This window comes from Neomonachus schauinslandi, chromosome 3, assembly GCF_002201575.2.
Source record: "Neomonachus schauinslandi chromosome 3, ASM220157v2, whole genome shotgun sequence".
Classification (NCBI taxonomy): domain Eukaryota; kingdom Metazoa; phylum Chordata; class Mammalia; order Carnivora; family Phocidae; genus Neomonachus; species Neomonachus schauinslandi.
The window spans coordinates 166279112-166423290 of record NC_058405.1 but is presented as its reverse complement, the minus strand read 5'-3'; the positions used below and the strand labels follow the sequence as shown (position 1 = coordinate 166423290).

The 144179-nt window shown below is 37.0% G+C and overlaps 1 protein-coding gene across 23 annotated transcripts in view; it reads right to left on the bottom strand.

Annotated features, from left to right (window-relative positions):
• The window catches only part of MAP2 (microtubule associated protein 2), a 75439-nt gene extending 73256 nt beyond the window's left edge, over positions 1-2183 (bottom strand). For all 23 annotated transcript variants that reach the window (XM_044913711.1, XM_044913712.1, XM_044913713.1 and 20 more), the window contains exon 1: positions 1823-2183. In XM_044913711.1, the coding sequence (XP_044769646.1) occupies positions 1823-2138 (316 nt within the window). In that variant the 5' untranslated portion in view covers positions 2139-2183. The remainder of the gene's footprint in view (positions 1-1822) is intronic.
• Positions 2184-144179: the final 141996 nt, after the last annotated feature.

Genomic DNA, 144179 nt, shown 5'->3' with positions numbered 1-144179 from the left:
TAATGGGACGTATGGGCCTGCTGAGCACTGCATAGCTTCTCAGATGCTTGAATTAGATTGCACACTCAGTCTCTTCTCCTGCTCCATGTAAGTCTTAAAAAGGAATGTGATGTGATCGAATGTTGAAACTGAACTATCTTGAGGTCAGGCGGTGTTTAACAGATGCTGAGTATCATTGTGTTTCCCTTCGAGCAATTAAAGTACTCTGCCACCCCCGTGTGAGTCTGCTGTGACTTCTCAAGATGCTTCTGTGCACAATTCGGGAAATTTGGTCCTATGTAGGAACGATCCCTCTTCAACGTTGCCTTTCTATACTGCTCATCTGGCTCAGAACACATTGTGTTTCACATTTGAATTGTGTGCACAGGTCTCGTGTCTGCTCCTGGATCATCTGCTCTGTGAAGCTCAGACCAGCCCTGGCACAGAAGTTGACACACCTTGCATATAGAAAACGTTCAACAAGGGCGCCTGGGTGGCTCAGTCGTTACGCGTCTGCCTTCAGCTCAGGTCATGATCCCAGGGTCCTGGGATTGAGCCCCGCGTCGGGCTCCCTGCTCAGCAGGAAGCCTGCTTCTCCCTCTCCCACTCCCCCTGCTTGTGTTCCCTCTCTCACTGTCTCTCTCTCTCTCTGTCAAATAAATAAATAAAATCTAAAAAAAAAGAAAAGAAAAGAAAACGTTCAACAGTAGTCTATCGAATGAGGGGATTAAAAAAATTACCCTATGTCCTTATGTAATTTCTCCCCAGTTATTTGAGATGCTTTTAATCTTACCCCATTGAATTTAAATATATTTTTTGAACAAAGTGTACAGTTGAGAAATGTTGCTGACTAACTGATGGAGTGCAGAAAAACCAGTGTTTGACTAGGCAAGGGATGACTCTGACGGGGGCATAACCTTTCTGAATGCTTGTAGTTTACCTACTCTTTTTGGAGCAGCATGTTTGCGAGTTACTGTGTTCAAACACATTACATTCTGAGTACAGAAAAAGGAAAATAATGGTGAAGAATACAGTGCAGGTGAGTGTTTCTCGATGCTGTTAATGCTATATGATGACTATGCCATCAATGATGATATTATCAATGACAGAAGAAAGAGGACTGCTGGTAGAAATTATACTTTGATAGTAAGTATTTAAGAGTAAATCAAATTACGTTCTCCTTTAAGCATCTGTAATATTAGTTCTTACAAAGCTCTCTGAGGAAGTATGGAATGGTTCCCATATATGTGTGTGTGTTTCCTTTCCTTCTCTTTCTTTAAGATTTTATTTTTTTTAAGTAATCTCTACACCCAACATGGGGCTTGAACTCACAACCCCGAGATCAAGAGTCCATATGCTCCACCAGCTCAGCCAGCCAGGGGCCCCAATCTCTCCTTTTTTTTTTTTTTTTTTTTTTAAGGCTTGGAGATAGACTCCAAACTGCTTTCTGCCCCCAAAAGTAAATATGCTTCTATTCAGTCAATCAGATTTAGGTCCAGTATCATTCAAGACAATCAGGAAGTAACTATTTGTGAAATCTTCTTTCACTGAGTTAAAATGCTGACAGTTACTAGCAACACACACACACTGAGCCATTTGTTTATTAAAATTAAAGTGGTATAAACTAAATAGGGAGATGAGATGAAGAATACAACTAATTTGGGGGAACATTGGGCTAGTTCCCAAGATTTTTCTCTCCTTTTGGTGTCTATTTCCCCTGACAGACTGGAATTTCTGCCCCAGCACTAGTGAAAGAGGATCATCGCAGTAAATTAATTCACTTTCAGATGAAACAGACTTCAAAGCACAAAGCCAGCCCTGGGACAGAGGAGCCCTTAGTTACCTGCTGTTTCTCTGTCAGCTGAGGTCAGCTCTCCGTTGATTCCATTCTCTTTGGTATCTGAATAGGTGCTCTGTGACCCATGTTCTCCAAAGGCGCCCTCTTCATCCTCCCTGTATGGGAATCCATTGGCGCTTCTGACAAGTCCTTCCCCTGCCCCGCCTTGATCCTTAATCTCAGGTGGATGTGGGTGTGCAGATGCCTCTGTTAGTTGAGCTGAGGTCCAGTGAGGCGCCTTTCCTTCATCTTTCCGATCATCTGCCATTCTTCCACGCCCTGTGACCTCTTCTGGGATTGGAATCAGAAAAATGGTAGCCATCAATTTGGGAAAATCTGATATAAGACAGGGAAAACTTATAGCAAATGGTTAGCTATGGCCAAAAAAAATGCATAATAATCCACTGTAAATATCAAGCAAATAATTGTTGTTAATACTTTGGTTTTTAACAGATCTTTTCTGGCCTATCCCTTTAATATATGACCATCATCAATTTATATATATATATATATATATATATATATATATATATATACACATATTTATGTATATGTGTGTATATATATATATTTTTTAAACTAGTGTTTGACATTTAAGGAGATATCTAACTTTCATTGACATATGATATTGACTGTACAGTAGAGTCAAAGAATCCTTCAGGACAGGGGAAACCACAGTATGAGGAAATTGGGTAGAAGAAGGTAAGAAAAGAAATGGCTAAGGGGAAATGATGAATTAGGGAAGGTTACTCCAAGTACTCTTTTAAAAACACTACTCTCCCCAAACCCTAGAATAGATAATGTCTTACGTAGTAGTCCTTTCTATTTCAAAGGTGTTCAATTCAAACCAGAGGTGGATACGTTTTCTTGGATACTGTATATTAAAAGATAGTTTTGACTTAATTTTTCAGCAAATTTCCCCAAACCCTATCTACAGATTAAGAGTATATACAGATATACTAAGATTTTCTCTTAGTATAAATCTTACATAAAAAATAAAAAATACAGTATTAGGCCCACATCCTACCTTATAATGTTATTTCACAGCTAAGTCAAATCAGATATGGAGAAGTTAAATCACTGACATACATCAGGTAGCTGTAAATTATAGTGAAGTTTGGATAAGTCATGGAGCGGGTGTTCTGCACACGTTAAGTGAGTGATGGATATCGCATGGCCTTCACTTCCATGCCACTAGGTTTGGAGATGTAGTCAAGAAAAGGTGATTCATCACTCAGTTATTTGTTGCCAGCAAGGTAGTCTCATGGATGCCCTATTGTCCCCACACTGAGGATGAGGACACAGGCAATGATTGTCTCTGACGGAAACGAAGAACACTTTGCTGTTTTCAAAACCAGTAACTCAAGTAAAAAACTCCAAAGAAGCAAACAGAATTGCATTAAAATAAATCCACTTCCTGTTACTAAGCTCTGTTTAGAGACATCACAAATAAATTAAGCCATAAAGAAAGTTAAGTTTTCCTACCAGATTCCTAACAAGTATTTGTCTTTTTTTTTTTTTTTTTTTAATTACTGAATTTCAGTGCTTTCCTCAGGTTCTCATTCTAGTCTTCTATTCATACCAGGAAGAGCTAGATGAGTTAACTCATTTAAACTGATTTGACTACAATACCAAACCTCCCCCCAAATTGCTTTCTATTAGGCTTTCTATTAGGGTTCTATTTACTGTCCCTAAGAACATATTTAAAAAGGATATAAGAGGTTTAGCTTTTAAAACATTGAAGGACTTGTGAATAAACCAAGGAGCCTCCTTATATCACTGACAATGTGTAAAGAACTGGATCCACAGAAGGGTTTCCTCCTCCGTAAAGTTAGGACAACAATGCCTAGTTTACTGTTTGTTATAAAGTGTGAGCAGAAAAATATAAAGGGTTCATTCAGTGCAGTCCCAGTCATGCTCAATAAATAGTAGTTACTATCTCTGTTATTGTTATTAGAATGATACTACTAATCACTATATCACAAATCATTATATATAAAATATTTTAAGTAGTTTTCTGGAATTATTGCTATAGGAACAAGAGCCTGAAAACGCGGTGATTACAATAACAAGAGTTACTTGCAACTCTGTCTCCAGATATTATGTAGGACTGAAAGAATGTTCCAAGGCAGACATGGCAAATGTCTAATGGACTGAAGAAATACCTAGATTCCAATTGTGACCTTCGTATTTGAGACCCTGGCTCAGCATCCTTCTCCTTACATGCCTTGGTTTCTTTGTATTTCTTTTCTGAAAATAGCTTAATTAAAATTTCCATATTTTTACGTTGTCCAATCTATTTTGCATGCAGAGTGAATACTTGTAAATAGGAAGTTTCCCCAAAAGAAGTATATTCCTTGTTAATGCCACTTTAGAAAAAAAAATTACTGGGTTTTAATTTTAGAACACTTTTAGATTTACCGAAATATTAAGCAGATAGTAGTACAGAGTTCCCATGCACCCCTGTACACAATTTCCTGTTACTAAAATCTTACCTCAGTATGGTACATTAGTTATAATTAATTATAAAATATTAATACATTATTATTAACTCAAGTCCATAGTTTACTTAGATTACCTTAATTTTAGCAATTTCCTTTTTTTGGTTGTTCCAGAATTCCATCCTGCAAACATTAACATTTCTTTTCATGTCTCTTTAGGTTTCCCTTGGCTGTGAGAATTTCTCAGACTTTCCTTGTTTTTGATGACCTTGTAAAATACTGGTCAGGTATAGATAGAATAATTCCTCTATTGAAATGTGTCTGATTTTTTTCATGATTAGTTTTGGGTTATGTGTTTTGGGGAGGAAGACTGTCAGTGCTAAAATCCTCAAATAAGCTTGAGAAATGCTGAGTTATAGGGGCATATATAACTTGAGCTTTCTGAGAGCTTTTGATATGCTACTGGAATTTTGGAATCTCAGGGAGGGGCAGTGACGTCCAAAGCATTCCAACCAATGGGCCATAGAAAACTTTTTCTGATGCTGTGTTTATTAACATGTCCAAAAGGATTTGGGAAATGCTTAGGTTTGCATTTTAGCCTTTGTTTAAAGCTGAGTGCTGTGAATTGCGTAAGACTGTTGAATCACAGACCTGTACTTCTGAAACAAGTAATACCTTATATGTTAAGAAAAAAAAGAAGAAGAAGATAGCAGGAGGGGAAGAATGAAGGGGGGGAAATTGGAGGGCGCGGCGAACCATGAGAGACGATGGACTCTGAAAAACAAACTGAGGGTTCTAGAGGGGAGGGGGGTGGGGGGATGGGTTAACCTGGTGATGGGTATTAAAGAGGACACGTACTGCATGGAGCACTGGGTGTTATATGCAAACAATGAATCATGGAACACTACATCAAAAACTAATGATGTAATGTATGGTGATTAACATAACAAAATAAAAAAAAAAGCTGAGATTCTCAGATCTTCACAGTAAATAAAACAATATAAACACCCAAACTCCCAGTCCCCTCCCCTCACCCCCCCCCACCAGGGCTCTCTGGAAAAGATTTGTCAGTGACAAAAAATCCTCACCTTGGACCTAAAAAAAAGCAATGCCTGACTGGGGAAGAGTATCACTTGGTAATCATCCACTTAAAATGTTAAGATGCTTTGTTTTCAAGATACCAGGCATTTAAAACGTAAACTCCTTAATGGTCAATGCTTTACAGTTTTGGATTCTTTCTTCTCAATTGATCAATAAAAGCTCATTTTGGAAAAATGAAGAGCTGGCTGGCCACGCTGCTTTAATTAATATCAGAGGCACCAATACAATGCATTAATTAAATAAAATGCATCACCTGACTTTCTGATAAGACTATTCAAATAATACACTTTAAAATACTTGCAGATTAATCAGATATCCCTTTCTAGTTTGTTGGGTATTAGAAATGTACATAGGCTGACCATGTATGAAGTGAAAAACATTTGAGGAGATCTTAAGCTATAATCAGCACTGCTCAAAACTACTTTGACAGAAAATACGATTTGGAAAGATTTCATCTGCTCTACTGAATAGCTGTTGGAATCAAAGGAGACACTCTTTGGCCACACTCATTTATAATCACAACATGGTACCATTAAAATACCACCCACTCATGGTAAATTTCACTTAAATTCCTAATCAGTGTTTCGGGGTCATAGATTATCTCCATTCTTCACAATGTTATTACAATATAGTTACAAGTGATCACAGCGTCCTTTAATTTCTTCTTCCTGATGTACAATATTACCTTTATCTGAATCTCCCTGAAAACTGTGAATGTAATATTAAAGAAGATAAGAAAGCTGAGCTAAACTCCAATCCCCTTCAAATCTATAAAAGGAAACTTGTGAGGTACAAGGAATTGGAACATTCCATTCTTACTGTGTAATGTTGGGAAACTTTCCATATCATAAAAGATCATATCATATCATAAAAGATCACAGATCCTAACTGCTTCTAACAGCTGAACAGCTGGGTGGGGTGGAGGGGGGATCTACCCCGCAATCATCTGGTTTGATTATTAAACTGAAAAGCTACCTGAATTCTTCCTTCTACCTCCCCTCCAAAAGTTTAGTTTGATAATGTGGGCAAGGAAATTATTAAGTTGAAAAGAAATGTACTAAGTCCAAGACACTGATTTCCAATTTATAAAAATTTGCAATGGGAATCTTACCTAGAAGTGCTAACCACAAATGCCAGTATTAATGGGGATACAGCTACCTGTAATATGGATTTTTAAAAAAGAGATCCGAGAGGTTCAAATTTCACGTTATATCAGAATGAGCTCTCTCACTTGACTTGATCATGTCATTGCTATTATATTGCATATCGCAGGGCCCCAGTATTTCTCTCAATTAAGATACACAGTTGGAAAGAAAGCTGAGAGAATATCTTGTGCCACCAGAAATGTCAGTCATGGACTTGAGTGGTAAGCTTCAATCTTTGCTACCCTTTTATTTTTTAAGATTTTATTTATTCATTTTATTTTAGAGAGAGAGAGAGTGTGGGCAGGGGGAGGAGCAGAGGGGGAGGGAGAGAGAATCTCAAGCAGACTCTGCACCGAGTGAGGAATGCACTCAGGACTTGATCCCAGGACCCAGAGATCACCACCCTAGCTGAAACCAAGAGTTTAACTGACTGAGCCACCAAGACATCCTCTACCCTTTTTTATTTAACCATTTCCTCTTGATATTTGAAAGTTCTCTAAGAACAGACTTATTTCTTCTTTCATCAAAATTCCAGTTTTTAAAATTCCAGTTCTTAAAATCCTAGCTTTTTCCCTCAATAAACCTTAGGTCTGTTCTCTCAAGCTAATGCCCCTTAGCAAAAGCACGCATGCTTTCATCCCAGCTGTTGAACCACTGATCATGGCTACACTCCATTTCTTCGATGACTAGTTATAAAAAAAAATGTAAGATTCATTAGTATTTGGCAAGCTGTCATTAACTTTTGATTCTAAGGATATGAGCCAAATGATATGACTTGACATTGATTAGATTTCTAACCTTTTGAAGATTCAAAGTATATCACCTTATATTAAAACCAGAATGAAAACAGTCTTTCTACAGATTAAATTCCCAGTTGAAATGGTATATAGATTAATTCCTTGTCTATTTATTTATGTAAAATTATTCAATTTTGTTCTGAGGTAGATGGGATGCATAGATGTTTAATGCTGCTGAGTAAAATAACTACTTTTCCTCATATTGAGTAGAAGGTTTTAGTACCATGAATCAGGAGCCTTATAAGTAGTGAAATCTCTTGGATAATTATAGTTACGAAATCCCAAGAAAGAGAAGAGATATACAAGTAAAAGAGTGGAAGGAACAACAACAACAACAACAACAAGGAACAGAAAAAAATTAAGTAACTAACTTCACATAAAACATGTCTATATGGCAAGACAGTTCATGGTTTGGGATAGATATATTCCAATTTTTAATTACTTAAATAGAAATTTATATCTAATATGATAATTAACATAGGCTCTTGGAGATACATTTTGTAGCTTACAGATGGGTGTATCAGTCAGCACCACTATTATTTATCAGAATTCTAGAATACTGATTGCAATATCAATAATTAGATTTCTCCTATATTGAGATTCTACTGTTTTTAAATGTATCTGCTTTTCAAACTGTCCAGGCCTAAGACTGTAATGCCGTGTTTCAAAACTCTGGGAACTTACTTGAGTATCTATCCAGATACTTACATGAATTCATATATATCTATATAGCTATTTTTTTTCTGTGAGAAAAAATTTGGACTTTCTCACAGGCAAACCAAAAGTATGCCTCTAATTCTGTAAAACCACTCTTGAAAACACTACCTTTTGTGATATGATTGTCCCTTGCACAAGGATATATACAATAAATTAATTTATATTGGAATTTAGAAATAGGATATGTATTTTGCCAATTTTTGATATTTCTTAGAAAATCAAGTAATGTATCACTTCCCACATCTTCCTTTAATTACTAGGAACTTTAATGCATAGCTGCAGCATTTACCTCATTCTAAGACTTTGGTACTATGTTCTGTTTCTTATTTTATATATAATTTAATTGTAAAATTTATCAAATCTTTTCTGAAGTCAGGCAGAATATATAATAAATAATAACTGTCCCTATTGCCTTCTAACAATTTACTTTAAGGTATCACTCTTTTTTTTTTTTTTTTAAGATTTTATTTATTCATTTGAGACACAGAGATACAGAGAGAGAGAGAGCATGAGCAGTGGGAGAGGCAGAGGGAGAGGAAGAAGCAGACTCCCTGCTGAGTCAGGAGCCGGATGTGGGGCTTGATCCCAGGACCCTGGGATCATGACCTGAGCCGAAGGCAGACGCTTAACCATCTGAGCCACCCAGGTGCCCCAAGGTATCACTCTTTTAAGAAAATTATATATTATTATTTAGCACACAGTAGCTCTCATGTTATCCCTCATGTATGTAAAGTGAATAAAATACAAAATAGACTTAAATTTTCTCCACACAAAACATTTATAAGACCTTACTTAATATTCTAGATCTTTCCGATAGCTAATAGGTTAACAAACTCTCATGGCAAATATGATTTCTTGGGAAATCTAACATTACTTAGTTTTTTTTTTAAATAGTATTTCTCTCACTCTCTCTTTTTAAAAGATTTTATTTATTTGAGAGAGAGCGTGCACAAGTGGATGGAGGGGTGGAGGGGCAGAGGGAGAGGGAGAAACAGACTCCCCACCGATCAGGGAGCCTGACGCAGGGCCTGATCCCAGGACCCTGGCATCATGACCTGAGTCAAAGGCAGACGCTTAACCAACTGAGCCACCCAGGGAACCCATAAAAATAGTATTTCTCTTTTATCTATCTTCCTTAGAATACTCTTTTAATTACCATTCAAGCAAATGTTCCTAATAAGTGAATTGTAACTTTAAAATGACAAGTGACTTATTATTGAGGTGGCCCAAAACCACACTTTTGTTGGTTCTCCCTAATGGTTTAATATGTGCACATTAAGTACTGGTTTAAAAAGAAGCATTTTCATCTGGACTTCCATCTATCATTGGACTACCAGAATATTGGACTACTGAAATATTGTACATGCAAAAAAATAGTTTGATTAAACTCTGATAGTTCCTATACTTTCTGTTCTTTAGAGCAAGAAGCACATAGATATATTTATTATAAATGCACATTAAAACTTAATGCATTTAAAGGCTGGTTTAAAAAGAGAAGTATTTTCATTAGGACCTCTATCATTGGAATACTGGAATATTGTAGTACCGGAATACTGAACATGCAAAAAAATAGTCTGATTAAACTCTGATAGTTCCTATACTTTCTGTTCTTTAGAGCGAGAAGCACATAGATATATTTATTTAAGCATATCAAACAAAAGTTCCTGAGTGCATATGCCCTGAGGGCTTGCAGATAGAAGAAAATAAGGTACAACTGTACATTTCTCCACAATTTTATTTTTTATTTTTTATTTTTTTTAAGATTTTATTTATTTTTTTGACAGAGAGAGACATAGCGAGAGCAAGAACACAAGCAGGGGGAGTGGGAGAGGGAGAAGCAGGCTTCCCGCAGAGCAGGGAGCCCGATGTGGGACTCGATCCCAGGACCCTGGGATCATGACCTGAGCCGAAGGCAGACGCTTAACGACTGAGCCACCCAGGCACTCCATTTCTCCACAATTTTAAAAAGTAGGCAGAAATACCTAGAAGGAAATGTCCCTGACAGTTCTATTGTCTTCCTGAGCTACGGATGAATTTCTTTTCTCAGGGCTAAAGATGCAAAGCAGAGACACATTGTACTAAAAAAAGAAACCATTTTCTGATTTTCTACCTACTTAGTTGGAGGTTTTCATATTTCTCTTTCAAAGTCTGAAAAGGGTCATGCATAAGTAAGATGCACACAACTAACACATGATAGTAATATATAAACTGTCCAAAATGTCACTTAGTCTTCAGATGGGTTTCAAATATTTGCTGAATGTTGAATGAATTAATCATCAATCCCCTACCTCAAGATAAACACATGGAAAAACGTTCTGACAGCTATGGATGTTTGGCTAACACTAGCTCACTGGGTGAGAAGAGAATGGTTTTGAATCTAATTTTCAGGCATGGTACCTTTGGACTCAAATTCTAACTCCAGGTGTTCCTGGAGGTCTAATGGTTAGGATTTGACCTCTCAAGTTCTAACTCCATTGAAGGATGTATAAAAAATAATATCAAGTGCAACGGATAACTAGACCTGAGTAAGACCTCGTATACATAACAGAGACCATGAGACATGTAGGTTTAGAAATATCTTTAAGATAAACTATTTTATCCCATTTCAGAAAAGGTACTTAAATCACGAAACTGACGCTGTCTTTGGCGATCATCCGTTCCAATGCACCTTGAAGTGTTTTCAGCCAATTACCTCTGTTATTGATCTAATAAATCAGAATTTCTGGAAGTGGGGGTTAGAAATTGGTTTTACAAGTTCAACAGGTGATTCTGATATGCTAAAGTTTGGAGACTCATGCTTTTAGGAAAGCCTGCTGCACAGGATTTCAGAAAAGAACGGGGAGTGATAGAAATACACACACAAAACAACCTATAGAATGACTGGAGTAGAAGATTAAGACAAGAATCTTGATAGGTCACATGGTCATTCTCACAAACAGAGGCTGAAGTTTTCACTTCCTCAGTCTAGTACATTTATGAGGAGGCAACCGGGTCCAGTCACAGGACTGACTGCTTTTAGTCAGCTTCCTGGGAATACACCAGTTTTCTGTTGTGTCTAATCTTCCTAACTTGAGGGAGGCAAAAATATCTCAGAAGAATAGTTAAAATTACCCATTGTTTGTGGTAAAATCTACTTTGTATTTTGAAAGCAGTAACTTGTCCTCAGTCAGTCTATCCACATCTTCCAATTGTCTTTAGAATATTTATTTTAGATACTCCTTGGCATTCAATAATGGTTTAGGACAAAAGCACATTTGCTTAAAATATTTTGAATCCAGTTATAATTTTCTTTGTCCACCAGACCATTTTGGAAATGGATGTAGGGTAATAAACATGTTGTGAATATGTGATATTCTGAACTAGCAAAGTTCTCAAGGAAGTAATTGAATGTTTTAATATCTAGATAATTTAGATACATGCTGAAAATGGCATTTAGTAGAGTAGGACTTTTTCTCTCAGGATTCCCATATAACCACAAACCTCACTGTTTTTCTTTGGATTACGATATTAAAAAGATCACAGAGCTCAGAAATAGTCACTGATTATAGTTATTACTAGGCAACACTAAATATTCTCAAAAATTGGCAAAAGGGGAAACAATGAAAACTTGGAAAATCTAAAGGAAAAATACACTCTGTGCCAGATAGGCATGTCTCCATTTTTATAATGCTCTTGGCACAGACGGTTCTAGAATGTTTTCTATGATATGTTCTGCCCTGTCATCATGTAATGTACCAATTCAATAAAAACACTGGCATTGTAATTTTGTACTGCTACATATCCAAGAATGAACAAAAGAGTAAAACAACCAGTTATATAATACAATTAATGAATACTGTTTCCCTTTTCCGCATAGGCTCAATTACGCTTTATATTACTACTACCAGTACAGCAAAACAGAAACTTTTGTTTTGGCCCCTAACAGTATTAGAAATTTATGTAGAATCCACATCTTTGCTTACAAATGCTGAGTTCAAAGCTTAAATAGTTGTTGATGAACTGACTTTAACCTTCTATCCCTTCTCTTTGTCTTCCATGCAAAACTGAGGAAAAAGTTCTTGCTGACATGAGGAAGTTATAAGTTGAGAATCCAGATATTTGTTTCATGTCTTCTCTGTTCTTTTCAGGCTGACTATAAAATACCTCTAAGGATTATTCATTCTTCATTACACACCATGACTAATAAATAATTTGTATGAAGAGAGGTGATGGCTGCATAATTATTTCTCGTGACATTGAACACAGAGTACAAAACCCAGTGTTAAGTTATTGGTGGAATTGTATAAAAGATAGAAATAAAGCACAATCCCAGGCAAGTCGGAAGTGCTCAATAAACTCTACCTATTATTTGTTATTTATGCCTTTTATTTGAACATTTTTAGCAGTAGGATCCAGCACGTGGTTTGTTCCGTATTGAAAAACTGAGGCCAGAGAGAGTAAATTATTTGACCAAGTTAGACACTGTTAGGGAAATCTGGAATGAGAAGCCAAATCCACTAATATCCATATCATCGTTTGCTCTGAACTAGCAAAGTTCTCAAGGAAGAACCAAGTAGTGAGACTAGTGGGATGGGTTGCAACTAGAAAGACCAAACCAGAAAATACTAATTTCATAAGCCTGTTCCGTTGATAACAATCTACCATACTGAACTGGGTAAGACACTTTATGTGACCATGGTGTACAACCTCTATTTCATACTCTACATTATTTCTGATCCCTCATTCACAGTATATAAGAAGGCTAAAACACATCAGAAATAAATACTACTTAAAATGCTCTAAAGCTTTAGCCTTTACTGATGATATTTAGCTAAGGATCAGCACTTAGGTACTGAGATATGGTAAAATAAATAATAGATTTCCAACCAGAAAATTAGGGTTGGAATCCTGGCTCCCCCACTTACTAGGTTTGTCAACATAGGCATGGCACTAAACCCAAGTGTTAGTTTCACAAGCATGAAATAAACTACAAAGCATTGAACAAATACATTTTGATCCTTATATCAATATTTTTCTTTTCTATACAAGGAGAAATTCAGTCATAATAATCGCACTGAAGATTTCTTTAAATAAGCATGAATTAAAGCATCAGGGAAATTGTAATTTGGATTTTAGACAATGATTTTGTCTTAAGTTTTTTCCAGTTTGAAATCTGATTTTAGACATGTCAGACAAATCTCTTTTGGGTACCAACTCCATGTGTCTATGGAATTACAGACATTCCCAAGGAAAAATTAGATCTAAGTATTTACTTGCACTACCGTGTATGTAGTAAAAATCCTTTAGTTCCGGACACCTAAGATCCACATATTAGGAAGGCACTGGCCGGGTGTTCAAGTGGCTATGATCTAAAAACAATGACCAGTACTTGAGGCAAAGATGCTTGAGAGATTTCTTTATAGGAGTGGGAACAGAGCCATGACTTAGGAAAACTTGAAGGCTGTGTTATATATCACAAAATAAATTATTAGAATTGAAAACAAAAACCAACCAAACAAAAGCCACAATGCTGGAGAAGAAAATGGTCATCATGAAAAGAAAATAAATGGAGGATGGAGAATTGGAAGTGAAGGAGGTATAGAAAGATATAAGCAAAAAATAATGACTTTATGGTTTTCCATAAAAGGAATCTGCTTTTAGCTATTTAAGACAGAAGGAAGGATGAAAACCTGGCGAATTATAAACAAGATATCATTTATCCTGCTTCCTAATACTTTATCTGATCTACTCAGTTCCTTTATCTTTGATGAACAATTCTCCTTCCACAATGCAAGCCATGTGATGCTGCCTCTAACCTGTTTAGATTAAAATCTTATTCCAGATACTGTAAGTATACAGACTTGCCATATAATGTCATAGAATTTATCTGTATTTCTTTGAACCTAATGCACTCCTTGACAGTGATGTCTTTAAGCAAAAGCCAAAAGTCCACCCTATTATGACTATTATAGAATCAATTGTTGTTTTGACTGATGGAACAGTAGCTTTTATGACTGCTAAAATGCTTTTCAATTCTAAGATTACAAATCTTAATTCATTAAACAAGTAACTGAAAGCTGTCTCTAAAACATTAATGGAAAGGCTCTATGTAACAGGCAATAAAGAATGGATGCATTGAAGATATAAGAAAAATATACAGCCCTTTTGCTAAAGGATCTCACAGACAAACCAACAACAAAAATACAGCATGGTACATGCCAATAAGACAGGAAGCTGTATCCTGGAAAGTCAAGATGTTGTCCAGACAAGCATCTCCCTTTGTCCCTGCCCCAGCTTCCAGGTATTCAGAGAGAGCTGCACTCTTCCCATCCCCCCAGCAGGGACCACTGGGTGACAGGGTTTCTTGGACAAATTCCCTTTTTCTGGCTCCACGGTATGTGGTAGGGACTTTGGGGCAGGTTCTGGGGGGTGGAGAACCTCTTTCTTGTGGCTTTTGCCCCACTTTTATCAAACAGTGTTTCTAACTTGGAAGGGAACATAACTGTCCCATTTCATAAAAGGGAAAACTGAGGCACCAAGGAGCAGGCCTTTGGACATGGTTCTTGCAGCTTCCATCTGAGACACCTCAGGGTCCCAGAGCTCCTACCATCCTCTCATCACTCTCTGGCCTAAGACAGGGTCAGAATGTGTGAACCTCCCCCAGTAAAATGTTTCACAAAGACCAAAAAAAAAAAAAAAAATAGATAGGAAGTTATAGAGGGACATGAACAGCCCCTTCCAGGAGGCAGTAACACGTGAGCTGAATTTGAAGGACAGGTAGGTGCTGGCCAAAGAAAAGAGCGGAATCTGTATAGGAAGAATGAGCATGGAGGATCAGATCTCATTTTTTAAGACTCAGCCTAGGCATCACCTTGGCATCCTGAAACTCCAGTTTCCACTTTGTGTTGAATGCTCCTCCCTATTTTGTCTTCTTCAGGTGGCTGTGGGCTCCTGGAGAGAGGACTGTGTTTAATTCACCTCTGCACCTCCAGCACCTGGTACAGTGTGGGGCACAAAGTAGGCTCAACAACAAATGTTTACTAAACAAATGAACGAGGAACATGTATAAAGCCCATGATTGTTCACTATGGTCCAGAAGTGAAGTAGGACATGGGGAAATGAGCCCGACAAGAAGACAATGGCAGAATTGTCAAAAGAGGTGGGAAGCCATGCCTAGCTTTTGTCGGAAAGGCCACAGAACACCCATGAAAGCTGTGAGAGAAAGGAGTGACATAACCAAACATATTTTGTAGAATGATTGATCCTGCAGTGGTACTAGAAGTGAATTGGAAGGACGCATGAGTATAGATAAAACATCTCTTAGAGACAGTCCCTTTAGGAAAGGAGCCTGTAGGCCTGGACTGTGCTAATGTGACTGGGATTCAAATGAGAGCCTGGATTCTATGTTCAAAAACTTAATTAATTAAAAGAAACCATACCTTCTTCTTTTAACAAAATGCCTTATGAAGTTTCTCTATTTTATGTATCATCTACCTACTTACATCCATCTGTTTGTTGTAAGAAGGGAAACGATAAAAATATTATGTTTTATGCCATTTTGAAAGAAATTTACCTTATTTTCTTTCTTTCAAAAAGATTTTATTTATTTATTTGACAGCGAGAGAAAATGAGAGAGCACAAGCAGGGAGGATGGCAGAGGGAGAGGGAGAAGCAGGCTCCCTGCTAAGCAGGGAGCCAGATGTGGGGCTTGAACCCAGGACCCTGGGATCATGACCTGAGCCGAAGGCAGACGCTTAACTGACTGAGCCACCCAGGGTCCCCTACCTTATTTTCTTGATTTCGGTTTATAGTTCATTCAGCTAATACCTCTGAAGAGCTCTTTTTCATTGAACTATACAGTGTTAGAGAATATTTCACTTGATTTTTGATGTGCAATGTAAGATGGAATTACTATTTTTATTGCTTTTTTTTTTTTTTTGAGATGTTACCGCAGGTTACAGAGACACGAGTCTGGTCAGGTCTGCATTCATCTGATCAGACATTCAAACAAAAAAATGAAGAATGTTGAGAAAAAGTCAGAGCCCACACGACTGAAGATCTAGATTTTTCCTTGAGAGGCACTGTTTATAATAAACTAGTGAGTATGTATTGAGGCTTCATCTAATTTTCAGATCATTATCAATTATCAATTGTTTTACTCTGCTTTCTGGTATCTTATTCAATCAACATTTATTGAATACCAGCTTTATACCAGAAATCCTGTTAGGCATTTGGAATATAACGATGATTAAGTTATGGATTCTGACCACAAGCAGTTCACACTATACTGAGGAAGGCAGATATGGGTGAAAAATACAGGTTACAAGATAACACAGTAAATGCAATGAGAGAGGATGTAGCAGGTGCTATGAGTCATATGTATTTAGAAAGAAAAAAATGGAAGAATACAAAATATTTGCATTACATGCATTCTAAAGTATATTAACCGTCTATATTCATGGAGAGCCCCACATCTAGTTAATATTAATTTTCTTCTAGAGAAAAGTAAATGATGAGTCATATAAGAATAAAGTGTGAGTCATACACAGAAGATCAATTTCTCCTTTCTTTTTTTTTTTTCCTTTCTCTTGGATTTCAGGCAGCCCGTGAGCTATGTTGTGCTATGCCACTGCTCTAGCTGTGATGGTGACTAGGGGGGACTCCACGTTGAAAACAGCCTTGTTCACTCCATCAGTTGAGTTGGGTCTCATCATTTGGAATTCCCTCCTAACTCAGGTCTGATCCAACTGTCTTCACATACCGTTTGACTTCTCTCCCTGACCAGACATACCTTTGTGTACCCTGGAGTGAACTCTAGAAATCAGGTCAATTTTTATGGCTTGTTATTTGTATTCTGCCAAACTTCTGGAGTGATATGAAGTGACATAAATTTGCCAAATCCTCCAGGACTGAAATGTATGATTTGTCTATGTTTATGAAAAGGTAAAAGATGGAGCTGGAAAAAATACTCAAGTCAACAAATATCCACAATGATAAATTTTTCTAAAAAGACAATATATTCCAGTCTTATATGTGAAGGACTTAATGTAGGCACACATGCGGCAGTATTATATGGTGGGTCCGTAGGTAAAACATTTTGATATAAAAATTGACTTATCATGGGCAAGTCAGGCAAACAGCAGACTTAACATTGGCCAAGAGCAAATAAAAACATGATTTGAAATGTAAAAAATGTTAAATTCATTTTAAAATGAAACACATTTCTAGGAAAATCACAAAATTTTTGAAGTATATTAATTTTTTAAATATATTCATTGTGCTTACTTTTAATTTAAATCCAATACATTTTTAACATGATAAAGGATAGGAACTTTATGCTTTTTTAATGGCAGTAGGAGGAGAGAGATGGGGACAGATAGGGGTTGCAGAGAAATCTCTGGACAGGCTAGAGGTGTTACTGGTGATAACATCTCTGAAAAAGAAAAGGTCACTATGGACTGCTCCTCACCTTCCTGGGTTTCCAGATGAACTGAGGCAAGAAGAGCATGACAGCAGTAAATCTGCTTCATTTAGGTAGGTTCTGTCTGAGCTTTCCTTTGACACTTTGTAATTTTTAGAGTTTTGATATATAAGTCCAAGAAGTCATCTGAAAATATTTTTATAGAAGCAATGAATAGGAAAATCTGGAGAATCTTCCTGTCTCTGCCAGTGTTAATCTCTAAACTATTTTTTGAAGTTCTTTTTAATTCCATGCTGAAGAACTTGGGTACCAGAAGTAAATATATAGACTAAGAAATGGCTTCTCAACAATGGGAAAGCATATGGACTATTTCTACATGGTCTTTTTAAAGGCTGTATATTGAGCCTTTGGTTCAAAACAAAGAAAAAAACCACAAAATCTACTTAAGGTTTCTCAAAATGTTTAAACATTGATAAGTAAAATGAAAAATGTTTTTCTTATAATTTCTGAAAGCCTGTAACGAATGTGATGTACTATTATCAAAGAGATATGTTAGGATATAGCATCGGAATAGAGAGCGTGGGCATAAGACTTTTAGAGCATGGCTTATAGATCTCCATTTGGCCAAACCAAGTACTAGTAGACCACTCATCTACACTTAGGGCCAGTTCTATCGTCTATCTATCTATCTATCTATCTATCATCTATCTATCATCTACCATCTAAAATATTTATTTGAGAGAGAGAGAAAGAAAGAGAATCTCAAGCAGACTTCCCACTGAGCACAGAGCCTGACACGGGACTTGACATGGGGCTCGATCTCATGACCCTGAGATTATGACCTGAGCCAAAAGCAAGAGCTGGATGCTTAGCTGACTGAGCCGTCCAAGTACCCTGAGGGCCAATTCTCTTGATCCTAAATGAGACCTTTGAAAAATGTGTGACAGAAATAGATGGAAAAAGCAATATCTTTACCCAACAAAGTATGGGACCAAAAGATTTGCTTCTTTGACTTTTTCAATTTTTTATTTTAGCTAAAATAGGAGGTAAATCAAAGAGAGGAAATTCTCCAAATTTAAGTTAGGAATTTCAGAGTTGAGCTATGTAAAAAATGTGAACTCAAGATGGAATCAAGAAACTCAGTGATACAAAAATGTTCTAGATAACTGCTTTTCTCCAAGAAAATGGCTATAAACAATTATTCTTTACCGTGACATGAGATCCGTATTTCCAGTGGACATTTGGCTGAGAATTTCTAAGTAGCAAGATTTAATTTCATCTTTTTTTTTAACATTTTTCTCTCTTTGTTTTAACTTAAAAAATAAATTGGAATTAAATATTACAACTAAAACTATATCCCATGTCTGGCTTTTTAATCTGAGACAAAAGGAAACAAACATTTCAGTTAAACATAAATATTTACTTGGTAAACTCAGGATAATACAAATTATGAGACAAAGTCACATCTCCTTTGAGAAACCACAGACCTGAAATGTAAAGGACACCAACATTTCTTAGGAAAGAATAAAAGTCTTTCAGGAATACTTTACAAATAAGACAGAGACTACCTCCCTCATCCTTATCTACAAGAAAATAAAAAGTGAGGGCAAGTACCTTAAGCATGGGCCATAAAAGAGAGAAATATGAGATCAGAAAATTTTCTCCTCTGATGGTGAAATTTAACAATATGTATTGAACACCTATTACGTCACAGGCATGGTTCTTAGACGCTGAGGATATGCAGATACTATCAAGACTCACGGGGCGCCTGGGTGGCTCAGATGGTTAAGCGTCTGCCTTCAGCTCAGGTCATGATCCCAGGGTCCTGGGATCGAGCCCCACATCAGGCTCCTGGCTCAGCCGGGAGTTTGCTTCTCCCTCTCCCTCTGCCTCTCCCACTGCTCATGCTCTCTCTCTCTGTATCTCTGGGTCTCAAATGAATAAATAAAATCTTTAAAAAAAAAAAAAAAAGACTCACTTTTGGCCTTCAGGAGCCACTGATAGAAACTAACATGTCCACATATATTTAGGTGACAATTCGATAAATGCTTTAATAGAGGTATAACAGGAATTAATGGAAGTTACCAAGAAATCAGGAATCAGAAATTCATGGGAGGCTTCAGAATGACAAACTTGCTTTCAATGTTATATTCATGGTGGCAAGGGCACAATTCTACACACAAAAACAACAATGCAGAGATGTGGTGAGACAGCTGGAAATGTGCTGGAAAACAAGGATGTTTTGGGATGCCAGAAACAAGGGTAGTAGAAGATGCTGCCAAGAGAGGCAAGCATCTAGATGATGAGATACCCTGCTTGTCAGGCTGTGCAGTACAACTTGTATCGTTATTAATGGCATACCACTGAGAAACTTTGAACATATGCTGATAAGATGAGTCAGAGAAAGGGTGGCAGAAAGTTATGGTCAGAAACAGGAAAAGTAGGTAGATGGTCAATAATGCAATAATTAGTGAGTGAGCAATTAAGAGTTTGAATAAAGGTAGCAGTGGGATTGGAGATGGGGGAAGATACAAGATATTTATATTGACACATGGCGGGGGGGGCGTCTCTCAAAATGCCACAGGTCATACAAAATTCCTATCCTCTTGAGAGTCACATTTTAATGAAGTGATCATACAGTAACCCAAACCCTAATTAAAATATAAAATGTCATATTTCATATAAGCATATTAACTTTATTTTCATTTTAATTACTAAATTTAATATATTTAATCTAAAATTGAACATGAGAAGAAGACAGTAAGGCAAGAGGAAGGCATTATTTTTGATAGGATGGTCAGAGAGGCATCTCCAAGGAGGTGAACTCCGAGAAAATGCAAATGCTGTTCAGGGTGCTTTTTAAAACAAAGTTTCCTTTAGAATTCTTAGGTTCCAAAAACAAGACCAACTTTGATTGTAAACACATGCTGAAAAGGAATACAAGAAGTAAAAACAAGAAGGTGTACACACTGCTTCCCAGTGGCAAGAACTTTCTAGTATCACAGCAGTCTGTTCTGGAAAAAGGTCTTTTTGATTGTTTTGGTCCTTTGCTTTTTATTCAGGATTGATTACGACCGGATTTTTCCTAGAGCTCTGTTCACAATGGTTTTAAATGACTCAAGCTTTGGCACCCCCTCACTAAAGTATTTGCTTTAGTGAATTCTAAATTTCTCTTACAGAGTCTGCAACTGTCTCACACTCAAACTGCCTCTGTAGTAATTACTGAGCACATGGTACAACTGGAGTCCTTGACATTCATTAAAAAAAAGTGCAGGGGGTGGGTGAGAAGGGAAAAAGAGTAAAAAAAAAAATTTATCGCAAGAAACTAGCAGGTTTAAGTAAATCATTCTACCTCTCAGGAAAAAAGATGTGACAGAGACATGGAAGGAATCGGCCTCCGGGTTCAGCCATGTTGGATTTTTGTTCATCATTTCCCATTCTTCCCACACAGGCTGAAACCTCAGACTACCTTTCTTTCTATGCTTGTAGAAAAGGCCGGTTTTATTAGGGTTTCTTCATTTTAACTGCTCTCTGATGCCATGAGAACTTGATCAAATTGCTACCTATTCTCAAAGGGGAAAAGGAGTTTTAACCTCCCAGGAAAAACCAGTGATCATACCTTTACTGCGATGTAGTATTTTCACACACCCAACCATTCCATAGTCACAGGAAACTGAAAGTCCATGACAAAATTATTTAGCAGATAAGTTGATTTTATAGAATATTTAGCTGATAGAATGGCTTTTATGCAACACTGTGGCACAATATTCCACTCATAAAAAAATAGATGCACTGCTACCCTACATATAAATAGCAATATTTACTCCAAATAAATACATGGAACAAATACAAAATATACTATGAGGCTTACACATGATTATTTGTGAGTTCATCAAAACATAAAAATTCTTTAAAAATTTTTGCAAAAGTACAAACTGTGGGTTTTTCCCCCTCAATATTTTACCTTTACTCATTATTTTTCTTTAAAAGGGAACATCCTTCTTTGGTTCAAAATGAGTTTTGACTATCCCAATCATGTCTTTTTATAATGAATTTTAGAAATTCATTAAAGTACAAGCATTTATTTTGTTCCCCAATGAAGCTTTCTTCATCTATTAATTAATCAACTGATTCACTTAGCAAGAAGTTATTGAAAAGGACGCCTGGGTGGCTCAGTCGGTTAAAGGTCTGCCTCCAGCTCAGGTCATAATCCCAGGGTCCCAGGATCGAGTCCCACATGGGGCTCTTAGCTCAGTGGGAAGTCTGCTCCTCCCTCTGACCCTCCCTCCTCTTGTGCTCTCTCTCTCTCTCAAATAAATAAACAAAATCTTAAAAAAAAAAAAGTTATTGAAAAAAACTGAGCAGTTTTGGGCACTATGCTTTTTTTGCCATTATCCTCTTGGATACAATGCTTATTTCTATAAGGAAGGTTTTAGAAAATATCTTATTTGTGTAGTACTGTAAAAATTAACTTTGATAAACTGATATATCAAATACATTTACTATTTTAACATGGTACTGAGATTATGATTCACAGTTTTGTTTCTATGGTATGATTGGCATCTATTCTCACCAGGGTTTGAATTATTTGATCCAAATGTTCAAACATATTTATACTGGAGACAGATTTTCCTTTGGTATCACAGAGACTGCTAGCAGTTCATCAGAATTTCTTTCTTCTTTTTCCTGAGCACAGAGCAGGAGTATATTTCTTATCTATCCTTACAGTTAGGTGTGGTCATATGATTTAGCTCTAACCAATGGAAGTTTGGTTCTTCTACAACTCCCATGTGCTCCTCCTTGGTCTTTGCCCCCCTACCAGTTGGATGGAGACAATGACAAAGTAAAACCATGACTGGAAAGATCCCATTGTCTGAAAGGAATCCCACAAATCTCTAGCCCTGATTGACTATGGGAAGGACAGATAGGCTCCCAACCTAAACACCCAGGCAGGACTGTTAAGTGAGCAAGAAATAAAGTGATAATACATTTCTGCATCTATTTGTTTTAGCAATTAGATCCATCCTAACTAATATACTTGGTTTGAAGAAATGTATGATGAGATTAGGAAAAAAAAAAAAAAGGATGATACCAATAGAAGTAATATAGTTAAATGAAACTCCGTTTATGGCCTACACTGCAAATCCTGGCAGCAACGAGGACAACTTGTGGGTGTTGGAATGGCGGAAGCTGGTAGGCAAACCTGAGCAAGGAGCATTTCCTGCTCTTCCACAATCACCCACTTGATGCCCCTCCACTTTCTGGTGTGGCTGGAGCAGAGAGGGACCAGCCTTTCCCTCGGTCCTCTTGTAACATCTGTCTTGCGGCCAAGGTGGAGATAGAATTTGCAGTCACTTTCAGAGAATCTTAGGACAGTCTCATGTTTGCCAAGGACAAAGTGGAAGGTCTGTCTTTCCTGAAGATGGTAGAAGAGAGAAGCGTTGACACATCCTCTACTTTGGTCTCCCCAGGCTTTTCATCCTCCCTCACTGGCTTCACATTTCCTTAGAGGGATAGGTGGCCCCCGTTTTTGTTAATATTAATCTGTTTGTCTTTTAACGTAGCTTTTCCTGCCTCCTCCAAAGCTTTGTTTCCTAACTTGTCTCCTTGGGGACTCACGGTGTTCGCTTTCTCCTCTCTTTACTTTCTGACTATAAACCTACTGTTGTTAGCAGCAATCATACACACAAAAGAAATGACAACAAAGCAACCACTGCCACCTTAAAACCCATTTTGTAAATCTGCTACCTAGGGCTACAACCCGAATCTTTTCCCCCTCCTTGATCTCTCATATTATTGGCCACATCCTCTTCCAATCATTATTTACTCATTATTCATTATTGTTATTATCTATTAATAGCAATTGATTAAAATATTATTTTGTTTCAAATCTGATGACACGGTCCTGGAAGCACAAATATGGCAAAGACAAAACTTTTGCTTTTGAGGACTTCTCAGAGCTGGGGAGAAAGCCAGAGATGGAAATAATTACACACCAAGATGATTTTTTCGGTAGTTTTTTTTTTTTTTAAGATTTTATTTATTTATTTGAGAGACAGTGTGAGAGACAGCATGTACAGAGGGAGAGGAAGAGGGAGAAGCAGACTCCCTGCTGAGCCCGGGATCCTGAAATAATGTCCTGAGCTGAAGGCAGACTGAGCCACCTAGGTGTTTCCCTTTTCTGTAGTTTAGATACACTTAAAGTGCTATGAAAGCCCCTTCTCCCCCCAAAGCACACTTAATATCATTTTGGGGGGGGCTGGAGAGGGAATGACATATGGATTGAAAACACATAGCTTTTCTACGTCAGACAAGGGGACAATGGGATATTTAGGCAAGACTTGCAGAAATAACAAAGACAAGAGCAACATGAGAAAAACATGGCTTACCAAGAGAAATAAGTAAGTTAAAGAAGAAACAAGTTTCTGCCGTGGTTAGAATGAAGGAAGGGCAACTAAGTAGGACAGGGGAATTAGATTGTCTAGAAATGGTTGCTTGGAGCCCAGTTTTGAAGGGTCTTTACTGAGTTGGATACTTTATATTATAGGAAATTTTTAAGTAGGAAAAAGAAATGATCTGATGTATATGAAAAACAAGTCACGTGGTGCCAGCATGCAGGAGAGGCCGGTTGTAAAAGTGTCAGGAAAAGGGCAACTCATCAAAGGGCACCGAAAGGCTCAGGGAAAGGTACTGGAGGCCAGGCAGAGGGAATAAGGGTGTCCAGCCCTTGGATTATGAGGTACCTTGGTAACCACATCATTTTCCTTCCTCTGTTTAAGCAAAAAGTTAGAGTTCCATTGGCTTCAACTCCTTTCCCAAATTGACGGAGATAAGGCTACTGCAACTGATTGTCAAGAATTTTCTGAAGGCAAATATTCAACAAGATTTGACTCTTAAGACCTTCCACAGGAAGTTTCCTTTAAATGACTTACACTCATGGCCAGCAAAAGAACTAAATGCATATAACCATTCTTTTAGAGTCTAAGCATTAGAAAAAGTGCTCATCAGTACCAAATTGCTGTCTTTTCCCATCTCCATTTGGCCAAACTGTTAAAAGGCAAGACTTACTAATAGCACCCCCCTGACAAGAACTAGAGCCTTTTGCAGCAGGTGGTGCCCACCTCTGCCTACAGAATTGCAGCCCAAACAATCTGCTTGGAATTGCCGAGGAATCAGTAGAATGTGCTTATGAGTCAGCCTGTTAAGTAGGAGGACTGTTATTGTTATTTTAACTCCTGCCACAGTATGTGGGCAATTCTCCTTTTTTCTGTCTCTAGTTAACCATGAAACGTCTTTCTTTAAAACCTCACCCCTGGAATAGGTTTTTGCTCAGTAAGAGGCAGAACAATTTGGGGTCGGAGTATAACGGCCAGCTGATAGTACAGATGAGAAGAGGCTTTCATAAAGGAAACATCAGATAGCCTCATTTACCAATAGTTTATTTTTAGAATGTTTAATCTGCCTTTAAAATTACTCACACAGAGAGAGGGCCATGGGCCAGACCTGAGTGCTGATCAGATAGTAATCAGCATAAGTCAAGGTACTTATTTTCAGAGAGGATGGTGAAAATACCAGGTTTTCTTTCTCTTTTCCCTAACTGTTGAGGGTATTGTGGTCTGACTGTTTGTCTTTCTCTTGCCAAGTGTTCTCAACAATATAAACACTCATCAAGTGCTGCTCTAAGGAATATTGTAAAAATAAAAGAAAAAAAGTCAGCCTATTTTACAGAAAATTGTCTTAAGGGCTAAAATTCATCCATCAGTGAGTGATGAGAAGATATACATCTGTTCTGAGGATAAAGCAAAATCTAAGCAATATCGGGTTGTAGCAAGTCTTTTTGTTTTTTAAGGATTTATTTATTTATTTATTTATTTATTTATTTATTTATCATGAGTGGAGGGAGGGGCAGAGGGAGAGAAAGAGAATCTTCAAGCAGACCCCCTGATGAGCACAGAGGCTGAGGTGGGGCTAGATTTCAGGACCCTTAGGTCATGACCTGAGCTGAAATCAAGAGTTGGACACGTAACCGTAACCTACAGAGCCACCCAGGCGCCCCAGGCTGTAGCAAGTCTTGATATTGTTCTTTAGATAAAGGATGGCATGTAATTATAAAGTAAGTACTTTCTGCTCTTAAAATGGATTTTTCATTTCTACCCAGCTGATTTGTGCTTAATTTGTCTTTGTAGTTTTGGTACTATAAATTAAGATTCAAGATTATATATCATCAATAGAATTAAGGTTTTTTTTAAAGATTTTATTTATTCATTTGAGACAGAGAGATACAGAGAGAGAGAGTATGCGCAGGGGGAGAGGCAGAAACAGGCTCCCTGCTGAGCCAGGAGCCCGATGCAGGGCTCGATCTCAGGACCCTGGGATCATGACCTGAGCCGAAGGCAGACGTTTAACCATCTGAGCCACCCAGGCGCCCCAGTAGAATAAAGTTTTATCATAATGCTATAAAATCATGTGTCAAGATCATGCGTGAAAGCTCCTCAGCATTCCAGAAGCAATTGACTCTATTAAGACAAACTGAAAGAACCCTTTAAAGGGCATACAACCATCACTGATGTTCATTAAAGACATTGTGTGTATTCCACAGTAACCCTGCATATCTATTCAGTCCTTTAGCAAGTGAGGGCCCACCAAGATGGAGACACTGTTCTAGACACAGCTCAGAATGTCAGCAGTCTCTGTCCTCAGTGGGGGGAAAGGATGTTGAGATGATGTCAGGGAGGTAAAAGATGTCAGCTTGTAGAGCCCCTTGCTGGCAACAGTAGGAGTCTAGGACTTACTCTGAATATTATGGGCAGCCATTGGTGGATTTTGAAAAGAGGAGTCATATCAATTGATTAAGATTTATAAAAAGGTCACATTCTGTGAACAACAGACTATAGGAGAGCAAGACTGGGCGCAGGAGGCTACCGCACTGGTCAAGATGAGAGTGGACTCGAACGACACAAGGAGATAATGAGAAGTGATCACATTCTGGACAGGAACCAGCTTGGTCCTGTTATTATCTGCTATGAGGCTTAAGGGGGTAAAAAAATATACCTCTAATGGGTAGTAGAGGCTGAAAATCAACCAATTGTCAGCGTTGTGCATCTCATTGTAGTGTTTACATGGGGCTTTGGTGTCAAAGAGATGTTATTACATGAAGTAGTAAGACTCTTGAACTTCAGATACATATACCAAGCTCTACATTTAGAATTACATGTATTAGGTTTGAAATATTCACTTCTAAATTTATAGAATAATTAGTAATAACAGCAAATGACTACAAAGATTATGTCATTTACAAAGCATCTTTACTCCTATTATTCCATTCAGTTTAATCTAATTGGCATGGCTAGGTGACCAGAAAGGTAATTACTTGGTAAACAATGTTAAGATAGCATAGCAAGATAGAGATATCTAATTAAATAGTCACTTTCATGGTATTACTCAAGGAATCTTTGCCATTTCCAAACAACCTGTTTTCTCTCTCTGGATTGATATTGTGTCTTCCTTCCTTTTCTTTTTTCTTTTCTTTCTTTTTCATTCTTTTTTTTTTAAATTTACTTTGAAAGAGAGAAAGAGCAAGCGAGAGAGAGTGACTGAGAGAGAGTAAGCTTGAGCAGGGGGAGCGGCAGGCAGAGGGAGAGGGAGAAGCAGGCTTCCCGCGGAGCAGGGAGCCCAGATGCGGGACTCAATCCCAGGACCCGAGGATCATGACCTGAGCCGAAGGCAAACACTTAACTGACTGAGCCACCCAGGTGCTCCTTCTTTTTCTTTATTTATCTTTATTTTTTATTTGAGAGAAGAGAGTGAATGGGGAGAGGGAAGAAGTAGAGAGAGAGGGAATCTCAAGCAGACTCCCCGCTGAGCGCAGAGCCCAAAGCAGAGCTTGATCTCACAACCCTGAGATCATGACCTGAGCTGAAATCAAGAGTCAGATGCATAACTGATTGAGCCACCCAAGCACCCCTCTTCCTTGCTTTTCTAAGATCAGTCCCTTTAAGTCACATAAAAGGATCCCAGTAAATATTAGTGGAATAAATGAAACTGCTATTTCTATGTCAAACAGGTTAGGTAGGTTTTCTCGATTCTTTTTCTTGTAGACAGTATAGTTTTGGAATTCAAGAGAAATGAGTTTGAATCTAGCTCTGCAATCACTATATGATCTTGATTAAGTTGCCTGACATAAATGGACCTCAATTTCCCCATCTGCAAATATGCACTGCACTTTTGACCTGGGAGGCTTACACAGTCTTGCATTTACTCAGATATGCCCACCAAAGGCTAGTTTATCTCTACTTTCTTCCCCAACTGAGCCAGAGGAGTCATCTACTCCCTTAAGAAAATAAGTTATAAAAGATTCTATATCTATAAATCTTACTAATGCACATTGATATTTCTTTTACCTTAAAGAAATGCTAGAATTAACTAGAATTTTGGAGAAAATTAGAGAAAATCCTTTTTCTTTAAGTTTCCCTCATGATTTTTGAAGGAAATCTAAGCAATCGACATGGGCCAAATGAGAGTGTTTTTAAGTATCTTGTAATTTCGAAGGCAGTATTTACATTGCATTTGGGAATAGTCAGCATTTCATCCATGGGTAAATAAAACAGATTTCACTTATTGTATTACAGCAAAAGCAGTTTAAAAAACCCACAAGTCCCATTAGTTAGTAAGATCCTTATAGTTAGTAAAAGAAATACTTTTCTAATAGGAAAAAAAAACTAAAACATAAACAGAATTGGTATAGTATCACATATTAAGAACTTCGGATTTTTTTTTTTTTTAAAGATTTTATTTATTTATTTGAGAGAGAGAATGAGAGAGAGAGAGCACATGAGAGGGGGGAGGGTCAGAGGGAGAAGCAGACCCCCTGCTGAGCAAGGAGCCCGATATGGGACTCGATCCCGGGACTCCAGGATCATGACCTGAGCCGAAGGCAGTCGCTTAACCGACTGAGCCACCCAGGCGCCCAAGAACTTCGGATTTTTATACACAAATGACAAAGATGTCTTGAAAGCCATAGTTAAACCATTTTAGCATTAAATCTTCAAAATGTTAAAAGTTATTTGGAAGCAGTAATTAATAATACTAAGCACCAGATGACTGAAACATTACAATGAGTCAACTTTATGACAAAGTGAGTCAACTAGATCTTCATGTATCAATATGGCTGCATCTCTAAATATAATGTTGGGTGAAGGCAAAAGAATGTCTATAGTATGGTACCATTTATATAAACTTTTAAAATGTGAATAAATATATGGCATGTTGTTTCACACACACCATTAAAATATTAGAACACACATAGGAAGGTTATATCACCTTCAGGATTGTGACACCTTTCAGAAAGAAAGGAAAAGGAGCAAGATGAACTTTTCTTCTCTCTATGAGGATTTATTTTGTCAGAAAAGATCTGAACAAAGTTTAATATCAGCACTTGTTTAATCCATGTGGCTGATCTTCAGTATTTATTATAATATTTTCTATATTTTTCTTTGAAAATTTTGTTAACTTTCTGGCTTAAAAATAAGGTGATAAATAATAAAAACAGTAAAGCATATATTGCTGTGGCCAAGTTAAGATCGGATATTCAGTTCTTCTAATAAAAAGAATTAAATTAAAATACATTCTTCATTTCGTAGAATAAAAAGTCATTCATTTGTATTCTTTCTGTCCTATTATTCTGCTTTAACATAGGAATTTTGAGTTTAAAGGAGGATATAAAATAAAAGAAAAAGTTCTTTCTGTTTGTAAAATGTGCTAAAGTATATACATTCCTTTATTTACTCATGCAACAGTTGTACAGTAATAAGTACAAACATAAAATAAATGTTGCCTGCCATGACTCTTTTGGTACATCCATTATGTTTTGTTTTGTTTTGTTTTTTTCTTTCAGAAATTTGGACAGAACCAATTCAAAACATAGGAGAATCTGAAAGCTAGGCATTTTCTACAACAACATGAAGTCACTCTCATAATAATAGCTGGGGCTGGTGTTCTCCCAGTGCCTTCTACTCTCAGACCTATGTATAAAACCTTGGCTGAACTCCTTACATCTACTTGCTTCCTCTCTCTGCCTCAAACCCCTAATCTGTATAATGGGGATGATCCGAGTATTTCCTCCCAGAGTTCTTATAAGGATACAGGGGTTAGTTACTTAAAGTAAGTCATGCAAGTCATATCTGGCACATAGTAAGTGTTGAGAAAATACTGCTGGTGTTTTTACCCACAGCAGGAGAAACAGGTTTAGTTCAGTTCTCATTTCATAGTTTTCAGTTCTCATTAAAAGAGTGAAAAAGATCTTTTCACTCTTTTACTATTAAATCATTCAAAACATTATGAAGTGCTATTTTATAATCCTAAATCTATTAGCTATAGAATTCATATATATTTCTCCGTTATCAAAACAAATTGGTATTTATTTCATAAAGATTTTTTAAAAATGTGGTCGACAGAGTTATTTTTCACAACTGTGGATAACTCTTTTATTGTAGAGAGGACAGGGTCTTACCTATTCAAGGAAGTAGTAAAATGGCAAAATTCGTTATGTTGTATTCTCAAAGGGTTAATAATATGTTGTGGCTTCTTTCTGTAAAAAAAAAAGAATTTAGGAAATCAATCATTTAATCTGTGATCCCTATAAATCTATTACATCATGTAGATCAATACCAAATACAACTCATGGCTTTCTCTTTTTCTATTGGGTAACTATGAGGCCATGAGATGAATTTCATAATGGTTCTCTATAGTCATACACTGAGCATTTACAACCAGCAAAGTGCTCTTTCAGGTGTTTGGAGTAGAGAAATGAAAATGTTAACAGTTGCATACTTTTTCTCACTTTTTAGCTTTACTCTAGTGAAGCTTCATAAGTATTATATCCAAGGAAAAATAAAATTTTAAATTGTTTAAATTGTTTTCAGCTAATAAATAGCAGGCAACTGTATTCTCTCACAAGAGAGTATATTCATCCATTATATATCCTCAAGGAAGATATCGCTCTCCAAGTAAAGGGCCTTAAGACTGAAATTTTGATAGCTATTAATTCTTCTTCAAGATCCAATAGGAAAATATAAACATGGAAAGACAAGAAGCAGTTGGCTCATTTCTTCTCTATCACCCTTCAAAGAACAATATGTATAGGGATATGAATAGACAGGGTTTGATTCCAACATAACAAACATTGACTGGGCCAGGTCCTGTATTAAGTGCTTTTACATGTAATAGTTCACTTAATCTGTGAGCATTCATATAGAATATGTAGCAGCAAACAAGTCTGTTAATGCATATTAAAGTTAGAAAGGCTTAACATTAAAAAAAAAAGAAAAAAGAAAATGCTGCAGGCGGGAAGGAACACAATAGAATTCTCCAATCCCTCACATAATTTGACAGTTATTTTAAGAAAAAAAGTTTGCACTGCCCACATGTCTGAACACAGCTCTTCCCACCCCCTACCCCCCAGCTTTAGTTAGGCTCAGTGGTTCTCAAATTTAGAATATATATAACATTATTATACAGAGTTCTATACACAATAACTTCAGACTACTGAAAGAATTTTTAAGGGTAGCTTTGATTAAAAGGTTGATTTTAGAGCAAAAATAGAATGGTAGAGCAGCTCTGCACCTTGTTCAGATCAAAAGAGTCGATCTGAATTTATTTTCCTTAAATTACTTAATACGCATGTTTTACATTTCATCTTCATGATTTTGAAGTACATGTCCGTGTATGTGTCTAAGTATGCACGTACACATGCATGCATGCATCTTTTACCCTGGTAAAAATTTAAAAAAAAACAAAAACAAAACAAGAAAGAATTGCAGAGAACACGTGTCAGCAAACTGTGGTCCCTGGACCAGATCGGGCCTGCTGTCTGTTTTCCTCAGTTCAGTGTTGCTGGCACACAGCCACGTTCATTCAGTTCTTTGTTGTCCATGTCTGCTTCTGTGTGCTTCAATGTCAAGGAGCTGTGACAGATGCTGTACGGCCTTTCATGTATTTCTATATGACCCAAATGTTTACTATTTGGCCCTTTACAAAAAAACATTTGCTCACACCTGTTATCGAAGAACATGTTCATCATTCCAGTAATACCAAAAGCAATATTAAAAAAACTAATCTCCTGTCTTTTATAGTCTTTCCACATATTAACTCAATAGTTAAATGTCAATGAAAGTGAAATTCCAGCCCTGAACACTTAAAAGCTAATTTCGTTCCAACAGAATTGGGAAATTATTGGCCAAAGAATGAGATGATTATGAGAAAAATGGCAGTACTCAGTCATAAAAATAATGCCCCATTTACCCATCATCGTGACTTTTGTGTTTTTTTGTTTGTTATAAAATTAAAATGGCTATGCTTTTTTCTAGACTTTATTTTATGAGAGATAAATGCCATCTGGGATTTATTTTTTTTAAAAGCAACTTAGGGCTTATTCCATGAGGCACATAAAATTGGATAGTCATTTTAAATGAACACACAGCAGGTAGAAGTGATCATTTTTATTCCAGATCAAAAAGATTAAATTACTTTAACACAGCTTTTGTTAAGAATATTATTTGACACAGTCTTAGTATTTGATAACTTATATAGAGTGGCTGTGACATCCCTAAGATAATATCAGCAAACACTGATGCAGCATTTATTACGCACCAGACAGCGTTCCAAGTACTTCATATATATTCATTCACTTATTCCTCACTATCACCCTCTAAGACAGGTAACTATTATTATCACCACTAAAACATGAGAAAGCTGAGGCCCACAGACTTTAAGTGCCTAGCATCACATAGCCAGAAAGTGGACAAGCCTCTCAACCATATACCAACTCTTTTTCTTTTAAGATTTTATTTATTTATTTATTTGAGAGAGAGAGAGCGCAAGCTCTAACACAGGTACGCTAGAGCTGGTGGGGTGGGGGCGGGTAGGACAGATAATGGGCGTAGGAGAAGCACAAGCAGACTCCACCCGGAGCCTACAGCCCAACATGGTGCTCAATCCCACGACTCTGAGGTCATGCCCTGAGCCGAAATCAAGAGTAGGACACTTAACCGACTGAGCCACTCAGACACCCCTATGCTAACTCTTTATAGACCCTGAGAACTGGTGTTAGGTCTCAACTCTGGCTAAAGACAATTTCAAACATAAAGTCTTTGGGACTCCTTGAGAAGTGGTATTTCACCAATGGCAACTTTCAGTTTACTAGAAATACCTACTAAGCACATATTTTATTCAGTGTATTCAGCTTTTTGACCAAATTGAAATGTACTCAACTACTGTTCTGTCTCTGTTCTCTACTCCATTATTCCTATCAGGCTTGCTTATGCCACTTTCCAGAACCTCTCAGAGTTGGGTGTGAAATGTTGAGATCATGGCTGGCAACACCTGACAACCTTAATTTGGTTAAGAACTATATTTAAGGGCTAGCCTAATAGAGAATAGGGTGTACGTTGGCATCACAAAATAAGTTGAGTAAATCATTTAATGAGGAACTCAAGATAGACACTTGTTCGGCTATCGAAAAAATTAGCTTTTATCAGTTGATAACCCAGATAAATAGATGTGCATACAATGCACTTAGTCTGCATATAATACGTGTCCGGCTGTTGGCATATTTATGTGCAAGTTATATGACACCCCTAGCTCTGAAGTTAGATTGGTAAGTTCATGCAGACTTAAAATTTCAGGAAGAAAATATTGCCAAGGTGTGGTTTTCTCGAGTGATGTAAGAACCCATGTTTCATTAAGCAATAAAGTCAAGATAAAATCTTCCCTGGGTTGTTAGACCAGGATATACTACTCATTAACCTTTGAAACATATTCTAGTGTAAGTATCACTTGGTTATTTTTCATCTTTTGATAGACTTTGTCAGATAAGTGAAACATCGAGATGCTTGAAGTTGCTGGAATCCTGAATAGCATTTCTGAAGGCTAACCTTGACCTCACTGGCTATCATTAGCCTACTCAGCTCTCAAATAAACAATAGTAACATTGTTCTCCACCTCCTCTGCCAATCTGCTCTATGTGGTTTTGAACAGTTTATGTAATTCAGTGCACTTGTGCATGATAACAAGATTTCAACTATCGAGGACATTCAGAATTGCCAGTACTGTTGGGAAAAGATCCACTAGCCAAGCAGTCTTTAAACAGGAGAGCAGTTGCCAACATGAAATCATTTAGTCTAACAGGCTACTAAGCCATTTCTATTCCCTAACACATTTAGAAGCAGCTCATTATCACTACTTATTTGTAAGTAGCCAAAAGTTACAGCGAACCAAAGTCACTGATGCTTGGACAGATGAGAGAAAGATCTTCCTTTCTTGGGGCTTTTGCCAAATTCCCTTTTGGAGAACACTATGCTTCTTGCTAAGGAAACATACTTCAAAATATATGAATTAAGGACAGTTAACAAAAGCCCTAGTCAAAACATATGGTGTCCAGTTGACAAGAGAATCTAGGTAAGGGAGACAGTAAGAATTTTCCCCTTTGATTCCCAAACCTGATACTCCAGGCTATTGCTGAGGATTAGCAGACCAGGTTGAGCTGGCTTAGCAGAAATTAGCTAGTCTTGTCCAAAGCACCTCAACCTGATTCAAGGCCATAAAAATAGGATACAAACGGGTGAAAGGATAAAGGACTGGATTAGTCAGAAGAGTCAAACTTAAGTCTCAGAGACTTTGCACAATAAAGGTTTCTATCCTGCTCATACAAATCCTGATGTGAGTAGGATAATGCTCCAGGCCAACTCTCTCCCACGATCTGAATATTCTTCTGTGGCTCATCTCATGGCCTCCAAGATCACAGTAGCAGGGAGGAAGACATGAGAGGGCTGCACACCAGCTCTTAAATGCTCTAACACAGAAGTGACACACATTTACCTCCTCTTACCACTCACTGGACTGAACTAATCATGATGGCTCTGCCTCAATAAGGGGTTGAGAAACACGGAGGATAAACAGAGCTCTGGTGGGGCACCTGGCTGGCTCAGTCCGTAAAGCATGCAACTCTTGATCTTGGGGTTGTGAGTTTGAGCCCCACGTTGGGCGTAGACATTACTTTAAAAAATAAATAAATATGTGGAGATCTGGTGAGTGGTAAATATCTCCATCACGAGAGTGAAAGATGCATGATGAAACAGTAGCTCTGTTAGGGTTGAGTTTAGATTCCTTCTTGGTTGCAAAGGTTGAAAAGAAACGCTCAGTGATATTAGTGAAAAACGTATTCTGCTAAATTGTTGACATATGCTGACTCTGATGGAATATAAATAAACATTTTATTTTATAAATAAAATATAAGAGGCACTGCAATGTAGAGAACCTTGGGCAGCAACAGGGCACATGTGCCAGTGTTTCCACTTATTTCTATCTTCTGCTGCTGCTTTCTGCTCAGGATCAGAATATATCTGAAGAACTAACACTTCTTTGCTTGACAGAAAGCCATCTGTTCATTTGTTTCTAATTTTCATACAAACACTACCCATTTTTAAAATGGTAGAATAAGCCAGTGCAGATCTGCAGGTTCACGTGGCATGAGGAAAAAGAACGGGGGAGGGGTACCAAGGACACAACAGGTAGCCACAAAAGTGACCTGGCTAGGTGGCCTCCTAGTGATGTCACTTTCATGTTCAAACCTCTTCTGCCAACATGATAAAAACCAAATTTCCTAGGCCTGGCCTCTAGGGCTTCTACACCATGACTACGCTCAACTGGTTCAACTTTATCTCCAACTTTCTACCCTCGCAGAGCCTCCAGTTCCTTTATAGACCTGTGAATTTCCCTTTTCATTCCAGTTTCATATTTTTCTTCTCTCCTTCTACAAAGTCCTCTTCTTTCTCCTTTTCTTCTCTTGCTCTCTCCCTCATCCCCCCTCCCTCCTCTCCCTCCTCTAGGTTTGTCAACTCTTCCTTGAACTGGAGCGCTGTTCTCTAGAAGTCTCCCCAGCCACTTCCAGGTGTATGGTTCTTCTTTTTATCACCTATTTGGCATTCATATGAATTACCTTGTGTTGTTAACAAACCTTACTGGAATTGAAACAAATTCCTACCGCCATCCTTTTTCGGCTTTATTTCAATCCTAGAAGCCATTAATTTCTCTCAAATATATGAGTTCCTTTATTCATAGTATTCTGAATTCAAAATGAGTTCAAATGAAGAACAAAAAATATTAAGCCATATCAGAGAGAGTATACAATGCATTTCAAATAAGGCAACCATATTATCAAATTGTCTCAAGAGGTATTAGCAGTTTACACTCCTGTCTATTTCCCTACGCCATCAGCAACACTGTGTGTTTTTTATCTGTTTAATGTCTGCTCCACTCCACCCCACTCCAACAAATCTGTAAGCTCTAGAAGGGCAGGGGCCATTTTCTTTTATATTTACTACCACATTCCCCATCTAGTGGCAAGTACTTGCTCAATAACTACTTATCAAATGGATGAAAAATTGAGGTACGTGCTGCAAAAAAAATAGAAAAGTATGTTGATCCTTTAATTTTGTATATATGAACTCCTTTGTTCCAAGCAATGAAATTTCCTTCTCTACTTGGCTTCCTGTTTCCCTGACTTGAAAGTGGGTGGTTAGTAAAGGGTGAATGAGTGAAAAAAACAAGGATGATAACAGTTTATTTTCCTAACCATTCTGACTTAAAAAAAAATAACACAAACTTTGGATATGGATGCTGGCTCAGAACACTGGCCTATCTCCTACCGGCTGTGGAACACTGGGCAGAACTTCTAAGTTTTTGGATCCTTAGTTTCATCATCAATAAAATGCAAATTATTAATGAGATTTCCCTTACAGAGTTGCTGCAAGAATTAAATAAAATCATTTGTAGAAAGTGCTTTGACAATGGTGGAAAATTGTGAGGTCTCAATATCAGTCTTCGAATGGTATTTCTTGTGAAGAGACTATATATTCACTTGCCAATCCGTGGTTTCTTAGCTTCAACTTTTCTCTTTAGTTTTGCTTAGCAGCCAAATGCCTTTTGTAAGTTCTTAGGACAGAGAGTGTCTTTGAGAAGGACTGTTCCAGAGAAAGAAAGCATCTCATTTACTAATAGCCCCAAGGTCACCTGCTGGGAGCCATCTGTCAACCTGCAGGAGCACAGAGAGATTTCCTGGGCAAGAAGAGGGGGCATTTGGTTGAACCCGGGTGCCAGAGCACCGGGCTATTTCTGAGGCCATTGTGAACAAATTCCAGCTGTGGTCTAAAAAAATCAGAATTTAGCTGAGTGATGATGTTCTTTGCCTGAGCTTCTGCACTCTCTGAGGGCGACATCCTGACTGCTGGAGAATTTGAAAAGGCATGCATTTAGCAAAGGGGCCTCCACCAGAGAGGAAAATCCATGCTGCTGAATGTTATCTGACAGGAAAGATGAAATTCTGGCAAATCTACTTTTAGCCCAAAGTCCTAAGAGCTCCAGAAGCAGAGGGATTTCACCAACTCACTGAAGTCTTGGGGAAGCATTTACAATTAAGGGTGATCTCCAGCTGATTCAGGTCCTTCATCTTTTGCTGCATATTGCTCAAGAGGCAATGTGTGATAACTTAATTAGCATAGTGGGTACTAAGTTGGCACCCATCCCTCCCTGTTCTATAATGCTAATTTGAAATCACTCCTTTCCTCCCTAAGTTATTTTCTTAACAGTGGCGGCCAACATTTTATTACTAAGGAAATTTCCAGTAATGACCCATTTTAAAAAGTGAGGATTTCTTAATTGAGTGAGATTACTTACTGGGTGAAAAAATACATCAAAATAAAAGCTCCCCTTAACATATACCTGAATCCACTATGTTAGCACTCCCAGGTGCTCCGGAAATTCTATAACAATATTCATGCATGCATGATACAATAATTCTCCCATCAGCAATCGTAGAAATATTAAAACACATAGGGATATATCATTACGATTTCACCAAACAAAAGGGGAGGGCTTTGCATAGAGATGCTGGTAACAAAAGAGTTTGCCTCACTATAAATAGGAGCCAAAGGAGGAGGCAGATCATCTGCTGGGGAGCTCTTTAAAATGTTTTTCCCCTCCTCTATTCCCCTCCTCTATTCCTCTCCTCTATTATTCTGTCAGAGGCCATGCAATTCCTCTCCTTTGTGCTCTTTTCAGAAGGGTGTTCTATTATTATGCTTTATTTAATTGGCTTAGATTTAAGTAAACAGACGCACGGAGATGAAGGGCAGTTGGAATGGAGGAAGGAGGCATACAGAAATCAATACAGGAGGAGGGGCACAGAGAGACAGGGACTGCGGGCTGTAGAGCCGGACTCCAGAGAACCCCAAGCACAGCGTGTTCCAGAAAGGCTTTTATTGAAAGCTCCTAGTGGCCGCTTAACGTCTACAATCAAGCCACATGGGACTGATTTATATAAAAACATATGAAAATAAGATTAAAGTCTAAGCTTAAAAAAAACCCAGCAAGTGAACCAATGAGGTTGCAAATATTCCGGCTGCTCTAATTACTGTTTTTCCAAAGGAAATGTGAGGGCCGTTACCACCTTCCTAGGGTTCTCCTGGGCTCTCCTGGGACTACATCAGCCACTTTGGGCATTGGCAGGCACAAAGGTTTGCTTCAGGGATAGGGTTTCACCTTCTCACTCTGAGGATGGTTCTTAGAGCTCCTGTAGAGCCAAAGAGGAGTCAACAGTCTTTAAGCAAAGTTATTGAAAGTTTAAAAATGTGTTATCTTTTAAAATTGTGGTTCCCACCAATTACAACAGAAAAGTCTTAGAGTTGTCTAATTCCATGGGCAGGACTCTGCCCGACTTCCACTGACCGCCCCCCTCTCTGCAGGATCTTCCCCGGACTGGGAAAGCCAGCCTCCCTGCCCTGTGAGTGCCCCCTGCACCTGGCCGCCTGCCTTACCTCACCTTACACAAAGGCTTCAACTTTAATGATTTCAGAAGTAGCTTCTCTGTGAAGGAATACAGGTCCCACGGCAGAGTGGTTTTGTTTTGTTTATTTATAATTTCATTTTTTCCATCTCATAGCCATCCTATTTTTTAATGTCATGCCAAACTGAAAGTCATTTAGCCAAAAGAAAACTCATGTAGCTAAAGAAAAGGGGGGGGGGGGAACAGTTAAAAAGGAGGCTGGAAGCCATTTGTGACTTCCTCTCTGCCCCATGTTTTGGATGGCTCTATCTAGTTAGTGTGGACTGAATGTTTTCTCCATGCACAGAAAGTCAGCTTCAACCTCCTGAGCAGCTATCCCTGGTTCTTTGGAGATCTGGTGACCACAGGGAGAATTAGACCCTGATATAATAGAAAGTAATCTTATCAATTGCTTCCAGAAATTCACTGTAAGCCGTTACAGTAGAGCATAGATATGAAAGGGTGAGGACACATTAGATCCTGATATAACTTTAAAATAACACTAAAATCTGGAACTCAGATTTCCATTAAATTGTTTGGAAGAATCACATGTAATACCATAGCTTGACCAAAAGATAAGGACCTTTATGTGTCAGAAGAACATTATAAGCTTCTCTGTCATTAAATAAGATTCCCACTCCCCCTGCTTGTGTTCCCTCTCTCTCTCTGTCTCTCTCTGTCAAATAAATAAATAAAACCTTAAAAAAAAAATTAAAAATAAAAAAAAAAGATGTTCACAGGTTATTTCTTTTTCAGGAAAAGGATTTTAATTGTTGAATTATTTAAGAGAAATGGCTGTTGGTTTGTAGAATACTTAAAACCAAGTGTCTGGAAAACTGGAAGCCAGAAATTGCCCCTGGATCTGCTCTGACAGAGGCGCCCTAACCTGTGAAGATCTTTAAGAAGAAACCATTGTTACGGTAAAAGTCACATTAAATTTCTTAATCTGGGGGCGCCTGGGTGGCTCAGTTGTTAAGCCTCTGCCTTCGGCTCAGGTCATGATCTCAGGGTCCTGGGATCGAGCCCCGCATCGGGCTCCCTGCTCAGCAGGAAACCTGCTTCTCCCTCTCCCACTCCCCCTGCTTGTGTTCCCTCTCTCGCTGTGTCTCTCTCTGTCAAATAAATAAATAAAACCTTAAAAAAAAAAAAATTCTTAATCTGATGACTTCATTACTGAAATGCAAACATATTTTTAAATGATAACTAACTTGTTTTTAGTCACTCTCAAAATTGTGAGAATTTATTATATTTATGATTTTGACAAAGAGGTTTCACTCTTTTCAAGTAAACGCCTATAAAATAGACATGATCATCAGTTTTTTTTTTAAACTGAATCATTCCATTATTAGTGCCTAACAAAGGTGTTGACTGAGATGAAGCATAATTAAGCATACACACATCACAGAACCATCTCTCACAGCAAAACTCTTATAAAAGCTCCTATTTTAGAGACGCCTGGGTGGCTCAGTCGATTAAGCATCTGCCTTCGGCTCGGGTCATGATCTCAGGGTCCTGGGAGCAGGGAGTCTGCTTCTCCCTCAGCATCCCCCCAACTCATGCTCTCTCTCTCCCAAATAAGTAAATAAAATCTTTAAAAAAAAAAGCTCATATTTTATAGAAGCCCCAGTCTTCCAGCTCCTTTATCCAGTTACACGGAACTTTTTTCCCTTTCTTTTTTGGTAGTGATACATACTAGTAGATTTTAGGGTCACTTTGCATGACAGAATATTTGGCTTTCCTTTATATTTTCTGCTTATTAAATTGTAACAACTGGAAGCAATTTTCTCATATTCACACTATTCCTGCCTGTAAAGTGTTACATCTGGAAGCTTCTTTTAGAAATGTGTCAGGCAGGGCGCCTGGGTGGCTCAGTTGGTTAAGCGACTGCCTTCGGCTCAGGTCATGATCCTGGAGTCCCGGGATCGAGTCCCGCATCGGGCTCCCTGCTCGGCGGGGAGTCTGCTTCTCCCTCTGCCTTTCCCCCCTCTCGTGCTCTCTCTCTCTAATAAATAAAATAAATAAATCTTTAAAAAAAAAAAAAGAAATGTGTCAGGCAGTTCTGCTTAGCAAGAGAGGCTCATTTGTTATACTTTGTTCATTATAAATCTGTAACTTAGTTGATGACGGTGGATTTCAGTGGATGATGACGGGGCTGTTAGACTCACACATGACTCCATTCACTTTCTTTTTTCTGGATACGTCTTGCAGTGGGTCACTGGTATAAGAGGCGGCTTGACAGAATGGAGAGAAAAGCTTTAGAGCCAGCCAGACCTCTATGTAGCAAGTTATTTAATTTCATCAGGCATAATTTCTTCCTCTATAAATTGTAAATAGTAATATCTACTTTCCTGGAGAATGATTTTAAGCACTAGGGATAGGTTAGGGAAAGCTTCTTGTAGGGGGTCTGACGTATATGCACTGATACATGGTAGTGGTATTACGCTACAACTCAATGAACTGGGTAGGACTGGTTTGTCAAAACACTGAACAGAGAGTGTTGCTATTCATCATGTTTTATAGCACTTTCAACATGGTCGGACATCACAATCACCAGGGACCCTAAAGATTCAGAGTCTTGGGCTTCTGTTCCCAGAGGTCCGGAGTGGGTGCAGGAATCGACATCCCTCACAAGTATTCAGTATGATCTCTAAGAGGGTGATCTGGGGATCCCAATTTGAGAAATAACTGCTATATGATATAGAACGAATCTTATTAGCATAATTATGATTTTTTTGACTGTGACTAGATATCAATTAAAAAAAAATAAAAGGAGGATGTGGTTCTGGTGAAATTAGCTTAGTAACAGCTGTTCGTTTAAATGTTGCTAGTTTTTGTTGTTTTTAATTGTATGCGCTTAGTCTTCTATTGGTGATATAGAGTAATCCCAAATATTTTTCCTGGTAATTTATGGGTTGTTTCTCTTCTCAAAAAATCTGGTTTTTAGCTTTTTGTGTGTGACAGACTCTTTATAAAATTTAATGAAAGCTTTGGATCTACGCCCATGGAGGCATGACCTTTACTTATACAAAAGCTTCCTGTGTCCCATTCATATACTGCCTGGGAGCCAAGAAACCTCAAGTTAAAGCAGTTGGGCTAAAGAATTAGATATTAACCATTTGCAGTTTAGAGAACTATTTCTGTACTCTTGAGATCTTACAGCTCTAAAACATGGTTATTCTGCAATGGAAAAAAAAATGTGACCTTTATATATCTATTTATTCTCAAGTAGCTTTGATTGCTTATTCTGTAGGAGGTTTGGAAAGAATAGCTCTTTACAAAAATGAATTGGAGAATTCTAATAAGGAGGCTGTTTATTCTGTTAAAATAACACGAGTTTCTACTTTGGATAACAAGGAATTCAGTAAAAACAAACTTTAAATGCCACAGATTCTACCACAAGTTTTGGTAAAACAGATATGTATTACCCAGCAAGTTTTACCTTTTTAAATGCATCTCAGCCCTGAGAGAGGAATATAAGGCAACGCGCACTTCCTTTTTGCTTACATTGTTCTGGGATGAAAATACTTCAGTGGTCCAATGCTCTTAGGAAAAAGACTAAAATCATTACTTTGTCCTGGAATACTCTGCCTCACCAGGACTTATTTCTCTCTCCAGTCTCATTCTATTCTATGGCCCCCTTACCCTTGTCTTCTGTTTTACTAGCCTTCTGGTGTTCCCCCTTATACACCATGCTCCTGTAGCCACAGGGCCTTTGCATGTGCTTTTGCTCTACCTGAAATGCTCTTTTCCATCCTCTTTGCCTAGTTAAGTATTACTTATTCATAGATCATAGCTAAATTATCCCCCCTGACAAGATCAGCTCATGAATCTCTCCTTCACAGCAGCTATTATAGTTCTAATTTTGCACTTATTTATATAATTATTTGTTTTAAGGTTATTCCCCCACTAGACTCTAAGCTTCATAAGGACAAAGACCATAACTGTTTTTGCTACCCAGACCATAAGGACTTGGTGCTCTATAGCTATTTATTAACCATATGGAAGAATGAATTAAAAAAATGTTTACATCATATTGTTATTGACCTAGCATCTAAAATAATCAGAAACCCAATAGTTGTCTAGTTAAAAGTCCAATAATACCTCTTTCGGCTTCAGTTTCACATGTACAAAAGGAGGGCATTTGAGTAAATAATCACTGGGTTTGTTTTCAGTTTTAAAAATCAGTGACTCAATAAATAAAATCTTTAAAAAAAAAAAAAAGAAAGGGCGCCTGGGTGGCTCAGTTGGGTAAGTGACTGCCTTCGGCTCAGGTCATGATCCTGGAGTCCCGGGATCGAGTCCCGCATCAGGCTCCCTGCTCAGCAGGGAGTCTGCATCTCCCTCTGACCCTCCCCCTCTCATGCTCTCTATATCTCATTATCTCTCTCAAATAAATAAATAAAATCTTTAAAAAAAATTAAAAAAAAATCAGTGACTCAACAACCCAAATGTCCATCAACTGATGAATGGATTAAAAAATGTAGCATATTCATTGGTGGAATATTCTTTGGTCATAAAAAACAACGAAGTGCTGATTCTTGCTACAACATGAATGAACCCTTGAAATATTATGCTGAGTAAAAGAAGCCTCTCTCCAAAGACCACATGTTGTATTACTTCATTTATATGAAATGTCCAGAAGAAAAGGCAAATCAGAGATAGAAACCAGATTAGCAGTTGCCTAGAGTCTAAAGGAGGTGGAAATTGGGAGTGACTGCCAACAGGTATGGAGTGTGTTTTGGGGCAGATGATGAAAATGTACTATAGTTAGGTAGGGGAGATGGTTGCATATCTCTAAATATACTAAAAAATCACTGAATTGTGTAATTTGAAAGGCTGAATTTTTGTATGTGAAGTATATCTCAGTATAGCTGTTACTAAAAAATATCAGTGACCCAGTGGCTACATTAATTCATGGTTTTAATACTAAAACTGAAATAATTCAGTAAACATAAAAACTTTTTTTAGAAGTTTAAGTTTTCCAAGAGGTTTAAGTATTTCTGAGTATTTCTCCTTTTTAAAGATTATTTATTTATTTGAGAGAGAGAGAGAGAGTGCATACACACAAGGAGGGGAGGGGCAGAGGGAGAGGGAGAAGCCGGCTCCTGGCTGAGCAGGAAGCCTGATGTGGGGCTCCATCCCAGGACCCTGGGATCATGACCTGAGCCAAAGGCAGATGCTTAACCGACTGAGCCACCCAGGCACCCTCATTCTGAATATTTCTTCACTGGTTATTATACATTAAACACTAAATTATACCTTGTCTACTTAGACCTGTGAAAAAAATGCGTGAAACACCCTCCCTGATTTCAAGGAGCTTACATCATCCTATCTGGGATGGTAATTAACTGTAACACAAAGCATAGGGTAAGAGTACAGATGAAAAGTACAAATCAGGGACTGTCCTGAATCAAAGGAGAGATTATGTTGAATTTCAATTATTCAGGACAGCATGGTATTTCAGGTGAACGTTATAGTTACATATGATTTAGGCAAGCAAGGATGAGGTACGAAGAAGAAATTGAGACAAGAGTAGAAGCAAAAGAATAGAAGCAGGAGAAGATGGGGGCAATGAGAACTACAAGTGGTTGGTACACGGGGAATTTGGGGGAATTGGAAATGTAGGTTGGGGCCATATGACAGAGAGCTTGGAATCTTAGTTGGGAGAACGTATATTTATTCTGCAGTAACAGGGATTTCTTGGAGGTTTTAGGTAGTTTAGATTTTATAAATCAGTGGAGTTTTAGGAAGATTAATCTTGAATTGAAATGGATAAGCTGATCAAATGTATGTGGAACAAGTGTCTTGAGAGAGACCAATAGTCTTGAGATAGACCAATGGTAGGGTGGCAGCATGAGGAAAAGCTAGCAAAGACAATAATGAAGAAACAAGACAAGTCAGTATTGCAGACTCTGATGAAAAAGCAATTTCAAGGAGAAACGGGTGGCCGCTAGTAATATCTTTTATGCATGCACACAGTATTTAATCTTTGATACTCTTTTCATGGTTTATAACTTGTCTGAGGTCTCGCAGTCATAGGTGGGAGGCAGTCAAGACCGAAATCAGGTTTTCAGTTTTCTTTCCACTGCACCGTTGCTGGGGCAAAGAGAGGTCATTCAGCCTAAAAGCTGGGAGGCAACCATTTGATTTTTTAAATAAGATGAGCACAGGAGATCTCTCAAAAATGTTTTACGAGTAGAAGGGTGAAAGAAAAAAATCTAGCAAAATGCTATGAAGACAACAGGACAGATAAATGAGGCAATAAGTGAGGTGAACATGTTCGAGGAGTTTGGATAGCAAGGGGAATAAGGAGATGGGACGTAGAAATACAAGCAGGTTTAAGCAATAAGCTTTTAGCTTGGGAATTTCACAGTGAGGATTCTGGGGTCAAAGGAACCAGGCTGGTCAGGACCTAGTGATGGAGCACACTCACAGGGGTTAGGCAGCCACACAGGATCATTACAGTGAAGACCACTAAAAGGGATGGCGGAATAATGTATTATATTTCAAAATGTGTTTGGTATGGACTGACCCCGGGATCAAATTTTATATACTCTCTTCACTAATTCATCTTCATCAATGGAAGAGTTGTTTCTCCCTGTATTTAAGTATATATCTCTTTTAAGAGAAAAAATTAAATACTCAGAACATCCCTCAACTTTTGAAAATGTTTTAAATGATAATTTGTATCCCATGTTTATGTAGTTCCCGGCTCTTTTTGAAAGTAAAATACCTCCTACCTTGGAAATGCACCTTGAGTGTGTCCAGTGTAATATAAGAAGTATTGGTGACTGAATGAGTTTGCCATTATTTTATTACATTAACAGGCAGATGCTATTAGTTTTTCTGATCATTAAAAATAAAACAACTTAAAAAATACATTTAAGTTAATAAATGTTTCTGCTGGAGTTTAACAGGAACACAATAGCAAATGATTTATTTAGTATCATTAATACTATAAGTTTACTGTGGAGTCCTCTTAAAATACAAATATGAGATCTTCTTTATCATGTGTCACTAGAGTAAGCATTTGACATTCTGCTGTTTTTTTTTCTTTAAATGACAATTTAATTATGCAGTTACTCAGCACCAAAAAGGAAAGACAGCCTCACTGATAGATGCAAAAGCAAATGACTCATAGACATGATCTCAACTATCAAATGTCATAATTATTTATTGCATTCAAAATGATATCATCAAAACAAAGGAAGGAATTTGTACCGATTTTTCCAAAGCTTCTCTATATGCCCAATTTAACAGAGATAAATGCTAATTAACTGGCTTCGGATTAAACTGGGTCCACAAAGTGAATCTGCTAGAACTTTAACACCAATTTCCTTATTCAAGGTTCCTCAAGAGGAACAACCTGTCCCTTTACTGAGCCTGAAAACAAAACATGTGGAGTCATACCCAGCCACTCTGGGTGGGTATTTTTACCCATGGACATATATTTAGAAACAGTCTTCAAGTGATTTTCTGAAAGAGCCAGAAATCAAAAAGACTGAAAAACTTATTGCTAATAGTCCTCTGTGGTGGTGTCAAGTAAATGGGTGATTTCTTGAAGAAAAGCCTTGATATATGATTCTAAGCAAGGGAAACCATTTTACAAATTTGGAAAATTTCTTTTCTACTGGGTCTCCTCTCATCATAATGTGAATATAGTTCAGTAATGAGCTGACTGCTTATAAAATGATCATCCACTTAAACATCCATCTATCCCTTGGGTAACACTAGCTTTTCTTAGAGTCAGTCTATAGGTGGAATTATAATGTAAAAATTTCTATGCAGAGTTATAATAAACTTATTTCATAATGTCTAATTGTATTTTTTCCAAACTAATGATTCCATCACACTTTTTTCCCCACTATGTTTTTAATGAAATTTGATCTGGGTTTGCAAAAGATTCATGTCAAATGTCCTTTTCCTATACCAATTATTGCCAGAGAATGAAGCTATCTTGTATATGTCAAATGCAAAAGAGCTCATTTTGAATAAATCTATTTCCATAACTGCTATCTGTGCTGTCACACAGAACTTCCTAGGATACTGACTTGAGTCTCACCAAAATAGTTTAGTGGAGACTACTAATAAACAGAGCTAGAAGCATCTTGAATTTTTTAAATTGTTTCTTACAAGACTTAGTGACTTATATCTAAATATCTTCCTTTCAGAGCTTATTTATTCATTTGTGCATTCTCTCTCTCAATCTCTTTCTCTCTCTGTCAGTATATTTCCACTACACTAACTAAAATAAAGTGGGAAATTCTGGACTGTGTTTAAAATCTCCATCTCTCTGATTATGCTTAATATATCATAACTATATGGTCTTGTTCAGACCCTGAAGTTTTTAGGATTTCTGTGGGGAGGCTGTTAGATGTGGGAGTTTATTTCAGTCTGCAGAGTATTGTTTTGGGATTTGCCGACACTAACACTTTGTCTTTCCTGTCCCCATATACAACATGCCTGGCAAATTATAATTATCAGTATTTTCTTTTACAGAAGGATAATTATTTGTTATTTTTACTTAAGCAATAAAAGAACCTAACAGTGTTCTCCCCACAAACAAGGCTCATATGCACAGGGTTATTGGCCTGCCTGTCTGCATAATATGGAAAAATCCCAACTGCTCTCCATAAAACACACTGCCATTGTAAGTTACTCCAGCAAAATACCATGACAATTTTATGGAAATCCTTTACAAAGAGCTTCCAAGGGAAAGCGAGATAGTCACATTAAGAAGATCTCCCTTTTTTTTAGTTATAATTCTATTTTAACTGCTGATGTTCATACCGGAGAACAAATGAATCACTAAAATGAATATTGGTAAGATTCTTGAGACCCAGAGCAAAATCCTTTTTGCTACAATTTATCATTACGTGGAGAGGGCACTGAACTCCCTGTGTGACAGTCATTGTAGTTAATGCAAGGGCCAAACTACCAAATTAGCTCATCTGGATTAGGGCGGATTAAGACAGGGATTTGTACAGCATTCTTGTTTCAAGGGCACTGGTCACAGATTTAATGAATACCTTGGTATCTACTGGGAATACTAACTTGAAGCTATGATTAAACAAATGCAATCATTCTAAAATCTGTTCATCTTTCTTGGTCCCCACCCTAATCTACAGCCTTCTTTTTAGTACCTCTCCTTAATGCTGGAGAGATCCGGTGACTCTCAGAGGTAAATTAATGCAAACTAGTGAATGCACACAGTATGCAAAACAAAATCCTCTAGCAGACCATGGGACCCGCCACAGCTCAGCAAGGCAGAACCCTTAGCTCACTGGAATGTGTAACATGTCCCCCCAGGCAATTGCTCATTCCTCTGTCCAGCAAAAGCAGGACATCTGTGGATTTACCTTGGCATTATATAAACTTTCCCAAATCTGTCTTTTTGCCACCTGAGCACACACATCCTTTAGATTGTTAGATGAACTTCAGAATCAGTAACAGCACTTGTGGGTTGTTCTGAAAAGATCAGAAAAATTACTAAAAAGAAGGGTCCTCTTATATAGCATTACATTTATTCCAAAAATTGAGATTCTGCCAAAAATGTGCAAAACTGTGGCCATTGGGGTATTTGGCCACAAATAGGGAATACAAAGAGATGAGCAAAGGCTAAACAGGGATGAAAGAGGGAGAGTGACCCCTCTCCCCACTTAGCTATTAACACTGAGCAAAAGGAACTGCCCACCATCAAGCAGAGAAGCTTTGAAAGCATACCCTTAAATGTTTGCTCTGTGCCTGTTTTTCTCTTCTAGATACCAAAGGTCAATGGAACATCATTAGGGAGGATACTGTTCATGTACATGCCATTGACTGTGCTAAGCTTCACTTTCAAGTTTGTACATCAAATGAGACAATAACTATGAAGGTACACTGGAGGTGATAAAGTTCTCTCTACTGATTATTGATTAGGGTCATGGTCTTCTTAGGCATCAGTCATGGGGAGCATACTACGTAGAAGAAAAAAGAATAGCCATGCCATATTGTAGTTTCGACATTGTACTTTCACCTTAAATAAATTAAAGGGTTTATTTTTCCCAGACACTTCCTGACCTCAGGTCCTGTTTGGAAAAGCGATCCTGTTCAACTAACATTGTGTCCATGCTGGAAGCCAGTTTGACTCCTGGCTCGAGTTAGATGAAAAATGGCTGTGCACAGCCCATGATCTACTTACTTAAGGATATTTCATCTTATCTTAAAAATCTTAAGGATATTTAAGATTAAACAGTTTCTGTTGTACATGGACTCCGTTCAAGCCATTGATTTTTGAACATGAGATGTCTGCCTGAGTCATTAGCCTCCCTCTTATGGCTGCCAGAGAAGTATGGTCACCAGAGTCTCTTGCCAGGCTTCTTCCTATTTCCAGAAAACAGGGCAAGTTATGAAGCCATTTCAAAATTTGGTAGAGAATTTCCAATGTGCAATATTGATTTTAGAGAAGTCACACCAAGCCCCATAGGAAGTACTTCATATTTACAAAAGTCCTATTGGAGAATTGGTCTAGTTTTGGTGTGCTCAAAATCCACTAAGGTTTTTATAAGAACCTGAGTCTTCTTGGTCTCTTTCAGTTGTCAGGGGCGCTGCTTCCTGTGCAATGAGCTGATGACAAGAGATTCCCAGTGCAAATGTGTATTTTTATTGGCAGTAGGTACTAATTGTCAGTACTAGTAATAGAAGTTTAGAGTCTATTTCTGTATTGATCCTCCTATTTACACTAGCTTTTCAAAGTGCTGGGATTCTGATCCAGTGAGCTGACAGAAAGCTCAAGCCTTCCGACAGCAAAGGGATGCCATGGTGACTCTGGGTCTGGCTGAAGCAGAACGTGGACAGAATGGTCAGCCACCCTTAGTTCATCACTGAACAGGTAGCCCACTGCCCGTGGCATCCTTTGCTAATTCTATCTAAATGTATTTGAAGAAAAAAAAACCCTAATAGCTTTTATATTTGCTTTAAAAGTCAATTATATTTTTAACCCTGACGGTAAGTGAAATCTGCCCACTTTTTTTCTTTTTAACCGAGAGTGGATTTGTTTTCATGTTGAGGGAATATAAAAAGCAAATAAATAGTTGAACCTCGCTTGAGCTGAACTGAAGGTAAAGCATATTAGTCAATTTCCCTTTTAAACTAGATAAAATTCAAAAGCCAAACAATTAGTTTAGAAAAACAACAACACATTATATGCTTGAGTCAGATGTTGTATAAATTAGTTGGACAGATTTTTCACACCACATGTCTGTGACAAAAGGAATTTATGAAGATGAACCTTAAAGTTTAGGAGAGTTAATGCATGTCACAAAAGTAAACCACCTCCTTCCTCAAATGTTGTCAAGTAGTCTGTTTTACAATTTAATTTTAGTTTGTAGATACAAAGTGTAAATCTTTAAGATTTATTTTAAAGAATATTAGTACTCCTTCAAAGGAGACTAAGATGCTGAATACCCTTTATCCTTTCTTATCTGCAGGTCTTCTTTAGCAGAAAAATACATTGCCAGCCAAATGTAATTTGATCTTCCTAGAACTGTTTTGTAGTAGACTCAAGAATCATTCCTGATGAAACCAGAATCAATCAGCAGTCTTCTCATTTACACACTTGGTAAGTCATTAGCGACACATGGGGAACAAACATTAAAGAAATAAAAGCTCCCAGGAGCATACCTTTATAGCATATTGACTTCCAAGCCTACTGTATTTCGGACGTAATTCATAAGACTTCATTCTCTTTCTAAATAAGGAGCAGCTATTTACCTTTTTTTTTTTTTTTAAAAAAAAAGAATGTTTTAAATAGCAAAGATTATTAAGTATCTTATGAAGATAAGTAATTTTTCCCTCTGGATACAAAAAGTTCATTTTCCAGAAATATGAAACATGGTTAAAGTTAAGCCTAAAAGGAAAATTATTTTTTTCATGTGAGATGTAGAAATGAATGAGACAATTCTTCATGAAATGTTCTGAAAATAAATCCCTCCATTATTATGACTAAAGAGAAAAACAAGGAAAAACTGGAAAAGTGATAAACTAGTGTTTATCACTAAATATAAATAAAAATAATTGGAATACCAGCCACTATTATTCACCACCTCCAGGTACCCAACTGTAGTAGAAATGTCATTAAGTACAGTCTGTTTTACAATCTAATTTTTATTTGTAGATACAAAACGTAAGGCTTTAAAAATGAAGATGTATTAAGTACTTGACAATCTTGCTAAACACTTCATAACCCATGTGACATTTGTTTCTCACAATTTTGAAGTGAGGATTATTGACATTTACTGGTGAGAAACCTCTCCCTACGGAGTTACTGGCCGGAGCACACAGCTATCAGTGAGAGAAACCTCAACCTGAACTGATCTCAGCTATCGGCCTCTCAACAATATGCTTGCTCAGTCATAAAAACCTGAGCGCAGAACTGTGCACATAAGGAAAGCATCGCCTTAACCTGCCGGAAAGGTGGTATAGTCACAATCCTGGCTCAACTCATACGTTGAGTCCTGCTGAGAAGGAAGAGCAGAGCCTATGAAATCAGATAGCTGAGCAGCACTAACACCTGGGCGGGTGGGGTGGGGGTGAGCCTGCAAATTCCGGGCGGCTGCCTCCAAGTCACCCCCAGTGTCCTGGCTCACCAGCCCCACAAGGAGTATGCTACTCTTTATTCTGCAACAGGGACTGACAGCTTCTGCAAAACATAACAAGTGTGAAGCAAGAGGCAGAGTGCGGAAAATAATTCCTCAATAATTTACCTTTCTTGGAGTCAGGCAATAGTGGACCCTTGTAACTTTGGGGATTGGTAGGGATTTTGATGTAAAGTTGGGAGGGAAAAGGTTTATCCAGAACATGTTCTGGTGGCGGACAACCCCGGAAGCAGGCTGTAGAGAAGACAAATCCTATTAAGCTAGCCGGGCAGGCTGAGAGCAGCTCATCGGTCTAGAGGCTGAAATAGCTAGGAAAGCCTCAGAAAAATCTGCATTGCAGATAAACCTCAGGGGAGACAGCTGAACTCTTAACATCTCCGCAAGCCAGCTTCTCTCCTGAGAGCAGAGTGGTCTCAGGTGGTGTAATTTAGAATGTATATAATTTCCAGGCCTTTCTGCAGACCTTGGATGATTTAACATACTTTCATCTTTCGCCTTGCTGCTTTTCACCTGTTTGTTTATTTACTTATCTATGGTAGTAGAGTGGGCAGAAAGGAGAAAAGGGGCATGATAAACTAAACTGTACAGTACCTTCAACACTTCTACAGGTCTTATCTTTTATTTAATGTTAGGCCTTGCCTTTATCAAACTGATATTCCTCAGCTTCCAAACAACATAAAGAGCCAAGCATCCTCCTTGTCTCTTGCGAAGAGGGTGGAGAAATGAAAACTTAGAAAGTCATAATAATCGCTACCAATTACAGGGCTTCCGCTAAGTAAATTACCTTCCTTAACTCCTGCAAGGCCTAATCAGGTTGTTATTGTCATTCCTGTTTTATACAACTGAGGCTTGATAAATTCCCAATTTCTCACAGCTGATGAAGGGCACGGCCTGGCTTCGAACCCATGGGTATCTAACTTGAAAGTCTGTACTTATTTCACTACATTATAATACCGTTTGTTTAATGCCTTTAGTGTATAATGGCCATAGCCTCCAGAAATGCCTGCTCTGATGGGGTGAAGGCATTATAATAAATAGCTTTTTAAATTGAGGCTGTTATTATTTAAAAAAAAAAAAACTTTTCTAAAAGACTTCATATTTTCTAGAATGTGTTCCCTCCAAAATTTAGAATTCTGTAAACAAATGACTGTAATTAAAGTCTAGCATATGATTACAAGAAAAGTAAATATTGATAGAAAGGGGGAGGATGAAGAGGTGGAGCAGAGAGGATTTTTAAGGCAGTAACAATATGATACTACAATCTTAGATACATGTCATTATACATTTGTCAAACCCACTGAATGGACAACACCAAGAGTGCATCCTAAGGTAAGCTATGGACTCTGGGTGAATTATGAGGTGTCAGTGTTCATCCTTGGTGGAAAATGTACCATTCTGGTGACTGATGCTGATCCCAGGGGAGGCTATGCATGTGTGGGGGAAGCGGGTATATGGGAAATCTCCGTACTTTCAATTTTGTTGTAAACTTAAAATTGTTCTAAAAAAAATAAAGTCATAAAAAGGGGTGGGAATAAAGTAAATATCTAATTAAAAGGAGAGAGGAGCATATACATGGTTTTGATGATCCAGAGGATGGGTGGGATTTTGCTAAGTGGAACTTTGGAGGAGATATCAGATGCTTTTTAGGGAAGGAGAAGAGAATAAAGGATCAGTCTGTTAGTCAACATCGTTGTTTGAGCACCTCCTCTGTACCAGTCCCCTCAGTAGGTTCTGGGATTCTGGTTAGGAATGAGGCACACAGTCATGGAGGTTCTGGTCTTGTGGAGGAAACATAAATACAAGTGAAAGAAATGCAGAGCGCTATGGGAGTATGTAAGGAGCAGACCTGTGAGGCCAGAGGCTGAGAGAAGACTTACCTGGGAAATCTCAGACCTAACCAATGAACAGGACTTAAATAAGTAGAGGGGCAAAGGAAGTGGGAGGGGAGGGGAGAGGCATAGAAAGAGTGTTCCAGGCAAAGAGAATAAAAATATTATGTAATAGCCCCCAAGGAATAAAGCCAGGATGGGCCTGGAGAGTCAGACAAAGAGGCTGATTCCTGACTTTATTATGAATTCTATGGTTTTAAACACAGGAATATCATGATTAGATTGTATTTTTAAAAGATGTGTCCAGTAACTATGTGTGTAACGGCTTATGTAGAGCAAGCGTTGATGCAGGCAGCTATCACCGTGGTCAAGATCAACGGTGATGGGAAACTAACACAGTCCTTGGGGATATGGATAAACTGGATGGTTTTGAAATATGTCTAGGAAGTAGTATTGATAGGACTTGGTAACTGATTGGACTAGTATATTTTAGGTAATAATTTTTTTTTTTAAAGTAAGCTCTACACCCAAAGTGGGGCTTGAACTCACAAACCCAAGATCAAGAGTGGCAGGCTCTACCCACTGAGCCAGCTAGGCGCCCCTTTAAGTAACAATTTTAATATAAGTGTTATTTTATAAAGAATAACGATACTTGATAAGATGACATTTCAGAGCCTTTGAAAGTAACTCTAAAGTTTGCAAAGTTGTTATACAAATGATGACTAGGGTAGGCTGTAAGTCATGGAAGAACTCCAAATATGTGTGGCTTCAACAAAATGGAAATTCGTTACAAGTCATATTCAACATGACTGCAGAAATTCTAGCCATCAAGTCTGAATTCCTTCCTACCAGCAGAAAGGAAGAAAAGAGTGATGAAGAGTGCACTCCTTCCTTTTAAGCAGTTAATGTCAGTTTCACACACAACTTTAGTTCATATCTTATTGTCTGAAAATTAGTCAAATAGTTTCCCCCTAGTTGCCAGGGAGGCTGGAATTCTGGATCTTATTCTGAGTGTCCATTTGCCCACGAAACCTCCAAATAGCAGGGGTCCTTTTATTACTGAGGAAGAAAGAGACAATCAATATTGGCAGCAAAAGTAATCGGGACCACATTAACTATGGGCTAAGGCCTTAGAAATGAAGCGGGAAAAAATAACACAAATTGTACCGGCCCTGTACAACAACAGAAAATTAAAATACATTGGAATGAACTCACTTTGTATTAGCATTCCACATTTTGTCTAAGCCGCCAAGTACATTTTTTTAACCTCGGTGGTAATGGAGATAGACTGGGTAAGTTAAACAGAGCTCCCCCGTCAATAAATATGGCTTTCTACTGCTACAAAGCAGCCTCAGCGAGGCCAATATCTGAGCCTAGTTGTTTATGGTTTCATTTCCTTTACTTTTAATAGTGGCCATAAAAAGCCAAACAAATGCATTTTATTCACATTCCTTTGGATGAGGCCTTGAATTTAAATTATGTCACTGGATCCATTAACATTTAACTATGGCTGGTGCCTTATCCTCTACAGACATTCAACTTCAGAATGTAATAACCACATGCAGAAAATGAGAATTAATAGCAGTCAGAGAGTGAATCATATCTGCATCACTCAGCATACACTCACATTGATTTATTTTGTTTGTCTGTTTGATGTGTTCTGTTTGTTTCTAAGAATAAAGGCTATCAATAAGATAAGATGCTGGGTTTAATAATAATTTAGGGAAAATACTCCTTTCATCAATTTTCTACAAATTGTTCCCAGTAGGTTGAATTCAAAGGCTGCTGGGACTCTTAACTTTCTTTCTACATTTAATTTTCTGTTACCATTTCTACAACTTTTACTGTTTACTGTCATTCTAATTTTCTTTATTTTCCTTTTACTGGTGCTTCATGTCTTGACTGACAGAGCAGAAACCTTCAAGTAACTGAAGCCATCTTAAAGCAATAATATTTTGGGGGCAGCTAATTAGTAACACTAAATTACACTCATTAGTATCATAAATATTCACATTCTTAATTTTTCCAAGTAAAAGGTATTGATCACACGACATTAAGTCATACGTTCTTGCCAAGCCTAAAATTCAAATTTGTTTTAATTGAGCAGTGTGGTACATCAACCACACTCTTGGTCTGCTTTTGTCTTTGGTTTTCCATTAGGTGTAAAATATATCCATGAACAACTGCCTATTTTATTATTGCTATTAACACATAATTTCTGGTTCTTTTGCATTGCAGGTAGAGTTTTATTCTTTTTTTTTTTTTGGTAGAGTTTTATTCTAGTCTCAAGTTGGCATCACTTGCATTTCCTAATGCACAGGCAAAGGGTTTTCTTGTAACCATGGCTATTCTCCACGTTTGCATTATTTGTTACTCTGGACCTATGACGTCTTATATATAAAGATAGCTTACATTTATATTCTATGGTACAGCTTTCAACATGCATTCTTATGTTCCATCTCAACTCTGAAAATCAGATATGATCTTTATTTTACAGAAAACAAAAGGCCCAGGAAAGGGAAGTAATTTTTCCAACTAACTAGTAAATAGGAAAGATAGAACACTGGAATAGTAAGTACAAAGAGTACAAACTTAGATCGATGCTATAAAAATTCATAGTAAAGAATGGTAATGGAGGAGTTATCACACACACGTCTCCTTTCTCCTAATTATTATTTAAGTAATAAAAATGTTGAAAAAGAATGTAACCCTAACAAAAAATTTTGAAGATATCCTAGAAGTCAGAATATAGATGGAGGAAGAAAGAAAACTGCTGCAAGGAGGCCCCAAGTTAACAGTAGGTCCATCGCAAGGGAACCTGGAGAAATCCCAAGCTTAGAGTTTTCAAATACAGGGTCCAAGGAGGCTGAGACTATCATAGCAATTCATTAAGAAATGTATTCAGGGAGTGCCTGGGTGGCTCAGTCAGTTAAGTGTCCTACTCTTGATTTCGGTTCAGGTCATGATCTCTTGAGATCCAGCCTGCATTGGCTCCAGGCTCACTGCAGAGTCTACTTGAGATTCTCTCTCTCCCTCTCCCTCTGTCCCTTCCCCCTGCTCGCACACTCTCTCTCTAAATAAATAAATTTTAAAAGTTTTTTTTTAAAAAGGAAACATATTCATAACAATTGGGACCCTTTCTATTCTTCTTCCTCCTTGCTACATTTTTAGTGACGGGAGAAGCTTTTGCCCCCAACGGTGAAAACAAGAACTAGCCTTTAATGAAAGAAAGTGATTAGTTTGGGAACCACATCTAGTATAGATAAATCTATGCAGAACTGAAACAATTGTAGGGATCCTAACCCTAACCTGCTCACTTGCCAGTTGCGTCTCCGTGCTCCTCCTGGGATACCTGCTTCCTGAGACTCTGCCCACTTATCCAGAACCTGTAGGCAGCTGTCATGGTGATTGGAGGTGCAGATCTGCATGACTGCAGAGGAAACTTGCAGCAGCTACCTATCATCCTCAGCTTAGGTCTTCATACATAAAAACAAAAACCCCCAAATCCTCCAAATCAAGACATTTGAGAAAAACCAGCAGCATGAACAAGAAAAATATTTTTAAAATGACTCCTGAGGAAATAGAGACGATTCAGGGAACAAGGGAATTTACAATTATCTTTCTCAGAGAGAAATATTGCATACTTTAAAATGAACTTCCTTCCAAAAATGAATTTTAGAAAAGTATCGATTAGAGGATAAGAAAATGTTCCTGGAAATTAATATATGATTTCCCAAATAGGTAGTTCGTGAATTAATTAAAAATAGAACTGGCAGGGCTAGAGGCAAATAATAATTCAGCTGATAAGAAAAAACTCATTAGGGCACCTGGGTGGCTCAGTTGGTTAAGCAACTGCCTTCGGCTCAGGTCATGATCCTGGAGTGCCTGGATCGAGTCCCGCATCGGGCTCCCTGCTCGGCGGGGAGTCTGCTTCTCCCTCTGACCCTCCCCCCTCTCATGTGCTTGCTCTCTCTCATTCTCTCTCTCTCTCAAATAAATAAATGAAATCTTAAAAAAAAGAAAAAACTCATTGAATGTAGAAAAAGTGAAAAAGAGATTTTAAAAATATGTGAAAAAGGAGCTAAAACAGAACAATCCAGTAAGTCCAACATTTATCAATAGGGATCTCCTTAATATAGAACAGAGGCAGGGATAGCAAGAAAAAGAAAGCCAGAGGAAAGTTTCTCTGAGTTAAAAAGATATAATTTCAAATGGTCATTTCCAAATGACCCCTGGCAGAAGGGGCAAATTGTCCCTGGTTAAGAATCACTGGCTCAGAGTAAAATGCTATGGCTATGGGGCCAGATAGACCTGGGTTTTTCTTTAAGCTCCACTAATAATAACCTCTTTATCTTTGGGAAATATACTTGACTTCATTAAACCTCTTCTGTGAAATGGGGATTAAAAAAACCCCCACTCTATAGAGTTCTTCTTTTTCTTCTTCCTCCACTCCTCTCCCTCTCTTCTTCTAAAAATGTATGTACTTAGCACATAATATGGACTAGGTAAATAAGGGTTATTAATATTTTAATTGTAATTGTAGGAATGGTGATAAGGAAGAGGAGGAGAAAAATGTGTGGAGTGGAGGGTGTGTGCCAAGGTAGTGAGGGATAAGGAGAGGTCACTGTAGGCAATGGATGCTTGGGTGAGGGGTGTGGTTATGCTCCAGATCAGCCCTCTCCAATGAAAGTTATGTCATAATGGAAATAGGCTGCAGTAGGTAATGCTTCTATAAAAGTAATGTGGCTATGGAGCACTTGAAATGTGGTTAGTATGATTAAGGAGGTAAAATTTTTATTCTTTTCATTTTAATTAATTTAGATTTAAATAGTTGCATGTGGCTAGCTGCTACCATATTTACTGGCCAGCACAACTCAAGAGAGCAAACAAGGGCCAAAGAAGAGTTTGTATTAACAGTTTGTCTAGGAGATTAATGGGGTGATGGTGTTTGGGGCAGGAAGACAAGATAAAAGCATTTCAGCAACCCTGGCCGCTATAATGAGAACCTGGATGAAGATGACGGAAAGGAGAATTTGAGGAAGAGATAGGTTACCTCAAAGACAATGTCCTCAGTCCTCAGTGGACCCAGTCTTATTGCTGTCTGCCTGGAGACACCTAATCTCAGCCCTAACTCTGAGGTCTCTGAGGTTATAATTTTTTTTTACATATGCTACCCTTCTCTTTCTATAGCTGAGATCAGAACTTGGATCCATAGCTTCCAGCTTATTCTTTATAAGTTCTTACAATTATCCTAAAAATAGACAAATCAAAGATGCTCCATAGATCTGATTTTCTGAAGCTTTAATCATTTTCTTTGTGATCCTAGATTCTTGCTGAGTTATTTACCACTTGCTTAAAAGGTGAAACTTAAAACAATGGATGTGAAACTTAAAACAATGGATTCTTCTTTATCTGTCAAATGCTTTTTAAATCATTAAGATTACATTTCTGTGGTATATTTAATCTGATCTCTTTTTCATACTGAAAAGTATAAAGCCTTTTCAGTAATAACTGCTATTTTTACTAATATTTACTGAGCTCCATGACATACTAATCCAGGAATCTAAAGGGCAAGAGTCTTTTGGGAGAGCAGAGCAGTAACACAGGCCTACCTTGGAATGTGTTCTTTATTTCAGCAATCAAGTCAGTGCATTATTAAAATATTCCATATTTGGGACAATACACTCATTTATCTGCTTTGGCTGCATATTAGTAGAAAGTAAAAGCCTTAAGAGTCAGAACAAGGATATGAGCCAAAGGTTTACCGTTTCCTAGTGGAAGGACTTGGGTAGGTCATTTGCATTCTTCAAACTTCAGTTTTCTCATCTGTAATAAATATAACAACAAGATCTGCCATTCCCATTCCAGAGATTGCTGTGAGTTTTGGGAGGTCATATGCTTTGTATGACTTAAAAAGTGGTACAGAAATTTTTTTTTCTTAAAGTCTAAATGCTACTTGCTCACTGGTTAGATTATTTCAATAATTATATGAACCAAAGTCGACATCTTGGGCCTTTTTTGTGAGCATAACATAAGAAACAACTAAAAATGCATGCACACATTAAACTATATATTATATTTGTTACTTCCCTATGATGTATTGAACTATCCACCACCTTTTAGAGGAAGCTTAGCAGTTTGACCAGTTAATATGACTCAGGACTATGGGTTCTTGTATCATTTTAAAATTTTTCCATTGTTAGATGTCATATTTCCTCAACTACCAATGTAATCTTAAAAGTCAATCATTTTAGGGATTTCTGTCCCCACTATTTAAGGCAATCTAGTTGTTTTCAAGAATCAACAATATCACAGATTCACCTGCAGCTATGCTCAAAATCATGCTAATTAGCTGCTCTTAGGCACTGAGAGAATCCTTAATGCCTACATGTTGTATCTTATTCTGTATATACAACCAGGAAATCTTACCATGAGAAAATCCTACAATGAACAAGAAGATACTTTTAAAGAACACAAAGTAGAAACATTGTTCACATTACAAATAAAACGTAAGATCTTCCTGAAAAGATACCTCATCTCTTAAGTTCCTATTCACTGTAAAGAAATAGATTTTTGTTGTAAGTGTTAAATAGAGTAGCTTTGTTTTAACAATTGCCAGATGTGGATCAATGAACATCCGGCTGCTTTAAATAGTCATAATCCAAAGTCATTAACACTAGGAGAGAATCTGAAGGAAGGTTAATTCGAACCATCTGAGGCAGACCCAAATGGAATCTACAAAAAAAGGGATTGATTCAAACTTTTTTTTTTTTTGAGAGAAAAGGAGAATTTGTCAAGAAGACCAGAAGTTATCCTGTGCTACTCTGAGACTCTTAACTATTGACTAAATGTCAAAAAAGCATAGGCATGATATTCGAATTCCGGGTATTTTACCAATTCCAGTTTGACTATGCAAAGACCAGTGTTGTCCACTATAGAAAGACTACAGTTACACACCCACACACGCGCACGCACGCGCACATGTGCACGCGCAACACTCATTTTCTTAGCTTCAACATGGCGCATGCACAAGGGCATTTCTAAGCAGACAACATAGTGAATGCAAAGATGCCTGTGACTTGACTTCTTTCCCCAAGTGCCTTCCTAAGTGTTCTCCTTGAAGAAATATGGTTATCAATTTAAGTTGACTTCTGTTCATATGAAAACTAGTATTTCACTGGAATTTTAAATTCAAAGTTTCTATTGACACTGCTCACATCTACCTGGCTGTTCAAGTAAGCACCAAATGACAAAATTACAGTGATAAAGATCACAGATCTGGTCATAGGTATGGCTTCTATCTAGAGATAGAAGCAGTCCTTTAAACAAAGGAGACATGCTAGTAAGTGTGAGAACATCAGAAATGTTTGATATGCAGTTAAGGTGTTTCCTTGATGGATAAGTATGCCATATTTATTTGATTGCTTATTTTCTTAGGTATTTTTTAGCTGCAAGGTGTGGTGTGGGAGGACTCAAACAGGTAAATGCTCCTAAGTTCTTGCATCTATAGAAAAGGACTAAGAGCCGCGTGGTGGAGGCAGAAAGATAACATCCCTCCAGTGGAGGCAGAAAGATAACATCCCTCCAGTCTGTCAAGGCTACTTGTGAACTCTTAGCCCCTTTGAACACTCTAATCATCTGCAAACACACACATTCTCTCCTCCGAGGAATGCAGGTTGCTGCCACCAACCAAAACATTCCACCAAAGAGAAATGATTTTGTTGGAAAAAATGTATTCCTTAAATCAGAGACTATCCCCAATACTCAGGAGTCCCCTCTGGCTTGAAGTAGAGTCCCCCAAGGCTTGTATGAGGAGTTGGGTGGCAAGAAGATGAGATGTGGACACCCAGAAGCTTTGCCACTAAGCACAGTGGGACAGGAGGGTTGTCAAGTGTTGGGGAGTGGGGACAGAGAATTTAGCAGGCTGGCACTGTGCTGAACACCCAGGCACAGAGGAGGTTAGAAGTTCAAAGAAATCACAAACCAGGGAAACAGAGCTGCAGTTAAGAAACTGGCAGAGTGTTATATGGAAACACACCCCCAAACCTGAGCCACGAGAATTCATTAGATGGCATAGTAAACATGGAGCATAGGCAGAGAGATTGAAATGCCAGTAGCTCATTAGGGCTTGTTCAATGGATCTTCATAAAACAACTGGCTGGAATTGAAAAAGGCCAGAAAGGGGCGCCTGGGTGGCTCAGTTGGTTAAGCGACTGCCTTCGGCTCAGGTCATGATCCTGGAGTCCCTAGATCGAGTCCCGCATCGAGTCCCGCATCGGGCTCCCTGCTCAGCAGGGAGCCTGCTTCTGCCTCTGACCCTCCCCCCTCTCATGTGCTCTCTCTCTCTCATTCTCTCTGTCTCAAATAAATAAATAAAATCTTAAAAAAAAAAAAAAAGAAAGAAAGAAAAAGGCCAGAAAGAAAGAGATAGTTCTCTCACCATCAAAGAGGTGCGAAAGTATGTGGTGTTGCTGCCCAGAAAGAAGGGTTCCCGTTTGACTTGTTCATAACGACTGCTCCAATCCTTTCTAATTTTTCTTGCCTGGACATCTGCCTCCTAACCTCTTGCTGATCAAGGCATGGCACACTGTCTAGCCATATCAACTTTACCTAGGAGCTTGTTCAAATGGAGGCTCTCAGGCCCCTCCTCACACCGAATGATTCTGAATCTGCATTTTAATGGGATCCCCAGTTGATTGATCTTGGCTTTAAAGTTTGAGGAGCTGATCTCCCAGTGTCTACTCTTACCATCTTATCATCCATTCTCTGCATAGCTGCCTGAGTAATGTTTTAATTTTATTTGTTCACCCACTGATTACCACCCCCCGCGCCCAGAAATAAAGTTCCATTAGGGCAGGAAAAGGATGTGAAAATGGTGTTCAATAAATATTCACGGAATGAATAAGTGGATTTTCCTCTAGTCTGTCATGAAGTCCAGGTGATAGGTAGCCACCCCGCACCCGCACCCCCGGCCCGCCATATCTTTTCTTTACCACTAGAAAAGTCTCACTCTCTTTTCTCTTGCTTTTATCTATAGGTCAGATGAATTTTGTTTGCCAAGCCTAAATCCTTATCTGTGTTCTTTGTCTCCTTTCTTTCAGGAACTTTTCTATGTTGTCCTTCTTCTGCTTATATACCTAATACCCCCTCTTCTATATGTGCCCTCCCTTCAGCTTAGGACTTCCCAGGTTACTAACAGTAAAGTCCCACTGCCCGACATTGAGTCCTAGACCTCTTATATAGGTTTTCCTATTGCTTTCATATCCTTATTTACTCATTCACTTCTCAAGAATTTGCTTCTGTCCCCACAATTTGACTGGTTTGGAGTCAGACCCAGATTCAAAACTAGCCCTGAAACTTGCGCAAATGTCTCAGTCTCTGTTTCTCCATTTAAGTGGAGAGAACAGAATGTATAGAGTCACTGCGGTCACTGTGATAATTAAAGTGCCTGTCACAGAGGCTGGCGCATGTCAGGTGCTAACGTCATCCTAGATCCCCTTGGTTGGAGGAAAGATGAGGCTAATTTCGAAACCATCAAATTATATTTGACCAGAAATATGACAATATAAAATACAGCGATTCTGTTGTTCGGAAATAGCCCTTGGAAATAATGTGAAATATCGTGTGAGAATAAAATATTCCATTCCATTACAGCATGAAGATGATAGTAAAAAACTGGGAAACAAGAGGAAACAAACATACCCAATGTCTTCATAAAAGAATATTACGCAGGTGGCAAAATGTTTGAGATGCTTAAGATACTCTGAGTGGAAAAAGAAAGGCAGAATTCAAATTGTATTGTTTTGATCCTGGTTACGAAAATTTAAATGCAATAGATGGAAGGAAGGAAGCTAAACAGGTAGAGTGTTAACCATAGTCTCTGGCTTGTATAATTATGGATAGCTATTATTTCCTTCCTTTACACTCTTCCAAATTTGACAAATTTTACAAAATGTGGATTTATTGTTTTTATAACAGAAAACACTACTGAAGTAAATAATATATTGAGCAATCTTTTACTTATTCTCATTCTTCAACTTTTCTGCAGAATTTGAATTTTAGCCTTGTTTTCTATTATTTCACCTGTCCTCTTTTTTTCCTTGCTTTAAAAAAAAAGAGTTCTTCCTTTAACTTTGTCAATTCCTTATTCTACAATCTAAATGTGGGTGCTGCTGAGAGTGTTCTCTCTGGTCCTCTTCTCTTCTCTCTTGGTAATGTCATTCACATCCTGTCTCCTAATTTCTCTTCTCAGTATTTGCCCAATGTGATCTGCCATCTACCAGACCAGTCTGCCTACAGATCCAGCCCATCATGGCCTAAACCTGTCCCTTGACTTTTTATTCCCTCCCTCATTCAGTCAGCATTTATTGGCTGTCCACTATGCCCTAGGCAGTCTGCAAGAGACTAGGATGCAAGACAAATGAAAGAGAGCCTTTTTCCTCAAGCAGCTTTTAGCTACCTTTCTCCCCTCATTTTTCTAGTTATCAAATTCAAATGTTAGAGCCAGCACTGAGTCCTTCTGTTTTTCATTCCTCCTACCAATCAAGCAGTTGCTATATTCTGCTTATGACTTTGAGCTCAGAAACATCTTTCAATTTCATGACCTCTTTTTTTATGCCCACTGTCAACACTCTCTCTGAGCCTTTATTATTTCCTGGCTTATCCTATGAGAGCTTCCAAAGTGATGTCTTCTTCAATATATTCTCACCCACAACTCCATCTCACACACAGAGATAAAGTAAGTCACCTGAAAACAGAGTTTAGGTCAGAGTGGTCTGCTATGCAAAATACACCCAATAGCTTCTCATCAAATACTGAATAATTTCCTCAAGTTGGTATTTAAGGTCCCCATTCACATGTATTGGGTTGAACTGAATGGATTCTTACTTTGTAGTTCAGAAAGGGTAGAATACTAGCCATTTTATACGGTATGACTGAATACTATTTCCATCCTTACCTTATAAGAACCCCCTTCTTCTGCCCTGCACTCTAGAATATAAATGAGATCAGTCTACACTTTCCACGCATGTTCACTTTCTTTGGTCTCTTTGCTAATGTTTGTTCTTCCTGGAGCTCGTGCATGCATTCTCTCTCCCTTGAATCCGTCTTTTCATCCCTAACCTCCACCTCAAAAGACCCATCCTCCATGAAATATTTCCTGTTGAGTCTCTTCTCAATTGTTAGTACTCCTGGCCTGCAATGAAGTCCTTTAAGAAATTATTCATGTGTCTCTTATGGTACCAATGAGCCTTGAGGCTACTTCTTTGTTTTGTTCTGCTGCAACCAACTGAGCTCCAAAAGTGTCCTGTTCTATATAAGCCTTTGCAAGTAGAGCATCTTAATACCCATCTGTGTAATTGTTAGTGCCCTCAGTTATTTTTGTGGCTTAGTTAGCCATACTTAAGGTTGAATGTGGTATCTGCCTACTATACAGTACGCACACTGCATACTGTTCCCTGCTCGTTTATTGCTTTTCGGTCATTTGAAACTTCTGCTATTATTTCAATTAAAAAAATTGCAAAATATGGCATCAAGTTATGCTATTTAGTACTCGAATTCTCTGGCTAATTTGCTTATATAGATTACGCTATTTAGTAATACGCCTTCATCATGATGACACAGGAGCGCTTTATGAATTAATTTGTTTTAAAACTTCCTAATTTATCTCTGATATTCCTCCTTAAAGAATAAAGTTCTTTAAAAAAAAGAATAAAGTTTTTCAGTTTAAATATAAAATACATATTAAAAATATAATATATAGCAGAGTTTGAATATTATGTTACATATTCTAAGATATATTTACTCCTAACTTAAGTATATAAAAACAAATATCTGCAGGCATACTGTTTTAACCTTATTTCAGTATATATCATGTGCATAAATAAAATATTAAAGCAATGGCTATGAGCCAAAAAAAATCTACTAGAAAAAAAATGTAGTATGTTGTGGTTAATATTGAAGGACTTTGGGCCAGACTTGTGTTGATTGCCCAGCTGGAGTCTCCATTCATTCATCTATAAAATGGAGACCATACCCATCTCCCAGGATTGTAGAGAGAGTAAAAACAAGATAACATAAGTTAAGGGCTTAGGATATCATCCAGCATATAGTTAATAACAAAAAATTATAGTTGTATTAATACAAATAAATGGCAACAAGAAAAAATAGCATTCTCTAAAACTATTATGACTATAGAAGTTTCCTTATACGTTATGAAATGATGTCATACTAGTCCATAATGAGCAACAAAGCATTTAAGAAGACTATGACATCATTTCTAGTATTACAGAGGGAGAGAGAGGGGGAGAGAGAGAGAGAAAGAAAGAGAGAGAAGGCCTCCTCCCCTCTGCTGCAGCAAAATCTTGGCTGAAGACATGAAGAGCAATAAACAATGTCCAGCTTGGGAGTAGTATTTAGGAAGCATCCACAAAGCAAAACTCATGCTGCAGTTTGGCTTCTTTCCCTTCCTGATAAAAGTGAAAAGGGACACTTTAAAATTCTTTCCATCTTAACCTAAAACTGGAAAAATCCTTTTCTATATAGCTGGAGAAATTTTCACACATGGTTTTCCTGATTTTCTACCTGGTATTATCTAATTAATTATTATTAAAGACATATAGTGAATATTTGGGGTAGCTGGAAAAAAAAAGTACCAAATATCTGTTTTATAGTGTGCAATCTCATGAAAAACAAGAACAAAAAAGTAATGGGGGAAAATGCTGATGAATCATTTACCCATCAAATAATTAAATAAATATTTGTTGGACTCCTACTGTGGTCCAGGCACTGTTTTATGTGTTGAAGATATGAGGGAAATAATTAACCATTGTCAAAACGAGTTTGATTAGCAAAACCGTGATACAGATCCCTGACTCACTCACAGTCCAAAAGTCAAATTCAATTCTGAATTGACACCGTAACGGTCTATTTCAATAAACTCTGGTTTATTACACAAAATCTGTCAACATACCCCTAGATAAATTTAAAATGGTCCTAGAAAATTTAGCCACCAAGAGACTTTTGGTGAGGTCATATGCCACTTCTCCAATACCCAGATAAACCTCAACAGAGCTGATTAGTTCCTATTAACAATATACTGAATACATTTTTTTAGTGGTTAGATAATAACATCATCCTTTTCCAATTCACATAAATATCCCATCGTTCAAAATTGATATAATGAGTTGCTAAACGAGCCTGGGGATTAGAAAACAGATTCTCACATAAAATATATACTGTGTGGATTTTATTAGATGGGAAAATGCCAAATAGATTTTTTTTCCACCGGATATGAAACGTATTCGCCTACTCTGAGTGGAACCTAAAAGGAGAGGATAGTCCCGAGGGTTTTACAATATCCAGGAGGAAAGTAAGTCCTCCCTGGGGATTTCATACCTGATTCCACTGAGTAATTTCTAAGGAAAAAAATGCAATATATTTCATGTATCTCTGAGACTAGTCTATTCGATTTTGCTCAATATCTGAAATAAATGCAGTTTCCTTTTTTAGAGCACACGGATTTATTTTAATGAATTCATTCTCTTGTGCAAAAATATGATGCGATACTGCCTACACTCTGGAAGGGTGGTGACATCTGCCCCTTCCCTCTCTCCCACGAAACCTACCCACAGCGGCAAGGCTCTTAGCAAGTGCTTGTGGAATGAATAAATTAAGGTTCTCATAATTACACACTGCAGAGGAAATTAAACAAGGACAATGCATTCGTCTCCTTCAACTGCTACAAATATTCACATTCACAGGTGCACACTCACAGACTTCTGGTATTTCAGGATCAGTCATCGAACTTTAACTATTTTTAAAGTACATAAAAAAACCCCTAACCTCCCTGCATAACATATTTTGGACTGATAAGCTTGAGAGGAAATGCTGTGTGAAGCTAAAGAAAGATTTAAACGATGTTATTGATCTTCTCAGCAGGGCAGAAAATGTCTTCCATTTTTTGAAGGCAAATTACAAATGTAGCTTTTGTTGACATGAAGTCAAAGATAACTTTAAAGAATTAAACAAAAGGTAATGCCCATAACTGCCATCTCTAATCAGTATACCTCCTGATGCTGAATTTGAAAATGAATATTTTTCATGTAAGGCAGAAGGCCCAGGATCAATGGATTCAACTGCTTCCATGGCAAGATGAAGGATTACTTTCTTATGCCGATAAAGCATATACAAAATCAGTTCATTTAATAACGAACAACCTCAGCCTTTAAATATGGTGCTAAAGACTAGAGCATCAGTGAAGAAGTTATAATATTTTATTCACAAAACCCAACAATACTGAGTCATTCTTAGGCTCTCGTCTCTAGCGCTCCTTCTACCTGGGAAGGGCAAGCCATTTCATTTACCCATTTAAAAACATCACTTATTAGCAAGATTCCCTCAGATAAAATCATTACTTTAGTATATTCCTGTTAAATTTAAATGACTGAATTTTCATTAAGATAGAGAATTTTTGATATATTTTTAGCTGCTACAATAATAAAAATCCGAAAATAAGCCAGACATATTGATATTTGTTAACAACATGCAACCCAGGCAAAAGACATAATTCCTTAGACATCTTATAACCAAAACAGCCTTGGATAATGGCATTCTCTGCTTGGGAAATCATACATGTATAGACAATGATCAACGTAGGCTTACAGATAAAAGACCAACCATAGAGAGATTAATTTAAATAAAAACATTCCAAATCCTCCCTGATTTCCCCTCATTTAAACATCCACACAAAACATGCGGTACCTTTTAATTTTCTGAATGAGCAGTTCCCAATCAATGTTTCTTCGGTTAGAGACAAGAAGCTGAAGAATCTACCGAAACAAAACAAAAGAAAAAAAATACATATACAGATTTGTTAACTATATATTGAAAATCATAACTCACCAGTAAGCAAATGCATTCTTTATAATCCAGATAATAAATCTATGTCTTGAGATCTGTAATACAAATAATGCAGTACTCGAATTTTTGGGAAGCTCGGTAATGAACTTTAAAGCATTTTACTTTGAGACCACATAAAGCAAATCCTTTGAAAAATGGATTGAAGATAAAATGAAATAAAATTTTAAAAAACCCCGAAGCATTACCAGTGCATATGCAGTGATACCACCCAAGTCCAGCCTTTGAGGATTGCTGCAGAATCCTTCCCCCGGAGCGTTATCTCTACGGGCTGGCTCTAGCTCTCTAGCTCCAGACAGACGCAGTCTGCAAGCCACCAGCTCCTCTCTGTGTGTGTCGGGGAAAGGGAATCTGCAAATTAGAAAAAGTCCCCGCAGTGGCGAAAAGGAAAATAAGGCGAGTGGGAGAGGGAGAGAGAGCTCACTAGCCTCAGAATTTTCGAGAATGATGACAAGCCACCCAGCTCCGCCATCATTCACTGACAATAAGATGCAGCCCTGGCTTATGATTTAGCGGTTTACCATAGGGGCTTCTGGTATCAAATGCCTGACAGGCATTTTAATTGCCTCCATCCAAGTGTGTCCCCAGGAGTCGAGTCTATAAGCCTATGAATGTCATCATCTGGTCTCCTTTGTGTTAATGCCAGACACACACGAACGAACACACACACACACGCGCACACACACACACACACACTGTGCTTAAATAGAGAGTTTCCCAGCATAATATAGGATTACAAATAAATCTGGCTACACAAACTGGACATGATAAATGGTAGTTTATGGGAATATTTATTATCTACATTAATGACATCAGAGATTGTCTGATGCTCTGTGACTGGCTGCTCATTACGATATTTTAAAAACTGAATATCCAAAATTGTTTGTTTATTTATTTTTTATTTATATTCCAAAATAAATATCTGTGCCCAATAGAAAAATGCACATATTTATTTGTATTTTCTTAGGGAAAATTCAATCCCCTTGTAACTGTGATAATTACACATTTGGCAATGTTTTCCTTACAAGGGAGAATGCAGCAAAAAACAAAGAGGATTAGGAAACCAGGATTGATGTGTGATTTCTGTGGGCAATCTATTTTATTCCGTTTACAGACAGAAGCGAAAGGAGGTGGCAATGAGCTTGGGTACTGGGACCTTACAGTCCCTGAGGGCCAAGGCAGAGAATTGAATCTCTGGCATAATCAGTACCCCCCTTTATGTTAGCAACTGAAATTAACAGCTGAATATCCCTGTTTCACAGTGCCCCTTATGTAGGGAGGTTAAATGTGGAATAATTCCCTGAATTTATTGCCCGGACAGAAGGGCTGGGAAAAACGTTAATAAATAAATTAATTTTTACAGCATTGTTAGCTTCCTGCATCAGTGAATGGAGCAAAATTCAATGTATACCAAAAGGGCCGGCTGTGAAGAAGGTTGCTGGGAGGGAGCATCACCATGGTTACCGGAAACAGAAAGTACTGAGAAAAATAAGGTAATGATAGAGAAAAGGGAAGGAGACTCCAGGGGAGGAAATTTAGAGTGATATGCTTCATTCTTTGCTTTCTGGAAAGAACTGTGTCTATCAGTTTTACACTCTATTTTGAGTGCATTAAGATGAATTTACATTCTCCATCAGCCACCTTTCTTCTCCACTTTTTGATCATGAGCTAATTCTGCTTTCATAAATATTCAAATTATGGTTCTTTTGTATGAGATGGTTCCTACTTCTCCTTGCCTCTGTCCATATCCCGGATTCAGGAACACCACTCAGCCTAGTCCACACCCTTTGTTTCATAGGTGAGAAAGCTGAGGCCCAGGGAATCTGGCCAAGGTCACAAAGCAGGCTGGTGATCCAGCAGACACACCATCCCCATTCTCTTGACTGAGGTACCCTGCTTTTCTTCTTTCACCAAGTGATTTTCTTTCTGCGCTCCCTCCCGTTCCGTGTGCAAGAAAAAACGATTGTAAAATCATCCTTTGTCTTTGATTTTGTGAGCTTTCCTTTATTTGCTAAAGCAGTGATCTTCGTCTTTAAAATATGTTCCATAATTCTGAGACTAGCCTTGCTTAATATCTGTGTTGTGCTGTATCGGAGGTCTGAAGAATCTGGGGTAATTATGTCACTGCTTTTCTTTCATTTCCAGCCCGGCAATCAGACGAATTGAGCATGATGGCCCTTTTGTGATCCTATCTTGCCGAGCCTGAACTTAATCATCATATACTAGGCACTCTATCATCCCTGGCATCGTTCTTTCTGCAAGCATGAAATTGGGCAATCAAACTGAGCTGTCCTCCCAAGGTTCCTCCTAGTTAATAGACAGTGTGAAGTTTCATGAGGTTACCCAAAATAATGAAACTGGAAAACTGGGAGCCCAGGTTAAAAAAAAAAAAAAAAAAATTAAGAGAGCATTCACTCAAAAACAACCACTGGGAGGCGCAATATTTGTTAAAATCTTTCTGAGTCAGCAAAAATTGTGATTAGGATTTTGACCTTGATGCGCTGTGTTTATTTCCTTCGTAAAATGTTCTTTCAATATTCAGCTGTTATGACTCATTGCTTTTAGGTTAACTCATCCAGAGGTAGAATCAGACTGACTTTTCTGATGTCTAAAATAAAGTTGCGGCCACCACTACTGTTCTCTGCCCCCAGTACGTCATCTATCAAATAAAGAAATCACGTTTAAAAAAGTGATTACCCTAGTAAAATTACAGGAGATTTCAGATTTCAGTTAATCTTACATACTGGTTAGGATTCTTCTCTTCCAAAAAGCATTCCTTAAACATGATCTCTCTGTTAAATGTCTATTTTTCTTCAGTGATTTGGACACTAAAGTTATTTTTCAAAACAAATGTTCTAATATGTTATATAAATTATTAATAATATGGTGTTCATTTCTGAACACAAAAAATAATCCACAAATGATGTCATTTCTTGAAACATAAATCATATTTTGTCAGAATCTCCTAAAGCACACATAATGGTCCTGGTCAGTCTAAAAAAATAGTGCAGCTTCAAAAATATTTAATACTTTTTCAGGAGTCATTATTTGAGAAGACCTGCTTCGTCACTGAGAATGAGTTGGTAAATTCTTTTTCCTTTTTCTTTTTTTCTTTTCATTTGTAAGTGGAAGGAACTGCTACTTTAACATGTCCATTGTATAGTAAGCACTATATAATTCTTCCCTTTAATTACATTCTAAGAATACAAAATGGCAGATAATTGAGAGCCTTTCATGATTTTTTGTATTTTTTATATTTATGCTTATGAGCCTAAACTGTACTGCTTTCCTTATCCTTTCTCTCTTTGACAATATTCTAGACCTTGGCTTAGTACCATTCATCAGTTCATCTAGCCAGTTTTGATGACACACATACATATATTTCAAACACTTGGTAAGTTCTAGGTATGGGGGAAAAACATTTCCTTCTATAGGACCTTTAATTACAATGGAGGGGGTCATAAAAATAAAGAAGAATCTAAGCTGACACTTTCTCTCACTTTGATGACACACTATGTCTCTGCCCTGTGTTACAATCTGCTGCATCTCAGATCCTGATCTTTAAGAATCTGATTTAACTATATCCCCAAATTCAGTTAGCTCAGCCCTGTGGCTCTTCTGGAAGACCCTTAGTTTTACTCTCTAAATATCCTGGCCTATGTATTTGTGTGTCACTCTTGAAGTTTTTTAGGAATGAATAATGGAGGTATTTCTTCCTTACCTCCTTGAAGTCTTTGGTCATAGAATCATCTTCCCAGCCCAGGCTTTCCTGACTACCATAATGAAACCTGCAACCATGTCCCTCCCACCACTCTTCATCCCTTCTCCTTCTTTCCCTTTCCACAGCACTCACCACCTTCCATCACACCATAGACTTGTACTTATTATGTTTACTATTTATTACCTGCCTCCCTCTGCTAGGTCCGTGAGGGAAATCATCTTTACGTGTTTGGGATGCTGGTGTATCCAAAGCACCCAAAACAGTGGCTGGGAACATAGTAGCATTCAAAGTATTTTTTTAAATGACTAAATGTGAAAATCACATTAGTGGATGAATTGAAGCATTTAAACACAAGACAAGTCTTTGTGTTTCATATTGATTTCCTTGCTCTATATATTCAGTCTTCCTTATGAATATTGTATTTTATTTGTATTATAAATCACATTTTCCCATGGAATCAATATTTTTTATTATTTCCATTAAAGGATATACATTTATTTAAAATAGGGACTTGTCAAAAAAAATAAAATAAAATAAAATAGGGACTTGTCTCCTGCTTTCTTTGAATTCTGCAAAGTACCTAGCATAGGACTATCAGTTCTTAAATGCTGAGAAAGAGCTTATTTGATAAACAATGCTTGTATTGGTGTTAAACATGCTAACATTTAATCTTTAGATTATTTAAATAAAATGAGAATAGTTAATAAATCAATATTACCTTGTGGTCAAAATGCTTAGAAGCAGCTTTTTATTTAATTTTTAAAAAGTTTAAGATTTTATTTTTAGGTAATCTCTACACCTACCGTGGGGCTCGAACCCACAACCCCAAGATCAAGATTCACATGCTCTACCGACTAAGCCAGCCAAGGCACCTCTGAAGTGGCTTTTTATAAACTGACTATATTTACTATACTTTGTACTTAAAAAATTAACAATAGAAATAATAATTAGATATAATAGAAATAATAATCACAGTTTTACATTATACTCTTAAATTTGTCATTTTAAATATAAGCAGTTATCTGGGTATTTTACAAATTATTATGACATTCAAATTCACTGCACACTGTTTTGCCTTATTTACCACAGATGGCATCTTTTCTTCCAACAAATTTTGTCCCCTCAAAAGCATACTCTGGTCAGACTCTATGGCCCAGCACTCTCCCCGCTATAAGACCTACTGAGTCAGAATTTCCATAGGATGGGCCTGATACCTGTGTGCTCAAGGTGACTTGCATACCTGGAAAACCTGGGGAAATACCGCTTCCAGGGGGTATACTCCTTCAAGGGAAGTCTAGAAAACTTGGGTGTTTTGTCTGCAGATTGAGCTCCTGCTAATCACAGGTAATCAAACTGCTCACAAAGCTTCCGTAGTTAAGGTTAATTGATGCTTTACTTGCTTATCCCTTCAAAAGGACTGTAAATGTGCTTAAGGGAAGAGGATATACCGATAGTAAGAGTCCCAGTTCCTAACATAAAGATTTAATAAACATTTGTTAATGCAAAAAAAAAAAAAAAGAAGTATTCTGTGGTCAAACAGAAAAAAAGAAGAAAGAAAAATGTCACAACTAGCATATCAGTCTGAATTACATGAAATGTTGGAATTCCATTACTTTTTAACGTATAAAATGGCAATTTCTTGTGGTTCAACCTAATACCTGGAAAAGTTATAAAAGGAAGCAGAATGGAGTAGAGTGAACTGTACAAAATGTCCCAGTCTCCAAGCAAGGGCAAGTGCTCAATGGCCACTAATTAAAATACAACAAGTTTCAAATCCAATCTGTGGCACCTTCCAGAATATTACAAATTATGGGAAGCATAGCCCCCAAGACTACTGATATCTTTTAAGGCCATGAGGTACTATGATTCATTGAGGATGTGAAAATCTTCTAGAAATGTTTCTTGAATTCTTTGACAAATTCAATAGTAACTCTCTAGATCTCATATTCTAAAATGCATGGGCAAATAGAGTCGATGTAGTATCATCAGTGAAAGACATATGCTTTAGGGGATTCCTGATTTTGGGGATGAATAACAACTGTAGGGAGTTAAAAGACAATCACTAAGCACCAAAAAGATAAATTTATCTAAATTACTCATATGGTTTTCTTAGGTTTTTCGTGGCAAACTACAAAAATTAATAGCATAAACAAGGCTGAATTATCTTTTATAAAAAATAAATAACCAATATCTTGAGAAACTCATATATAGGATTTTGAGAGCAGATAATGAACAAATATATTGTAGATGGACAAAAATCCCTCTCCCCCAATAAGATCTTTATATCATTTGACTCCTGCCCCAAATTCTTCTTGTTATGATTAAAGAGAATGAACTATATTCATTAGCTTGTTGTATACTTTACCTTTCATTAACTTTCACTAGGTATTTTATGCTACTGAGCTGGATTTTTTACTTATTTAAAATTTGAAAATAGACTGTTATTATGCAGGCCTCAAGTCCTCTAATTATTTGCCTTATTTTATATTTAAACTATCTCTTACACTTACAATCAGTAGAAAAAAATTTTAAACCAGGATATTCAGTATTTCCACTGAATTTAGATAAAGAATGAATCAGAAATGAGGTATGTTTGGGGTGCCTGGGTGGCTCAGTCGTTAAGCGTCTGCCTTCGGCTCAGGTCATGGTCCCGAGGTCTGGGATCGAGCCCCACATCGGGCTCTCGGCTCTGCAGGAAGCCTCCTTCTCCCTCTCCCACTCCCCCTGCTTGTGTTCCCTCTCTCGCTGTCTCTCTCTGTGTCAAATAAATAAATAAAATCTTTAAAAAAAAGAAAAGAAATGAGGTATGTTTATAAAGAAGGAAAGAGCCTACTGACATATGGGTCACCCATGGTCATCTTTGCCATCTTCACTGTGATTCTGATTAGACTTGTCCTGCAGCAGGAAGGATGAATATATTCCAAGCAAGGAGGGTGAGGAGTAAGGCAAGATAACTGGACTACTTTCCAATTGCTCTTGTATCATGCTTTAATCCTCTGAGTCATCATGATCAGAGTTTGGCTCCATGATTTCATTTTAAATCTTAGTGTGGTGATTTTTTTTTTTCTAAAATTCAGTTATATTCTTATCCAAATATAAGGACAACATACATTTCAAATTATTTTTGGGTTATGCACCATTTTTAATCTCAGAAGTATTCATATTTCACAGGAAATTTTTCACAGGTAGTTTTAAAAATAATGTACTTTTGTTTTTGTTTTTTTTTTAAGATTTTATTTATTTGAGAGAGAGAGAGAGAGCACGAGTAGGGGGAGGGGCAGAGGGAGAGGGAGAAGCAGACTCCCCACTGAGTGGGGAGCCCGAAGTGGGGCTCAATCCCAGGACCCTGAGATCATGACCTGAGCTGAAGGCAGCTGCCCAACCAACCGAGCCACCCAGGCACCCCACTTTTGTTTTTCTTTATTCCATTAATGTCCTTATTTCACTCATCGAAGTGAAGCCAAAAAGATGATGTAAATAGAGAAGGAGAGAGAGAGAGAAGTTTTTCTCATTGTCAGCACTCAAAATACAGTTTGACTGCAATTTAGTGAAATAGCTAGCTCCAAGGCCATATTTAGGTTGTGTATGCCATTACCAGGAAGGCTTAGGAAATGACAGTGCCCAAAGTTCTATTCTGCTCACATACTTTCACCAAAGTAAACTGAACTGGACTTCTTTTTTAAAAACAGTGCGATGTGAACTGCAATTCTGAAAAATAATTACAGGTTCAATTCATCAAGTCATAATCTCATTATGCTTGAAGAACTAGGTTGGGAATAAAACACTCTCCAGATGTTGAAAAAAAAGCTTTAATGGCAGAACAACTGAAACTCTCACACATGGCTGGTGGGAGTACAAATGAGTGTGAACACTTCTGAAAACTGGTGATTTCTAGTAAAGTAAAATGTATGTCTACCTTATCAGCCAGTAATTTCATTTCAAGGTATATACCCAGGAGAACTGAATACATATGTTTACCTAAACACATTTTTAAAAAACTGTGCTTAGCTTTATTTAATAATTTATTTATTTTTAATAATTTTTTGGATAAATAAAAAGGTGCTTTTTATACTGTCCCTTTCACACAAATCCCCTGCCCCCTGATGCCCACCATAATCACCAGTTTACTTCAAAATCATCTACTTCTTTGCTTCCAATCCAAAAAATAAATAATAATTTATTTTTAATAATTATTAAATAATTATTTAATAACTCAAATGCTCAGCAATAGTAGAAGATATTATGGTATATTCACAAAACGGATTAGTACACTGAAAAAATAGAATGAAAAAGAATTACTGTTGCGTGCAACTCTACAGATGAATGTCATAGGCATCATGATAAGAGAAACAGACACAAAAGAGTACATACTATATTATTCCATTCATATGAAATTCAAGAACAGACAAAACTAATGTTCAGAAATAGAAGTCAGAATAGTGTTTATGTCTATGGGGACTAAAACAAAGGGTAGAATTGACTAAGAAGAAGTACAAGGCCTTCTTGTGACAGTTGGGGGGTGTACAATTGAGATGTATGTGCTATATTAAGGTAGAGTATACCTCCGTAATAATAATAATAATAACAATAAAATACTATGATGCCATTGGTTTAGAGACTCTTTGTTTACAGCAGCACATTTTAGGATCTAGGGTGAACATTCTGCAAAAGGGCTCTGGTCTGAACATACGTATGCAGGTATGGAAACATGGCTGCATAAGTGAAGGCCCTATGAGGATTATGTGTTTGTTAAATAAATGAGCTGTGAGGGGGATATATTCCTTAGAAGGGAGAGAACTTTTTTTTAAAAAGATTATTTATTTATTTGAGAGAGAGAGAAAGAAAGAGAGAGAAAAAGCGTGAACTGGAGGAGGGGCAGAAGGAGAGAGAGAAAGAATCTCAAGGAGACTCCACGTTGAGCACAGAGCCTGACACAGGGCTCGATCTCATGACCCTGAGACCAGGACCAGAGCTGCAATCATGAGCCAGAAGCTTCACCAACTGAGCCACCCAGGTGCCCCGGGAGAGAACATTTTACATGGGCTTTTAATAAATAAATAGGAAACTGAAGTAAAAAATATATATAGTAAAATGTATATCTTAGAAATTTAGCAACATGTGAAAGTACTTGTCTATAGCAATACACACTGAACTACACTATGATGACAAAAACATGGACAGTTAAGGTGCTTTTTATACTGTCCCTTTCACACAAATCCCCTGCCCCCTGATGCCCACCATAATCACCAGTTTACTTCAAAATCATCTACTTCTTTGCTTCCAATCCAAATCTTACACATCCTTTTTGGTCCATTTAATGTTCTGCCTTCTTTTATGAAGGCTTCCAGAACAGCCCACCACACAGTGCCACGAAGCACTTACCTTTCTCAGAATCACCACCATATCAAAGAAAACAAAATCACCATGACACCATAATGACTGATACTATATATGGCCTTGGGCTGGTCTTATATTGATTATATTTATTTATTCTAATATTGACCAATTAAAAAAGCATAAGACAGAATTCTAATATTAATAAGTACCTATAATGTGCCAATTTCTTTCAACACATCGTTTCATTCAACAATTCTGAGAGTTATGAACTTCCATTTTACCGTTGAGGAAATAGTCCCAATTAGGTTTAGTTATATGCCAAGCACACAGCTGGTAAGTGGTGAAGCAGAAATTCAATCCCTGGACTTACGAGTTCATTAGTTTGTAATTCAGCCTAACAATTCTAAGGTGTCATCAGAAGAGAGGAGATAAATTAGACATAGAATTAACAACGTTCCATTTTTCCAGGGCACGTACTTTAAAGACAGACTCTATTAGTCTAAGTGTGCATAAAAGAGATAGTATTAGAAATAAACATTTTTACTTTCAGAATTACTTCAGTTTCTATCAGTTCATATAGAAACAATGTATATGTGTGAACACAAGCCTTCCTATAGTGAAGGAAGACATAATTTTATTATCTATTTGGTCTAATCTTGGAAGAGCAACATGCATGGGATATATGTTCATGTGTTTTTGAAGAACTTCATTGTTTGACAGTATGAGTTTATTTTGTATGTTTTTAAACCTCTTGTTGAAATTAACATGTCTTAGAAGTATAGATTTAACAGTAAAATACCTGTCTTACATAGTCAATTACTACCCTCATTTTATTATATCAAGGTAGGAATAATCGGATACCATGGTTAATCTTAAAGGTTACATCAGAAAACATTATATCAATATCATATGCAAATGCATGTCTTGTTTAAATTAACTTGAATTAATTTGCAGTTAAATTCTAGGTGTGGGACACTCTTCTTTCAAATAACTCATTTCCTCCATCAAGTCCTTCCTCAAATATTATCTTCTCAGTGAGGTTTAACTTGACCCTTGCAATCTGCAATTCCCATTCCCGATCTCCTTTATCTTATTTGGCAGAATACTGATAATTTTCTAATACACTATATAACTTATTTATTGTGCTTATTCTTTATTGCCTGTCTCTCCTCATTCATTTGTAAGCTCCAGAAAGGCAAAACTCTTTGCCTCCTCATTTGTTCACTAATATCCCCAGGTACTTAGAACTGGGCTTGGTACACAATCGGCACACAATGAATACTCACTGAACTCATGCATGCATGAATGGATGACTACAATTATAACACTAAAATTCATATAAAAAGCATGAATTATCTCCTAAAAAATCTGAAGTCTGAGTTGAAACAGTTGACAAAATCTGTAGAAATCACTAGTTTCAGAAATAATTTGACAAAACACATGGTGTAATTATTTTATTTTTACGTCTTGGTTAACTATTTAAATATACAAGTCTTAGGCTTTTCATCTATAACACATTTATAGCCATGTTAGGTACATCTCTCTCTTTAGATATTTACAAATAGTTATCTGTTTATTATTTATTTTGACAAAAACTCTTCTAGCATTTTTTTACATGCTTGTGAATCCTTAGTTATAACTTGCATGTTTATCTTTAGCTTTCCAATCATCTAAAAGTTGATACAAATTGCTTTCTTTCACTACATACAACCAGCTTATAGGAAATCCATATTTATAGGAGAAATGGGAAACCATGGAAGAAAATGATGAGATTTAGTGTTGAGGAATTCTCACTCAATGAAATTTTCATTTAACAGACTGTCAAGCATAATCATCTTCAGGAGTTAAGAATTTCTTGGCTGATCTTCCTGGAAGCAGGAAATGAACCTTTATTTTATTGAATGTCTCTACAAAATGGGACCATTATGATTTAATTGAAGAATAAATAATGGCACAAAGTCAAATGCCAAAAAATCAAATGCTGCATTGCATGACGTTAGTTCTAAAATCCTGATTTCTTTTTGAAAAATGTTAAAAGGAACTATGCTGGTCATTGCTTTCCAAGCTTTCAAAATTGTTATCTCAATATTCTAAACCTTTTTCATTCCTTCAATACTTGGCAACTTCGTAGAATTGGGGTGCTAGCAATTCTTGAGAGACCAATCCTTTTGAATTAGGCAGTCTTTTAACCTTAACATTAGTACCAGATTATTCTGAAAAGGTTTAAATTCTACAAGCTCTTATAGCATTTTCTTTCAGCGTTAAATATTTCCAGGTCAAATCATAAAACGTCTACTGTGATGGTTTAATAAATGCAATGTCATATGTGGAATGATTTCTGAAAATGTATATATTTTTTAAAAAATTTATTTTGTGAATAGCCCAAATCCACATTCCAAAAACTTATGAAATCCAAATTTATTCTCTCTGCTGTTTAGGGGAGAATTTACCCTACGATCACAGCCACCAGCCAATACACATACAGTTTCTTAGTTCCTACATCAGAGATGAGAGGAGAGAATTAACTAGTGATGCAAGTAGTTATTTGAACATAGTTTAAATAAAACAGTTTGGCAGGACAACAAACTTTGAACATTTAGAATAAATCCAATGCTATATCTAAATGGGCACTAAAGGGCGCCTGGGTGGCTCAGTTGGTTAAGCGATTGCCTTCGGCTCAGGTCATGATCCCAGGGTCCTGGGATCGAGCCCCACATCGGGCTCCCTGCTCGGCGGGAGGCCTGCTTCTCCCTCTCCCACTCCCCCTGCTTGTGTTCCTGCTCTCGCTGTCTCTGTCTCTGTCAAATAAATAAATAAAATCTTTAAAAAAAAAATAAAAAAAAAAAAAAAAAAAAAATAAATGGGCACTAAAGTCCTAAATCCTCCTATTGATTAGAATTAGAGAATATAGATTATGAATACCAAACCCCTTGTTAAAAGAAAGGGGAACTGGAATGGAGAGTGGGAATACTTCTATGTTTCATCCTACCATCAGATTTCTAGGCTACAAAAGACTCTAGATAAAAGATATACTGGTTTTTAAATTAAAAAGAAATATTAGACATGATCCATGTCTATGTATGGACAATCCTTCTCAACAGTACCATCAAATTGGCTAGAAAGAGTTCATGTGGGAAGAATTCTATATGGCAATGTTTGAAATTACATTACATTTATACTATCATTTTCCATAGTTCTGGGGCTTCCCCCTCCTTTGCTTCTAATAGCAAATATATAATTAAAGAAATAAGAGTTTAAATTAAAATGAAACAATATGTTGGGGAAAAACTCAATTTTTTTTCTAGATATTATCCATCTACTGTGACTTATTTTTCAAATGGCTGCAGAAGCAGCCATTCTAAGTATCTGAGCCAATGAATCTGTCTGGGAGAGAAATTTCCACATCCCTAAGAACACTAACTTTTTTCTCAAACTGCCACACTCTTGTGTGCTTTTTCTTCCTCTCCCATTCTCCATGCTTTGTCTACCCCTTTCCAACACTTCCTTCTCCTTTAACCCCAAACTCATGGGGAGCATGGTCAAGGAAACAGGAAAATATTTAAGGAATCATTTAGACAACTTTTCTCTACCCAAGTCTTTGGCTGCATTTTAGTTGAGGGCAAACTTTATGTGTTTTACAGCATTTTCTTTCTACAATATCTGGTAGATTCTTTTTACATTGGTGCAGAATAAATAATTTGTTTCTTGGGTGTTGACTCAGGAAAAAAAAATGGAATTGGAAATGGGGCGAAAAACATATAAGCTTTTGTGGTCATTGTACATAATACTCCAGCATGGTATCAATTTATTTCAAACTCAGTAGAACTAAGGAAATAAAGACAAGGGAAGAGAATGCCCAGCTTACAGAAACCTTCTGCTGAGACACCTGTGAGCCCCATTAGAAAAGAGCAGGTGGTACTTCAATGAAAGGTTTTTTCTAGATGGCAATGGCTGATTATAAGTCTCTCAGAATTTGTATTTTAATTTGGAAGTGCTCAGTAGGATGCAGGATTGATTGATTGGCTGATGAGAGAAGGGGAAGTAGAGCCTGCATTAAGTGGCATAAAGAATACAGAAAGGGAAACCTTTGAGTAATTGGCAGTCAGGACATTCCATTAAAAGCCAAGTACAACAAAAGAGAAACTTATTTTACAACAGGGAAAAACTTTGGAAAGGGGTGGGGGTGAAGGGGAGCAAAGGTAATAAAATGGCACAGAAATGCTAAGATTGACCCAGTGCTATTTGTGCATCATCTGAAGGAAAAAAGTAAATAAAAACTGGTGACGTGTTAGGAGGGCTGAGACACGCAAATCAGAAGGAAAAGTAAGAATAGGGAAGGAAGGGTAGAGAAGAGTTAGAAGATCAAGAGCTTTGGAAGCAAACAGGGTTTCATTTATAAATCAGTGAGCCTGTCTGACAGGTGAGGCGGGCTGAGGCACTTGAAAGATCTTATTCAGTGGCTGGCATTACTGAATGCCCAGCTGGGTCTGAACAAGAGTAGTTTTAAACAGGGACATTGTTCCAAAGAAGTCTTAAGTTTCATGTGCCCTCCAATGCAGCCTTATAAATCTTGAACAGCATCAATATTCACCCACCACCTGCAATCAGCATTACTCCAGAATTTGCTGGACACAGCAAGTCCCTAACAGGGAATATTTTAATTTGGATGGCTGGCCCTCTACTCAGGACTTACATGTATTGATGATATGCAAATCAGCTCAGTTCAGAAGCTGTCCCATCAATAGCATAAATTAAGTGTATCCTATCCTGAGGATTATCTTGGAAAGAGAGAATGTCACCCTCAATATGCCTATGGTCTAGAGGTGAGCAGTCAGCCATCTCTGAGTGAGGGAGAGTGAAAAACAAAGAGTATTTCATCACGATTGACTGGCTGATGGCATTCTTCTTTAGGTTAAGTGCTTGATTACTTACGTAAAATATCTTTGCTCAGAAAACTTTTATTTTTAACATCTGTGCAGCCAAAGAAGAGATTCAAGGTTAGCACTTTGATCAAGAGCCCCTGATACCGCACATAGGCAAATAATGAGTGAAAATAACATTAAATTGTGACCTTTGTGGTAACATTGCATATAATGACCTCTAGCATAGGACACCTGTTTTGTCCTAGTGAGAATGGATCTGTGACTTTCTCTTACGCATTCCAGGTAACTTAGAGTTAATAAACAAAGAGCTAAAGTCCCCAGAGAGGAAGATCGCAAGAATGTAAGAAAAAGAAAACAGCTTTGTTGTTATGATACGATTTTTTTTAAAGAAGTTATAAATCACAGCTGGAAATAGATGATTAAAGGAAATTCAGATATAACTCATTCTACAATGCAATTTAAAGACAATTTCTATTGAATTTGCAATTCCTTCCAATACATGTTATCTAGCCAGCTTGTTAGGACACCATCAATGAAGAATAATTTTTAAAGTCGGATTTAATAACAGGTAAAGGGAAATGGTGAGAATATTCTTGAGGCCTGATTACAAGTGAACTGGTCAAGTGGTGAACCTGTGTGAGGTGGCTGAACTCATTGTTCATGATGCCATAAGAGTTGAAGACAACGGAGGGGCATGGACAGTCAAAGGAGGTAGGAGGAATCCTGGAGTCTGCACAGCTGTTAGAAACTTTGGAATAAGTGAACATACAACCATATTGAATGAAAAAGGCATAAACAGAACAGTATCTCTACCAAGACAAATATTTATCAGGCATGTTGCAATGAGGGTATTTGGGAGAGGCAAATGGAAATGGAGATCAGAGCTAAAAAGAAAAATTTTAAATAATGTGAATAAAGAAAAGGAACTTTCCTGTTCTAATGATCATGTGTCCCCAAAAATGAAGATCATGAACTCAATTCTTTGTAACTGTGGTTCAAAACACCACCACCACCATCACCACAGCCAACAAAAGGTTGTGGAACCTTGAGACCCTGCAAGGTTATGAAGTGAATCCTGCCATCACTCTCCCCAGTACCATCTATGGGGCAGAGGCTGTGAAAGTGGAGAACGTGGCTATAGCTCCCACCATTTTTTCTGGACTCCACAGACCTGTGCTAAATGCTGGGTTTCACCATTGTCAATTCACAAGTCTAGAGGTGGCCCAAGAGTCCACTGTGTATTTGTGTAACACCCCAGGTGATTCTGGTGCCATTGGTTCATGGAATACATTTTGAAAAAACACTACCACAGAGGAAAGAAAGAAAGAAAAAGAAAAGAAAAGAAAAGAAAAGTTGTTTGCTCACCAAATGCAAAGGTATTTGTCTCTTGTGCCAATGAAACCAACAGGGGTTCTTAGTATTCCTTCTTCATTAGCTACAATCAGTAATAACAGGTATATCCAGAAAAAAAAATATTGCTCTAATCAAGGACATTTTAAGATTAATTATTTTGTTTCACATTGATTGTTAAGGGCCAAATGAAGACAGAAAGAGGATTCCAAGATTGTATTTACGACATATACTTTAAATAAAATCTACAAATATTTGCTCATAAAATTATAACATTGCCTTCACCATTCTTGTCATATTTCTATCAACTAATGCAAGTTTTGAACTTGATGCTTGTGAACTTGGAGCCCCAGAAAAAAGCTTATTCTTTCAACTGCAAAGCAACCATAAAGTGAGACACATTTATGTCAGTTGAAAGCACAACATGACTTTAGCTTTCACAGGGTTTTACCTTGATTAGGAAACCTCTATCGAGAATTTGGGGACAGCACAGGCAGCACCCACAGGGGAGTAGGCCTATAAGTATGTTAACGTGAACATGGTCTACAAAGCTTCAGATTGATTTCAAAACTTGTGAATTCCAGCCCACTGGAACTTAGCTTGAGAAACCCAAAGGATTCTACTATGATCTAGAAAACTACTCCAGGATGAGATAGGGAGGACAGGGAGCAGATGTCCTTAGTCCCAAACTGGGTTCAGATGGCCTCTGAAAGGTCTTGTTCCCATGGGTCTCTATAGATAATAATGAGAAACTTTTATCAGGGGTGTACTAAGAACTCGTCACTTTTTTGAGCATTTATTTATATCAACTTATTTAATCTTCACAGCAACTCTGAGGTAGTTATTGTTATGCCCATGTTATAAACCAGAAAACCAAAATTCAGGTAGATTAAACTACTGGATACGCACTCAATTCATATCTGGCTGCAGGTATGCTTTTAAAACTACATTCTAAAACAAAACAAACCCAAAACACACAGCAAATGCCCTACATTCTATTTCTCTGTATTCTCATCCACTCTGTATATTATCTAAACTGTTCCTAGCAGGGAGACGGTCAAAGACCTCGCAAAGGCTAATGTTTGGCATCCCCATCCTCCAGCTGGAAATTTTGACAATGAGTCCACATCAATAATATGCATAATATGGATAATCTGATATCCAGGGAGCAATGGAAATCCAAAAAACAATCTTGGTAACTTATTTCTTAATCTTTTAATTTTCTAAGATGTATGAATAACCATTAAAGATTCCATTTTTTAAATGACAATTTTTAAAAGCTGCCTTATATTTTAAGTTAGTTGAAAAGACAAGAAGTAAAGAGCTCTGTATTTTGGTACTGGAGCCAGTATGGAATCACCGTTGGTCTTCTGAGGCAATAGTTTTGGTTTTTCGGTGTTTCGTGTTGATGCTGTTTGCATCACCTGTCTTTTAAGCTGGAAACACCCAGTGCCTAGGTACCTTTGTGACTCATGTACTCCAGTTGAAAGTGGAAAATTTTATTCTTTTAAAGTATAAGATGCCCAGGGGAAATAAATTACTAGTATTTAGAGCCTTGGACATTATGACAAATTCCAAAATATAATCTCCAGAATCACATTTGTTGATTGCTTTAAAGTTAAAGCATACTTTCTTAAAAACACTTCTGGTCAGTAAGCAAAATTATTTCATATTTTCATTTTGGAAAGTTCATTGCAGCTTTGTTAATTTTGGGGAACATCTGCTCATCAGTCATGACTCTAAAGTACAAAGAATTCCTTAATTTTCCCGACTTGATACCTCCAATTTATCTTGTAATAGTAGTTATCAAACCAAATAACATTCCTTAATTTATACAATGGTCGGCCCCACCAGAGTTAGCCACTTGAGGATAAATATCACATTATATTTTTGTATCCCTGGCATCTAGTAGAGTGCTGGCCACAGTGGGTACTTGGTCATTATGTCCTGTACGGAGCTGGTGGACCTAGGTAATAAGAGGCATTGAAAGTCTAAAAATATTACACCTCTAAGAAAGGAAGTTAAATAAATCTATAACAAAATAAAGTCAGGAAATTGATTTGAAGATTGAGTATTTGATCCATTTAAAATAATCCAGTTTTTTTTAATTTTAAAAATTATTTTTATTTTATTTTATTATTTTAAATTTTTTATTTTAAATTTTTTAAATTATTATTTTAAAATTTTCAAATACTGATAAGTGATATTATATATAAAATATAATTATATTAGATTAGATTAGATAATCTAATATCTGTTAGAATAGATATAATATTCTATTGAAACAGAAATAATCTATTTCAATATTTTTATTGAAATAGAAATATTTCTATTTCAACATATGTAAATAATAACAATAAGAGCTAATGTTTGTTGGATGCTGAGTATTTCCCTACATTATATTAAGCAATTTGCACATAAAATAGGATCTTATAAGGAAGGTCATTTTATTACTTCCATTTTATAGGTAAGCAAGTTGAGACAGAGGTTAAATAACTTACCCAAGGACAAACTGCTAGTAAGCTGAAGAACTTTCATGAACTAGACAATCTGGTATGAGATTCTCCAAGAGCCTAAAATCTTTCTGCATATGTTTTGACTTCTTTATAGCAGTAGCCCTTTTTGTTCAGTATTGGACAATGATGGAATTCTTAAAACAGCTGAAACAGAGCACTACCAAACCCAGTCACCTTCCTTGCTTAGCCCAGCCTGCCCAAACAAACACATAGGCATTCAACATCCCTTCTCTGAGTTTTATACAAAAACCACAAATAGAAAAATAAAAGACATTCCAATGTAGAGCATATAATCACATGTCTTCTATTCCTCTCCATTGTTAGCCTGGCTTCCTATGAAAAAAGTACTTGTAAAACCATTGGGTCTCTGTAGTGTGTCTTCCTTACTCCATCCTCATCCCTCCCTTTGCCACCATAGTCCTGGCAGTTAAAAAGAAAAGAACTGCTGTTTCCTGGACATCTGGGCTATTTTGCTTTCCTTCCAGGGAATTAATGAGATGCTAAGCATCACCTGTTTACCAGTCTCTGTCCTCTGTCCAATTTATCATAATCTATGATCTCATAGGGGAATGCCATAAAAAAAAGTTTTAATCTGAGAGATACACTACAAGCAGGAAAGCCTGGAAATTAAATAAAATGATATTCCTAGTGTGAATCTTAACAGTGAAATTATATAGACAATTAGGTAGGCTTTTTATTTATAATAAAGTCACAGGAAGAAAACCCTCAACAATTTGCCCACAAGGAAACTCGAAGATGCCACCACACTAACTCCTTAAATGTGACATGGGTGATACCACCCACTGGGGAAAATAAAAGAAGTTAGATATTTGCAACTTAAAAAATTCAGAATTCTTTAAATTACACTGTTCTTTTAGAACCTACTAAATAAAGTAAGAATGGTAAAAGCAGAAATCATGCATTTCTATTTCATCATTTTTCAAATTGACTGTTTCATTTTTTAAAAAGATGACAACTGATCCACAAAATAAAATGCTTTATGCTTTTCTACCTGAAATATTAAATAACAAAGTAACTTGGGGAAAAGGTGGACTACAGTCCACAGTTTTTTCTTCTGTTTTATATACTGGGAGCCATGAGACAAGGATTCACATTGTATCTGACAAAGCTGGCTTATTTTTCTCTTCCCCCCTCGCATGTGTCCTGTATTTCCTAGTTATTCTCTAAACACAGAGAGACTCAAGGTTCTGCTATTTAGCGTTGCTCCCAGTAAGCTGAATGCTTGTCAATGACACTAAGAATAATCATGATAGTATAGAGCTTTATATTTTACTAAGCCCTCTCACATCAATTACTTCATTTTGTCCTAAAAGCAATGACATCCTAGTCTTGTTTTCTAAATACCATTTTTTACTAAAGGGCATCAGAATTTCTTGCCATGAAGTGGCTAACCCAGATCTGCTGTAGGGAAAGTACAAAGAGCCCCCGGACATCTTGTGTCAGAAAGCAGAGCACTACCAAGGATTAATGGGGCTTCTCAAAAGGACACCACTGCTGTCTCAGAGGGGCTCCCAGTGGCCAGGTTTGAGTTAATTTAGGCATCCAATATAATAATGATGGCACTAAGATTATAAAACATCAAATCAAAGAAAATCCACAAGTCTGCAGAGACCCTCTAACAAGGGAGGGGGAACAGATGGAGGAAGGGAGGAAGGGAGAAAGAGAAAGAGAGAGGCCGGAGAGGGAGAGAACCCTGGAGGAGAGGAGTGGTAAAAAAGCCTGTTTTAGAAAAGAATGCTAGTTATAAAGAGCAAAAAGAATGATTTTTTTTTCAAATCACCATCGTATCCCCAATATATAAGGAACAAAGGCAAGAATCATGAATGCATACTGAACTACTGCGTGCAGTGTTGTTAGGAAACAGGATATTCCCATGGCCTCCAAGTATCACCCACAGTTTCCTTCTTCATTACAGAAGGAGAAAGGTATTTTTATAATTAATTGCTAGGAATTCTCAATATCACCTAATCCTCCCCCACCCCTGGAAATACATACTCTAAACCCAATCATGAGGAAGCAAACAAAAAATTCATCCTGTGATATTCCACAGGTCACCTGACCTGGAATTTCCAGAAACATTAATGTCATGAAAGAAAAAAAAATAAGGGCTCTCTGCTATATTAAAGGAAACTAAAGAGACATGGCAATCTTAATTGTCTCTTCAACTAAAAAAAAAAGCAATAAAGGACATTTTGGAGACAAGTGAGAAAATCTGAATATGGATGGTATAATAGATAATGTTATTGAATAAATGTTAAATTTCTGGGCTTTGATAATGGTACTGTGGTTATGAAAATGTCTGGTCATAACATGGCACCATGTTAATTAGTAATCTACTAAAGTATACCACACACATTTATTGTACTATTCTTTCAACTTTTTTGTAGCTGTAAAATTATTCAAAATTAAAGGTTGGGGAGTAAAGATACTGCTTATGTTCCAAAGAGCTCACAATAATGCGGTGAAAAGGGGTATATAAAAATTTAGAGTTCAGTGTTCAAGAGTTTCTCCTACGGAGCCATGAGCTCCGAGCACAGAAGAGGATGAGCTGGATTCTAACTGCAGGCTCCTGAGACCATGTTCTAAGCTTCTCCCATTCTCCCACACTATTCCTGACTCTTCACCTCTATGTTACTTCAACTTGTTATCTTTACCTGCCCAATAAAAGAGACCTAATCTAAGCTGAAAACCACTTGGCTTATTCTCTGTCCCCAGGCCCCTTGATCCAGGTGTTCTCAAGATGCCAGAACAAGGAACTCATTTTACAGACTACTTCTGGTGTTTATGAACCCACTTAGAAGAAAACTAGGTGAGCCTTCCAGCAATGCTGGAGCCTGGGGTTGGATAGTAACTGTACTGGACAAAAGCTTTCACACAAAATTCACTCTTGGGCATGATTATACTCCATGACTGAGTTCAAACATGGCAGGTTAAATAGAAAGAAAATAATTATTTTCCTGCTATTTACCTTTATATTAACTGTGAAGAATTGGACAACAGTTTTCTCTTCTTACGAGACAGGTAATACAGACATTATTTTGCCATCAGAGTGACATACTGAACTGAAGTTTTAGTACTCTGAATATGGCCAGCTTAGTCATGTTATGTGAGTAAGAAAATTCTGTAAGTCTGTTGTTAGATCCCATAATTGGAATTAGAAATCATAGGATTCAAGGATTCATGTGAGCCTCAACAGTATTTTATTGAATGTATTTTGAATTGATAGTAAATGTGAGATCATAGATTTTCAAAGTCCCCTGGGGGTTATTTACTTTATTTTTTTAGAGCAGTTTTAGGTTTACAGCAAAATTGAGGGGAAGGTATTGAGATTTCCTATATATTCCCTGCCCCCACACATGCATAACCTTCCCCATTATCCATATCCCCTACTAGAATGGTATATTTGTTACAATTGATGCAACTATACTGACATATCACAGTGACCCAAAGTCCATAGTTTCTATTACGGTTCACCTCTTTATATTGTACAGTCTATAGGTTTGGACAAATGTATAATGACATGTATCCATCATCATCGTATCATACAGAGTATTTTCACTGCCCTAAAAATCCTCTGTGTTCCACCTAATCATCCCCTCCTCCCCCCAACTCTTGGCTACCACTGATCTTTTTACTCCCTCTATAGTTTTGCTTTCTCCAGAATGTCAGATAGTTGGAATCATACCGTACACACACAGCCTTTTTAGGTTGGCTCCATTTACTTAGTAATACGCATTTAAGTTGAAGTTTCTTCCATGTCTTTCCATGGCTTGACAGCTTATTTCTTTTTAGCACTGAGTAATATTCCGTTCACTGGGCGTATCACAGTTCATTTATCCTTTCACCTCCTGAAGGACATCTTGGTTGTTTCCAAGTTTAGGTAATTATAAATAAAGCTTCTATAAACATCCACATGCAGGGTTTTGTGTAGACATAAGTTTTCCACTTCTTCGGGCAAATACCAAGGAGTATGACTGCTGTATTGTTTAGTAAGAGTATGTTTAATTTTGTAAGAAACCTTCCAAAGTGGCTGTACCACTTTGTATTTCTATAAGCAGTGAATGAGGGTTCCTGTTGCTCCACGTGCTCACCAGTATTTGGTGCTGTCAGGGTTCCAGATTTCAGCCATTCTAAGAAGTGTGTAGTGGAATGTCATTGTTTTAATTTGCATTTCTCCAATAATATATGATATGGAACGTCTTTTCAAATGCTTATTTATCATCTGTATATCTTTTTTTGTGAAGTGTTAAGGTCTTTGTCCCATTTTTTAATTATTTTTTTTGAGTTTATTTATTTATTTATTTGACAGAAAGAGAGAGAGAGAGGCAGGCAGAGGGAAAGGGAGAAGCAGGCTCCCCGCTGAGCAAGGAGCCGGATGTGGGGCTCAAGCCCAGGACCACGGGATCACGACTGGAGCCGAAGGCAGATCTTAACCAACTGAGCCACCCAGGCACCCTTTTTTTTTTTTTCTTCTTATTATTGAGTTTTCAGAGTTCTTTTTGTATTTTGTATTTTTTTTTTCTTTTTGTATTTTGGGTAACAGTCTTTTATCAAATGTGTGTTTTGTAAATATTTTCTCCAAGTCTGTGGCTTGTCTTCTCATTCTCTTGATATTATCCTTTGCAGAACAGAAGTTTTTCATTTTAATGACGTCCAACTTATCCACTATTTCTTTCATGTATCATGCCTTTGGAGTTGTGTCTAAAAAGGCATCACCGCATCCAAGATCATCAAAGATTTCTCCTCTGTTATCTTCTAGAAATTCTATGGTTTTGCATTTTACATTTAGGTCTGTAGTAATTTTTGAGTTAATTTTTGTGAAATGTGTCTAGTCTGTGTCTAGATTTTTTTTTTTTTTTGCATGGCCAGTTGTTCCAGCACCATTTGTCAAAAAGACAAATGCTCCATGGTATTGCCTTTGCTTCTTTGTCAAAGATCAGTGACTATATTTGTATGAGTCTATTTCTAGGCTTTCCATTCTGTTCCATTGAGCTGTTTGTCTATTCTTTTGCCAAAACCACACTGTCTTGATTACTGAGGCTTTATAGTAAGTCTTAAAATTGGGTAGTTTTAATCTTCCAACTTTGTTTTTCTTCAATATTGTGTTGGCTATTCTGGGTCTTCTGCTTCTCCATATAAACTTCAGAATCATTTTGTCAATATCCACAGAATAACTTGCTGGCATTTTGATTGGGATTGCACTCTGAATCTATAGGATGGCAAGAACTGACATCTTGACAATATTAAATCTTCCTATCCAAGAACTCTCCATTTATCTAGTTCTCCTTTGATATCTTTGATCAGAATTTACAGTTTTCCTCATATGGATCTCGTACCTATTTTGTTAGATTTAAATCTAAGTATTTCCTTTCTTGTGTGCTAATGTAACATATTGGTAAATTGGTACACGGTATTGTGTTTTTAATTTCAAATTGTACTTCTCCATTGCTCGTATATAATATAGGAAACCACCTGACTTGTATATATTAACCTTATTATCTTGCAACCTTGCTATAATCACTTATTAGTATAGGAGATTTTTGTCAATTCTTTTGGATTTTCTACATGGACGATCATATCATCTATGAATAAAGACAGCTTTATTTCTTCCTTCTCAATCTGTACATCTTTATTTTCTTGTTTTATCTTACTGCATTATCTAGTACTTCCAGTACTATGCTGAAAGGGAGTAACAGGAGGGGGCATTCATGCCTTATACCTGATCTCAGTTGAAACGCTTCAAGTTTATCACCATTAACTATAAGGTTAAGTGCATGTTTTTTGTAGATATTCTTTATCAGGTTGAAAATGTTAAATTATTTTTACTAGTTCAAAAGAAAAAATGTCTTTTGTTCAACTAGATGATTCAAATGACATTCATTTTCTCACCTGGAGAACCTCAACTACAGTGCCCAACAGCTTCTTTCTTGATCTGAATAATCTATAGTTCTAATCTACACATAGAAAAACTATTTCCTTTACGAAAATAACCAGCATTACACTTATATTCTTATTTTGTTTTCTGTTGCATTGCTTAATAATTAAAAAAAAAAATCAACACTGGAGGCATAATCTTTTACACGTGGCTAATAACATTTGCTTTTAAGAATTTTTAGAAGGCAGGTTAGAGAAATGATGGATTTAATATGCCAACACAGGCTGCAATGCTTATATGCTGGGTTATCTCTTGCTGAAATACTCCTTTCCATTTTGATTGTTTCTTCCATTGTGTGGTTCTCTTTTTTTAATGAGCCAGATTATGTCGCTGTGTGTGTGTGTGTGTGTGTGTGTGTGAGAGAGAGAGACAGAGAGAGAGAGACGGGGGGCGGGGGTCGAGAGATGTATCAGGCTGAGATTTGGCACCATGTTATAGTCCCTATGTTTCTCTCTTAAGCAGTAGAGGGCACAATTGTGGTACTTACTATGTGCCAGACACTGTGCTCTGTCTTTAACAAAGCTCAGGAAATACAAGTTTCCCACACTATTTAAAAGTAGAGCATTTCTACGAAAACTTTTGTTAGCCAAAATGTCATAAAGTGAAGAAGCCATTACTATTAATTTATATGGAAAATGCTTTGGAGTGTTCCTAGACCCCTAAAATAACCTCTCTTAGGATTCTCTGATACCTCAGGACACATCTTACGAATGAATGCACAACTGAATGAAGACACATTCAAAGCTACGGAGGCCTGATGCTGAGATGCTCAGGGCAGTTCCCCGGGGAGAGCTTAGCAGGGTCCGCTCTCGCTTGGAGTACATGCTGCCTCTATAATTCTCACCGTAAAACAAATGCTGGAGGCTATTTTTGCTTTTCACCTTTTTTGTAAAAGCAAAACTCCTCTTCAGATTTCTTTCGGTTAGCAAAAACAGGCACTGGTGTAGGTCTTTTCATAAAAAGCGCAGTGGTGTAACATGAACTTTCAAACAGCAGAGGATATCTTGCTTACAAATTTAGGAGGCAGATGCTATAATTATCTCCATTTCACAGATATTGAAATGGAAGCACAGAAAATTAAGTAACTTGCCCCCCACCAAACAATGAACAGTAAAACCACAAATCATAAAAGAAAGAATGCTTTAAAGCAATTCCATATTTTCAATTTCTTCTTAATTATGAAGTCTAGCTTTCCCAGAATTAACACCATTAACAAGATAGTTAGAACATATCTGCTAAACTCTGTTCGCTTACAACTGACAAGTGTTACAAATGGCAGAAGTTGACAATGTGGCGAATTCTTAAATTTTTTCTTGAGCGAAGGATGGGAGTGGGATGTTGGCATTCTCCAGCTTATGAAGAATATTAGATATTACTTGGGTTTCCCGGCCAGCCCACAGAAATCCATTTTACTCACAATGTGGTTGAATCATAGGACAAACCTGAGATGAAAGTGTTTTGGGGGGGGCACAAGGCCTGGAACACGCTAACGGCACCACAGATGCCGAATGGATGACTCAAAGGAAGAAATATGAGTTGTAAATGAAGAAATAAAACTGGGTTTCTATTTCGACTTTTTGTACTGCAAACTAATAGATAAGCATCTTTGTTATTTAAAAAAGGTAGAATTTTTCCTTTGCTTGTCTATGCTCTCAAGGTCTAATTTACTTTATCTCCAGCCCAACCCTAAGTTCAAATCTCAACAAAAAAATCCCCTTCACGTCTTTCCAACCTCCCTGAATTTCCATTATACAAAATTGCCTAGCTCTCAGACTCCATTAAAACTCTCCTCCACAGCAAATTCTACCTGGAATATTCAAAATAAATCAATAACTGAACTGAATGGATGTTTACTGGCATCTTAGCTTTCTCAGAATACATGCATTTTTTAAATTTTTTTTTTTTTTAAGATTTTTATTTATTTATTTGAGAGACAGAATGAGAGAGAGCACATGAGAGGGGGGAGGGTCAGAGGGAGAAGCAGACTCCCCGCCGAGCAGGGAGCCCAATGCGGGACTCGATCCCGGGACTCCAGGATCATGACCTGAGCCGAAGGCAGTCGCTTAACCAACTGAGCCACCCAGGCGCCCCAGAATACATGCATTTTTTTAAAGTTTATTTTTTTGGTAATCTCTACACCCAGTGTGGTGCCAAACACAATCCTGAGATCAAGAGTCACATGCTTAGAACTGAGCCAGGCAGGCACCCCTATATGCATTTTTTAAGGGAAATCTTTATCAGATGCTGTCTATCAAATAAACAGCCATGGTTGAATTCAAGGCAATAACATAGATTCAAACAAAAACCAGACACAATAGGGCACCTGGCTGGCTCAGTCAGAGGAGCGTGTAACTCTTGATCTCGGGGGCGTGAGTTGAAGCCCCACGTTGGGTGTGGAGATTACTTAAATAAATAAAACCTTAAAGAAACAAACATAGTATCATAAAATTAAGAATAATCATGATTACAATGGGCGGTGAGCACCCTTTTGCTGTCTTCCTATACAGATCATGGGCTATTTTCTACTTTTTCAGTTAGGAGCCCTGTGAACCAAGGCTGTATAATTGTTTTTGCCCTTCAGTGGCTAATCTTAAATTCTTTCTAACACTTCAAGGCCTTCCTGAAAGAAGGCTGAGAATAACTAAATAAATTTTAAAAAATATGTGTATGTATATGTGTGTACAGATATACATGCACAGTTCGGTGCCTCCATGAGATTTACCAGGAGCACCCAAAGCAAACAGTCCCAATATTCCCACAGAAAATTGACCAAGCAAATATTAAATGCATTTCTGGGATTATATATGTATATATAAAATCAAATAGTTACTGCTTGTTGAAATTCTGTGGTCTCAGTTTAACTGTTATTAAAATAAATGTAAAATTTTAACCCCAGAATATGCTTTTAGGCTTTCATTCTTCTTCACTCTGCTCCCCAGTAACCCAGTGTGGCAGCATATACATTAACTTGTGATGGTACCACAGTTCTATTTGTCTGAATCATGTACGCTCAAGGGGAGGGAGAGGGGAGGAGGGCAGGGTACACATCGCTAGAAAGTAGGACACTTGCAGCCAGAGTGGTGGGCTTAATTTGGAGAGGACAGAATAAGAGCAGAGAACTCCTCCTGGAGACAACCTGGCCACCACGGGCTATAAGGCTGAGGCAAGCCAAGGTCTAGTGGGGAGAGTTTAGATATAAATACCCAAGAGACTGAATTTTAAATGCTTCATTAGAGACCAGAAACAGATATTATGGTGAGAGTCAACGAGCCAAAAGAGCACAAACTGAAGTCGAACTGTGCATTTCTGTCCATGGCTTTGCTCTCAGTATGTTCCACAGAAAAACAGGTGCCTCGAGGCCATCACCCAGAACACACCCATGTGATCCCAGGCCCGCGTGTGTGTGTGTGTGTGTGTGTGTATGTGCATGTGCTGAACCCAGCTCCTACCTGCTTGCAAGAGCCAGTGATGGGCTTCTCTTCCCAGCTCTGTGGTCAGTGACATCCTGATGGCAGCTTGGAATCAGCCACAGGCGGAGGCTTTACACACAGAAACCCGCTAATTCTACAAATTGGGGCTTGTTTTTCTGCTGCACCCGCCTTCCCCTTGAGAGCCAGCTTGCCAGCACACTATTGACTCTCAAAAGTTTGAGATTCTTCCTTCTTTGGACAAATTCTTACACTTCTTTAGGCAGTGGTAACAAGCCCAAATACCTCACTTGCGGATGAGGACAAATTAATTAAAATGGTACAGACAGTTAAAAAAATAAAGAGTAATAGAGGCATAAAAAGAGGAAAAATGACTTGAAATGATCTGAACCTCAAAGGAGGGTTCCAGTTACTGGCACCAGGACTATTAGGTGGTGGTATTAATGGCAGCAATGATAGTCAGAGCGGGCACTTACCCCTGGACATCATCGTATCGTTTATCAAGCCATTTCCTGTATGTTATCTCATACATTCTTCAGGAGAATCTTGTAAAGGTGGGGGGCCTGGGAATTGTTCTCCTCCCACACACCCATTCATAAACTCAAACTTCTGGTTCCTGGAGAAAGCAACACCAGCACCTATGTTGCAAGATTTCCAGTTCTGGATGCTTCTCCTTATGCCACACTACATCCGAGAAATAAATGTGTGTTGTTCTTGCTGTCTCATGTTTTAACTCTCTGTTTTGTGATGACTCCGCACTTTCAAATAGTGTTTGTTAGATTTTTCAAAAATCCCCCAAGCTAAATTAATTTTCATTTGAGTTCATTTTAAAAGTGCTGTAAAAGCAAGCTTTGGTCCTACACGTAAGATTTTTAAAAGAGGAGACCATATAGCAAAAGGCCTGATGTCATAACACCGTGAGGAAGGATAGAACTGCTGGCCTGCTTTCTTCACTCTGAATTCCGATGTTATTAAGAGCATAAATTCAACATTATTTAAATACATTACGTTCTTGGCACCGTGCTAAGTCTGCCTCTAGCCTTAAAAATAGAAGTAGATGGAATGGGTGCAGGAAGTTGTTATAAGCGAAGGTTCCAAATGGCAGCGGAGACATTTTTGTTCATAACAGGTTAGGGTTTGGCAACTTTACAGAAAATCGGAAACAGTAAAAAGAGCTAAGTCTGTCCATAATTAAATCTTATTTTATCCTAAATATTTTTATTTATAAGAGTTCCTATCTGTTACGTTCACGGTGGAGATAAAATTAGAATATATGCTCTTAATAAACACGTACACACCTTTTTGCCTCGGCAGAAACTTCCTGGGCTGTGACTCCATAACAGAAATAATTCATTAGATCCAAAAGTGCACTTAGTCACTTAGAGCCATTTAATTTTACCGGCGGCATGGGACACTGAGCAGGGCATGGCTTTGGGATGAGTCTCGAGTTTAAAATTGAGTTCTGCCATTTGCTCGCGGTAAAGCCGGGGGGAGATTAAGCAGCCTAGACTCAAAAAATCGCTACTTCATAAGACATCATGCGAAATACATAATTTGAGGTGCCCAAAGTAATAGTACCTCCTACCCTCCCAAAAAAGTTAGTCCTCTTTCTTTCTTAAGAGGCCACACCGTCCTCTGGTTTCACTAGAAAGGAAATCATTTACGGCTTCCACAGAGAGAGCCTCTCAGGGCATGTACAGTTGCTCAAGCCACAGATACTTTTTCTGCCAGACTACCAATCTTTAAAATTGAAATCCTTATCTAAACCAGGCAAAAAAAAAAAAAAAAATCTTGGAAATAAATAACATTAGGCATTTCACTCACATTAACTTTGCACATAGCAAAATTCTCAAAATGTGTTCTAAGACAGGACAGGTACACTGGAGCTCTTTGGGCTCCAGGCAAGACCATGATGAGCACATTCCAAATGAAAACACGTTTGAATAATTACGAAGTTTACCTTACCGAGGGAACACAATGGGATTTCCAGAGTGAATAATGTAATAGAAGAGAAGGCTTCTAAAAGACAACATTTTATTAGGTCACTTTTCAAAGGAATAAAATAAAAATTGACAGATGAAATGGGGAACACTAACTGATCAAAAATCAACACTGAGGAAGAGGCACACTATGAGGACAGCACCTTTTCTTACCCAGATGACGCTTTCTAACAGATACGTACAGACAATTTATTTCTATCTAATGCTGGGGAAGTTCCTTTGTTGCAGCTCTCCATTTTTCCACTAATACAAAAAGGATGGATTGTATTTTTTTTCCACCTAGCCCTTTAAGTTTGCAACCAATCAAATCTTTCCTTCCTAGGCCAACAATTAGTGGTATGGTAACTTGGAATCCTTTATAGGATGTCCTTGATGGTGTTTGAGATTAAACAGCATCATCATCATACATCTTCTTCTGATTGTGTTTTGCTTCGAACAAAACTGAAATAAAATATGCTATCAGAAGGGACAGGGGAAGGATCAGGGCGACCTCCTCAATGTGACCAGGAGACCCTACCTACATTAAAATCCCTCATGCAACATATACACAACTTAGCACTCATTTGGGGGGACCTGAGATGACTAAACTCTGAGGAGTTTTATTACTGAATTATATTCGACCAAACAAGAGTACCTTATGAGAACTGTGACTAGTAGGAAGTGTTTCCAGAAATATTTTATCCATGACAAAACCAGCTCTATTCTTGGGTCTTCTGAATATTGCAACTGTTACAGCCTTTAGTTAATTGCAATAACTAATCTTGATTACTTATTAATCATCTAAAAATTGTCTCTTGCAACATTTCCTAAAGGTTCTAGCTATATCTGGTTAACTCTGGCTTAGAAATTAAGAAATACTATCCAAGAGTCTGTTTTATAGTCATCATCAACATTTCAAAAGTATTGTTTCATGTTCAGAGCAAATATCAAATGTAGGAATTAAAATCAGAGAAGTCAAATATTTTTGTGAAAAAAATACAACAAACTTCCAATTTCTTTGAATCTTTTAGTGAACTTTTCTAAGTGGACCTAATAATACATTTTTAACTTAACACTCATGACAGTCTCTTGTTGAAATTTAGGGTAAACATTACTTTATAAAGCATGATCTATTTTATTGCCATAATCACAAGCATATGGAATCCCTGCCCATTCACTTTTCTATCAAATAGATGTTCTGAACAGCTTCACTGTTTTGAGTATGGTTTGATAGTCTCAGAGGAGAGGGAGATTAGGGATGCTGTTTTTAAACATGGCACTTTGTTAAGTATCTTATTCCAACAGCAACCACACTTTAAACATTTCTAATGTAAAATACAGAGTTGACTAATGCACCACTATAGCTTCCATGAGAATTAACAATAATGGAATGAACCAAATGTTTGCTTTCTTTCTCTAAAACCACTCAAAATCCCTTAAAAAAATTTTTTTGGGAAGATCTACAAATAGATTATGTTGGAACTTTGTGTTATAGTGAGTCAGCAACTTTTCCATCATTTGAAGCACAATAAAATCAAAAGTTATTAAAAAGTATCCAGGTAACCTTCTCCATATAATGTCAATGGGCAAAATATGCAATTAAGATCAGCTTGGCTTTGTTCACCATCAGTTGTAAAGATGCAGAAAACCTATGGTTCCCAGAGGGTCAGAAAGAGAAGCTAAGTAAACTGGAGTTGCTTTTAAAGTGTTTAACAAGGCAGAAACTAACGGATGTGCCACAAACCAATATCCATTACTGCAAAGCAATTGCTAAAATTTCTTGTAAAATAGCTATCAGCTGGCCTATTCAGCATCATCCCATTATAGCTAAAAAGAGCATCCAACTTGTGATTGTTACCATGAAAATAGCAGGCAGTAGAATATACAGTAGCTACAAAGAAGAAAACAATATGCTTCAAGAAGTTTTCTGACAGATTTAAATCTACATCGGTTTCTCTAAAGATCTAAGAAATGTCTCTCTAAAAAGTGTTTTTTTCCAGACATCTAGTATGGTGACTTATTTATCAATAAACAATGTGTTTCTAGTTATCCCTTAAAGATAATTAAAATTGACTTTCAGGAATAATAACACAGTTCTAGAGAGGATTTCAATGAGCACTTGATTGATTTAGGGAGGGTTATGGTGTGAAAGGGTGAAGCCACCAGAGTCAACTAACTTTTCTGCTGGTCCGCTCTGGAGAAAAGACTGATTTTCTCATTGGTCAAAGACAGGTGTGCAGATACCATGCATTATCTATTCAATAGCAATTTTCCTTAGCCAGTGATTGGTTTGGAGTGGGGAAGTAACAAATAAAAAGGAAAATATCCTGAAGAGTGCCTTTTGTCCTAAATCAAAATACAAATCTTCAGGAGGAAAAAGCCTTTACTATTCTTTTTTCTTGCCTGGAATGCCGACATAACACCTGAAGGTGCAGCAGCCATTTTGTGAGCATGAGGCAAAAAGTATGATTGAAAAGAAGTCAACATTATCAAGATGCAGAAAGATGTAAAAAGATATAAGGATACTAGGTATCTCATGATATCAATGAACAACTGATCGCATTTTTGGCAGACAGATTTCTGTACTTGTATCATTTCTATGACATCTGAAAAGCTTCTTTTCCCATATTTGTCAAAATGATACATAAAATTATGTGTGGATTCAGCCAAGAGCATAAACTCTGCTAACTCTAATATATATATATATATATATATATATATTATAGCTAAAGGGAAAGGAGATAGAAGGTCTGGTGAGTAGCAGAAAGAGGTGAGTAGCAGAAAGAGGTGAGTAGCAGAAAGAGGACAAATAAAAAAGTACAAAGCCTTCTTAGACAGACTGTCATCTTAATTGTCCCTCTAAGCACTGATTAATTGTACCTAGATACAAATACAAGATTTGTGGAATTCTTCAGTTTCCCTACCAAAGCTGAATGATTTGTCTCCTTGTAGGGCGCCTTACAGGTTTTTATTACAATAATGTACATTTAAGCTACTCACTCAGGAAATATTTTCCTACTGATGCCTGGATCCTGAAGTCTGATTTAGTGTGGGATGTTCAATGATTTACATGCGTAGATGAACTGAAGCAATCAGGACATTTTGTGTCTAGATAATAAACAGCAATTTATTTCTGGTGTTTTATTGAGAAAAAGTACTATATAAAGTTTCACTGTTTGAGTAAAAAAAAAAGGGAAAAGGAGAAGCCTTGTGTTCTTATTTCTTTCCTTTCTTCCATTTAAAAACTGTCGCACAATGAATATCATTTTTGGTAAAAAGACTGACTATATTCTAGTATCAAAAATGTGAAAGAATTCTAGCCTTCAAGCACATTTACAAGTTTGTTTCCATGCAATATGAAATCACATTTATTAATAATAATAATGGAAATTACAGCAACAACTAATCCTTATTTTAACTTCACTGTGCTAAGTGTTTTACATGGATTTCTCATTTAATCCTTACAAATTCTTAGAACCACTATGAGGTCAATGGTTTTATTTTCCTCATTTGACAGAGGGAACTCAAGCACAGGGAAATTAAGTAATATGGCCAAAGACACACAGCAAATAAGTTGTAACAGCAAGAATTTAAACTCAGGTGATGGGACTCCAGAACCCTCATATTCATATGAAATATGGCTATTTTTATTACCAACAATATTTTTTTCCTCTTCTTTAGAACTTTCAAGCTTTAAAATCTGCTGGCATTTTAAGCATTGCTATAAATTAAATGTCATTATTTGAAGCTCATTTACCTTGAAAGTGGTGATGACTAAAAAAATTACAATGTGTAAAGAATTTAAAAACTGAGTAGGAGGAAGACTGGGGACTTTTACATTGGTGGAGCAAGCATACTGTTTCATTCAAATGAATGTTTTCCTGGTTTTCTTTTTTGCGGGAAGTGGCTTTGCATGCAGATTGGGTGGGGATAAGTAGAGTACCAGAACCTCCAAAGCTATTGCTCCAAATCCAACTTTGCTCAAGGGTCCTGCTTCCGAGAGTGTCTCTTCACACAACCCCAGCACCAGCCAACACGAGTACTTATGGGAGATGCAGTTATATCAGTTTATAGTATCTAAAACAAAACCACAACTTAGGATATGTATAATCGGGTGATTTTTCCCAGTTGGACAGATAAAGTGAGCATTTTAAATACTTTCTTTCCAAATACATATCAGACTTTCCTTTGATTTCTTGTATTTATTGACTCACTAGAAAGTCATAATGTGTGCTCCATCTCTGAAGCATTTCTTTAGCAATTGAACTATGTAAATTCATAATTTCATATTTTAGTCAATCTTCCCGTTGTACTCAAAGACAAAACTAGTGAAAAATAAAGGGGAAAGAATTTTAGTTACTTAATTCTTCTAAAAATCTGGATTATATGGAGAATTGTTACATAACAATGTTACAAAAATGCCTTCTAATTTGGGCCAACTACATGGTTTTGGAAGCCAAGCATATCATATTCTTTATCTCATTTTTAACAACGTATGTCCTTTTGAGACTCAGACAAATTCTTTCTTCACTCCTAGGGGCAGGTCAACTGCCTCTTCTATGTGCCTAACACATTTCATACTGCCTTATTTACTTCTCACAGCTTGTCTTTTTGACATACATTAATTTACAGGTGAGGCAGCTGGGGCTCAAAAAGATGAAAAAATAATATAAGCAGTGAGGGGCAGACAATTGAAATTCAGCTTTATCTGATTCCATAGACCAAGCTTTGTCTCTATGACAACACTGATAATAAAGAACCACATGATCATTTGACTTTTTAGATATAGTATTAAAGATACTCTCCCACACAAATAGATACATAGATATCCATATGTATATGTAAAGATACATACATACATATTTAGTTGTGTAATTGAATATATATGTATACCAATGTGTATATACCCATATACACAGTGTGTACCTATATGCATGCTTACAAAGGTACACACACATATATACACACACACACAAGTATATATGTACTATACAAACACCCATACACATGTGAAATGAACAGGACTATAAATTACAAAAAAATTGCATATCCTAAATTAAGCTTGTTAAATATCTACTGTTACATGTAGCTTTAACTCAGTACTATTCACTTCCTCACAATCAGCTGAAAACATAACTATTCAGTTTTATTTCCACAAAAAGCTTCTGAATTACACCCACCTTCTTTTCCTTTTAATTAAGGGTTTAAATTATAACAAAACCAAAATACAAGTGCAGCAGTTTGTGTGCTATAAACAAGCAATAAGGTAAGTTTTCATTTGATTATTTAAAGTCATCCTTTACTCTTACAAAAGAAAAGCCATGATCAATTTAAACAGAAAACAAACTCTGTGGTTAATAGGATATTTACTAATCATGTGACTTGACTAATCCTGTTACAGTACTGTCAGGTGCATTGTTTCCATAATATTGTTACCAGGTCAATTGATTTTTATTCCAAGCTCTACACTGTGAAAAATTTTTAAAAATCACCATTAAAAAAAATATTAATTCCCTGTCTGTTGAATTTTACTACGACTTGTTTCTCTGATTTAGATACCCAACAGTGCAGGTTAGGTAACTTTACAAAAGTGGATGCCTTTCCAAAGGTGGATTTCATCTACAAGAGGATACTATAGGGAAGAATCTATTAAATCCTTAAGACATAGACAGATGGTAAAGTGTAAATTAAGGTTCAGCACATTGCAGGAAACTCACTACTTTCAGTAATTGGTAGAGTATAAATAACCTAATTTAAATGTGTAAAAAATCCAATCACTGCCAGATCACCCCACCCACCCAAAAAAGAAAACTCTTATCATTATCCCATAGTTGAAATCTTAAAAAATTAACAGCAGTGTTCTTCCTTAAAAAGTGGCAAAAATAGTTTGGATTCTATTTTATCTGCTACCATTTCCACTGCTCATGCTCTGATAGATATTTTAATGAGCAGTGAAATGGCCAGAAGAAGAATATTCTGCTTTAACAAAGGCTGATGCAATTTAGACCCTACCTACTGGAGCCCTGAAAAATCAAGTATTGGCACAATTGCATTTTATTTTATTTTTTTAAAGATTTTATTTATTGGGCGCCTGGGTGGCTCAGTTGGTTGAGCGACTGCCTTCGGCTCGGGTCATGATCCCGGGGTCCTGGGATCGAGTCCCGCATCGGGCTCCCGGCTCAGTGGGGGGCCTGTTTCTCCCTCTCCCACTCCCCCTGCTTGTGTTCCCTCTCTCGCTGTCTCTCTCTGTCAAATAAATAAATAAAATCTTTAAAAAAAAAAAAAAAAAAAAAAAAAAGATTTTATTTATTTACTTGAGAGAAAGAGAGCACGAGCAGAAGGCAGTGGCAGAGGGAGAGGAAGAAGCAGACTCCTCACTGAGTGGGGAGCCCAACGTGGGGCTCCATCCCAGGACCCTGAAATCATGACCTGAGTCAAAGGCAGATGCCCAACTGACTGAGCCACCCAGCTGCCCCGCCGTAATTGTATTTTAATGCACACATAAAAATACTGATGGTTTGCAATGCTGACTACATACAGAATTTAATCACATTTATTGGGTTAGTATGTATTTTTTTAAATGGATCAGGAATCTCAAAGTGAGCAGTTCATGAGTGTGATTTCACTCTTATGTCTCTACCCAGCAATGCAAGGGTTTCTCAGAAAATAATAGCTAATATATATTAGTATTTACTGAGTACCAGTACCTTACATAGATTATCTCTTTTAATTCTAAAAAAGGAAAAAAAAAAAAAAGCCTGCAATGAAGTATTCCCATTTTATACAAGAGGAACTGTGGCTTCAGAGGTGAGTGACTTGCTCAAGGTTCTATCCTGCTGCGCTGGCCTGAGCAGTGATTTGTGAATATATGGCACATCAATAGAAGCCAGAACCAAGCAGTTCCAAATGATAGACATAAAATAAAAGCAGGAGGGGAAGAATGAAGGGGGGAAATCGGAGAGGGAGACGAACCATGAGAGACGATGGACTCTGAAAAACAAACTGAGGGTTCTAGAGGGGAAGGGGGTGGGAGGATGGGTTAGCCTGGTGATGGGTATTGAGGAGGGTACATTCTGCATGGAGCACTGGGTGTTATGCACAAACAATGAATCATGGAACACTCCATCTAAAACTAATGATGTAATGTATGGTGATTAATAAAAAAATTTTTTTAAAAACCTTAATTATTTTAAAGTCCTTATGCTCCTATAAATAAAACCCACATATAATCCTCCCTTCCACAGTCAAGGTGAAAAACTGTTACTCTTCTTTCCCCACTGCCATAAAGATTCTTTCCAATTTCATTTTGTTATTCTTGTTATTTTCAGTATTATCTTGATATTGCTGGGGCAGAGGAAAAAAAAGAAAAAAGAAAAAGGAAAAAGAAGGATTAAAAAAAGGATACAAATAGAATGAAAGCTTTTAGGGAGGGAAGCCTCATATATTTATGACACAATTATTATTTTTAAACAACTACAAAATAAAACTTGATACCATATTTTCATGCAGTTTTAAAGCCAAGATTTCAATGCTCTTTCTCTACAGAGAAATGTATTGAGAGAAAAAACATACCATTCTAAACAGCTCTTAAAATCTTTAAAATATGTGTGGCATCTAAAGAAACCTGAAATAATCCTAAAATATCGAAACAGATGCAAAATAGCTTTAAATGTTTTCCAAGTGTTATTTTACCCACCATGTTAAGACTACAGTAGCCCTGATTAAGTACAAAAAACAGTTTTATTTTCTAAGCATATCTGCAAATACTATCCTCTATAACATAATTTATATGTAAAGTTTATTCATATCTGACACCAAATAGGACTTGTCTCTTGAAGTTTTATTTTATTAAATAATGATACATATATTACATTGTATATTTTTATTAGATATATTTTTTATTTATAGATCTTGAGACTTTATTCCAAAATATATGGCTAGAATATCAAACTATTCTCTTCCAAAATAATCCATCGACACCAATCTGCCCTATGTTACAAGTTTCAGGTTTGCTTTTAAGAAGAAAGAGTTAATAAAGTGCAATATAACGGCACCTGGGTGGCTCAGTAGGTTAAATGTCTGCCTTCGGCTCAGGTCATGATCTCAGGGTCCTGGGATCAAGTCCGTCATCAGCCTCCCTGTTCAGCGTGGAGCCTGCTTCTCCCTCTCCCTCTGCTCCTCCTCCCTGCCTGTGCTCTTTCTTTGTCTCTCTCTCAAATAAATAAATAAAATCTTTGAAAACAAAAGTGTAATATATTATGGAAGGGTAAAGTGAAATATGTCTGGCACTGGAATCACACAAACCTGAAGAGTTTCATGACTTATAAATTGTATGTTCTTAGGCCAGTTGTTTGATCTCTCTGGCCCTCCACTATACAACCTACCTTGCAGAACTGTAGAGAAAAAATGAGAGCATGTATAAAAAATATAGAGTCTCTGCCCAGAGATGTCAATCAATAAACAGTAGTTATGATGAATAATTAAAACTTCATAACTTTTATAAAGTATAGATTTCTGCTTAGTATCCTCTCTACCCTAATTAAGTTTCTTAAATTACAGAAAAATCTTTATTCAAAAATCTCCTCATATATTCTGTGTTAAAGATCAAATGAAGCTTTACTTTTTTTTTTCAAGATAAATTAGCATCCTCTATGCCAAATTTTAGGGCTGAAAACTAATGCAAAACTAATGCATATCCAAGTTCAATTAAATAATGAGTCACTAGAAGAAACAATACATTTTTCAATATAATTTGAATTAATTTATACCTGGGGAAGCTCATGTATAAACTAACAGGGCAACTAGAAGCATAATGAAGAAAATAATTCTAGTTGTTTCTGTACTGAGACTATATTCGGATAAAATGGTTAAATGAACCAAAACTCTCATGGAAGTTCATAAAAAACAAATCATATGATTTCCTAGATAATGCATTTCAGAAACTAATTACAGGTGTGTGTATATTGTGTATTATTTCTGTAGGTATATTAGTTTTGTCTCCTTGTACTTCAATGGCTTTGAAGGTAATAGCATTGTTTATGTGCCTGCATATATCCCCCATCATTTCTGAGCACAATATTGAGAAACTAGCAGTCATTCTATTAGTATTTGTTGATTAGTTTATAATTAAGCCAAGTCTTTCAAAGGTCTGAAATAACCTTGGGGGTGATACTAATAGACCCTGGACTCACAGTGAAGACTCTCACTGATATTCTTGAGTATTTTACTTATTTCCTTCACCTGCCTCAGATTTAGCCTTCAATGCATTTTATGAGGAAACTGCATTACTGACTAATATGAGTTTAATTTCCTTTCCCTTCTGCTGTTCACAGAGGTATTAAGAAGTATTGAAATGATAATAACGTCAACCATATTTGATGTTTGGCATCTGGGCCAAATGCTCTGCACATGATTTTATCTCTAATCTTCAGGTAATAATACAATAATAGATACCATACTAGTATCTGGCTCAGCAAGGTTAAGAATTTGCCCAAGGTCACCGTCAGGCACATTCAAGTTGGTTCACCTCATTTGAGCATCATTACAGAATATTTTGATCACAAACACAGATCAACTCTGGCTTACATACAAAACTGCTGGCCAATTTTTGTTAAGGGCACTTTGGCATTTTGGATTTGTGCCTACAAATATTGTCTCCATTGGATACTTTACAAGTGGTTAACTCAATTTATGAAAAGAGAAGATAAATGAGCCACACTTTGAAGATAATGCTTAGAGGAGAGAAGGAAAACAACAGTGGAGTAGGTTGATATTTGGATTCAGGACCTTTGTGGTGACTGATACTAGGTTGAAAGAGCTGTTAGTAGATTTCCAACCATGACTGACATTTTTGCTATTTTAAATCATTGACTCACATGCCAACAAGTTCTTCAAATCCTCTTTGGCAAAATAATAATAATGAAGTATCCTTAATGTTTGCTACTTTTTTTTTTTTTGAGCCAGTTGAAATAAAACACAATTCAATCCAAAAAATATAGACAAATCAGTGTGTCAGACCTGTCTTCTGTGTATGTGGCTTTGGATATAAACGGAACTGGTAATAAACTGGTTTGGGAGAAATATGGTACACATTGGAAAAGATGAATGCAAATGTCTAGTATACTCTGTATTAAAATACATAGCAAATTTCCATATTATCCCCCTCTGCCTCTGTAGTTAATAAAAACACATTATGAAACTGAGATGCTGAAAAAATAAGTATTTCTTTTCCAGAACAGGTCACACTGATTTAATCAAATCTGTTGTTGAATACCCTAATGCCTGTTCAGTAAGAAGTTAACCAACTCTTAGATATGTGTTAGAGTATGTAACAAAAAATATTGTTGTTATTAAGTTAGTTATGGAAAAATAATCAGACCTTTCTTTAAGAATCAGGTACATTTTAATAGCTTAATTAATTTTTAACTCAAGACTATACCTGTAAAACTGGTTTTTCAACAAATTGTCAAAATGATACATTTTGTGTGGGACTGATGTTTAAAGCAGAGAGCAATATCATTTTGGTAACTGATGATATTCTTAAATTTTAGTTCAACTTCACGTTCATTTGACCTGCTGATCCTACAGGTGTCCAGGATCATTAATACTTTGGGGGTTACCATAAAATTTATGAATTATTTCTGTTCTTAAAGAGTGCTGAGTACAAAGACCAAAGTAAATATCTTATTTAGAATTAACTGAACAATGTTTCTGTAACAGATGTGAATGTACTTGGTTTGTAATGAATTGTTGGGCCTAATTAATTCTATATTCATATTCATTCCTTCATGATTCAGCCACTCATCTGACCTAATTTAAGGCACGAATTGGAATATCTGGACTAGCCATATAAAGTAGGTAGGATCTTCTGCAAAAAAAAAAAAAAATTAATTTTCTCTGCTCTGAGTATCTAAGGAAAAAAATACATTGGCCTTTATGCTGAGATGCTCATCTGAATATTAAATATAGAAGAAATTTTGTGATCTTATTGTTCCTAAAGGACTCTTTTCCCTAAACAATATCCAAAAAAATGGTCTTAATTTTAGGACTAAAGACTTCATTGGTTGTCTTATTCTATGGTTTTGTGATCCTCATCATTGTTGTTGACTTGTTCTGAAAAGAAATCACTTACTATTAATATCATTTAAATCATTGAATATCATAATCTAATTATGCTTACATTTAATAATGTCAAAAATTTTAAATTTAAAAATTTAACAATCTACTTTTCTGTATCTGTAATGAGGAATAGTGCAAATTTGTTATTGACAAACTCAAGGAAGACATATTTACTTGCCCAAGACACACAAAAGCCACATTAATTTAGAATAGTGGATTTGGCCCAGAATCTGTCATTGAGAGTGAGCTCAGAGAGTATAAGAAATATGCAGTAACTACTTTCTGTGACTGTTGGCTTGAGGAAAAGTTAAGAGAAATTTTAAGGAAAGTAAAAAGGCTAAATTTTGAGGATTCACATTTATGTAAAGGATTCCTGGGTACTGTCTCCATTAAAAAATAAATAATAATAGGAAGCTAAGGCACTTTATAAGGTCAACATTAACTAAGCCCTTTTCATTCTCATGACATGCCAGTGAAGTGCATTTTCATGTTGACGTCATTGATAAAACTGATGTCTACGGCTATCAAGTAATAGTCCTAAATAAAGTGAAACATCTAATAAATTTCAGGGACACAGCAAAAATTTTCTTTTTTTATGTTTTAAAAATTATTATTATTTATTTATTTATTAAGGATTTTATTTATTTATTTGAGAGAGACAGCACGAGAAGGGGGAGGGTCAGAGGGAGAAGCAGACTCCCTGCCGAGCAGGGAGCCTGATGCGGGACTCGATCCAGGGACTCCAAGATCAGGACCTGAGCCGAAGGCAGTCGCTTAACCAACTGAGCCACCCAGGCGCCCTTTTTTTTTTTTTTTTTTTTTTTTTTTTTAGTTTTTAAAAAAGATTTATTTGAGAGAGAGAGAGCGTGAGTGGGAAGATGGGCAGAGGCAGAGAATCTTAAGCAGACTCTGTGCTGACCACATAGCCCAGTTCAGGGCTCGATCTCTCAACCTTGAGATCATGACCCTGAGATCATTACCTCAGCTGAAATCAAGAGTCAGATGCTTAACTGACTGAGCCATCCAGGATCCCTTTTTAAGAAAGTTTTTAGTTATATCCCAGTCAGTTAACATACAGTATAACATTAGTTTCAGGTGTACAATACAGTAATTCAACACTTCCATACATTACCTGGTTGCTCATCACAAGTGCACTCCTTAATCCTCATTAGGACACATAAAAATTTTCAAAATATATTTGCTCTTGATATCATCAGGCTACTGTATTTACTATTTACTCTTGGGTCACCGATGTTTGATCACATAGGAAAAAAAAACGTACAAAATGCAAGCCCTGTTGTGAGCTGCCTTCAGAGTATGTGCACACATATTACTAAACATATTCAATGCAAACCCTGCTTTGGTGCACCCCAATAGAATGGAAATGGAAACAAAAGGTGAAGACAAAAACTTCCATCCTGGATAGGCATGAATACATGTTTTTTCTGCCCAGTTCACTACACAGACTTCTCATGGGTTTATAAAAAAAATATATTTTAAAATTTCTCTAGATTAATAAGAAACTAAATTTATGCTCTGAAATAGCTTCATATTCTAAAAGTTAAGCATTGCCCTTATAAAAATGTGTCTGAAGAATGCCATTTTTAAGCTAATTTATCAATAATATTCACTGTCTTAATATTGCTTCATATTCCTTGAACAGATATCAAAATATGATTCCAGAGCTATTAAAAAAGAGGAGGTCAACAATTTTGAAGGCATGAAATAATTCCCAGAGCTACTACTGTGAACCCAAGTATATTAGAATCAAAACCACCTTGTAGCTCAGCCAAAGATTTCAACTATATGGTGTCTATTCTAGAAGCTCTGAATCCATTCTAAGTAATCAGTCTGAAGAGATCATTTATAGCCAGAGCAAAAGCATTTAATGAGTTGGGACTTGACTGACAGATCTAATATTTTCCCAATACAAGCTTATATCATCAGTATTTAAATTTTTTTTACAGGTACATAATTTGATTTGTAGTGTATCTGAATCCATGATCGGCCCTATTAACTGCACATCAAATCATTTGGCTTTCCTGATGTCAGCTCAAACTCAAAACACATCATATTGATAAATCCATTAAAGTCATTGGCAAGAAATACATAGATAGCTGGAGCAACAATACTATGAAAATGTGACATCATTTTGCCTGTGTATTTTATATTTGCAGGTGTCATAAATAATTGAGATATACCTGAAAATATCTAGTCCAGTTTATGGCACAGATCAGGTGATTAACAAATGTTTAGGAGAGTAATTTCAAAATTCAGCTGCCTCAGGGGCGCCTGGGTGACTCAGTCAGTTAAATGTCTGCCTTTGGCTCAGGTCATGATCCCGGGGTCCTGGAATGGAGCCCCACATCAGGCTTCCTGCTCAGGAGGGAGCCTGCCTCTCACTCTCCTCTGTAGCTCCCCCTGCTTGTGCTCTCTCTCTCAAATAAATAAATAAAATATTAAAAAAAATTCGGCTGCCTCAATCTGAGACAGTGCTGAAATAAAAAGCAAATAATTAAAATGCCAATTAATTAGAATTTATTTTTACCTATAACCTGTCTCATTCTAAGGACGTTTTGAAAAAGCTAATTTTCTGCAGGTTTTTGATAAAATTCATTTTAAATTTACAAATGTACAATGACTGGAACAAAGACTTAAAAAACATAATCCCAGTTCAGTTACTAGTATATAATAGATCAGCTTAGAGGAAAAGACAATGAGGAAAAGAAGAAGTAAAAATCTTAATTATACTAGCTTCTATATTATTTTATTTTATTTTTTAAAAGATTTTATTTATTCATTTGAAAGAGAGATAGAGAGGCAGAGAGAGCACAAGTTTTCTTTGCAAGAACCAAGACCTGTCTATGACAGTGCAAAATTTAGGATACTAAATGCTCCTTGGAAATTATATGGATATCCTGGCATCAAGAGTGAAAATCCTTAGAGAAAAATATAATACAAGGAACAATTGGGTATATGTTACAACTTGGATGAACTTGGAAAATGTTATATTAAATGGAAGAAGTGGGTTACAAAACTCTACATATTATACGACTCCATTCATATGAAAATCCACAATAGGGACATCTATAGAGACAGAAAGTAGATTAATGGCTGCTTAGGGATGAGGGTGGAGGGCAGGTTAGGAGGTGATAGCTATAGGGTTCAGGATTTCTTCGTGACGTCATGAAAATGTTCTAAAGTTGACCGCGGTGATGATTGCACATATCTGCCAACAAACTAAAAACCATTTTATTGTATACTTTAAATAAATGAAATGGATGGTATGTGAATTATAGCCCCCCCCAAAAAAGCTATTTAAAAAAATAAAATGGAAGTATTCCATATAACAGAATACGTAAGTAATCTAGTCAATAAAATGCAAGACAGGGCTCATGACCTTCTGATCTCGTGGACATTTCTACATGTCACTACAGAGTAGCTTTAACACTACTGTTATTTCAGAGCTTTAACAATACTATTATAACACAATGTTATTTTGGAACACTACTTAAATATTGAATTGTGAGTCTTGTAGAATTTGTGGCAATTGAGAAAGATATTCTTGTTATATAATTCTATCTTCTATCTAAATAAAATTGAGGTATAACTTAAAAAAAAAAAAGCTGATAGAATCAAGAAACCAGAAAGAATAAAAAGGCCAGGATATTTCCAAGTCAGGAGATAGTTTGAATATCTGACATATTTACAGATCAGGTTATATAAAGTAATTTGGAAGGGCCAAGAAATGTTATCTTTGTACATTACTTTGAGGACCTCCAGAAAAAACTGCCTCCCGCTACACACATATGCAACAATTTCTTCTAGTAGAGTAGGATCCCACCATAAACCCCAGACAAATGGCTAAATCCTACACCATGTGGTTGCTAAGAGTAAGAACTCTGGAGTCAGACAATCCCTGGGCTGGAATTTCTATTCCTCTATTTATCCAAGTGGCCTTACGCAAAGCCATCAACTTCTTAAGGCCTCTGACTCCTTATCAGTTAACATGGAGATCCTAACAGTGACTGACTTGTAAGGGCTCGGTGAGTTAACACCAGGACAGGAGATAGATTAGCCAGTGCTGGACACATACTCAAGCAATGTTAGCTGTTATTAATGGCAAGCTAACAAAAGGTCTCAGATCAGTTACCTGCAGGGCTCAGAAATAATCAAATCAGCCTATGCTTTAAGGTGGAGGTTCCACACATTTTGGCAGGTCATCTTGGTATTTTGCATAGCCCCTTGGGGCAGCCAGGCTGCTGACTGGCCCTTTGGAACCCAGGTCTCTTGGGATCCCCTGGCTTCTTCTGCCAGCCCTCAGCTTCCATTCCCTCTACTGGACCAGGTCACTGATTACACCCTCCTTGTGTTAGAATTCCTAGAAAGACTTTTGCTACCTGGACCAGCTATCCTTACCCTGCCTCACCCCAGTTCTCTAAGGAATAGTCTTGACCTGTTAGCAACTCTCTGGTCCTCCCCCGGAGGGTGGCATTACATCAATTTTCCCAGCACAAACCAATTTAGGTACTTAGTGACCCACCCTCCCCCCTAGAATGACCAGAAACTTTTGTCTAATCTGAACTGGAAGCAAGCCCTGACAATGAATCCTTTGTTTTACAGGGCTGTATCCTATTAACAAAATAATTCCTCATGCCTTAGAAATTTTTCATACAACAAAGGAAGACTAGAAGGAAATTTGCCAAAATGCATACTGTAGCAGCATCTGGGTGGTACAGTCACGGGCTCTCTGTTTCTTTCTGCTTCTTTATACTGTTCTGCACTTTTCCTAAAATTTCCACAGTGAGAACAGGACAATTAGAAAACCAGAAAAAAATATTTAAAAATATATCTTGACTAGGAAGATAGGGGCCGTAAGGAAGAATAATGTGAAAGCAAAGTCACACTTATTTTACAAGATTTGCTTCTGAAGAGGTAAAAACGGAGCATTGAGCACAGAAGGCAGTGTGGAACTCTTGAAAGGAAAAAAAAAAAGGTCTGGAAGGACAAGTGGTGTGTGTAGGAGGACAAGGTGAGTGGTGGGCATACCTCAGCTCCTTCATGAGTTCACCAGAGAGCAGGTTAAGCCTTGTTTGTAAAATTAATTTGCCAGTGAAAAAGTCTTCAAGCTCGTTGGTCAACTAAAACAACCAACCCACTGAGTCAAATGGCAAATGCGAACAGCCTGTAGGTCTAGTCCACATCCATTTGTAACCCCGAATTCCAGGGCACCAGCTAAAATGAACATAGAAGATTTAGTGAGAAAGCCCTGAAGGCAGGCCGTCTAAACATGGCCAGTTCCAGATTTAAGAATCTGTGAGTTGGTATTCTGGGGCCTCAGAGCATGGTTTAGATGGTAGGCTCCAGGTTGTCTCTACTTGGATCCAGACCCAGTCAGTTATAATGTGCAACACCATGGGTAAATTGTTTACCTTTACCTAAATCTCAGTTAGGTCATCTTTAAAATGGGGATAATAATAATACCTCATTCTTAGAACTGTTACAAGGATTCAATGAAACAACATATGGCAAGAGTTTAATACTCTGTAAAAATTAGGCATGATGATGTAGAAAATGGTTATGCTAATGAAGAGCTTGTATAAAATAAGTAAACCCTAGATTGTATGAGATTTGAAGTCATACCTAAGGATCCTATTTTCCAATGAGCAGAGGAAGGATATTTTAGAAAGGAATGACATTGTTTAAAGACACTTTTTCTCAGGGACGCCTGGGTGGCTCAGTCGGTTAAGCGTCTGCCTTCGGCTCAGGTCATGATCCCAGGGTCCTGGGATCGAGTCCCGCATCAGGCTCCCTGCTCTGCGGGGAGCCTGCTTCTCCCTCTGCCTCTCTCTCTCTCTGTCTCTCATGAATAAATAAATAAAATCTTTAAAAAAAAAAAAAGACACTTTTCTCAGTAAGATCTTTCCCTTAGGTTCCTCAGGTTGGTTGTCTAAGAATACCCTAATTTATTTAATGACCAAAACTGTTTGTACCTGGATAATTAAACTCACTTATAAATTTAGCCATAAAAGCAGAAAAAGGAACTGACTGCAAAATTAGTTCAAACCGATGATCCATATACTACAAATTTTATTATTCAAACTTATTCAAATTTTCTTAAAATTCAAAACTTTTTATTCAAATTAGTCAAGATAACTTAAATTTTAAAAACCACTTGAAACCATACTGACAAATTAGTCACATTAGTCAACCAATAAACATCTCAAGAGTATTGGAGCAAAATTTTATTCAATTTCTGTCTCAATATTCATTAAGGCTAATATGCATAAATTTAGCAAACACACAATTAATTTATAACTTATTTCACAAAAGTCTGTTTCAGGCTCATAAAAGGACTGTTTGCATTTTCTTTTCTGTAGCACTCAAATATAATAACCACTAAATGGCACTAGACATGCCTTCCTAAATCGAATGGCTTTAAAAGTCATGCTATTAAATGATGAAAAAAAACCCCAAACCTCGGGAGAGGAAGCGCAGATGTTTTGGAAGACAGAATATGTACAAAATTAACACACAACATGAAAAGACTCAGATGCAATAAGAACATAGAAACAAAGAGAAGGACATTGTCTTTTCCTTCCTATTGCTCTGTTTCTTTCTCTCCTTTGTTTTTCTTATGAAGAAAAGGAGTATTTGGAATTTTCCACTTATCGTGCCACCTAATTTGCTCAATAAAATTTTAGTCATTACTTGGATTTGGTCAGAAATTAAACACAGCAAAGGCACTAGCTAGCTTTGGCCAGTCTGCAAATGAAAGAAGTATTTCATGGCATCAGCAAAAATAGTGGATTTAGTATTTCATTCATTCAATCAGTAGCTACAGGTTATTTCCCTTAATAAGGAGGATCTAAAGATAGATGAAGCAAATTGAATACCATGCCAGCGACACTGGGGAGCTCCTGGAACACAGAAAAGTAATGGGGGGAGACACATACTTTGTGATCACATGGATATGGGTAAAAATCCAGCTCCATTTTTTTATTATCTATGTGACCTTGAGCAAGTTAATTCTTCCTAATCCTCAGATCCTCCAACTACAAAAGAAAGTGAATTACCAGATGGTTTTAAGAAAAAATTACTGGATGGTTATAAAGAAAAAAAAAAATCAGGAACCTAACATGCTACCTGGAACTTCATAAATGTTTGTTCTCTTAACACAAATACTAGGATTTATGGTTTAATTCAAGCTGAGAAAAATGCTTAGTCTCATAAAAGCAGGCAACGTTAAGGTCTCAAATTACACAATTTGCAGAAGATATTTAATTTCCTCTTGGTTGTCCTATCATCACGTAACTGATCAGTAAACATTCGCGGCAACCCTAATAATCTGCACTTCCTCCTCTGATTAACAAAATAAATACAGCTAATTCCAGTGTGACAGAGGCTACAAACTGTCCTCCATTATCCATTCTCTCCTTCCTCTTCAGCAAAGGAATCCTCAAATGTTAGTTGGGCACATATTTATCTGAATAAACATTTTATCTCAATAACAAGGTATAATCAATAACTAAGTTCTGGTAAATGGGAATTTAGAACAAAAGGTGTGTTTGGCTAGTAGGAAATATGCATGCAAGGTAGGACCATGCCCTTCTCCTGTTCTTTTCCCTTCCTGCTCTCTGAGATCCCTACCTATCAGACAGTGGGCAAGGAAGCAGCCATCCTGGACACAAAATGGAAGTTGCAAAATGGAGGATGGCAAAAACAGAGAGGACATTTGAGTCCTTGATGAGGATGGAGCACTATGCCAAACTTAGACTGGCTTAAGTTATTGTTACTTCAAATTTGAGACTTTAGTTAAGAAAGCAAATTTTAAAAACAATTTTAAGCCATACTGACAAACATTTTTCAGGTTTTTTTTTTTTTTCATTCTCTCCTGGATCTAGTCAAAATTAAAAGTACCTAAGAAAAACTCTGTTCTTAACACTCATAGAATTGTTGGATTCATTTTCCTTCCACAGTCACTAATTGAAAAGAAAAATGGAAGAAAACTTAAGGCATATGTAATCCTAACAAATTACTTCAGCAGTCCAGAAGTGAGTAACTGGTCTAGGGTAGACAAGAGTACAATTAAAGTTTATGGTTAAAATGAGAAATAAATAGCTTTTAGGTACTTAGTGACATATACATATTTGCTCAAAGTATTTACTGCTTTTCCCTAGAGCATTTTTCATCTTGCTGATACCCTTTAGAGGTTGATGAATCTGATTGCCTCCTACTTATTTCAAATGGAATTCTACTTTTAGAGCAATTAAAAAAAGGGATTTTAGGGGACTCTTTGTCATTATAAGACTGAATACATGAATAAATAACATTCCTGGTTATTGAGCCATGTTTTTTTCTTGAAGAGCTATTCTAATGGACTTAATGATAATGCCTATGACTTGCAGATAAGTGTGCTTTTCTTCCCTCACACCAGGCAATGCCCCTCATTCCATAAGTTCAAACACTACCTCTTCATCAGAGCACACATACAATCATTTGCTGAGAAGTTCACTACAAGTTGGTTTGAACTGAATGCTCTGCTAATTAGATATAATCATGACAACACAATCCCAATTTTCCAAAACTTGCTTATTTCCCTTCAAAATGCGATGCCCTGGTTGCTCTAATACCTGCTGCTGCTTCATCCACATCCCCCCTTTCCTAAGTACAGCCCTCCTTAGTTCTCATCTAGACCAGGAAAACTCCATTTTGAAGGACAAATAGCACCTCCTTATTCTTAGTTCAGACACAAAGATTATTAAGGAACCATAATTAATTGGTCTTCCTCATAAAGAGAGGCTAGAGATGTGATTCTGCTTTTAAATGTGTAAAAAAAAAAATGATTGAGGAGAAATATGGATATATATTTCTGCAGGTCAGAAGATAACACGAGTTCAGCTACCCTTCCAGTTTCTTTTGAGAGACAGCCCTAAATCCTGGTGCTCTTTTAGCCACAGTGAAAAGGTCTGGGGGCTGGAAGCAAAGCTTGCAAGACTGAACTCTCAGTACATTAATCAAACTATAATCAAATTAAGAATGACATGTGGCATCTGAAATATCTTCCCATAGATGGTAGAAGCAGTTTTAGCCAAAAAGTAGGTGCTATATTATATTATTTTATAAACTAAGCAGATTTTGCACATAAACACTTAAAAATGGACAATCATTCCCATCTTTCTCTAAAACAAATACATAGGATTTCTAAGGGAAAAATGTATAATATCTGGTAATATTTCCTGTTCTAAAATATTTTATTTATTTATTTATTTATTTTAAGATTTCATTTATTTATTTATTTGAGAGAGAGAGAGAGCACAAGCAGGAGGCAGGGAGAGGGAGAAGCAGATTCCCCCCTGAGCAGGGGGCCCCATGTGGGGCTTGATCCCAGGACTCTATGATCATGACCTGAGCTGAAGGCAGATGCTTAATTGACTGAGCCACCCAGGCGCCCCTAAAATATTTTATTTTTTAGTCTTAGACCCAATCAGTTATTTTGAATATGTTCCCTAAAGAACAATGGCTCATCTCTAGCAGCTTCTGGGGTTGAATTTACATAGGTCCTTTCAGGGGTGGATTGGAGGATGGAGGAAGTAGACATATAACCAGGGATTGGGAATTATAGTCAAGTCTTCTAGAAACTTGACTTTGAATATTTTCTGGGAAAAAAAAGATAGCTTCCACACTGCAAAGTAAAATTCTACAAAGGCACATAATTTAAGAGATTCTGTCCAGCATGCCCACAATCTAATAAATACATTTTAAGCCCCTGTATTAACCTAGAAAGAGAAGTGAGTATAATGAGCCCTTGTTGGATCCCCTAAAGAAGTGAAACCAGAGAAATTACAGGGTTTTTAGAAAGTTAAAAACAATGTCAGGGATGCAACCTGTGTCCTACCACTGACTCTCAAATGTTAGGATCAGACTCATATGGAGGGTTTGATAAAACGCATCCATGCGTTTCTAACTCAGTAGGTCCTGGGTGGGGTCCCCCAAAAGAAATATGCATTTCCAATAAGTTCCCAGGTGATGCTGATGCTGCTGGTCTAGGGAATACACTTTGAGAATCACTGCCATACATAAAGGAAGAATATTAAGGAAGCCAAAGAGGGAGCTCAATCTTCACTTCTAAGAGAACACAGCCACATATGGTGGCACACTAAGCATCTGAGAAAAATCTAGAAGAGATGGGGTTCCTTAATCAGGTGTGTAACCTCCAGTTATGGAGTGAATGAGTCATGGGAATAAAGGGCACAGCATAAGGAGTACAGTCAATGATATTGTAATGGTGATGTAATGGGACAGATGGTAGCTACACTTGCAGTGAACATCCTACACAAACTTGTCAAATCACTAAGTTGTACACCTGAAACTAATGGAACATTGTGTGTCAACTATACTCTAATTTAAAAAAAAAAAGGAAGAAAAAATCGAGTGTGTGTAACCTCATTGTAGTGAAGCAAGCTGGTACTGACGATGGAAATTGTGGAAAGTGGAGAGAAAGAGCAGAGAGGGAGAATGCATGTGGATGTGGGGCAAGAACAAAGACCAGTGGACATCCATGGGTTCATGGCAAAAACAACTAGATTTCTTTATTCAACAAATATTTAATGAGCATCTACTATGTAATAAAAACTGGACCAGGGGTTAGGGATTCATCAGGGGTCAAAAGAGAAAATGCTCCTGCTCTCACAAACATTCTAGTTAGAGGAAATAAATAATTACACAAATACGTTTAAAAAAATACCAGATATTTCTACAATATATAAGTGTTATGGAGAGAAAAATACAGGGTTAGGTAGGTTGGAGTTAAGTGTTCATTTTTCACCCAGGGCAATATGGGAAGGATGCCTACCAGATATCAGACATAAGAGCTGTGGCAAGAAACTCAGACACAATTCCAACCTGTAACTTTAGCAATGACTTATCCCCCAGATGCCAGGATTAGTATAAAGAACTCCAGATAGTGAGGGTGTAGAATTCATGGGAGCCTTCCAGCCTAGAGGTCTACTGCATTCATATATTCACAGATCTAGTTTAAGTAGGTCTGGAAGAGCAGAGAAAGTATTTGTTGGTTCTGTGGTCTTTCAGCGTTACAGATTCTGATATCTGTGGACACAGATGTGTTGTGGACGATCAGGCTTAGGAAAGAGGTTTGCACATTTTATATTCCAGGTCTGAAATGAAAATTTTCCAGCACGCAATGACCAAGAGACCAAGATCAGAAAACAGGAATACTGTTTGATTTAGTTACCGCTTTTATTACAGCAACACTTCCTTCTTTCACTTTCAGAATGGCAGAAAATAGTCAGGACTGAGGTCAGCCAATGCTTCTGAAAGGATCTAGCACAGATAGTTCAATTAGGAGGTAAATTCTGTGAATTCTACTGCAACTTCTTGGTTATTTTTCAACATATAGTGTAGACATAGAAGGACAGAAGGATTTGCTCCCAGGCAGAGTCCCAGGCTTTTTAAATTTATAAATGCTTACATGCTTAACTGCAAATGCTCATGTAGCTTTCCCAAATAGCTCTAGAGTGCTCTAAACACACACGACCCCCTACTCCGCACCGCCCCCCCCCCAAAAAACCCGAAAGAAACAAACCAAGGAACCAAAAGACTGGGAAAAGTCTCACTCACTCCAGTGCCTCTCTCCATGCACTCATATGTGGACACTTAGAATTGCAGTTTGAGAACTCCACTTTGAGAATTCTCGGGCACTCAATGAAATAAGCTGTTTGTCTTTGTATATTATTATTATATCTCTTAGTTTTCTGCATTCTCATGAGGCTACTTCCTAGACTTGTAGTTTCCTCTTTTAGACCACAGCTACATCAAGCTGACTGTTACACTCAAGAGCATTGGACACAGGAAAAAAGTGATGGGGCACTCCCCATCCACTAAGGTTGAGAATACGTTCTGACTTATCACTGTTTTTCAAAGTCCATGGAATGTTTAATTATGTGGACATCTCCTCTGTATTGCTTTTTAAGCTTTCAAAACATCAAAATCATGACATGACATGGGAAGAATTCCATTCTGACAAAATGAAAAACACAAAAATTCTTCTACTGAGAAAAAAATGTAATGGAGAAAATAAATGCAAAAATAGAATTGGCTAGAAGCCAGCAAACACAAGAAAAGAAATATTGCAGGAAATGGAATTAATCAGTTACTATAGTGAAGATTTTTTTCCCCCCAGACTTTCTTTGGGAAGGAAAAAAAAAGAAATTGTAAATTAATATATAAACTAAGTTTTGACAAAGCTACATATGTAGTCTTGAAGTACACTGAATTCCATATGGATGTTTTTTGAAAGGACAGCAGAGTTTTTACTTAGTGGAATTTCCAAAGTTAATCTTCTCGAGATTGATCTGATAGCCTAGTCAAGCTTTAGTTAGAAAGGTTGAAGCTGTTGAGGAGTAGGGTCTGTATAATTGTGCCATGATATCCTTTCCAAAGGCGTAAGTATCTTGGTCCCTAACTCAAGTCACTCCAAGGGTCAGTCCATTCAGGAATGGACATGCTCTGCTAGAACCTTCCTCACCTCAGCAACAGTCACTGCCTACAGATTAGCCTTCCATGAACTAATAGTTGTCCGCACACACAAATTTGATAATATGAGAAAGTGGCTCCTTTGGGCCGTCTCTCATTGTAACTTCCTCATATCACTTGGATATTCTGGTATAAAATATACCAATTGTTTTTTAACTGTTTTATGCCTAAGAAATACCAGTTCTAAATATGGACATGGAAAATTGGTATCTGTGTTTTTAAAAATAGATTTAGAAATAATTGTCATTTATTTGCTAGGGATTTTTGGAAAATCGGTATCATCAAACTTGCCAAATATGATTCGAAGTTTAAAAAATTAGTTGCCTATTTACATAAAGTTATTTTTTTAAAAGTTTGACAGCCTTTGGGCATTGCAGGAATGGCAGATTTAGGGCTATGAAGGATGAAAAATAATCTTTATTATATAATGTCCAATATCATATGTGAGTTTAGTATGTGGTGCCAAGAAAAAAATGGTGTCCAGAAATTCAGACCTTGTCCTGACACCCAGGTTGGTAACAGTCACAGTATTAAAAAGCTGGAATATATAGACATTAGAAACCATATGGCTTATCTCCAGTTAATTTATATATTAGAAAACCCACGTCCTGAGAGTCAAAGTTTGTTATTCAAGGTCATACAGCTGCTTAGCAGAAGAGGCAAGAATCAAACCCAGCTTTCTGGATCCCCAGGGACACTGATGGTCACTGTCATGGGGTAAGAGAACTCCAGTCAGTAACAGAACAACACAACAGGTAATGAATTGAAAAAATAATTGATATGGAACTGTTTTCACACCTTGTTTTAATCCACAGAAGTTTATGCAAATACTAATTAATAAAGGCCTGGAGACATTTTATAACCAACATTCCACAATATTCAGGCAAAAGGACGGAAAAAAAGAATGGCTAATGAAAAGGTTTCTGAATCAAAGTATTTTGTGGAATTTTTCTTTTACCTGCTTTCCTTGTATTTCACAAATATAAGACTGAAAGTTGATGAACATGTACCTCATGCAAGACACTCTCCTATGTACATTACATATGTCACCTCATTTATTTCCTTTGATTCCTATCATATCAATTTTTAATCTCAATTTTTTGAGGCTATTAATATAGCAATTGTTGAATAGCTAGTAAGTGTTAGAACCTGCATCTGAATCATTTCTATATGATTTCACCATCTATATATGTATCCAATGAATTAAATCCCTTAATTCTTGAAGATTATCCCCCTGGCCCCGCCTACCTACCTCCTTATTATTCTCTAATAAAATATATATTTCTTTAAAAATTTTTCACTAAAGAAGTTACTTCTGTTTATGGAAAATATTTCTAAAATTAGATAGAAATAAGCATTAAAATTGATTCTAAATAGGAATGAATAAGAGAACCAGGACTTTCAAAACGAAAATCCTTATGTATCGAGCATCTAAAATGCCTTCTCGAGGTTGCCATGCCAACCATTCTAGGTACTAAAATAAGCTGCAAAACAACATTTACTCACACCACGTTATGTAGGCCTTTGATACATTCAACTGTTTTAATAAGCCCAACTAAATTTTGCATCTTTAGCAAATGGAAGAAATAACACTGGCACAAACCATCAGGGAGGCAAGCAACATAGTTTTTGTGTTTTCTAAATGAGAGAAGCCTTAACAAACAGATTTAAAGGGGACTTTTCATTTCCGTTAACTTTCTTTTTATGTATTTCCATAGTTAGTCATCGCTTTTCAAAATAGAGTTTTATAAAGTTACGCTTAAAATATAAACAGCACTGTAAGTGCTTAACACTGAATCTGTAGGAAACAGATCTGGAAATGTAGGGCACTTCCATCCTTGATTCAGACCACCTGGCAAAAAAATAAATAAATGAATAAAAAGCCAAATGGAGCTCAACAGGTCTGCGGATTCCTGTCAGGCAGTTTGAAGAGATTTTGTTTTATTCACCAAGCTCTGTAAGGGCTAATATGTTGCAGTTTGACTGACTGCTGAGTATGACAGGGGTCTCCAGAGGGGAAAAAGGAGGGACTCCCGAAGGGCAGGAGAAGGAAGGGGCATCTGGCAGGTAGACCCAGCCTCAACATGCAGAAGGCCCAGGAATACGGCAGCCCAAAGAGGGTGATTAGAAAGGGCACACAAGGCACTGGGAATAATAGCAACCAGCAACCCAACAAGGGAGAGTGAGCGGAAGTGTACCTAATCGGTACGAAAGCTCTATCGGGCAGGGTGCAAGGCTACAGCAAGAGGGTAATGACAAGGCATATATGGTCTCTGCCTTCAAAGAACTTAAAATCTAATGAAGAAGAAAAATGAAGGTTAGTTAAGCAATGCAGATAAAGTGAAGTACCATGATAGAAGAACGTCAGGGCGTTCTACGAATGCATAGCTCAGACATCTGGCCCAGTGGAGGGAAGGCTTCCCTAAGTAACTGACATGTAAGCACATAATCTCAACAGAAACATGGAGAGTAAAGGGAGAGGAGGTAGCAAACTATTTACTGGAACCAATTTCAGGGGAATACAAATATCAGAATTTAATTTGTGTCTTACCAGCCTTTGCATAAGCACGCAATATGTCATATCTAAAAACCAGATTCAGGCACCCACAGATAAACAGGAAAGACAACTATAAATTCATTAGAGTCACGACTACTCTTGTTACGTCATCTGTAATTGTGGGCTGCGCTGAATTGATATCTCTGGTTTATTGGTTTGTGTTTCCTGTCCCTAAGAACTGTAATATGTCTGACTGGAACACTTCTATTTCTGAGGCGGTAGCATCAACTATTACTTTTCCTGAACGAGGAAGATTTAAGATTTGACCAAAGGTGAGGAGACAAAAACAAACTTCCAAGTAAGAGCTTTTAGAAAGACCCTAATTAATGACTCTGCTAAAAACAATTTCCTGGACTGGGGGCTCAGGTCACACCCATCTCATTGGGAGAGACCTACAACTGTAAGCCTCCTGTACATATTAATAATTTCAAAACATTTTATATATGATTTAAACCCTCAATCAGTGGGGCGCCTGGGTGGCTCAGTCGGTTAAACGTCTGCCTTTGGCACAGGTCATGATCTCAGGGTCCTGGGATCGAGCCCCACATCGGGCTCCCTGCTCCGCAGGGAGTCTGCTTCTCCCCCTCACTCTCCCTTTGTGCTCTTCCTCTCTCTCTCTCTCTCTCTCTCTCTCGCTCACTCTTTCTTCTCTCTCTCAAATAAATACATAAAAATCTTTAAAAAAAAATAATAAACCCTCAATCAGTGACTCCAAATCATAAAATACACTCACAGTACTTTCAAGTTACTTCGAAAAGTACTTGTCACAAACATTTCTTAAAACATCCTCTAAGACAATATTTTCCTCAATCTAAGATTTAAGATTTGTCAACCTACTTCAATGACATGATTTAGTATCATTCCTCTAAATCTGTGAGACTTCTGCCAGCTCACTCTTCTTCTTCTGCCTTTAGAATTCAAAATGCCATTTTGTGGCAAATGACATCATTTTTGCTCTGGCCATGTTTACAGTACTCTTGACTTCTGCCTTGTGCATGGCCATGCCTTCCTGCTCTGATTGACTCTTGATGTCTATGCTACTCCCTTTTCTAGATACCTTCTCTTATACCATAGATGAGACCCAGTTGGTGAAATGAAAGGAGCACCACCATTTGCACCAGAGCTCTGATAGGAAAGATGCTGAAATGAGCTGTCTGGTTCTGTATCTAGTATGAGGAGAATCTCGCCACAGGTTTTGCTACTTCTCTAAAAGTTAGCAGACTGGGGCGCCTCAGTGGCTCAGGCAGTTGGTTAAGTGTCAGCCTTTGGCTCAGGTCACGATCCCTGGGTCCTGGGATGGAGACTTGCATGGGGCTCCCTGCTCATCAGGGAGCCTGCTTCTCCCTCTGCCTCTGTCCCTCCCCCCCACTTGTACACTCTCTCTCTCTCTCACTTTCTCTCTCAAATAAATAAAGTCTTTAATATATAAATAAATAAATAAATAAATAAATAAATAAATAAATAAAAGTGATTAGACAAACTCTCCTCATCTGAATTATATTTATGAAGACAACATACCTGAACCAAATCTCTAAATATATGGTCTGTCAAAAAATTTTTGTGTGTGATTTATGATTTTACTTACAGGAAGTCTTTTTTTTTTTTTTAAATTTTATTTATTTGAGAGAGAGAATGAGAGAGAGAGAGCACATGAGAGGGGGGAGGGTCAGAGGGAGAAGCAGACCCCCTGCTGAGCAAGGAGCCCGATATGGGACTCGATCCCGGGACTCCAGGATCATGACCTGAGCCGAAGGCAGTCGCTTAACCAACTGAGCCACCCAGGCGCCCTACTTATAGGAAGTCTTATAATGCTGAACAACTGAACTATATTATCAAATATTTCATCTATCATTTTATTGAAAAGAATATCAAGGGGTCTCTGATACTTATGAAACAATAATTATTCAATTTAGCAATTTAGCATGTGAAGCTTCTCCTTTAAAATATGCTTAAGAATTTTATATGTAAAGCTTAAACTTTTGATCTCAAGATCTTAATCTCCTGGCGTATCGGTTCAGATGGAACATGAATGTGCTTCTAATGTCATCGTTGAAAGGCACAGAGTCCCAGCTGACAGAGTTCCTAATGTGGCCAAGTCTCTTTATTGTTCTTTCTCTGAGAAGTTAGAAAAGAAAGATATCAATCCTTACAGCTGAAGTAGATTTAAAAAAAAAAAAGATTAAAGAGTTTACAAGAAGCAAGGCGGGAGCACAAAGACAGACAGATGAAGGTAGGAGGAAAAGGTTATGATCCAATCAGACATCCTTTCTTCCTTAAGAATAAATGTGTTATTTCCTAGTAATGACAAAAAAAGGGGTGGGAGGGAAACTTGACAGGTGCTGCCACACACACACAAAAAGCTTTTAAAAGCCATCAATAGATGCATTTTTAACTTGTTAATAGATGAAGACAAATCATTTAGCAAACTCCATATTGCATGTGGATATACCACATAAATATGCTATAGAGTAAATGTATGTACTTCAAAGACTGTTTGAGTTAACTCCTGAATATGAGAAAGCAAGACTGTACCTGTCATGTTCCCTTTGATGGGTTTCAGGGTAGGCCACCCCAAAATGTGCCACTCTGGTATATCGATTATTTTGAAATTAAAATTACTTCAGAAACAGCTGATGTAAGAAGGACAAGTTGATCCTTCTCTGTGCCCATGAAAGCAGGAAGTAAATTGCCCCTGTGAAGGGTGCCCTCCCTGCCCTTGGGAGGATAGAAGGCATCCTTACAGCCATGGATGGGGATTTCAGGGCCAAGAAGGCTGTATAAAGAAATCTTGCTACTTCATTAGTTTGCTACCCAAGCCCAAACTTCTTTGCCTTGTCAACTCTTCATGAATTTATTGTGTCTTTGTCTAAAAGGTATAAAAGTACTTCTCTGGATCTCCTATCTTTGGGGCCCCTGCATGTACAAAATTAAATTAAATTTGTTTTTCTCCTGTTAATCTCTCTTTTATTACAGGAGTCTCAGCTGAGAACCTAAAAGGGTAAAGGGATATTTAGTTTTCCTCCCCTATACCTAGCACACTTCTTGCACGTCACGGTACTCACAAAAGCCATTTGTTTAATGGGTCGGTAATTTACTATGTGTCATTTTACACAGACTGGAAATAAGCTTTGTCAGCCTCAACACTAAAATAGGAAATTATAAGCTCTAAACCTGACTTTGGAGGCAAGTTGGCACTATATGAGGTTTTTTATTTTTTTTATTTTATTTTTTAAAGATTTTATTTATTTATTTGACAGAGACAGACACAGAGAGAGAGGGAACACAACCGGGGGAGTGGGAGAGGGAGAAGCAGGCTTCCCGCCGAGCAGAGAGCCCGACGTGGGGCTTGATCCCAGGACCCCGGGATCATGACCTGAGCCGAAGGCAGACGCTTAACGACTGAGCCACCCAGGCGCGCCTATGAGGGATTTTTAAATGAGGACGCCATGCATTATCTTTAATTTCACTGTCATAAATAACATCACCTCAATAAGATAGCAATTCAGCATGAACAGAGTTTTGCTCAAAGGTTACCATGTGATACGGGCCAGGGTAAAAATAATCCAATAATACGCGATGAAATTTAAAACTGAGTCCGCCATAGTCTGAAAAGCATTAAATAACAGGGACCAAGGTAAACAATACTGCTAAAAAAAACCATCCTATGAAACTATAACCTCTTGAGAAGGAAATGGCCTTACTTACATGGGAAAATAATTTCCCTTGCTGAAGAATGACTCTCAGAAGCCTTATGCTGTCTGGAGAATTTCCCCTTAAATACATACCCTTATGAATAGAAGTTAGGTCTTCAACCCCAAATTAATAAAACAAAACAGAATAAAATGATATGAAATAATACTTTTGCTGGAAATATTAAGCCCTTGTGACCTTCTTTTCTCTGCACAGAAAACTAAAATATGTGTAGGTGAAGGATGCTGCTTCATTATTAGTCATTAAGAGTTTTCTCCGTGTCCTTCTTTAGCATGCTAATATATTCACACACACAAATATGCATTTTCACCTGTTCCAACTAAATTTAAAGAAGAATTTTAAGGAAAAAAAACAACCTGTATGGAAAAAGAATGCTCTTATTAGCGCATATGGGTTTTAGCTCTGTATATTAAGAAGTGAATAACTGGATGTCTTATAGGGGAGCCTGGTCTTGGTATACTATCTCCGGATCTATTTATCATCAGCAGATGCTCACTCTGGGTGCAACCAGAGTGATTACTCCCAGAAAGCTCATAATTGCAGTAATTAGGGTCACATGACCTCCAGCTTGCATTGCTTTAAAAAAGCAGAAGGCCAAACATTAGCATTTGAATGAGCCCCAGAGGTCCACCAGTTGAGAAAGTTTAAGTTAAATGCACCAGAAAGCTTTGAATGTCCAATCTCAAACACACTGAAAGGTGTAGTTTAAGTTATTTTTATATTGTCCTTTCTGCCCTCTGCAGAGGCCTGAGCCTTCCCTTACAAAGGCCAAATCTCAGCAATACAGCCCCACTAATTTACCTGGAAACAGGTTACAAAGACTCAGAAGAAGGAATGATTTTACCTAAATCCTTCCACTTTAAAGCCTATTTTTTTTCCTTTGTTTTAGAATATACTAGCAGTATATTTGGAGGACCAAAACCATCCATTCACTACTTTTTTAAAGAAATAATGATTTAATTCATTGTAAGGGCAAATACAAATGAAAAATAAGGGGCTTAATTCTGCCTGTTCAAAATAAGGGTAGAGACTTCATCCCTCTCCTTTATCTTTTAGAATTTCTTTCACTCCCCTTTTCAAATGTATATAAATCTTTACAATGGCTAATTAAGCCTCAGGCATCTCTCACACACAGGAATGTTTCTTCAAGGGCCTGGGAGCCATCTTTTTAAAATGCAAACATGGAGGGAGGTAGCTTCTTTATCTCCAGTTCCTGTAGGAAATGAAGAGTCTAACTTCAGTGGACTTCTTGCTCCAAACTGTAAAACTAGTTGCTATCATAAAGGTTATGAGAAGTTTGTCTCTCCTCTGGGGAAAGCCAATTAGCTAACACAGATGGTCACTCCAATTACCAGGTAAATTTAGTGCTCTTACTGAAGGATTAGTTATCGTTTCTCTTGAAAGCATGTATGTAATGGGTTTTATCTGCTTGATTATAAAAAAGGGTGAAGTTTCTTTTGGTCTTTGCAATCTCTTTGTGGATTGCCTGTGATGTCCATCACATTCTAGTTTAATGCTTACTCAATAATAGAAGTTTTGTTTTTTCTCTCCCCACTACTTTTGTGGAAAGGATTTCTGTGTTGGGAGAAGTTTACTTTTAATTATATTTCCCCAACAATTTCTATTCCGATTAACCCTTCTCCCTGTAGTGGAGCCCTTTTAGATAATTTAACAAATAATTTAAATGGTGAAGTTCCAAATTTCTCCATGTGAAATTTAACAAAGAGATACAGTACTTAATTTTACTACTTCATTTTACCTTTAATTATAAACAAGCTTGGTAACATTAAAGTCAAAATAAATCCAGATAGCATGAATATCAGTTGGAACATTAGTTCTCTTGTGTTGAGATATTAGTATTTATTTATTTTTTTCACAAAATCTAACACACAAATGCAACTTTCTTAATGGAAGCTTTTGGAACAGACATTCACGTTAATATTTCCATACGTAACTATTCTTTGTGGACAAGAAGAGCATGAAAGATCTAATGATGGATTGAATTTCTGTTCAGAGTTAAAAAAAATAGACACACATAAAAGTAGATAAAGGCTATGCCCAACCCAGGTCACAAATCTAAACTTAAGTCAGCCTGCACTTTTGGGAAATAACTGTCAAGGAATCCTAACATCTACCAGTCACAATCCTCCAGCCCAGCTTTAGCTAGCTTACCTTACCCTAAATGATAGAACCTGCTTATAAAGAAATCCCCAACCTCCTAGCCTATCACGCCATTTCTCCATTGCCTCTTCTAATGCTCTATAAAATTCAATGTTAACCAAAGTCCCTCAGGAACACTTCTACTGCTTGCGAGGCAGTGTATTCCCCCAATTCACGGATTGTTTCCCCTTGAAGAGAGGACATCAAACTTGTTACTAAATTGTATTATTTCTGTCATTTGACATAGTTTAACAAATATTGGTGAAGAAAGAAAAAAAAAAAGGAAGGCTGGGACAGAAGAAGAGAGGGAAGAGGTAAAATACAGGTCCAGAGTAAACCTGTCCTACACCTTTGTTTCAGGTTTCCCAACTTCTCAATCTTTGGTATCTTCTCTGTGCCTTGGCTTCCATAGAACTCTTTGAAGAAATGCCCTTCTTTTTCTACATCTCACTCTCTATTTTACCTATTTAAAATCTATTCACCTTTAAACCCAACTGAAATTCCTTTTTTTAATGAGATCTCTGTAATCACAGTGAATTGTATCTTCTCTAGATCTCTCTAGAAAGCTATAGCTATACTTAGTATCTGATTGTATCATCATGTATTAATTACTGATTTATATACTTTAGCTTTACCTTAGCTTAATTTGACTGCAAGCTATCAGAGAACAAAGGAACCATTTTTAATACTTCTAAAGCATCCACAGAACCTAGCACTCAACTGAACTGCAAGAGTATTCTCAATATTTGACTTATTAATAACTATTCTGTTCCACTGGAACTGTACCTTCTCATGTAGCCTTACTTCATATATGCAAAGATTTTAATATGAGAGTACAAATAACAACTCATGATTTACAAATATGTCTAGGGCTATTTTACTCCCCACCAACCCTTTCCTTTTTAAAAATATCCATTTGGCTATCAGGCATTTATCTGTCACTAGGATTTTTTTTTTTTTTTCATAAACTATTCCTTCCTTGGGCACATTTCTTGCTTCCCCCATCCCCCATCATCATCCCACCCTATGAAGTGGTATACTTCCACCTGGGGCACCTTAGTTGATGACTCCTGCATCCAAGAAAATGGGACATTGTTTGATTAACTGAGTTGGACACCATATATGGCAGAATCAAAATGATGAAATAAAAAAAAGTATCAAGAATAAAATCTGTGTGGTCTTTGTGAGATAAATAATGAAGTGGTCAAAATATCACTGAGCAAACCATGACATAGAAGTGAAGAAGATACTATGTTTAATCCAAAGAGAAACTAGATACAGGAAAATCATAAAATTCACAAATATTTATTCTCTGCAATGTAAAAAAAAACAAAAAACAAACAAACAAAGTCCCCCACCCCCCGAACCCCAGCAATTCCAGGTATGGTGGAGGAGGCAGAATTAAAATAAAAATAAAATAAATAAAAACTATTTAGGTAACTTCTCTGGGGGATTTATGTTTATAGTTGATGCATAGTTATTTAAGTACTATAAGATACTTTAAGGTAATTTATGTAATTATTAACAAGTAACATGTGTTTCTTATATTGTATAATACTTGTATGAATAGGTGATCACACTATACTTAAACACCTATATAATAGCTTAGCCTGAACATAAAAGTGTAATTTCTTTTTGGTCATTGATTTCACCTAGCCTACATAGCTGTTTGTACATGCCTCATACTACTAATAGTGAAAAATTTATATCCTAATTTCCAATTAGTTAAAACAGGTGGAAAATCCCAAAGGGAATCTAAGTGCAAAGGTCCTCTCCCCGTGATATGATTGCCAAATCGTCTGTATTAGATCTCTGAGTCCCTAAAAGATAATGGAGTTAAGCAAAATTTAAAAGTGTTTGCATCTATAAAGTTGCCTATTAAATTAAACACTCTACTCACTGACCCATTTTTCCCATATTGCCAAACTTACCAAAAATCTTTAAACAATGAAAAAAAACTTGAAAATAAAAATAAAAATCACTATTAGAAGAGGGAATTCTTATTAATTTTACTTTCCCTAATGGTTTCATAAATGAGGTCCTTGGTTCCTTCATGGACGAATCTGTTTTTTGTTTTGTTTTGCTTTTTAAAGATCCATTTATCCATTTAAGAGGGAGAGGGAGAGAGTGGGGGCAGGGGCAGAGGGAGAAAATCCTCAAGGAGACTCCCCACTGAGCCCAGAGCCTGACCCTGGGCTCCATCTCAGGACCCATGGGATCATGAGCTGAGTCAAAACCAACTGAGCCACCCAGGCATCTCAGACAAATCTGTGTTTGAAAACAAATCCCTGTTGTTTAATTTGTCCTCCTCTATGGGGCTGATATCCCTCATAGCTGGCCTAAGACCCCTTAAAATGCCAGCACAGGTGTTTTTTAAAAAAGTGAACTAGTGCATTTTTCACCTTAGTCTTGTACCTAGAGAACTACTTCTGGCAAGGCACTGATACATGGCAATAGATTTAAGGATGAGACTGAAAAGGTACTTACACTCTGTAAGTAAACATCTTCAGGCAACAGATATCAAGTTCACTCTTACTTATCATTCTGAAGATTAATATCTTATAAATGAAGCCATCACTAAATGGTGTATACTTACATATTATAAGCAAGTAATTACATTTGGGTAAATGTATATTTTTGTACTTATTTTTATCCTCAAAAGGATTTCTCTATATTTTTAAGAGCTATTACATTTTACACAGAAATAATTTTTATAAAAATTGTGTCTAGTTTGTGACTAAATTTCTCTACGCATAAAATGAAGATGATAGTATCTAAAGTTTTAAATATCTATTTATATTCTAAAAACTGGCTAAATATGCTTGCTCTACTTTTGAACTATAAACTTTATGTGACAGACATACAACTCTTACTATAAGACAGAAGGGGGGGGAAGAGAAAGAGAGAGACATGGGTGGATATAGAAATATAGACACAGAAGCATGTGTATAGTAAGTGTTTTGTTTTTATTCAGCTCTTTACTAATTAGATTAAAATCATGGAAAGAAAAGTAAACAAAGCAAAGACTCTGAAACAATGTACGCTGATGGTCACAAGACACTGAATAATAATGAAATGAAACCAAGTCTACTTGGTTTTTTAGCTAACATTTTTATATTGCTAAATAACTGTAGGGAACTAGTTCAGAAAAGGCAGATAACTTAACCTTCTTTAACAGGAATGGCCCATCAAGTGTGCCCAAAAGCAAAGCCCTTGTATTGTTCATTAGCAAAACTATCCAACACTAGTATACATATCTACATAGTAAGTTACCTAACTTATATGTATTATATGTTACATTCCTTTTTCTCCTATGCAACTGATGATTGTCTATTCTTAGATGAGTAACTAATGAAACTAAATAACTAGGGATTTAGAAGCTGAGGAAGAAGCAAGCATATCCCCTTTCAATAATACAAAGTTATTACTTTGCAGTAAATAGGCTATAAAAGAAATAAAGGATTTCTAAATGAATGGACTCCTTATATAAGAAGAAAATGTACTTCTTATGCTTTTAAATCCTCCAAACTTCCCTAATAAGATATAGGCCCAAATTAAAGTCATGTATTCTTCAATGATATAAATAATCTGCAAAAACATCAGCTGTGCTATTCTTGGGAACAGCATTCTTTCTTCCCCATGAATTCAGGAAAAGAATAAAAATTAGCTGATCAGTGAATTAAATCCACAGGATTGATTTCAGAAGCAAGGGGTTTATATGAAAACATAGCCAACGGACTATCTTTTGTAGCCATCTGATACTATAAACATTTAGTTAAGAAAAAAAAGGCGCAGCTAGAATTTTTTTTTTTTCAACATGGAAAAAACAGACTCATTAGCAGTTACTTAATATAGTTCCAGCAAATTCTGTTTTTCTGTTTGCCCTCTGTGGCATCAACAAGCCTATTTCCTCAGTAGTATGTCAAGACTGTCAAAATAAAGGAGCAATTCTGGAAACATATTTTCCTGAGGTATTTCACTAGATCATAAAGAAGATTGAGAAATGATAGCAAGTTTGCCTCTGATTAGGTTCTGGGCAGGCTACCCTAAAATATGTCACTTTGGCATATTGATTATTTTAAATACAAGGTACTTAAGGAACAACCAGTGCAAGAAAGACACTCTAACCCTCCTTTGTCCTCCTGAAAGCAGGAAATAAATCTCCTTTATGAAAGGTACTCTCCCTGTACCAGGAGGTAAAGAGCCATCCTTATCACTGGAGAGAGGGAATTTAGAGTCCAGAGGCTGTATAAACAAACCTTGTCACTTCCTCACTAATTTACTACCCCCAAGCCCAAACTTCTTTATCTTGTCAATTTTTCACAAATTTATTGTTTCTTTGTCTAAAAGTTATAAAAGCTGCCTGCTTTGGTCACTTCTTCAAGTCTCATATTTTTATAAGCTCCCATACAAAATTGAATTTGTTTTTCTCCTGTTAGTCTGTCTTATGTCAATTTAATTATTAGGCTAGCCAAAAAATATAGAAGGAAAGAAGGTAAAAGTTTTCCTCCCCTACACCTGTCACCCCCACTTTAACCTGCCCCCACCTCTCCCATTCCAAATCATGTCACAGGCTTGTTTTTTGATTTCGATGTTTGTAACAGGAAAGGATTACTTTTTATATAAAGGAAGAAATAAGTATTTATGATGCTTCAGATTTTGAAAGCTGCATAGGAGAGAGCAAATTCTCCTTAGAACGAACTGGTCTTTCCAGTTTGAAATGTGATTCTAGCAGCTTTGTATCTCTCCTTAAAGTGGTAAGCAAATAATTAGGCATTTTACAAATCTTTCTGGCATCTCAAAGTCACTTTGTCACATGTCAATCCAATAATTAGAATTCTGGGTAAGTCTTCATCCATAAGTACATTTATACTAAATGGAGGAATAAAGCAGAATGACAAAACAATTACCTTTCTCATACCTTCACTTTTTTAAATTCCTCAAATTAAACCTAATGATTGTTACTGTTTCAAATGTCTTTTGGTGATTTGTTCAAAGTCCTTGCTTTTTTGCCCAAATTTTTCTATCACCAGGGAAGAAAATACAGTGATTAATAATTATTAGAACATATATATACATACATATCCATATATATTTAGCTGTATATTTAGTTTATGGGTATGTAATAAAATGGTTCATTGTGGCTTCTAATCTTTATAATTCATAAAGTAAGCATTTCCTGGGTGTCCACTCCTGCAAGGCCTGACTAGGGCATGAGATAAAATGGCAAAGACCCCAGTTGCTATGAGTTAGCAGGAGAGATAAAAAATGTCCAGAACTAATCATAACATAAAGAAGCCTGAGCAAATGCTACAAGGAATATGTGAAACAATGTGAAGCAAGGGAGAGGGGAAATATGGTTTCTCCCTGAGGTGGTACTGAAGGTTGACAATGTCGCCAACCAAGACTGGTTGGTCTTGACTCTGCAAAGCTCAAAGTACAAAGCTTACTCAGAAGACATAAGAGTATCCTCTCTCCCACTCCTATTATATTAGAGTATTCACATTTTCTACACTATTTTTCTTAAGTGAAAGTCCACTCAATTGTGTAATATGCTGCTTAGTTTGTTAATAGTATCTTGAATAAAAGATATAGTATCACTCAGCAGAGCATAGAGAAATTACTTTCTGGTCAGTTTAAAATATATATAAATTTCAGTGTGTGTGTATATATAGATATATATACATACACTTTATATATATATAAAACTTCTGGCGTCCTTCATTTATATATTTTGTTTTATGACAATAATTTAAAGATCTTCATTAGTTTTATTCCCTGTCTTAAGAGAAGCACCAGAATTTATTACTCATGTAAAACCCAGGGGGGAAAAAGGCTTTTGATAGAGGTTTTAAAAGTGATTTGGAATCCTCTCTATTTAAGACTCTATTTAAGACTTATGCATTACCTCATTTAATCTTTAAGTGAAGTATAGATTATTTTTGTTCCCATTTTATAGATAAGATACTGAAATCAAAGAACTTAATGGCAAGCAGCTCAGCAGTATGGAAACATATAGAAAACATCAGAATTTGAGGCAGAGGTCATAGACTAGAATTTGGAGGGAGGTCCAGGTCCAGGTTGAAACTGGAAATAGTCTGAACGTCCAAAAATAGGTAGAACAGTGAAAAAAATTACAGCATATCTGTAGGATAAAACAACATATAGTCATTAAAATCACATTTTCAAGTAACCAGAAGGTACAGAATACAAAGTTCAACTTCAATTTTGTGAAAACAAAGTAAGACAAAAAGTGGAGGGAAATATACCAAAATACTGGTAGTGGTAGTAATAATGAAGAGAAAAAAATAAATTGGAAAAATCAATACATATTTTTTTAAAGGTAAAAAGTGTGGTGCAAGATGTTTTTAAACATCAGTATCAACTTTGACTTTCTGGTTTCTGAATTTCACTTTGATTCCCTTTTGTAATAACTTTAGGGAATTTATTTTTTTTCCTAATCTAAATTCAGTAATACTGTATTTCATAGAACCTAAGATACAATCCATTGTAAGACATATTTCATTTGACAAAGAAAGAAAAAAAATATCTGCCAAATTAACTATGGCATTTTTTTTTTTTTATTTTACATAGTTTAATGTGAAAAAACATCTTAGAATTTGATAAAATACTGCAAGGACATTTCTTTTTAAAAAAATTTTTTTTTAATTTTTATTGAGGTATAATTGACATACAGCTTTGCCTTGCTTTCAGGTATATACCATGATTCAATATTTGCAGAGATAAAATATTTTATTTATTTTCTTTTTACATGCTTCTTTTTATTTTTTTCTTCCTTCTGAAAAGTGGCCAAAATGAGATGAGATTTCAAGTTGCCATGCTGACCATACCAACTGTAAAACAAAATCCATAAAGGAAGAGGGACAAAATGCAAGCATTTCGAAGTTAACCCTGTGTATTAAATATTTCTGATTCAAAGATTTGTACTTTGCCAAAAATCTCATTCTACTTGTCATTTCTGCTTGGCAGAAGGACAGAGGCTAGCAGGGAAAGAGGATCAGCAAAAAGTTCAAAGTCTTACAAGAAATTCCATGTTTAAATATGTGCAAGTTTACACAGAATGTACTGAGTAGTGGATATGAAATGAAGCCAGGCAACATGAAAAAGTAAAATAACAGTCATGCATGCCTGTGTGTGTGTGCGTGTGTGCGTGTGTGTGTGTGTGTGTGTGTGTTTGTATTGGGGGTGGAAAAACAAGGTCAGAATTTGAAGCCAGAAAAGGTACATATTTACTGTGTCCCTGCTATGTGCTAGACACTGCAATTTGAAGGGTAAATATGGGCTTTGAAGGCTAAATTCCTGCTTAATGTAAGCATAAATGAAAAGCCAGTTTTTCTCTATGTTAATTATTAATCAAAGCCCTATACGAAAGATTTAGTAGCACCTGGCATTTTGTTCTTACATAAGCAACAAAAGCCCTCGTTTCATTCATGGATTAGCTTCTTCTTTTGTTTTAAAACCTGAATACATATTCTAGAGAAGAACATAGAAGGAATAAACGAAATTTCAAGCCCACTGTTGTGAGCGCCCTCTAATGCTCTGTTAATACTCTAAACTCAGTTAAGCTGGTTTTAAGTCTCCCATGAAACCAACTAACAAGAAAATAGAACAAAAGGAATGACATCTTAGGATTTTTGCCAATTAATTGAAATTTGCAACTGAGAAGCAATGTTTCAGCTCCACCATCCTTAGGAAATGTGGCTACCAAACTGTGGGCTTCAAGTGTTTCCCTTCAAATTCAGGAAGCTGACCATTCTTCCTTTTTTTTTTTTTTTTTTAAGATTTATTTGTTTATTATTTTAGAGAGGTTTGGGAGGGGTAGAGGGACAGGGAAAGAGAGAATCTCAAGTAAACTCCCCATGGAGTATGGAACCTGACTTAGGGCTTGATCTCAAGACCACAGAGATCATGACCTGAGCTGAAACCAGGAGTTGGACACCTAACCGACTGCACTACCCAGGAGCCCAGGAAGCTGACCATTCTTTAAAATGTTAGCCAGTCTTACAAAGAAGTCATTCTTTTGATATGTGTATTTATTAAATGAATACATTAGAATTGGATCTTTTCATTTGAACAAAATTCAGCTAGTAAGACAGGTAAAACAAGTGAAACAATAGTTGATAATTAAAGAAATTATAGGAACCAGGACAGCAAATGCTGCTCAGGGAAACATGTGTGTTAAGTGCCCCAAGTCTGAAATATATCCATTTCTCACTAAGTTTCAGCTTTCTACACCACACTCTGCAAGTGTTATTTGACCCAGCTGTCCAAAGGCCCAAGATGCTTCTATTTTATTTCACAGCTTATTCATAATCAATATAAACACACCACCAACCTTAATTCCAGCCAGCAGTCCCAAGATACCTTGGATCAGATCAATAAAGTCTGAAAGATAAACAGAAAAACATCCTGTAAATTAAATCAATCGAATGATTCAATCTTCTATTTTACTAAAGAAGAAGATGAAGTTACTTGGTTTCTTGCACAGTAAAATGTCTGGCTGACACCACATACATTTACAACAAGGTGGGGGGGTTATGTAGTTATAAAACTTCAAATTATTTTCTAGCTCTCATCTAACAAGATCTATTAAATGCCCAAAGTAGGTCCTATTTTTATCTTCAGCAGTTTTTATGTAAAGCAGAACAATGCTTGTGCTTGTCTTCTAAAACATCAACAAAAAAAAATTTTTTTAAACAAATTCTGTACTCCGTGTACTACCATTTCTCTTGAAAGATGTTTAATTGAAAATGACACAACTACTGCATTTGGATTCTGAATCTGGTCTAACAGTCTGTAGATTTTTAGTTCAGGATCAACAATCTGTTTAAAGGCAACAAAAGTCAAATAAGACGATTCCAGTGGCAACCTGTCCATCTTCCCACTGCTTTCTTACACTTAAGCCTTGCCAGTAAATTATGCTGAGAAGCACACTGTCCAATGGAGGTACAAAGAAGGTCCACCAAACCCAAAACTTCTGTGCCAAAAGTCAGCCTGTCTTTTGGACAGTTAGTAAAGAAAATAACTAAAATGACATAGAGTAAAATTCTTGACTTGCTGCAGGGAGTGTCTATGGTTAAATCGCCAATAAAAAAAAAGTTAGTTTCCAAAAGTGTGTTTGTGAGTTAACTGGTTAGAAGTTAGAATATGTTCCACATGACATTGTTACAGATGGTTCATTATTAGACTCCTAGGTTAAATCCGAAAGCTAAATTGACTGTAAATGGTAATTATTTAATGAAAAGAATAGTCTAAAATAATACTCATATACTCCACTGAGTTATGTTAGCTTGCCTATAGTAATCATTTCACTCTGTATATCCAGTCATCATGTTACCCACCTTAAATATATAGAGTTTTTATTAAAAGAAAATAAAAAGGAAATACTAGTAAACCAGTAAATCCAAAAATTGGATTGGAAGTGAAGTTCCTGCTTTTTAATCTTAAGGGTAGGTGCTTAAAAGAGTGAACCTTATTATACAAGAATGAAACGATAGGTGGATACATTTGTGAAGATGAAAAAAAAGAATGTGGGGACATTTTGATGGACTTTTGAGATTAATGATTTTAATATGTCTACTTCCACTTCAAGCACCTGACTTAATTTTACTTTGATACAAATACTATTCTTTTTCTATAAAGCCACCAGCTCCCAGACTGTGTGCCATGGACCCCACTGTAAATTCACAGAACGATAAAATATTTTCAATACCTGAAAAAACACAGCAACATCCATCAGGCTTAACACAAATTACTCACCTGAAGTAATGCACAGTTTCAATATCAGATTATGCTACATTCGTTTCAATGATAGGGTAACTTTGCAAAGTTGGATTTTTTATAATATTTGTAATATAAAAGCAAATACTGCATGAAAACCAGTGTGGAGTGAGAAATGAGGATGACAACATCCAATCTGACTCCCAGCTTTGAGGACTGGGCCGTACCCAGCAGGCAAACACACACATACCATTAGTAAGTAACTGGGTTTCTAAGTATGAAGTAAAGAGATTTTTCTTTCAATTTTCATGTATTTTTTTTTTTAAAGGGCCACTAAGTTGTTAGGACATACATACTTATTTTACTAATTAAAAGGAGCCGTGAAGTATTTCTTTTGGCCTACAGGACACCATGAAAAAAATTACTAGGATACTCAGAATGCCATAAACTTGAGAAAGTTTGGGACACTCGCTCTTACGCATAGTTTTTCTTGTTTCGTTCTGTTTCATTTTTGCTCCACAAATTTAAAGAAAAAAGAAAGCAGGAGAGATTAAACAAAGGAAAAAGACTAGTAAAGGAGAGAGGAGGGAAAGGAGAGGAAGAAAAATTTTCCTAAAACAAGAAGAAAAATACAGGCAGAGCGTGAATGACAGTGGTTCACCACATTGAGTGACTGCATGTGTGGCCGGGTGTGCTATATATGTATGTGTGCATGTGTGAGTGTCCTATGTGTGTGCAAGAAGACGCTAAAATAGCACACTAGAAATGAAAGACAAAGAACAAGTAGAGGGCAACTGCGTACATGTACATTTTAACCATGTTGATTACCAGTCACCATTCCCTAAGAGAATATGGCTCCCTAGCTGCCCGGAGCCAAGGAAAAACTCCCCAAACCTGCACATTTGTTTGTGTGCAGCTCTAAGCCACAATTTACCATTTGGCCACAGCTACTTCTTGCTAAGACCCCTTTAACACACTAGATCAATATCCTTTCATATCCTTTCATATTCTTTTAAATTGGTTGGATTTTATCTTTTCTACATGCACTTTCAAATATATACATGCTTCCATAGTAAAAACAAAATGATACTTATGGAGCTTTTCAAAAGTTAGGCTTTGTGATACAGGAACCAGGCTGCTTTCTGTGTTCCATATTTGGGGAGAAATTCTGACTTGCTGCCACCACTGTCCTCCCCCCCCACCCTAGGCCTGCCTCCCAAAAATTCTAGTTTATTTTCTTTTCAATATAGCATGAGCCAAATTCAAACTTTATTTAAAATATTAGTGCTATCTTAGCTATGTGAACCTTGTAGTCGAACCCGTAGACTTAGCAAGGTGTTGAGCACACAGAAGAATATAAATATCTGTCAAATGAATGAAGGTGCTTAGTGTTGTGCTTTTCTGATGCTTTGCCAAATTTAAAGGAATCACTGAAAATTCCCCTTTTGGCAGAAATAAGAAAAAAAAATCCTATCCTTGTCTCACCTGCCTTTCATCAAAAATATTTCATGGAAACAAAATTCTGAGGAAGAAGAGGTGCTCATTTTTGACCTTTAACGCTTGCTTGGGCTCTTAGGGTTTTTGTTTGTTTGCTTGCTTTTCTTATCTTAAGGGGAACATGTCCATTTGCAGCAAGAGCAGCTGCTTTGTAAATAACTCTCTAGACCTTTTTTTTATTATTATTATTCAACCCAGTTATTGAGCAAATAAGCACAGAATAGTGAAGATTTATGTTGCCCTAAGGCTCAATCTTCTCTGCGAACATCTGCCATTTCAAACACACAGGTCAAGACTCTTTGTGTAGTATTCTGCTAAACAATGCCCTAAGCATAACTCAAATGAAATTCTTTTCAGTAGGATTCAGCATCTGCTTCCAGGAAGCTTAACTATCAGCATATAAAAGCATCACTTCTCCATCTTCTCGCTCCACAACAAAAAGGTAGGGGAAATGTCAGAAAATAATCTTGAGGGTTAACTGCTAAAGCTTTTTTCCCCCCCTCTTTTCCAGTAAGAAATGATCTCATGCCTATGTATTATAAGTCATATTGTGATGATGAGATCAAATTATAAACTCTATATCAAGCTGAAGTGGGCTTATTTCCACCTCATGTAAAATAAAAATTGAAAATAGCAGACATATTTTAGCTGTTAGATTATCAAGGTTCATTGTCAATTGAAAAAACACCTTTCACACTTGCTGCGCTTTTCCCTTCTTAAAGTTACCCATGAATCTCAATTTACAGAAACTGTTGCTGCTTGAGTATAGAATTTACTGTTGGAGTTTCAATTTACAGATACAAATGTAGGGAATATTGTAGTTGCAAGACCAATTAAAAATCAATTCTATTAAAAAAAACTGAAGTGCTTTTTAATTGTTTATAATCTTTATTTTTTTTAAATATAGAGCAGTTTTGGGGGTTTTCTCTTTTTTTTTTTTTGATAGCCTTGTTTAATATTTCAGGGCCCCAAAGTTCTTTGCCATCAAAGAGCTTAGTTAGAATGTGGTAGGATGGGGGTGGTTATGAAAAGCCAAAAGACAAAGACTATGATACAAAGCAGAATATGCGTGCTGTCACAGAGAAATGCCAGCAAAGAGCTACAGGAGATCAAAGAAGGAAAAAAAAAACCACGTGAAATCCTATTATATAGATAAGGATTCACAGAGGATGTGCATTTGAGTTGGACCTTGAAGGAGGTAAAAGATTTTGATAAGTGGAGATGGAATGGGGAGGAGACCAACTCAGACAATGGACCCAGCAGAAACAAAGTAATGAAAGAAACTAACCCCGGGGGCTGTCTGTACAGACCACCTGCAGTCCTACCTGACTGGAATATAACACACAAGAAAAACACTAACTGGGTGAAAGGCTAGGTTGGGTCTGTATAGGGTAATAACCTTGAATGACAAGCTGAGGAGGCTACATAATTAAATATATTTAATTTTGTATGCTAAAGTGAACTACTTTAGGTTTTAAATTCAAGAATAGCATAATTAGGTAACCGAATCTGGCAACACTGTGTAGATTGGATCAGAGATGAGAAGAGATTAAAGAAGAATCAACCATTTAGGTGGCTCCTACAGAAGTCCAAGTGAATGGTAATGAAGAGTCAACTCAGGTAGAGACAGTGTCAGTGCAGAGAGGGAAGAATACTCTCATTACTGCACAGGCAAGTATCTTAACTCAGGATGCCGTAACAAGGTGCCATAGATGAGGTGACTTAAACAATAGAAATGCATTTTCTCAAGTTCTGGAGGCTCGAAGTCTGAGACCAGGGTGCTGGCTTGGTCGGATTCCGGTAAGAGCGCTCCTCCTGGCTTGTATATATATACAGTCACCTTCTCACTGTGCCCTTATGTGACCACTGGCAAATGAGGGCCCCACTTTTATGACCTTATTTAACATTATCTACCTCCTAAAAGCCCTATGTCTTAGATACGATCACTTTGGGGTTAGGGCTTCAATATATGAGTTGTAAGGGGATACAATTCAGTCCACAGTGGTGTCCATAAGCTATGGGACTAGGGGATTGGTAGTGAAAGGCACAGGACAGAGAAAAGGAGCCAAAAGAATTCTGAGACCAACTCCCAGAAAGATGGTGTCACTCTTAGAAACAGGTAAGGCTGAAAGAAGATCAGTTTGTTGAGCAAGAACAGAGGGGCTTTTTCTGACATATATAGTTTGAGTTTCCAGCAGGATTGTCAAGGAAAGGTATTTATCAGACAACCTATTCATGGAGAGTATGATCTATGTGATATGGAAAAAGAATGAAGTCTTACTTAACACTAAAACAGAACAAAAAGGAATGAAAATGGTGGTGATATAATTAGGCTAACACGTATCAATATAAAATCAGAAGTATATGTGTGTGTTCCAAATCATAGAGTTAGGTTGTCTAGCCAGCCCACATTATTGCATATTTAATCATTCCCTTGATAGGTAGATATAACATTAATAGATACTGGCCACATGTAAACCCATATTGTTCTTAATCCTATATATGTATGTGTGCATGTGTGAGTGTCCTATGTGTGTGCAAGAAGACGCTAAAATAGCACACTAGAAATGAAAGACAAAGAACAAGTAGAGGGCAACTGCGTACATGTACATTTTAACCATGTTGATTACCAGTCACCATTCCCTAAGAGAATATGGCTCCCTAGCTGCCCGGAGCCAAGGAAAAACTCCCCAAACCTGCACATTTGTTTGTGTGCAGCTCTAAGCCACAATTTACCATTTGGCCACAGCTACTTCTTGCTAAGACCCCTTTAACACACTAGATCAATATCCTTTCATATCCTTTCATATTCTTTTAAATTGGTTGGATTTTATCTTTTCTACATGCACTTTCAAATATATACATGCTTCCATAGTAAAAACAAAATGATACTTATGGAGCTTTTCAAAAGTTAGGCTTTGTGATACAGGAACCAGGCTGCTTTCTGTGTTCCATACTTGGGGAGAAATTCTGACTTGCTGCCACCACTGTCCTCCCCCCACCCTAGGCCTGCCTCCCAAAAATTCTAACTCCTAACTCTATCCTGCCGAGACCATGGGCTCTCTGGGTCAGTGACCCAGCAAATCCATGTTTGTATCTCAAGCACTTAGTGTGGCATGTAGCATAAAGTCAGGAATCTATCTATAATTGTGGAATGCGTCACTATCTGGAAAAAGAGGCTGAGTCATGGACACTCCAACTAATTTCACCTCTAGACTTTGTATTATTCATATAAAAACATCATAGGAAGCTAGGCACTCTGTATGGCTTTTAATGGAATGTTCTGTACTCGGACATGTTTGCTGTAACTGCTGTAATAATGATTGCAAATAGAGGTTACAACTAAAAAGGGCCAGTTACATGTGTCTAATTCACCCATCTACTGTCACAACACAGAACAAAAAAATGACTGGATGATACAGCAACTGGATAATAACAATTCATTTAAAGTGAAGAACTTTATGGGGCGCCTGGGTGGCTCAGTCGTTAAGCGTCTGCCTTCGGCTCAGGTCATGATCCTAGCATCCTGGGATCGAGCCCCGCATAGGGCTCCCTGCTCCGCGGGGAGCTTGCTTCTCCCTCTCCCACTCCCCCTTGCTTGTGTTCCTCTCTCGCTGTGTCTCTCTCTTTCAAATAAATAAAAATCTAAAATAAATAAATAAATAAATAAAGTGAAGAACTTTCAAACACCTCAGTCACGGAATTTGCTTTTTGAAAACTATTATACTATTTGCAATACAAAACAACAGCTATAATAGGAAATGATCATTAAGTGTTTATATAACTCAGGCTTTGTACAAAATATGCCACATGCATTATCCATTTAATCCTCACAAGACCAAATACAGCAGATACTATTATTACTCCCAGGAGGAAACTAAGCTTGTAAAGATTAAATATCCAGTACCTACGGATAAAGATTCCTATTAATTGATATTACACAAACATCATTTATTAAGACAAAGAAATAACAATAGAAGTCAGAGACAGTGAAATAC